The 119,029-nt window shown below is 38.7% G+C and overlaps 1 protein-coding gene across 2 annotated transcripts; it reads left to right on the top strand.

Moving 5' to 3' along the window:
- The first annotated feature begins 12,778 nt into the window (after positions 1-12,778).
- On the top strand, positions 12,779-115,148 carry AMMECR1 (AMMECR nuclear protein 1). 2 transcript variants are annotated; one of them, XM_054839408.1, is made up of 7 exons: positions 12,779-12,950; positions 39,053-39,584; positions 72,484-72,594; positions 97,275-97,389; positions 105,725-105,815; positions 107,513-107,609; positions 112,248-115,148. In XM_054839408.1, the coding sequence occupies exons 1-7, from the start codon at positions 12,779-12,781 to the stop codon at positions 112,360-112,362; spliced, it is 1,233 nt and encodes a 410-aa protein (XP_054695383.1). In that variant the 3' UTR covers positions 112,363-115,148. The 2 variants fall into 2 exon arrangements, with proteins under 2 accessions (XP_054695383.1, XP_054695384.1); XM_054839409.1 differs by lacking the exon at positions 12,779-12,950 and adding an exon at positions 13,048-13,108.
- The last annotated feature ends 3,881 nt before the right edge of the window (positions 115,149-119,029 follow it).

Below are 119,029 nucleotides of genomic sequence, written 5' to 3'. Positions count from 1 at the left end.
AAAAAAAGGGGGAAGGAAAACAGGAGGTTAAACATTGCTTTGATAGACTGATAGGCTGAAATAATTCAGGATGACAACATTTTTAAATTCCTGACAAACACTTGGGCCTGCTAGTTTGAAAATTTTGTCCTGTGTCCTCACAACTGACGCAAGGCAAAGTGCCAGAGTTATGGAGATTATTCCCCCAGAAGGCTGTAAGGTGTAAATCCCTGGCCAGGACACCAAATGGTTCCACTCTCTGACATCTTTCTTTAGTGACTGATTCAAAGAAATAAAAAACACTTACACAGATTCTTTGCAATGATTGGAGTGACAGTTTGGCAAAGGAAGATAATGAGAGACTCCCCCCCGCAATGCTTACATTAAGCCATAGAAGCATTGTAGTTCTATCATTTTATCACAGCCTTCAAGGCAAATTCTAGACACAATTATAACAGGGTAAATCTGGAGTATGGGTGTGGATTTCATGAATTTGGAATTCCTGATGATTATTGTTACTGAGATTAACATTGAGCAGAAATCAACCTTCAGGCTGAGCAGAAACCAAACCTTCATAAAGGCAGATGAATCTGGACATACTGATCCCCTACATAGTCCTTAATTGGACTGCTGCTTCATGAGGGTTATGATTCACCTTCCATTTCACTGGTGAATATGTACCACATTTCCTTCATTCCCCAAACACCCCAGTGATGGCTGCTGGCATTTGTGTGCAGGGAAAAGCAACTAGTAAAGTATTTAATATATTGCAGCTTCCTCAACTCAACCTAAAAACAGGAAATAGCCATTTTGTGTGCGTGTGTCAGTGCCAGCACCTGATGCAATGCTGGTAGACCTTAGAAGCAGTGCATGAATTACTAGCATAGTGTGAATAATTTGTGACTGAATTGCACTACCCCCAAATGAATTCTTTCTACCCCAATCTTCAGCTATAAAATAATGTGTACAACCATTTCCTAACATCCATATTATGCTGCAACTACTTTTTCATGTATCTTTTTTTGTACAAAGCACATTGAAGTGGGGAGTGATGGGAAGGTCAAATTTGTTTTGGAAAAGTCCAAAAGCTCTTTCTGCAGCACAGTTATTAGGAGGACTGTGAGAAGGCCCAGTGGCAATGACATATAGATAAACATCTGCATTCCTTAAATACCACAATCATTTTTGCTTCAAGTAGAACTTCACACTTCCAATGCTAAGCAGATTGTGTATGTGTCAATTAGACACCCAAATTCTCTCTCCCCATTTGGTGTCAGGTATCCATTTGATAATTTGCTTTTGCATTATGAAGAGCCATGACTGACTCGGTGATCCTTTCTTTAGATTTGTCAAAGCTCTCTTGCATGCTGAGCAAACACTTAGTCCCCTTACAATATTATATTAGCTGACTCTTTAGTCAAAAAGTATTCCACTACCTTAGAGTTGCATTGCAAAGATCCCCAACTATTTTATGCACTGTCTACTTAAAAAATAAATAAAGATTGAATTACATTCCTGAGCCCAGGATCCTCTTGCACTATACAAATATAAGTATTTAATTTGGCTTTCCCTGTTTATGTTAGTTTGTTTTAGTTGCTCTGTGTCTTACTCAACCACAAGAATGCAGCATAATTGGACTTATTCAGTACTGTGTGTCTTTGGCTGCTTTTTGATTCCCAGAAGAAAAAAAAAAAAAAAAAGGGTTTTAAAAGAAGGTCTAAAAGTGTTTTTTGTTCTTTAGTTGTGAAACTAAAAACTAGACAAACAACCAAAAGAAATTTCATACCGAGAGCCTGCAAATAAAGGCATAGAGTTAAAAAATGAACTGATTGCAGCATTGGTGAAAGGAAGCAGATTGCCAGTCTTTGGAGACTGAAGTCTGCTGCTCACCCCTGCAGAAACATGTTGGAGATTAGAACTGTGCGATACCCCCTCCAGAACTCTCTTGCCAGCGTAAGCTGGTTTATGGTAGGTACAGGGAGAAAAGGAAGAAACCACACAATAGACAGTGATGGGGTGACTTTCCCTGGGAAAGTTTATTCTAGCCTGCAAGAACTGGGAGGTACCAGAAACCTGGTGTAAGCCTGTTCACCCCATTGGTTTCAACTGTATTATGCTAATTTGCACTTCTTTAGAAGCTGGCCTTGTTTTTGTAACTTAATTTAAAACGGTTTAATACTTCTTTTTTATCTGAGTGAAAGAAATTTGCATCAGCATCAATATCTACTATGCCTAAGTAATGACAGTCCTCACATTCAGAGAGGATGTTACGTCTCAGCTCTTCTCCGACAGATTTCTCCTTTCTGCACTCAGGAGTAAGAGGCTGGTTCAGGGGGGATGAGAGCAACCAGGTAGGATGAGGGACCATCTTTGACTCTGCAGGAAAGAAATGCTACTTGAACGTCAGGCTCTCAGGGAAACAGGGGCAGTCCTGCAGGCCACTGAGCAGAGGAATTTAAAGAAATGATCCTGGCCTCACGGATCTTGAAGGGCATCAGTAGGGCTTAAAAGTAGCAGGGACAGCACGTGGGACAATATGGAAGAAACTTTGTGACCGATGTTACGTTTGGTATCTTCCCTTAGGTTCGCACTAATTTACAAGTACATAAAGTTTCCCTAAGAAGACATTGAGGATTCTCCTATGAAATGTGGTTTGTCTCGCAAGATAAACTCTGCATAAGCACTCACTCACATCCAGTCCCACATCAAGCACACCGACAGCTTTTGCACGGTCAGGGTCGGGGCTGGAATGTGAAGTCCAGCCCTGCCCAGACACAGGGAGTGTGCCTGAGAGTGAGCCTAGCTGAGAGAAGCTTAGGGCAGCCCTGTAGATGCTTTTGCCAATTTCTATGAAACATGTTAAATGAAAAACCTCCAAAATAAATCTCCACAAAAGGCTGAAAGCAGCAGTACCCAGAGCAACTATAGTCAAATATTCAGAAGTAGCTCCCATATCTGGAGACATTCTTTGTTTTTAGATGCCTGATAAAGACGTCCCACACAGAATCCCCAAATCAGTTGCCACATTTTAAAAGACTGATTTTCTTATGCTGACTTCTATGCTACAAAAAGCTCTATCCTACCATTAAAAGCTCAAGAATTTTACTCAACCTGCAGGAATTTCAGATCTTTACATTTTATAATTGTTTCTAATTGAAAATTGGTTGTCCGAGTATTTGAAATGAAAATGTATTGTAAGTATTGTTCTAGTGCTTGGTTGTTTATGAGCACTGTGAACAAATTGATTCCATACTCAGTTTTAAAATGCATGTACAGCAAGTATCGCATTAGCAAAATAAGGAATAGCCAAAAAGCAGCAACATAAAGCAGAGACACACCCTTCTGAGACAGAATACAAAGCAACACCCGTAAGTAAGAAGTAAATAATTTGTCACAAATTTTATACCTTACTGTTCTCTGTTTCAGGGGCCAATGCATAAATATTTTGCAGATGCCATCTACTGGGGAAGCAGAAAAATTCATTAATTGTACACAATTTTCATGTAGTAAATAAACTATTCCTAAAGCCTCATAATTTCTTTACTTATGGTAACCGTTGCAAGAAGAAAAGTGACCAAGGCAACTGTCTTAAGCATTTATGACAATCCAAAAAGAAACAGGGGAAATGTAGATACATGAATGTTAACATCACTGAGACAGCAATCAAAGTAGAAATAGCTTTTTTAATTAAACCCTGATCATAAAACTGAGAAACCACTGATATCCTTGAGAAGTACCACATTTAGACTCAGAGTGATATCCTTGAGAAGTACCACATTTAAACTCAGAGTGATTAGATGCTTACAGACCTTATGCTGTCATACTCTCATTGTTTATACAATGCTGCCCTCTAGTAACTGAAAACCAGTGCACAGGATTCATGAAGGTTTTTCTCAGAACACAGGTTGTCGTTTCCTTTCAAAAAGCATTTGTTGCTTGTCACATCTGTGCTTTAAACTGCATTTTAGAGCTCTTATTTGGTAAATTTTCTACACTAGTTGTGTTTCTCCTTGCTAAAAAGAAACAGCAAACTTGGCTACTGACTTGCATTGGTGAAAGTTAAACATATTTGGAGACAGCTGCTGCTTTATAAAGATATATATACCTGACTAATCTCTGCTCCATTAGACCACCTGATTCCCTGATGTATTATCAGGGAACCTGGCTCCAGCCCTTTGCTTACACTGCACAAACTGCACAAACAGGTTGGTGCCAGTGACCTCAAGCAGTGGCTCTGCATGCTTCTAAAGCCCTAGGTAGCATCTTGTCATTTTTTCTAGTGCTGCATGTACAGGGCACATTCCAGCTCAAGGCTGGAACGATAAAACCCAACCACACTAGACCAAACTCATGGGGTCTGACACATCCCAACCCATTCTACCTCTCTCTGCTGCTAACTCAATCCACCTGGGAATTAAGATGCCAATAAAATACATATTCATTGAAATTAAAAATTAAATCAGTAATTTTTAAGGGGAGTTATAAAACAAATAGTTATAATTTAATTTCTTCTTTGGCCTGGTAGAACACGTTAAAATTCCCAAGCCCTGTGTTGATATTCAGGCCTAGGCTATCAAGGCATCGAAGCGCATGCTCATCTCTAAGGTACCCTGATCATTACCACTGAAGTCAGTATGAGCTAAAGACAGACTTACAGACTTTGCTGAATGCCTGCCCTAAACAGAAGTTAAGATTCTGATCTCTAACTGAGTTGAAAGCCAGTGAAAAAGGGCTTCATTTAGAAAATCTTGTTCTAATTAAAACAAACCCAAACTGGCTCCAGACCTAAACTGGAGAGAAACATAATTAAATATTCTGATTAAATGGCTTCCATGATTACAAAACCACAAGTTTTCTGGTGTTTTTTTTTTTTTTAAAAAAAAAAGCCATCTCAGGGAAAGCACCAGAACTGCTGACGAAACAATGAAGGTGAGCTGGCAGCCACTGGGCTAAGGGAGGCTCTTCAGCTACCTGTAAGACCAAACTGCTCTTTCAAGTGATGCAGAATTAGAATGTCATAGCAAAGTGAAGGTCAGGCATACATACAGGTCAGATACATAATTCAAAAGCCCAAAAAATTTTTATTTTACAGAGTATACTCCCTAAGAATCTAGTAAAAGATCACTGCTGTCATGTGAATTCAGCTGAGCCAAGGAAGCATTGAGACAAAGACATCAGTAAGATGGATTTGACTCCCTGCTTATCCTCCTGCCATTCCCCCAAGCTGAATTTGACTGCCACAGGCTATAGCACCCATAGGCTGGGCAACTCAGGATGGCCATACTGACCTACATGTCCTTCTTCTCCTCTTTATCTTCAACGTCTTTTGTAGCCAGACCAAGTGGAGAGGATATGACTACCAGGAATAGCACATTTGCACTAGAAAGTCTCAGCTGTGTATTTTAGGAGGCTTTATGTTAAATAAACGTACGAGGGGCAAAGGCATGTTAATGTATCTGCCTTAGGGACACCAGGGCACTGAAATTTCATTTTACAGTAAACTGCTACTTTGCATCTGCTGAGAACTTCATATTAAAGCATTTCCAATAACCTTTTCCTCATAAATTTAAACCTTGGGAGGGGTTTATAAGTGACGCTACTGAAAAGCATGGTGCAGTAGTGGAAAAATGTGTTACATGGAACAAATCAGTAGATTAAAACCTCCACCTCTATTTGTCCAAACAAATATTCTTTTCCATTAACCACAACACAGGAATCCTGAGCCACGGTCTTTGAGGCTGATTATGTGGAACTGCTTTTAAATATTACTTTTGGGTTTCTCTTTTTAACTAATCAATGAGACATTCTTAAAATACCATCAAATTATTTCCCTTGCTTAATACTAATAACAAGACTTTTTGAAATGTTCAGCTTCATGTCCATACCCGATTTGCTGAAAAGTCAGAATTAGATCCATTAGGGATTCATACTGGATAATTTTTCAATGTGTAATAACTAATAATTGCCAAATCACACAGTTAAACCTCAGGTAGCCTCAGGCAGAATTCCTACTGTCGTTGTGAGAATTTTTCCTGAGAAAAGACCACTGTGGAAGGAAAAGAATGGTTTTATGAAGCCCTGCTCACCAGTTTACACACCAGATAAACTGGTGTTGGAACTGGCAGGCTATTTGGACAGGAATGGAAAAACTGTCTTACCCAGTTAGACCTCTGATTCAACAACTGCAAAATCTTGTCTCTGGAAATCAAAAGTTTGCATATGTAGGGGAAGCCGAGAAAGCCCTAGTACTGAAGGTACCTCAGAATAGCACTGAAGTACCTCAGACATGAAAATTACATTTAATGAAAAGAATGGTTAAATATAGTCCTAATATATTCCTAAATATAGTCCTAAATATATTCCTACTGCAATGCAAACTTGTCTTCAGTTACATGCTTCAGTGCTTTCCTGATTCAAGATATTAATGAACAGAATGTTTCCTATAGACAGTACCATCTAAACTGAGAAATACATGACTTCAAGAGTACATGAACCCACAGAAGATGTTTGACATCTTCACTCACAGGAAAAACACCATGAGCTGATAAAAATACCACTGCCATGGAGAAATCAGATGCAGAGCAAAAAGCTCCGAGGGACAGAAAAGGTAGCAACAAGTCTCCGAGGTGAAGGGAAATTTTGGAATGATGGTATGCACCGTGAAAACTTACTGACATTACATTTTATTCCTCTTTATTCATCTTTGTTTGCAGTTTTGTTTTTGTTTGTTTGTTTGTTTGTTTGTTTTTAAACTGGTTTTGGACACTACTGAATTTCCATAGTTACAAAATGTACCACAAATCAGTGATAGATTGAAAAAAAGCACCTGCTTGAGATCCAATCTGGATCCTGACATATTTTTCCTGTGCAGCACTTGACAAGTCATTTAACTTCTCTAGTCCATTTCTTCTTTATTATGAAATTGCTACCCTACCTCAAAGGACTACTGTGATACTATTTTGCTACGCGTGCTTTCCCGGGATATTTAGATAATCTGACTGCAGGCAGCAGAGATATAAAACCTATGTTTAAACAAGAGGAACCTCTAAGCCATCTTAGAACAGAATCACTGCACTGGTGACATAACAATGATGAGAGAAGGGAAAGACAATGCAGCGATTGCAGTAGCAAATTTTCCCCACAGTCAACATACGAGACAGAATGACACTGATGGGCTTCAGGGTGCAGGGGACTTTTAATGGAACCTTTCCTGATTTGTACACTTCAGAGTGAAATCAAGTCCAACAAAAAAGCCCTAACTCTTTCACAGAAGTCCATGCATTTAGAAACTGGGCTAATCACAACTATGAGATAAAGTATCTTTTCCTTTTTGTCACTGTGAAGCTCATCTCAAGAAAGGATATACCAATTATCTAACTTAACTTCTACACTGATCTGAAATGTGTAAGTTTAGAAAGAATTATTTGGATTTACAACTCTACAACGGAGCAGAACCAGGACCATTTTGATCACTACTTTCCATAACATTCAGAATAAAACTTTTGGTAATGGAGTTGTTAGCATCCAGGAGTCAGTTGCTTTGGAGTATTCTGGTTTATACTATTGTACATATAAAACTGAACAAATATAGTAAGGCCAAATTGAATGCTTCATAGCATGGCAATAATCCTGGGTTTGGTGCTTGTTAATATCAATTTCTTACTATATTCTCTCACTTTGCTAAGGCAAACCTGCAATGCTTGAGCCAAGCAGATGCAGAATGTACCAAATTAGTACCTGAGGGCAAGGAATACAATAAGATGTTTCACTATAAACTCAGGGAAGCAAACTATATCCTTGACATACTCTGCTCTCAGACATTGCTGAGGCAATTGATTTCTTTATGTCTCATGTGAGGATCACCAGAGAAAATCTCTGGAACTAGTCATTAATCAAACAAAGCATAGCACAGAGTTAGAATTTTTGAAATGGTGCCAAAAGCAGTTGTGGAAATTTGCAATGACAACTGATGAGAAACTCGGTGCCTAGAGGGAGGGCAGGGTTGGCTTTCCTCCGGTTTTGTTTTTTTTAATTTTCCTTTTCACTGATTGTGACAGAATCTTTACAGGGATCTCACAAAATCTCCCAGTCGGTCCTCTACAGAGAAGAAAATCAATTTTACAAAGAGTTTCTATTATACTGGCACCTTTCCTGTAGTTATACAGGATGAGACTTATCCATCCCAACAGTAGGTTTCCAACTAAAGAAGAAAACGAAAATACAGGGCAACAGTAGGGGTCTGGAATAGAGCAAGGTGGGATGAGCCACAATCAGAATGCACTCGGCAAGAGAGATGGAGATTAAAAGTGACTTTTATCACAAAGGAGGAAGTCCCAGACAGTAGGGCAGAAAGGCAAAAAAATAGAAGAGAAAAAATGAATGAAGAGCTTCTGGTAGATAACAGCAAGTGTCTATGCCTAATTAGCCTTAGCTAGAATGGGAGAAATATATCACAGCAAGTCTGTGTGTCAGTTTTCAGGTACAAGAAGGGGCCATACCTTTCAAGTTCCTGTCATAAAACATGATATTTTGCACATTTTTGCACACTGCCTAGATAAACAGTGCTAGCTAGGGATTAGCTAGCTTTTAGGCTTTTAGATCGGCATTTGCCATACGACTGTGTTTGAATTGTCACTTAATATCAAACAAAGCATCTAGGAACATGTTACATGAAAGACATCACAGAAGAAGGTTGATTTGATACCGTAAATGAATGGGGAAAACCTTTTAAACACCCCAAGGAACTCTCAATTATTTTGATTCAATAGAACCAGTTTAACCCCATGTTGTTAAACTTTGGTAAAAATATTTTGGTGTTGATTTAGTGAAATAGTAAAAAACATGAAAATTTCTCTGAAAGCTGATTTTTTTTTTTCAATTCTAAGTTAGGAAAAAGTCTAAAATAAAATTTCAGCAAATAAAATCTCAAGATTTATTCATTTTGCTTCTTTGTTCCTATCATGTAACTTTCCACATTATTTCATAAGAAAAAGAAACATATCACATGTTATACAATTAAATCCACCCTGTCAGTGAAGAATTGGGATTATGCCTATAGCCATTTCAAACAATAATTTATGGTTAAGCTCTACTCACTACCTTAGCTGCTTTAACAAAGGATTTATAGAAACTACACATATTCGGCACAATTACTAAAATTTCACAAGGTACCAATGAAGGGAACATGGCTGGCCTTGTGGGTACTGCACAGGTGTTTGAGCTGAGCACTACATTTCTAGCATTTCATGAAAGCATAACATTTTATTCTTGAGGCCATTGATTTTTTCCACCATTAATAGACACTTTCAGCAGATCTTCTCCAAGTTTACAACTTTAATTAGAACCTCATCTAGCACCCTGAATTAAAAGGAGTTTTCCTATTGATTTCAGTGGGTCCAGGATTTGGTCTGTGTTCCCTCATGTTATTAAAACAAGGATTTTCTCCAACCTATTAGCCAAGGTATTATATTAGCCTAATGATTAGCTTGTTTTGACTTCAGAAAGTTCTCATATAAATTTCGGTCTTTTTTTTAACTCTAAGTTATTTCAGGTAAATTCATCCTTAATGTTTTCATATTGCAGTGTAAGGTATGGTACTCTTTCTCTTCCCACTCATCTTACCAGGGGTGGCATTTGAGGCTTTTTTTTTTCAAATAATGGTCACAGTTTTGGATAATGCAAAATGTCATTTTTGTACCAATTCTAGCACTGTCATACAAATATAATTATCTGTCAATCCACTGGAAGTTTTCCTACTTCAGAGATTTACATGTGCCAGACATAATTTTGAAGTTCATGCTCCAAAGAGCTCCCTGAAGAAGAGACTGTCTAATAGGGAAAACAATTGGTGACATCCTGCCCCAGTGAAGTGTGTAAAACATTCACCTGCATTTCCCGGTTTACTTTGCTCAATAAGTTTCTGTAACTGAATTCTCACCTACAGCCACACTAGTCTGGTGACTAGATTGCACTGGTAGGAACAGGACTTTGTTTCTCCAGATCAACCAACACCTACAGGAAGAAAGAACCCTCAAACATTACTGGATGTGGAAATCCAAATCCTGACGTGCATACAGACAATTTATTGGTCACACTAGGCTATGCAATAGGCTCACAACTAAGTCATTCCTGGTGGGATAGCACTAGTTTTGGGTACTTCCCTTCTCTCCAGGGAAATCAAAGGTGAAAGCCAGCACTTAGCTTATGCTGGGTGCTCAGGCAAAACTCAAGTCATATGATACTAAAGAAATGACTGAATTGAAGAAAAGAAGAACAAGAGCATTCAAACATTTAGTTCTCAAGAGCGTGTTAGATAATTTAGAGGTATCATGATATAAAGCAAGATGCTTTGTGGAAGATGTACTTTCTCCGTACATCTATTTGATAGGCACCATAAGCATTAGTGTTTCACTATAGGAACGATGAATGTACGCTAACGTCTTTGTTTCCATGCCAAATCACCCATCTGTTCTCTGCTCAGAATTCTGTCACGCTCTTTTCTTTTCACATTTGCTCTACATTATATTTAAGTTAAAAAATACAAAAATATGCACTATATATATATAATTTATGATCTAGACTCTCAGTACTAATGAAATTCAACAAAGAGAGAATGGAACAAAGAGAGAATGGTTCAGAATACTAAGTTTCCAATTGTTTGAGATGAAGCACTGCATTATTGTGTTGCATTAGCAACCTCTTCATAACAAGGAGAGACAAAAAGAGTGCTTGAATTAATGACCTCATTTGTGGGGGGAAAAAAAAATCTCATTTTTTAATGCATAGTTCATCCGCTGACACAGAGACGCTAGCCTCTAATGATAGTCTTATGCTGATATATCACTAGCAGTGTACCACACATGATGAATTACCCAGTAGCCATCATTATTAATGGCTTCAGGTTTTATTAACTTACAAAAAAGATGCCTACAAAGGCTCTTGTATTATCACTTGCTGCTTCAAAGACAGGAACAGAGGTTTGCATTAGGAGTTTTTAGGAGATTAGTAATCAGATGTCTTGACCTTACCATGGAATTTATGAGATAATATATACCAACACTAGATATGTCTAAGTGCTTACTGCCTTTTGTCTGAGAGTGAATGCTGCAACATGACTCATAATTATTCAGGCTGTAATTTCTAATATTCTACAATGCTTTTGGTCAGCAGAAGTACTTCAGAAAGTGCCGGCTGGGGTATAAATATAAATAAAATGACCATCTTACTTCAGGAATTGTCTACTCTTCTAGCTCCTAGAACAACACTTATGATCAGAACAGTTAGAACTGTAGATAGATCAAAAGAGCTGATAATGGGCCTTTTTCTCCAAAGCTGCCCGTGTACATGCACAAATTAAACGCCTGCTTATTTTCATAGGACAAATGCTTAACTCCTTAGCCCCACAGAATGCCACTGTGAGCGTGAAACTGCAGCAACTATATATATTAAATATATTCACATTCACACGGCATGTTCAAGATAAAGTGCTCAGATGCTTTTAAAGAAGTATAGCTTTGTCGTGTAAAGTGGACAGTCCTATCGGAATGATTAACTGATCACACACCACTACGGCTGAAGCACATTAAATATTTTGTTCTCCCCATGATGCCATTATTGTTTGGCACATCTTAAAAAACTGATGTTAAAAGAAAAGCATATTCTGAAGTAAGGGCAATATTTGGCTCTTTTCTTAGATGCACAATTGCTTTCCAAAGCAGCAGCTTCTCATAATTCAGTCCCATGTGGCTTGAATCTAACCCAGTTATAGTACTGAAGCTTTTTCCCTTTTCAGTGTTAGTACAAAGAAGAGTGGGGACTAGCTCCTAGTCCATGCCCTGGCAGCTTTAATACTGTCCTAAATAGGTTACTGAGGATTACTTTTGGCACTACTTGGGAAACTTAACTGGTGTCAAGCCAATGTACCCAGCTTTGTGCCAACTGCTGCTTGTTCTCTTCTAAATCAGGGAAGTAACATTAAAAAAGTGCCAGGGAGCAAGCTGAGGACTGGGGCTAAAGTATGCTATGCTCTAGTGGTCTGTGTAAGCACAAGGAATCCATAGGGAACACTTACAGACCAGAACAACCTGGAGTAGTCCTTAGGCTACTGTAATTTTTTCTGGGCACAGTATAGAGATACCAGTGTCTCCTCCAAGGCTGCACCAGTTCCTCTGGTAGTTCTTGATATTTTCTCCATAAGTCAGTGTTTGCAGAAAATTTCCTAAAGTGCTATGTTATCCTTCCTTCCTCAGAACTTTACCTGAAATCCCTCTCACCCTGTGGGACCACAAACAGCTTAAAGAGGGAATTTAGCATATACCCTACACAAGGCTGAGCTTTCCAGAAGTTAGAACTGTGCAGTTTGCAAGACCTCTGCAAAACATCAGCTTGCCTGACTGCTTTGAAATTTAGGAAATAGGGCACTGCTATAAAATGTTGTCACTACATCACAGATATTACAGTTGAAAAGACCTTTTTTTTGGTCATATTTCTTCTATTCTGCTGTTGCAGAACTTTCTTCCATGCTGAACTCTTAAGGGTTAACTGGCATTGGGTGGAGGAGGGGGAAATCAGAGGTCAGCTCATGTTCTGATACCAGTGAACTCACAAGTTACTCCTTAAGCATGTGGTTTCATCCTAGGTTCTTCCTGCCAGCAATTTCTCACTTTAATCATACACCCACAGCAACCCAGATCTTTAAATTCAGCAATTCTTTCTCAGGTTTCAGCAAGTCATTGGCAGCCTGAGCTATTTTTGGGATATTTTCTCTACTGCAGATGCAGCTCAGGAAAACGCAGGGAGCATGCTAAAGACCTGCAGCTATTTGCCTTGTACAATTTGCTCATTTCTCTTTATTTCTCTGTTTTCCTGCACTGATCACTTAAAGGACAATCTCTCTTGCAAACAAAATCCCCGGAGCCTGATTAGAGGGACTGAAGGCTCCCAGACACGGATTGCCTGCCAGCCACAGCACGGTAAGGACATGGACACTTTTGGCTAGCCTTGCATTGCAGTTTTTTAAGCTTTGCTGAACGTTTATTTGTGTCCATCGCTTCCAAATCAACACTGCTGGCATGGCAGGCAGTCTCCAGCTCCTGGTCTCCATTTTCATTCCCTAAAATCCTCAGCACTTGTAAGTAACACATTTATACTCACCATCTCTTTGTGTGTTCTAGAAATCAATGACTGACACTAATTTTGATCAGTTCCAGGGGATGGGGTTTTTTCCTTACATTTTAGCGTCTTTTGGAGATCTGTAATTTGTAATTCTGATTGAAACTGTGGATAATTCTATTGCCTGATCTTCCCTATTTTAGGTATATTGTTAGTCTTATTATTTAGCTCAGCAAATTATTCAAATCAGGGAATGGTTTTATGTACAGTCAATGGAAACATTATAAAAAAGACCTGCTACTGCTGATTTACAGTTATATACATAGCTTTCTTGTCTGTGTACCAGCTCTGCTATAATACCTTTAAGCTGCCACATAGCAGTGTGCTAACACTACAAAGACATATACAGCAGAAAACCAATGCAGCAGACCGAGCTGTACTAAAAATGAATAGGTTTTATCATGCAGTTCTTTTTATCTGTGCTCACAGAAATGCACTAAGTGAGCTCTGCAAGAATGGTGAGATTCTGATGTCATAGGACATAGTATTTTGTTGAAATACTTGTAAAAATAGTTTAACATCCTCAGGGACATTTTACTTATACATACTACTGCAGGAAGATGAACACAGTTCATGTCTAATGAATGTACAAACCAAATTCTGGGAATCTCTGGTGACGGAAACTGGAAAAGGGATTCTTTTGGTCCTTTCCTGTACTTCAGGCTTTTTGAAAAACTGGAATTGCTTTATGCTTTATCCTTTCATGCTCAGTAATATGATTACAAACAGAGAATTCCCCTGAGGGCTTAATGTACATTATCCAAATATTTGATTGCAACTCAGTGTTTGTTGTCCTGTTAGGAGAGGTTTTAGAAAGGCTGACTTTGCACTGAAGGGAGGCCTTCAGATGATAGAATAAGCAATCAAAAGCTACCTGTGTCTGCTGCCAGAACAGACAAGAGCATACTGTACAATTGTAGCCCCATAATACCTCTATCAAAATGCTTAGACATTACAGTCTGCAGCAGAAACAAAAGTTAGAACAGCCTTTGAAATGGTATTTTAGGAACTTGTTCAAACTTCACCTTTCACCTTTTCAATACAGCAGAATTTTTTGCTCATTTTCTAGCTTGCAAATGTTTCTTGAGTGATTTATAAAGCCAATTGGAGGGATGGGAGAAATGCTGTACATGCACGTGAGTGGACTGAAGGTCTTTAAGGCTTAATTTTCAGTATGGGAAAAGTTCTGATGTTGATATGCAAAGAGTTAAAAAAAAAAAAAATCCATGCAGGATATAATGACTTACAACTCGGAGCACTAGAAGCAAAAAGCGAAAACTTCAGCTGATATCAATAGATTTAGGATCAGGCTCTGAAAGTGGTATTTTTGCTTCTGAAAGCCTCTCATCAATTTTGAGACAGTTTCCATGATACTGTCTGTGTTGCTTCTGAACATAAGATTGATCTCTGAGACTGGCTCTCTCCTCTCACTGGTGAATTTCTGCCTCAGTTTCACTGCAGTCACTGATACTAAATTAGCTTAATGAGAAATATGAATCCATCCTTTAGGCCTTAGTTCCATCTTATACCCAATCCCAAATGTTAGCACTCAGCTTGCTGGAAATCTTGAGACTCAATACATTTCCCAGAGACCACAGGAGGAAAGAAATTACTATGGCTGGATGTGTTTTGCTAAGTTAGCAAAGCATTTGATTGTTTACTGTTAACAGAGGAACTGATATGTCATTAGACAAGTTACAAGGCATGCATGTAAATCAAGATCCCATATTTCTCTCTATCAAAAAAAAAGTTACTCTCAGCACAAACAGAAGTTGATTGAAGGAAGTTCTACCACAGGACAGGTCTGTGCAGAATTGAGTGTCTTGGGAATTCAGTGAGATAAAACTCAATACAGTGATACAGCTGTACAGATAACCATTTAAGCGGTGCTTGTTTGGGCTCATTTTAGAAAATGTCAAACTAAATTGTGCCATTGATAAAAATTATTATTATTAGAAAGACAATGCATGTTATTTCACAATATGTGCAGAAAGAAAATAATCTGAATAACGAAAAAGCACATGCCATTTTATTTTTAAAAAAATCCAGTTGCATACAGGAGCTCTCTGGAAGTTGAAAACCCCATCTTTGTTAGAGAAGGAATATATACCATGGGGATTAGCAACTCTCCAGACGTTCCCAACTGAGGATACACTCATGCTATGTTAATACACTTTTTTTTGTGTGCATATACATGAAATCAGCCACATGCAAAATACTAATGATTAATTGACTCTATAAATGTACTAATTTATAATTCAGCAGCAGCTATGATGCCAGGCACTCCATAACTCATACTTGATGGTCCTTGCTGAGACACAAGTATGTATAAAGGGCTAATGGATATCAATAAGGGCAATGGATAAAGTGGAAGCCATGCTGACGTACAGCAGAACTTGTTCTAGAGTCAGAACATGAGTCAAACCCACAATTATTCCTTCACTTGAACAATCCACAGAAGTGGGTCCCTCCAATTTTAATGACATCCTCAGACACACACTAAAGTTACAATAAATAAGTTATTGTGCACAAGCACAGCCATGGTAATTGGCCAGTTGTATTCTCTTCACCTGACTTTTTTTTTTTAAGTTTACTCTTTTCAATTTTAGCTTAAAACTCAGTTAAAAAAAGGTTTAACTGGTCCTGCACTACACTGTAAATGGCTAGACTAAAATTGCCTATAGTCTCAATGGCTCCATTGACATGCAGTAACTTAACTACACTGCAACAACCTGATCAGATGGCTGAGCCCTTCATTAAAATTGAAGAAACAGGGGTTTTTTTCCTGGCTGTCACTTTGCACCAGACTAATTCTATTAAATCCAGTTGAGGGACTGGGTTGAAAGAGGAATTGTCAACAAAAAGTGAATAGTACAAGAATTCTTCAAGGACTGGGTCTGAATTTTAACGGTCTCACAGAGGGGAGCTCTGCAACAAAAACCAGGAATATACTGACAAATTTTGCTGGCAATATGTTGGGAGACAGCATCAATTTAGAGGAGGAATATCACAGAGAGGAAATGTAGTAGAAATTTAAGGCTTATCGGAGGCAGGAATAAGCAATGAGGGAGTGGCCTGGAGTGGCAAACTGCAGACTTGTGTGTGAGGAGGTAGGCACGAGCTTGGCTAGTCCAAGAAGCTCAGCTTTGTCTTCTCTGCAGCTGCCGACCCCTGGCAGCACCAGCAGTCCCCAGCCTTCTCCTAGGTGGCACCAGAAGCATGAAGACACTTGGCAGCCCATTCCTCTCCAATCCTCCCATCTCCATTTCTTCCCACATCATCCCATAGCAGGAGTTGGCCTTGGCCTGCTTCTGGCTCTCACCTCAGCCTCTGCCTTTGATAACAGTTAGAGAAGCACAGGGAGGTAGTAAGGGCTACCTGGGAAGGATGGACAGCAGGGTGGGAGTGACACAGGAATGGAGATGTAACAGGACATCCTGGGAGGAGGGTGGGAAGAGACAGGCAGACAAGCAAAGTGCAGCTGCTTCCACCCAACACTTCCCAATGTGATACAGCTGAGAAAAAGACAAATCCACTTTACAGAATGCCACTAAAGATAAAGACACTAGAGACAGTGTTGCACTGATGGCATCCTGTAAGTATGGCTGAGTCCCTATTTGGAATATTATATAGTTCCTGTCACTCACCATACAGAAACATCAACACCTATCATAATGATGAGCCAGGAATATGAGTGCTATTGGTAAAGGTATAATCAGGGAAATTAATTATTTAAGAAGTATGACAATGTTGGACCAAGAACAAACATATAAATCAAGCATAGCAACTAGAATTAGGAGAATACACTGAAGCAGCAAGATGGGTGCAAGAATCCTAACTATCTTTTTTTTTAAGATGGACCATAATCAATTACCAAAAGCCCTGTCTGGTTTTGCAAGTTGCTGCAACACTAAAATCACTCCAGGACTGTTTTCCAGGTCACCGTGGTACATGTTAATATAAGTGAGATACAAATCAGTTCCTGGACGTAATGCGTGGATGAAAGGATAGCTGCTATAATTTACATTAGCAGATGTTGCTCCTTTTGACATCACTTGTATCTCTGTACGAAGACTGAGATAACATTGATGCGATAACATCAGTCTCTGAGACACACAAATGAAACTAGCACTTTGAGTTAGAGAAGAATGAATGGAGCAAACTTGGTTATTGTTGATATTCTGAAGAATATAGGAAATCTGTTATGAGGCTGCACAGATTAGGGTATATTGAATGTATTTTAAATGTAAACAAGTACCAAAAAGTTATTTTCATGTTAAGATGTTTCCTCTTTTGCTCAAAACCCAAGTTGATCTGGAAGTCCAACAGGCTGCCCTCACTGTGGAGGGAGGGGAAGACTGAGAAAGCGAGACCCTTACTTCTTTTTTCCCTAAAAGAAAATGGAATTGAATGCCACAGGGATGACAGACAGAGACTATACTATAGATCTGGACTGATTTGTCTGTTGGACACCAAAGCAACAGACCTCAAGCACCAAGGCTAAAATTTTTGTCAAAAGCATGTCAGAGTATCATAACACAGTTTCTGCGTAGATTCTACAACGGCCATATAGATTACAGTATGTTTGACTTGTATACTTCAGAGGTCTTTCACAGGCAGCAGTATCAATAAAGAGAAGGTTCTAGATAGTCTTCAACAAATCAGCATTTCTGTTGCAGTTAACCTTTAGAAATGGATGGCTGTTCTTTTCAAATTGACTTTTGAAAGATATCCTTGCAAAATTTATGACTGAAATTCCATCCCTAAAACTGGAATCAGTCACTGCAAATTCCGTAATATTCAAGTACTTAAATTATCTCGAGACTGTAAGGCAGCGAGCTCCCACAGCAGCAACAGGGAGTACAATGTATCAAAGAGATCTGTTGAAAGATGACATGTCTGAGGCTACATAAAACAGCAGCTACAACAAACAGTTCAATTGCAGTCACTGGGTAATTTTACCTTAACTGCACTGAAAAGAAAAAAATCCATCGGAAATAAACCCATTGGATGAAAGGAGTAGATTTCTGGCATTTAAGATATCTAATTTGTTGCCAAAAATAAGTAAAATTGTTGAAACAGGTAAGCTGGATACTTCAAAATGTTACCTACATAAAAACTGACTTAGTTGAATCACTTAATAATTTTCCTTAGAACTAGTTGAGAAAACAAACCATTGTCATTAACTTTTCATGAATTTCAGTTACAATGCTTTGAAGTCTGCAAGATAGATAGATATAGTCCCTGATACCATCTTTTGGCTTTCTAAACATTGGCTGCAGTTAAACACAGCTGCAATAGACCTCTTATCCTTCCCCATCAATCTGTCAAACTCGCTTTAGTCAGCTCTAGTGGATATTTCTCTGATCTTACTGATTCTTGATTGACTTTTGGTTTACTACATATGATGATCAGGCCAGCAATCATAAGGAGAACCATTAGCAAAGGCATCTAAAAATGGTATTCCTTCTTCAAAGTCCAAGCCCAAGTCACTAAGGCACATCACTGACAGATACTAATGACATGCAGCAGATCCTAACTCCAACTTCTCATTGTGCAATATCATTTCCTCTGCCACATTCTGTTAGTAACTCAAGTCACTAGTTTTAGATAAAGCTAGATAAAGTATACAAATTCAAAGAATATAATATATCAATGCAGCAACGGTCTACTAAATGTAAATACTACTTTTAACAAGGAAACAAAGTTTGGCTCTATTAACACTGTCTCTCATTTATGCTGTGACTATGTCTTTCTTGATTCCAGACACAGTATTCAGTTGTCAGTCCTCAAAATCTGAAGGCATAAAATGGCTCAAACAAAATATTTTTCCGTTTGCAAAGGTCTTAGCTGGGAAAAAGGAAAGAGATTATTACCACTAAGTATGAGAAGGCCTTCAGATAAGATATTGATCTAGTCATATTTTTGTCTAATAATTTAACCATTTTAAAGTTAGATGGAAACAAATGATATTTCAGCCTTGCAGAGCATGCTGACATCACACAGCCCCCAAATTTAGTTCTTTCATGTACTTTGTCTGTGCTGGTGTTATTAATAGGCACACTAAAATGGGAACTTCACCCTGGCTCAGCTTTAACTCACTGAATGGCCTTGGGCATCACATAACCTCTGTCTCCAGTTCTCTATCTGCATAATGTATTTGTCTATCTAGTGACTTTACAGAATCATGGGGCAAATAAATGAGCCACTTCGCAGAATTTTTAGATTGCAATACACTGGCTTCCCTTATAATCCCTGTGCGCTTTTATAATATATTTCCTGAATTTTAACATAAACTTGCCTTTTTCATCAAGGCAATCAAACTGTTCAAACAGAAGGAAGAACTAAAAACTTCCAAATTAAGCCTCCTAGGATTAGTACCTTGAAGTAAAAGAATGGAACCATAGCCACATCACAAAGTTTGTAGTCTCACAGCCCAAAATATCTTTATTTGGTGATTTTTTTAAAAAAAAGCTCTTCACTGTTCAGGGGAAAGAGAAGAAAGAAGGAAGCTTAATTTCTCACCTTGCAAAGAAACAACAAATAATGTGGTTAGAAAAATCTGCACTGCAAAGTATGATCTGGCCATACCAGGTGGAAGAATCTGTCAACCAGTCTCCATTATTAAACTAACGGGAAAGAGCTACGTTATTTTGGAATCCAAACTGGCTCTGAGTGCAGGGACAGTCATATTCATTTGACTGCACCAGAGGACATAAATCCTCAGTGTAGCTGGGATGATTTGCCCAAAGGTAATTGAGTTAGTTAGTTATACGCTTAGTTAATTTTATTCCCATTGTCCATTGAAACTATTCAAATTTTCTAGCCTTCTCTACATTATAACTTCTCTGCTTCAAGTCTGACCCTTTCTGTCTCAAAGACAGAAAGACCCCTCTCATCAAGGAAGCCCCTGAGGGGCTATACTCAATACTCAAATGTTCATTTATTTATAATAGGAGCCTAAAGTAGATGCAAAAATAAATTAGAGAGTCATCTGACATTAAGTTTAAAATGCAAAGAAGGACAAAGCAAGCACATAAATTATCAAAAGTTTAATAGTTCAACACTGATTATTGCATCAGGGAATGCCAGGAGATAATCTCCACACTGCAGCTTTACAAAGTCCAGACAGTAGGCTAACTACTGATGTTTCATTAGATACAAGCGATTGAATCTTTCAAGGTGGTAATCTTTGGATGCTCACTCATCCATCGTTTTCTTATTTTTTCTTATGACTTGGTTTGCTCTTTGCTTTGATTAGGGTCTAGATCAAAAATGAACAGGAAAGGAATATTTGTAATCCTGGGATACCTAAGGCATGTGTTGAACAGTGTTGCCTTAGCTAAGTGAGCAGACTTGTTACCCAAAGTTAGGCCCTCTCAGCTATGCTAACCAGGAACACGGATGTCCAGATAGCACAGCTCTCAGAGTTGCTCCCTAATTATATCACTACAGAACAGTAAGAAAAAAATAATGTATAACACAAATAGGGCTGTATGAAGCTATGTATGAATGCATAACTGATGCCTGGTGTTGGAAGTTCCTTGTCCACTCCACAAGAAAAGAGAATTCAGAGCTCAAATCTAACTCGCAGCTTGTGTTCTCATGGAACTTGGCAACAGGATAAGGAAAAAAAAAAACCTCTAAAGCTGATCTAATCACTAATGATGACATAATTATTATGACATAACTACAAATTTATGATATATCTAGTCTGACAATGCTATTTTAGGACGATAGTTCAAACAAGGATGCAAAAAACCCAAGGTCTAATTCATTCCCAGTGTAAACTGGCAGTATTCCTGTTGTCTTCAACAGGACACTTACTTGTTCACCCCAGTTCCAACTTTGGGTCAGCATCTTTCCAATATTTAGGATTGAGTTGCATCAGCCTAAAAACTACTGACTCTTAAATCCAAAGAAAGCATCTCCAGGGAGGTGGGGGAAAGGCATATTTTCATGTAAGTATCTGCATTTAGACAGAACATTTAGATTTGCTGTTATTGGAGTAACCTATCCATATAAAGAGAAAAGTTTTTTAAAAAATAAATTAAAAAGCCTCAGAGGCAGAGCAGCAAGAGCCTGTTGAAAATATCTATGTGACTCTTTTATATCCAGATAACCAGAAAGCAAGACTCAAAAGTTGGTTCATGGCTGAGCAAAATAAAGTCTAACACACAATTTGATGGCAATGGCTCTGAATGTCAGATGGAGAAATGTACAAATCCTTAGCAAAAAGAGAATGAAAGATAATGGGAAATTTGGGTACATAGAGCCCCCGACCATGATCCTGACTAGTAGACAGGTTTACCACAGAGGAAACCTGTGGTGATGTTAAGCTGAGGAAAGAACAGGACGAGTCCCTAAAATAGAGAATAATGAGGAAGAAAGAACAGGCAGAGCTTTAGATATGTGTGAGCTGCTTGGATTATGTAAGCAACAATAATAAATTCAAACATTAAATCAGAATGAAATGTTTCTACTTTTTTGTTTTGCAGGAAATGGGATTTTGTTTTCATTGTGATGCAACCAAATGAGTTTCAAAACAGCAAAGTTTCCTGAGGAAGGGAAATTTTGAGTTGTGCTATGTGAAATACTTTAGTCATGTTAGTGTGTGACTTGCAGTAAAACACAAAAAGATACTCCACCCTACTGCAACCCAAACTGTAACAGTAGTGGGGCTAGAGGATCAGCAGTACCCCACAGCCAAACCAAAAGTATTGCAACAAAAAGTTGTTGATCCTGGAGAAAACACTTCACCATAGGTTGGGCTATCTTTAAAATTGCTGTGATGATAAAGCATATCTTTAGATACTTTATTATCTGAGGGATTTTGCCAGAGTAGCTCTATGAAGGGAAAAATGAAGAGAGAACTGAGGCAGCCAAGTGGTCCATTATGTCTTCTTAGAAGACAAAAGAGTGAATCATTTATGATTAGTTTGATAAGCAAAACCACTGGGTTTAGAGCTTAGCTATAAATACCTTTTTTTATGTGGTTATTCATTTACTATTTAATGATGTTTGGTTAAAAGATGAGGTTGCCCAAGATCTGTATCCATTACCATCAAAGGATAAGTGCCTAGGACTTGTGGACAGGTGCTGTTTATTGACTTTGATATATTGCATAAATATTGTGGCCATACCTCAATGACTCAGTCAGGTCAGGTCAGGGTGTGTTGCTCAAAACTACAAATATCGAACAAGTGAAATCCCTGAATCAGTATTTTACATATTAAAACATAAAAAGTAATACAAGTTTTATAAAAGCACAGGATTTGAACTGTAGTTTCTGAACTGCTAAGTTACTTTCAGTAATGATCATCTAAATTTTCATCCACTGTAACTATTCCTTCATGTCAAAAAAAGAAAAGAAATCGACTGGGCTCCATTGCCTAATGGCGCTGCAGGTTTCTGCCACTAGAGTGTGTCAAGGCATATGCGAGGACTAAACTTCTTCATACTCCGTATCGTGGAATCCAAACTACTAGCATAGCGTTGGACAAAGATGAACAGCTTGGATGTACCATTCTTCCGATTTCCTGCCTGGCTACGAGAACCTATCTTAAAGGTTATACCATAGAGAAAAGGTTTCATCCCATGACTCTGCTTATGTTGGGTATAGGGATTTTCATATGAATACTGAACAACGCAGGCATCCAGAAACAGTCCAGCCAATTTTAAGATCCATTGCACTGTGCCTATGTTTTCAGTTCAATGCCAATGAAATATCCCTTCCAGGCTAAGACTCTTACTTTGATGCAACACAATAACACTGTTATTTTGTATTGAAAATTCAGCACATCCAGTCAATGTATGTAAGTCTGTCCCTCCCCCCCCCGCTTCTCTTCCTGCTGGATGTGTGCAGTTTGAACAGTTGCAGTAAAATTTGGGGAACACCCCCCCCCCACACATACCTATGCAAAAACTGGAAATCTGCTGTTGTGCTGAGAATGGAGATGTTCTGCTGTATTTAAGAAATCAATTTGAAGAGAAACTATAAAAGCCCCTCTCTTTGATAGTAAAAAAAAAAAATCAGAACAGTTAAAATTAGAAATGCGTAGGCATAAAGCATTGCCAGTTTCAAACAGAATATGTTGAAATGTACACATTTGGAAATGCTAAAAATCAGGTTCTGCCTCCATACTTTACTGAATCAAGGCTTGGCCCCTTCTCCATCTGTAAAACTGCACTGACAGTGCTCCCTTCCTCTCTCTTTTTGCTCATTTTTGTCTCTTCAGATTGCAAACTCTTATTAGCTGTTTTGATTACAGAGGCTAGCTCTTAGTAATAGTTTTTCACTGTCCATAGTGTCACCCTCTTGCTGAAGATTTTAGCTACTAGATCAATCCTAGTAACTTTTCTTTAAAATACATTAAAAAAAAAAATTCAAAACCCAACAACACCGAAACAACTACCATATGAGAGGTAGGAATTCTACACATAAATTTGTAGTCACATACATGCTCAAGTGGTGTTCTGAATGGAGACCTGCAGCACTTGATTTCACTATCTACTTCATTGCCTTAGAAAAGGTCTGCTAAGCCTTCCTTAGAAACTGTTATCAGCTTTCTGAGTTTCCAAAGGTCCACAGTGTTGTAGTGACAGTGATGACTGAGCAAAACACCTTCTGAATTCCTGAAGGATCCTTCCAAGTCAGCCACATAGGGTCAATAAAATAATGGGAGAAGAACCCCAGATCTGCAGATTTAGCCTTTGAGTTGCCCAGATCGGCCTGAGAAGAAGAGAGTGTCTGACTGGGCACCTAGAGTTCTCATCTCCTGCTCTGTAACTTTACCTGAAAATTGTAAATGTATTTATTTGAAATGAACTGGTGGCTGACAAGAGAACAAGGAATATGAAAGAACAAACAGTATAAGGGAAAGATCTGTGACCGATGAAGTCTCTTTTACTCAGTGTATACTGAGCTAATGATATTTTAAGTAGGTATCCCACAATCACATCAGAACTAAAAGATCCTTCTTTTCATGTGTAGCCTGCTGAAATCACAAATCCTCGCACACTACATTTTCCTCCCAAAGAATAGGAATACAGGACAGGCAGAGAAGGCAGCAAGGCTCAAGGTCTAACACTGCTACAGCACAAGGAGAAACTATTGCCCTTATACACTAACAGAGGTGTAAGCAATTATCTTTTCACAAGTCACCTGAAAATTATCAGGGCAGCGTCTCATGAAGATATCATAAATAGAGCTGAGCAAGTGAAGTTTTCTCCAGTTCAATAAGCAAACCAAAAAGTCAGAAAGAAGCAAGCAGAAACTTCAGTTCACATACAGCTCACATAGAATATTTTTTTTCTTACAAAATAAAAACCAAGTAATTTTAATTTGGGGTAAACCTGAAATACTACATTTAATTAAAAATAAAACATTTCATGCCATTGTTAAAAAAATTACTTTTTTTATTTAGACTAATTTTGAAGTGGAAAATGGTATTTCAATTTCAAAAGATGAAAAGTTTTATTTTAAGAATGTTTAAATATTTCCTTTAAAAACTGAGAACATGTTTTCATATTTTTCCTATCATTTCACTTGAAACTATTCCAACATAATCCCAAAAATGGACCCAGTCCTTTCAAACCTCTGTTACTCTAGGAATTTAAAAACCATTCAAAATTTTTGTCTGGCTCTATTCATAATGGTTGGACTTGATGATCTTAGAGGTCTTTTCCAACCTTAAGGATTCTCTGAGTCTATGATAAATTCAAGCAGCATTTTGGCCCTACAGTCTTGGGAAAGGAAATATTCGAAGTTTCCGTTTCATGACACTGCATCCCTAGTTGATGTTGCTTGAATCCTTGTGCAGCAGTAGCTCTACCCTCACCATGGCAGAGTCCCTCATTAAACATTTTCTACAATTAGAGTGTGAAGGCTAGAAAGAGAACTTGCCGCTTTTATAAAGAGGGAAGAACACCCAGGAGAAGGTATTTAAATTATGTCCTGGGGCAGAACGAAGTTGATTTATGTCAGGGATTATTTTTATCTCTCCAGTCAACTACAAGTTATGCAGCAAAGTCTGCATAAGCACAGACATGCAGCACTGCTTTGTACCACTCTGACAGTGTTTGAAAATAAAGGAAATTTAACAGCAGGCGGAGCTCTGCCCTTCTGCAGCCCTTCATGCAGTTCTCTGTGGGAAGGATTTCTTCCCAGGCCAAGCACCCAGGAGCTGGCTCTCTGCTCAGGTAGGCACCACATCTACCCAGTTTGCACGGCTCAGGCAGTACGAGCCAGACTTCGCTTGCAGATTGCCAGTGGAAGGAGACTCTTGGATTTGGCTCCTGCATCTACTACTCCACACTTGTCCTGGCATAATGATGATGGAAAAATGGGATGGTTATGGGAGAATCTCATGCCCTGTTTTTCACTCGCATACTGCCATTAAGCATCTCTAATCCGTGCTGAGATCAGGATAGTTGAACCATGAACACCTGGGATCTTTCTCCCTCCTTTTTGGGCTGGCTCTGACACAGGGACAAATATATTCTTCCATCCCCGAGACCTCAATCCAAAGCCCACGACCTTTCCATTGATTTCTAAAATCCTTGGATAAAACTCTAACCAATTATCTCTGCAGAACAACAACAGGAAAGCAAAACAAAACCCCACAACTGTGAAATTACCTCTGGAAGAGGAATGGCTATTTCCTCAGATCTTTTTCTTTGAAGACAGGCAGTGTATTTACTGAGTTTTTAACATGTAGAGGCATGTATTCAGTTGCCCAAAAGAACATGATCTAAAACATTAAACCTCTACATTTAATTTTCATGGGTAGAGAAGAAAAATCAGTAAAAAGCTGCTAGAATTAAAAAAAACCCAAACCAAACATTTCCAAGCAGCTTACTAAAATAAAATAAAAATTACTTGGATTTTAAAATTCTCTTGCCATGTTCGAAATACCAACACTGCACCACATTTCCAGTGCTTGCAAGCAAGAATAAATTCATTACAAACTAAAACTACATTTTCCTGTGGCACTGATGAACAAGCAGTGATGAGCAAGCTCATAAATAACAAATTTAAATGCATTTGTATGATAATAAATGTAATGATCTATATAGCTGAATTCTAATCATCTAGTGAATATAGTTCCTAAATTACAGAGTTAAGGAAATAATTGGATTCTCTTCATCTTGTCTGTTGGCTGTGAGTAGCATATTGTGCGTTCCCTAGAACTGAGAAAGGACAACACTCTGGAAAAGGAAGGAGTTACATCCAGAGGCCATCAAGTAGCTTTAACTTTATGATGAGGAGCTTTTTATCTTCTTTCTTCTTTTAAATTTTCTAAGTAAAAATACCACTAATTTTAAGAGACACCCCCCCCAACCTTTGAAACAAATACAATTGAGAATCAGTGAGATATGTTATAAAGAAAAAGATAATTATCAAAATAGTAGCTAAAAAGAATAGTTCTTAGCACAAGCCCATACTTTGAAATTTCAGACAGCACATGTTCGCAAGAGTTAAGATGTGATTTTACATTATTTAATACAAGTATAGACATGCAGTGCATATATATGTTTTCCTAATGAACCTATCTCGGAGTTCTTGACATTTTGAATCAGAGCAGCAAAAAGCACTGGGGCATAAGATGGGGTAATGCAAAAATAAAAAATTTAAAATAGAAAAAAAAAATTTTGTACATGTTTTCTGCTAAATACGTGGTATACACATATTATTATACTCACAAGCTTTATTCCTTTCTTGGCATGAATTTTTATGGCAACATTACTTGGAATTAGAACACAAAGACTATAACATATATTACAGATTTAACACATGTAAATAGTGTTCTGCCAACTAAAATAAAAAAAAAATTGAGTCCTATGTTATATTCGGTTATCTTTTTTACTGTTATGAGAGGAATCTCATATCATTCCTATGAGATAATGACATCAAATAAAAGCAGATGAAATTTGCACAGCAGTTTGCAAGAAAGAGAACTATTTTTTAATCTCCATTTTACATAAACAAAGCTGATAATAGCAAACCTTCTGGTGAATAAATTATTAGCAATTAGACTTAATTTGGGTAGTGTATACTATCAGAACATTTCAGTGGTAGACAAATGCAATTTGAGAGAGGTTTGTTCTCTAGCAGTAAAATAACAGGCTGAGGTCACTTTAAACAAATGTTTGAAATGCAGTGTATTATTAGTATTTCAATCACTGCCAATTGCCTTTACTTACTATAATTATTGTTTCATAAGATTTAGAACAAACATGTTTTGCTATCTGCTGCAAGACAACCTATCACAAATTGAGGTGACTCAGATTGAGACTGGTCTTATTGTAAGCACATTCTGAAGCCAAGACTTTAATCCTAATATAAATTATTCAAATCTCCTCACAACGGTACCTGTTTCCTTTAAACAATGAAGTAAATCTCGTATGAATTTTGCCCTTCCTTCTCAGAGATGGCTCCTCCTCTGATTCTCTTAGTCAGGACTCACCCATTCCAAGTATTAATTCCTTTCTACCACTTTTCCTTTCCTAACTTTCCAAAAGGAATCTTAGTGACTACAGTTGTCTGATTTTGTCAAATGTAACTAATTTACAGCTTTCTACAAGCTTTGCGGAGTGGATTCCCTTTTTTCCACAGAAAACTGATGCAACAGGCCACCCTGTTTTATCTAGCAAATTAAAAGCAAACATTGGAATAATTTACTTGCAATCTAATGCCTTGCTAATGAACAGAAAACTACCTGATAATGTTTCTCATGATAATTTTTTGCACACTGATGTTGGTGATGACCAGCAGTGGCTTTGCTGAGGGAACATATGGTTGGGACACTGATGACCAGAGATGACGTGATGTTGACTTTAGTGACTTACCCAACGTTTTTAAAGTAGACTGTCTTTTGATGTCCTAACTTCTAAGTGGTTATAGTAAGACAATGCCATCAGATTTTCATAAGTAAAAAGTACAAACATGTTCCATTGTCATCAGCTGGACAGTTATCACAGCATTTCTCTTCCTGTGCAATTGTTTATAATAACAATTACCTCGAGTATTGACATTGTAATATTAAGTGCTGTATAAACAAGTAACTATCTTTCCAATAGATGTTAAATGTTTTAAAATAGAAACTTTAAAAGTTTCATAAGAAATGCATTCATAATGTATCACCTTTGCAAAAAAAATCCAAAACAAACCTCCAAACTTCTAATTTATCTTTCAGAGGGAAAAAAGGTGTATGTAGGATAGTTAGCACAAATGGCTTTTATTACCTCCTTGGTCTTGGAATCTGTAAATGTATCAATACAACAGTTCATACCACTCACTTCATATATCACAAATAGAACAGGTTTCCTGCATCGTCCTCATGGGGCCCATAAGAATTGAAACTCTGCATTAAGGCAATAATTGTAATCAAACCACATACTTCAGCCAGCAATCCACAGGACTCAGGAAAGAGTTAGCTTCCCTGATGCACAATTAGTTTTTATCTGTTGGATTTAGGTTTGGGCATTTTTCACCTCCCTCTGAGGCATCAGCTCAGCCCTAGATGTCTGGACATACATCCCAACTCTACCCACCTAGATCACATCAGAAGTTCAATCAGATAGTGCCAACAGACTTTTAAAATTAAAAGCAATGTAATTCAGCAGCGCATAAATCATATTCTTCTGCTGGCAGCTATGCAACTTCTAAATCTCATCTGGTGATTCTTGTTCCAAAGCAGAAAGAAATAATTTTATCTTCATTTAACAGTTTCTCAAACAATTCCACAAAGTTTGTATATCACAAATGGCTTTTCTGATATTTTGATTTATTTTCCCTAGTAGTGACAACTCTATAAGTAGAACTAGAGAAGTGTACTATTATGTTACAGAATTCTGTTTTGTTTAATATATTTCTAGTCTTCATGATGCTTTTCATGACTGTACAGCACGGCCCACACCCTCCACAATCCTGAGACCCTTTCCTCTTTACTTCCTCCCTGCTCTGCATTTTTTGTTTTTACAGCCCTTTTTCTCAAGCACACAGCCTAGGTTGGTCATGGAGTCCACCTCATGATGCACTGCAGCTTCAGACCTCTGAGTAAAATACAAATATGATCACATTTGACACGGCTTCTTTTCTTCCTGATATCAGCATGACAACACAGTTGATGGCAACATAGCTGAGTTAGAGCCTGGGCTGCTGCTAAGGAGAAGGGAACTTGGGGAAACGTGCTAGCGATGTGACTTTAAAAATCTATAAGCACAAAACATCTTTGACATATCTTCTTACCTCTATACTGGGGAAAGTAATACAGAAGTCACACATGGTATTATTTCTCTATTTCTGGGATAACCAAGGAGGGCTACCCATGGGGTCAGAATTCATACAGAAAATCCTAATATTCTTCACCTCCATAAAGGCTATCAAGATCACATGTAAGATTTGGGGAGAAGAGAATTCTTCATCTCTTTAGGTGCTGACAGCACTTAGAACAACCTTAATTTGATCTACTCTTGATCCCTTTTCTGTTTACGTCCTTGGTGCCAGTAGTTCAAAGAACAGGATTTTCCTTATCCCCCCTTCTCCTCCTCTGCAAGTCCTCTGTGTCGTTCTTTGAACTTTGTTCTCAGTATCTCTTACTTACCCTCTCTGTCTGGCAGACAAGGCAACCTTTGGGACCCTTGTGCTCTTAGTGTCACCACAGGGCAGAGGCTACAATTCACAGAAGAGCTGTCTCCTGCCAGGCTGTCAGCAGTATGCTAATGTGACAGCTTGGCAAGTATTTGAGAATGTCACTCCTAGCAAAATAACTGTCCTGAACGGTATTTGTTGCATATACAACCACATAACCACCAACAAAAAGCCCTACAAAATTCAGCTCTAATATATATTTCAAATGAGATGCCCACAGGCACTTATAACGTAAGTACATGTCAGTAGCCATATGTGCTGTAATCCTCCTCTTTATACATACACTCAGCATAATCCTTTCATGCACCATATATCTAATCTGTATTCTCTGCTTTGGAAGCAAGATTAATCTAAAAATTTCAGAATTAATTCAAATGCATTAAATAGAATATGAATCTTCATTACTTTGGCTACCAAGCAGTTAAAGAATGTGGCAAATGACCAAATCATCAGTCTGCCATTCAGTTTCAGCTATATGCTGTGCTATCATTTCATTTCAGGTTCTTCAAAGCCCTGCAGCTGAACTACAGACGGGTATTTAATGCAGAATTCTATCTTTTGGGGGAATGTGTTATTTTTAAATGCTTAATAATTATGAATTCATTTGCCATTCTTTTTATAAGCAGGGGATCATAATGAACTCATCTGTTATTCATGTGAATGTCAAATGTGTTCCCACAGGAGTTTTATTCTAATTCAGTATTAGTTAGTGGACTCATAAAATAAAATGCTATCCATTTTTTATTCTGAACATGTAACACTTGGTAATTGTTCATCAAAGGGCAAATGTAATATTTTTCTTTGAGAACTTTCAGTTTTGATTTAACCAGGTAAAGAACTAGGTTTAAAGTAAGGGTACCTTTAGAAACAGAAGTAGATTTGATAAGCTGTGAGTTGTCCATTTAAGATGCAATGAATGAGATTATCATGAGCTAGTATTTTAAAATGTAGATGTATTATACTATAAGCATATATGCTTGAACTACACGCATTTAACATAAGACAACAAATTGTACCCCAATATATAATGCCTAATGATAGTTCAATGAAAGACACATTTTCAGTATTCATGAGGTGATCACAACAGTTTTCATGCAGCTGTTCTATTGCAATAGAAAATTTAGAGGTGAGATACTTACAGGTCACCGCAGGATTTGAATGTGATGACACCGGACAGTGGGACTTTGGCCTGTGAAAACAAACACCAACTAAGCAATAGAAAAATAGAGAATTCAGACTTTGATTTTTTTTCCCCAGAAAGTTAAAAACATGAGGGTTTTTTAGGAAATTATTTTCAGTTTTCTTCTAAATCCCTAATCTAAACTGAATGCTAGCTGTAAGGACTTACTCCATGAAATGAGAGCCCTGACATATTTCAGCAACAGTTCCTTAGATCTGACATGCTGTGCTAGGCTTCTCCTCAAGTATGTCACAATGACTCTTCCAATCATGAAATGCTCTTTAGAAATGCTAACCAAAATGAATGAATTATTATAAAGATGCATTTTCAAAGGAGAAGGTAACAAATACAGAATCCCATTTGTAATTGGAACTACTAGATTAATATATTTATAGTTCTACTTTAAAATACACAAATAAATTGTATAGTGTTTAAATCAAAATATGTTACCCCTGTGCAATCTCTGGCAGTCAGTGGGTTATTAGAATATTAACCATGAAGAAACCATTGAGAAAAACAAGCATGCAAACCAAAGCTCAGATGCGAGTCTTGATGATCACAGATATTTCTACGTTATAGACTGTAACTTCACGTTTTATAACAGTTAGCAGAAAAACATAATAAGCAACAGTGCTTCCTGAATGCTATGACTTCTTTCATAATTGAAGAAATACTATTTACTTTACTCTTTTAAAATACTTTTAACATTGTTTAAATAATGATCATGTTAAAAACAAAAGTTCTGTCTTTAATTGCTGTAATGTCAGATAGGAGGGACTGAGTTATATAGATAATGTAAATATAGGGATATCAGAAATAGCAAATGAAAGAAAGAGTGCACAAGAGGGCTAACACTACTATGCCAAGAATTGGGCGAAACTTTGTTGAAGCTTGCATGTTTATCAGCAGCTTGTTATTCAAAATGAATGCAACGTATTTATTTTTTACATTAATTGACAAAAATTATCACCACCAGGAGGAAGCCTGATGGCCCTTCCCTAGTGTGAGAACACAAGTGTGGGAGATAAGAAGAATGAGAAGACATACAATTTTGTTTAATGGAATTTGTGTGTGCATGGATGTGTATCTATATAAATACACCTTTCTCTGAAAGCAGAGGATAGCTCTGGAGACCTAGGAACAGACAAATCATTCATCAATTTACAAGGGGACCTACAGGTTTACAAGGCCTGGTTTTGAACTCATCATTCTATAATGGTGAAATTCTATTGACTTCATTGGAGTAATTTGATTTATACATGTCTGAAAGGAGAATTGACTTTTGCAATAGAAAGTACATTAGAAAATATTATGCTGGAGAACACAAATTCCACAGAAAGGAAGCAATAAAACATGAATAAGTAACTATGAATAAGTGAGGTACCAAATGCTACCAATTCCCACAGATGCAATTTTATTCAGAAGCTTGCAGGACTTAGGGTTCAGGCTTGCTAGTCTCCTCTAAAGCCTTATGGATACAATAAAGAGTTATGGATGTGGTGTACATAAGCTGTTTGGCTTTTGCTACTGCACCCAAAAGAAAAAAAAAGAATCTGCAGGACTGAATATGTGAAAGCAAATAGGGGTGAGGGTGAGAGGTGACTCCAAAGTGCCGTGAGGATCAGCCTTCCTGGGGCTGCACTCACAAATTGCCAATGATGAAAGTAACAACTGCAATGAGAAAGGTTTTGCTGGAGCTCTGCTGGCTTTTTGCCACAAAGGGTAACATCTGATATTAATTATCATTCTATTAATATCTCTAGGCTCTTTTAAGACACTGTATTCAGTGCTTTTAGCAGTTACAGGTTGATAGTGCTGAAGCACCAGCACCTTTATGGCAAAACACTGGCAGTTGTCAGCAGAAAAAGAGAAGGATTAAGTGCACCAAAGTGATATAAATGGTGATTTTATAAAACTAGTCACAGAAAGGAGGATCGACATGACATTCAGGGTGACATATACTGATCAGAAGCACTGGAAGATATAAGGTTAAGTAATTTAGGCATTAAGTATAAAGAATGTTAATACTTCTAGGGAAAAAGGAAAAAAATACATTCAACAGAATAATATGTTACAATACTGAAGAAGAAAAATACTTATGACTGACATGCATATTTTCATAAGCTGCAATAGTCTACTACAGCTAATGAACATTCTTTTAAAACAATAACCAAAATATTTCATGAGGCATGACTAAAAACATCAATATAAAGGGATTAGATGTTCCCATCTGGAACAGTGGAAGCAGTTCTTGGCCATCTTAAGATTAACAGGTTCTTTTATAGAAGTGAGAAAGGTAAAGGGCAAGTAGAAGGATTGACTGATTTTTTGCTGCTCACAAAGATTAAAGCAAAAAGTTCTTCAGTCTTTGGAGGAAAGAACAGTATATCTCATTTCTCTGAAAGGAATAGAGAGATGACAACTTCAATGCTGTCTGAGCAGTGTAAAATACCACAGCAAGGGAGCATGAACCTAAGCTAAGACCGGGCCATTAGAGAAATGGAGGTGGAATTCATTCACACTGAAAGCTAGGTAACGTGCAAAAAGATAGCAAAAGCAGCAGCCAGAAGAAATTAAATCATTTCACAAGAAAATTAAATAACATCTGAAAAAGGATGCTCAACACAATCTTACATCAAAAGGACGATCAAAATTTATGCCTGTTAGCTTAATTACATGGGACCATTTCTGTAATCCTAATCAATTAACATTGTTAACAATCAATTAACATTGCTAACATTCCCCTCTTTTCTGAAATTTCTGCTCCTTGCATTAACTAAATTTACATGAAAATTTCATTTTGGTGTTTTTAGGTGAGACATAAAATCAAGTGCTGACCACTTGGGATGGTTAAAGATCTAGTGCAATTCTCACAAACAAACAGGCATGTAACCATGGTGTCCTGATCAGATTTCAATTCTCAGCAATTGCATTCTATCCTCCTAATTTACTCATTCATTTGAAAATTAATGGTTACATTTTTTCCTAATACACCTCAATTGTTGTGTCCTAAATTTAACTTAAAACTCTTAAACCTAGCACTGCAGACTCTTCAGAAATGAGAAAGTCTATTAATACATATGGTTGCCCTACAGTAGTAGAAAACATTTTGTGAAGGAGACCAACTACAAACAGCCATGTCAAAAAAAATATGTCCTAAGGCTTATTATTAATGTATCAGCTAGCATAAATCACTGTAGCTCCACTGACCTCAACGAAACCATGGTGAATTTATACTGAGAATATAGCTATGTAAGCTACATCTTCTTTTATCACTGTACAATGGAAAAATACATTCCAAAAGGAGAGGATATTGCATTAACATAATGCAATAACATTCCAGCTCACAGAATTAAGTGAAAAGAATTCCATTAAAAAGCTACTACTAGTCTCACCTTTCATTTATTGCAAGTGCTTTGATCCCTAGGTTTTTAATTAAATCTTTTCTGACTCCATTGACACATTTAATGTTTTTATCTCTAGTTAGTAAACTGCCCAGTCCTAGATATTTAGTTTGACAAATAACATTTTAGAATACATGGTGGGGTTTTTGTTTGTTTTGGGTGTTTTGTGGTGTGTGTTTTTTTTAACAAACCCATGCCCAGTTTTGCAGTGCAAGCTCCATGCACAGATGGTTTAACAGGACCAAACCCTAAATTTGCGTAAGAGTGAAAAATGTCTGTAAAACAATGTTAATTTTAAAATAACACAGATTGGATTCACAGTATGGTGAAATTATAACATAGCTCAAAATATGAAACAGGGCCAGGATTCCAGTAACACAACATGTGAGGACCTTTTGTCTGCTGGCTGGTATCACATCCTGAGATGACTTTTTGTACAAGATTTTTTAGAAGAGACTTCAATAGGGGCTTGATATATGAAACAATAGCAGGATACGGCCTCTAACTGATAGGAACAATTACTGCTCTCAGACATGTGCGAGTTAACTTTCATTAACTTTATTGGATTTTGTGCACACTTTCTGGCCTAGATTCAGAGCTGCATCTAATTTCTCCTGGGGACAGCTGAGACAGGGAGAACACTGAAGAACAGTAACCATTCTGTCTAAGCAGAATATACTGAGGAAAACTCACATGAGCCTCAAGAGTGTGATAGACCAGTTTGGGAATAATGTGAGAAAGTAATACAGGCAAACTCACTTTCTTCCCAGCTACACCCATAATGCCTTGTAGGCTGCAGGGCAAGGGAAGAGTTGCCTAGACTGTCTCCACAATGGGTAGAAATTCCTCAGACCAAAGGAATTCTCAGCATGTAAATCTTCCAGTTTTATGGCTGGCCCATCCAAAAAAGATCATTATGGTGGGAAGACACAAAGATAGAATTTAACCTTTGAATTTTGGGAGATGTAAGTACAGACTCTTCTCTAGAATAATAACTAACTAGAATAATAACTAACAACGTCATAGAGATACTAGCTGTTTACACTGTTCAATTTTTGGAGTTTGGTTTTTACAGAATTAACTGTGGTATAATGTTTCCTTTAGTTCTAAGAAAGTGGAAAATGATATATTTTGAAAAGAGGGCTTTCTTTCATTCCGTAGCTCTGACTTTTCTACAGTCTCAAGCATCAACTACTTTCCTTCACCTTCAAGACCCTTTATCCACCCCTTTCATATCTTTTCTCAACTGGCTTTCTTCACTTACTGTTTAAAATTCAAACACTTCTGTGATTTCTGACAGTTTCCCCATAAATATATGCAATGCCACTTTTGGGTTCATCTTCTCATTTTTCACCAGTACTGTTTAAACTGCCCAAGGCTATTAATTATCAATTTTGAATAGCCCCTCCACTAGGCCCACACAGATTTTTGTGCAGCCCTCTGATAAACCAGACTGGAGAACTGATTTGGCTGAAAAATAATCGAGGGAAAAGAATAATTGTTTTTCAGCTTGATCTTCTGCCTCACATCTGCGCAAACAGCTGCATGAACACAACAGAATGGGTGGGACAGGAAAGAGAACAATTAGCTGAGGTAGAGCTGCTTAAACCAGCATTACTACTACTGCAGAAATGCACATGGAACCACAGCCTAAATGTGCTATTTTAAGTACCCTTTTAAATCCCTCACCTGTCACAGTGCCTATTAAAAGAATTGATACTAATAAGGCAAGGATTATATCACTCCTGCTTACCGATGCAGCCCAATTTTGGCTTATTGTTTCATTGTTCTGGTTGTTCTTGTCTTGTAATTAGATTGTAAGATACTGAGAACATAAATCATTTTTTGGCCTACTTGAGAACAATCTGACTTCTACTACAGTCAGTGCAAATTTTACCTCGGATTCAAAAGGAATTGGATCACGTCTGTTAGGACACCATTTCCCCCAGACACTAGCCATTCTGGGTTTTTTTGTTTAAGAAGGGCAATCCTTCAGAGCAGCTTTGGATCACTGAGAAGTATCCTTCTGCAAATGGTTCTATTTTTCTTATCATCATTTCTCTAACAGGTCTTTTCAAGAATCATGGCTTGTGATTTTTAATTAAAAAATTAATTTCAACCTCTCACTTGTAACGAGTGGCAATTCTAAAATCACTAGGGCTTTAGAACATGAGCTGAGCAATTGTGCTCAACAGCTGGAGTCAGAAAGGAGAGCTACGTCACACCTAAATTAAACTGATTTAATTGCACTACCATACTGACTCAGTTCATACTACTAAAAGAGTTTGGGTTTTATACTGAGTTCACTCAGTACATATGACTGCATATGAGGCACAGCACAGTCATCAACCAACAGGAGAAAATCTGCTAAAGTTAGTAAAATATAGAAGTACTATATACATGAAGGAACCAAACACATTCAGGGTTCCTTGTAATAAGAAATGTAAAGGTCCTTGAGACTTAACTGAAGCAAAGGGCCAATGAAACAGATGTTGCAGTTAACTGAAGCCATTTTATCCAAAGAATAAACTCTTCTTCAAATATAAATGGAAATTTTCCATTGAGCTATGAAAAATGCTTTGTGAATCTGCAGTTCTCTCCACTTCAAGACACTGACAAAAATATTTGATAATACAATTGTGTCTTCCTGATAACTCTAAACAATAATTTCCAGTTGTGTTTGTATATTTGCAAAAAAGAGATTTGGTATACATATTGCACTGAGGAAAAACAGGAGCACAACTGTAGGCAAATACAGCAAAGAACATCTGCAGAGGTGCAAAAAGTAATTTTTTTAATGAATAATTTACCTTTTTATTTAGGGACCATTGCAATACCATATTTAATCAAAAAGTGATCACTGTGCACTATCAGTAGTCTTGATACTGCATAAGGATATCAGTCCTAGCTCTGAGACTGACACTGAACCTTACAAATCTCTGTACCAGTGGAGTGAACGATTTATATTAGTGTCTGTAGCATAAGCTTTTGCAATTACTTGATATTTTTATAAATGTTGGCGTTAAATAATGTACGATGGTAAAAAAAAAAAAGAAAAAAAAAAGCCAGAACTCAATACCTGGAGAAACTATTTTCCCAAAAGCAACAGAAGGTGTCACTGCTAACTGATTTAAAACAAATGAATCCTGTAAGTGGAAAACACTGCCTTTGTTTTGAAAGAAACTTGAAAGTTGTTGGAGGGAAGGAACTGGGTTCCCTTCTCAAGTATTCTCCAGCTCCAAACATAAACATTACGTTTAAAAATGGAAAAGGCTGCTTTACACCATCTAATTCTTCTCCTTTCTGTTTGCTGTTATTCCCTGCAGCTGTTTCACCTCAGGCTATGATTCACAAAGCAAGTAAAGTTTAGGCCAGTATCTGGACAGAAACTCTCAAAGGGCTTTTTAACCCATTAGTAGTAGAGCTCTAGTAACTGGCAATTTTCTCTTCAAATCCAGGATAGTTCAAGATCCAGACAAAATTAAGACCATGAGGATGCTGGAGACACCATTTCCAACGAGAAATGTAAAACTGAGTCTCTAAGTAGCTTGTGACTGAAAACTTTCTGTAGAGTGCAGTTTAGCTTGGATAATGACTGGCTGTCTCTCTAAACTTGCAATGTTATTTAACTCTATGTGGCAGTCCTCACTCCTTGATATTGTAGTGTTGCCATTCTATGTTAAACAGCTGTTACATCCCGTGCCAGAGATGGCTGCATAACACTGACGAGTGAGGTGTTATTTTCTAAATATACATACACACCGCTTTTGAAGTACTTTATGGCCATTTGCAAGTCTCTCCATAAATTCAGATATATCTATATGTGAGGCTGATATAAAACACATTTTCCCTTCCACCCCGGTAGCTTGTTAAGATAATTTTAGATATCTGGAGCACTGCAGGAACTCACATCCTTTTCCCTCTGGACTTCCCTTCCCTAGAGGTCTCGCCATGAGGAATCCTGGGCTGCAGGCACTGAGGGCGGTGGTCTCACAGGGTCACAGTTGCCCCGTTGCTGAGGGCCTACGCTCTGAGCCGCTACTTATTGGATGTGAAGTAATTGCCAAAGCTGTAATTAAAAAAAAAAAAAATATATGGAGAGTGCCCGTGGCTTTTAGCCATCACAGTTGCATGTTTAATAGGTGCATCCAAGCACTCTCTGCAAGCTCCCAGCCTGCCGACTCCAACACAGCCCCTCGCTTCTCTTTCCCCCCCTCCCTTCTCTTCCCAAGAGAAAGGCATCTCGGGTCACTTGAATTATTTAGCGTGGTGTTTTTAACCATCTCAAGAGCTTTGCTTCTGCCGTGCGACTCCTGCGGAGCTCGGGTTTGTGGGTTTATTTTTATTTTATTTTTTTTTTAGCACGCGGGGTGGAGTTGCTCCACTTCCCTGGCAGAAGGAGGAGAAAAAGCACGGGGGGAAGGCGAGGGGTGGTTCATCGTGTGGAGGGGAGGGGAAAGGCCGCCAGGCCCCGCCGTGGCCGCCACACCTGCGGGCCGCGCTGCCCCCTCAGCCCCGGCCCTGTCAGCTGGGGCCACTCACTGAGTCGCTCTAACGCAGCTCTCTCTGTCTCTCCCCCCCCTCCCCATCTTCCTCTCCCTCCTGCTCCTCATTCATTCTTCCCCCTTTCCCGCCGCCTACCCTCCCGCCCCCTCCCCGTTGCAGGCGGAGCGGGCCCGGCAGGAGGCGGAGCGGGCTGCCGCACGTCCCCCGGCCGGTTGGCCGGCCCCCCCGCCATGGGTCGGAAGCGCTGCGTGGGGGGAGACAGCTCCAAGATGGCGGCGGGTTGCTGCGGGGTGAAGAAGCAGAAACTCTCCAGTTCCCCTCCCTCGGGCTCGGCCGGCCCGGGAGGTGGCGGCAGCGGCTCCCACTGCGGCGGGGCGGCGGCGGCGGGGGGCGAGCCGGGGGCGCTGCCCCCGCCAGGGGGCCCCCGCCTCAACGGCCTTGGGGGGCTGGCGGGGGGCGCCGCCGGCTGTGCCCTCTCCCCTCCGCTGCCGCCCAGCTGCGGCGGGGGCCCCGCCGGCCTCTCCCCGCCGGCCGCCTCGCTGCTCTCCTCCCCCGGCGCCGGCTCCGGCGGGCCCGGCTGCAGGAAGATGGTGGTGTCGGCCGAGATGTGCTGCTTCTGCTTCGATGTGCTCTACTGTCACCTGTACGGCTACCAGCCCCCGCGGAGCCCCCGCTTCACCAACGACCCCTAGTGAGTATCGCCGCCGCCGCCGTGCCCCGTCCCGCCGGGCACCTCGTGCGCGCCCGTCCCGCCCGGCTCCCCCGGCCGGGCACCCTGCCGGCACCCGCCTCCTCGCCCGGCACCTTCCCCGCCGCCGCCCGGCCCCTGTCCTCGCCTGGCCCCGCGCGGCCCGCCCGTCCCGGGGCCTGGCCCGCGGGCGCCCCCGCCCCGCGACCGTGCGGCCGCCGGCCGGGCTCCCCCGGCGTGCCCTGGGGGCCGCGCTGCCCTCCCGCGCCCGGCTCGCCTCAGGAAGCGCCCCGCTCCGCGCTGCCCGGCGGCCGCCCGCTCCCCGGCGGCGTGCCCACATTGGCCGGTCGCGCTGTTAACCCCTGCCAAGCCCCTCCTGGGACTCGCTAGTGGCATCTCCCCCCGTTCCCTGACACCTCCGGCTGGGCCGGGCCCCGCCTGTCCCGAGCAACTCGCCTTTGTGCGAGCGCGTCGTGCTCGGCTCCGTGCCCTTCGCGGCGAGGTCCGACTGCGGGAGCTTCTGACAGCACCCCGTGGTCAGTGCCCTCTCCCTGCTCCCGGTTTGTGTTCGGTAGCGCCTGAGTAGACTGCTCCGTGCTCGTTTCACCAGTAGCCCCTTCACTGGACAACCTCTGTCTGTCCATGTGTTCTGCGTGAGTACGGGCCTCTGTTCACCAGTGTTGGATGGTGAGTACCCAGTGTAAGAGACCTGTCGTGTGAATCCCGGATTTGTGAGCACTGGCGTACCAGTACGTTCCCTGTGCCAGGCACTCATAACACTACTTGGGTCTCAAACCGTGCAGAGTCCTTGCTTTGTAACAATCTCTGAACATCACCCAGTGTTAGACGTCCCGAGTCCCTGAGTAATCCACCACATCAAATTCCCAGAGTTTTGAACAGATCACATAAACACCTGTTACTCCCATCCTCCTCCGCCTCCCAAGCCTCCTTGCAAGAGCGTCCACCAAGGGCCTGCTTTGTTCCCGTCCCTGCCCACTCTTGTTCTGTGTTTTGTCTTGAACCCCGTGCCCTCCTGCCTTTGGAAGTGACCCGACAGGACGGCGTTGCCCAGCATGTCAGCACCTGCAGCCTGCCTGCACCGGGGAACCGGGCATGCTGTTGCAGATAGAGTTCACACACTTCAGGGAGTAACTTCTCTCTGAGAGGAAGTTACTTCCTCTCAGCTGGAATGAGTTACTGAGTCGCTGCATGCTCCAAGTCCGTTTGAATGCAAAGTTAACGTAAGGGGTTGTTGAAATCAAGTTTCCGTTGGTTTACTTTGCTTTTAAATGGGATGGAGCTCATGCGGTGAGTTTCCAGGCTTCAGCTGAGACTCGAGTGTGTTGGTCCACCAGAGTGCATGTCACTTGTTTCCTCTTATGTATAGCATGACTATCGAATCTGTGAGAACCTGTACTTTATCAGTACATAACAAATACAATTTTTTGTGTGTGTCCTAGACCCTCGTGCACCCTCACCAATGCAAATGGTTATCATGCAGTCCGTGTTTCATTAATGAGATGTACTGTATGCTTCTTGGTGTTTAAAATAATGTGATGTACTAATGATCTTATTTGGAGTCCTTACTGTTCTAACACCCAGGATCTATACATCTCTTGCATACTTTCAGCTGCTGTCATGACAACCCAGCTCTGTGGATTCCTACTTAACCTGCCACCCGAGCAAGTCTTCCCTATATGCTCTTCATAACTCCTATGTGATTACATCAGAGTACCAATAATGAAAGGAGGGCAGGGAGACTCCACTGTGAGTTTCTTTACCCAGGTCTTTTGTAAATCCATGTCTGTCCTTTTGTAGATACCAACTGTTTAGAAACTGCTGCTCTAAGTAGCCATTTTGCTTTGCATTGTCCTGTATCTGTTCTCCATCCCAGACCACTATAGGTTACAGCATCAGCTTTGTGCCGTTTCACTCTTTCATTGCTGTAAGAGAGTTGAATTCTGTCTGTGTCTCTCTGTAACAATATTACCTTGTTCTTGTTCTATTTTTAAATTGTATTGCGGAGTGTGCTGTTGAACAGATGAGTGCTACTGTCTCTGTTTTATTAGTGGAGGAAACTGAGGCAGGGGTGAAGATCTCATCACTGAAATGTTTTCCTGTAAGCACTTTGATTCCTCTCAGTAACCAGTAGATCGCTTCACCTTTCTTCTCCCACTTCTTTACTTAATTTGCTATTGCCTTCTTGTTAAGGTAAATTACTTATATTTTTCTAAAAATCTTATGTGTGCTTAAGTTTTCTTCAGATTTAGTTGCTAGACCTGGTGAAAAGTTGCTGTGTCAATGGAGTTCTGAAAATGGCACTGCCATTAAAACTAATGATATCATTTCTTCTTATTCCCATGCTTGTGCCAGCATGCATGGTTGTACAGATTGAGAAATGATCTAATCATAACTTTATTTTTTTCCTTGGTTAGTTTTCACAGGGATTGGTTCCCTCTGGATGGTTGCACGGCTTCACAAACACTTGTGCCTGCACAAGTGCGAGGTGGGAATAAGCAGACAGATGGCAGAACTGCTGCTTTCAGCAGCCTTGTGAGCTGATTATGTTTGTGCAGTTGGGGAAGCAACTTTTTCAAAGTTGTTCAGTATTAAATGTAAAATTCTAGGTCAGTGAATAATTGCTCCTGCTAAGTGTTCAGAGGCAGCGTGACTTCTAGCATTCAAAAGATTCGCTGGCAGTTTTATCGATAACTGGGTAGCTCAAAAAGATACGATGTTGTCTTTGAAGCTGAGCTTCATCTTGTACAGCAAAAACACCTGAATGAGAACCAGCATTTTTCAGTGAATGACTATTGCAGCTTTCTGCCTGGAATCCTTTTGGAGCTTTTGTCCGTAGACCAAAATATCTGTTCTTAAGAGTAGTATCCTAAAATAAGAGTTTGTATGTGAATTCTAGAATTTTTTTATTTTTATTTTTTTAAGTTGCATTAATTACAGGGAGGATGAAAGACCTGTAAGCAGGTATCCTCACACAAGCATGACTCATATTCCTTGCAGGTCTTTGAACAATCAAACAGGGCACGATCAAAGAAAAGCAGGTGGCTGAATCACTTGGACAAGGGGTTCTGGTGTGTTGTCTTTTGAACAAAACCTGCTTGCGGTGACACCTCTGGATTTTTGTAACCTTTTGATGCCAAGATGAGGACCACAGCAGGGCTCAAAGGGAAGGAAATTTGGAGCAGTTAATAGGAGTGAGACAAAATGCCTGTTTTGGAAGGGTGCAGGTTTCAGACTCTAGCACAGCCCATACATGGATGAAATAGTTGGCATTTTCAGATCTCTGACTGTAGTTCCTAAAGCACAGGGTACGGGGTGTTGGTCAAGGGTATTGCTGGGGAGCTGTTGGGTTGGAGAGGGTGACTCATGGAGTCAGAAGAAGTTAACTGGAAAATACTGAATCTGTCCAGCGGTGTCTTGGTGAGAATAGGCTCAGCAAATCCCTCCAGCCACAGGCTTCCACTTGTAGGCTTCCATTGATCTGCCTACATTTTATTCCATCACTGTCTTAACTGAAGAGCTTTCTTCTACATATAATTTCACTTCGTTTTGAGCTGCTGTCTGGGCCACCCCTTCTCTTCTTCACAGGGTGTGTTGTGCAGGGCCTGATCTTTCCCCTTGCTTCTGCCAGTGTGGTGGCTCTCAAAGTATAGGTGTGGAAGGAATGTACAAACTATCCTGTGGAGGCTGATAGAAAGTTTGAAAATTGTTGCCCCAGACAAAAATTGTCACTTACACAAAGTGTCATTCAGACATTTCTTGAAACTTTACACATCAAACTGAGTTATCAAACATGGCAATCGATTAAAAGCAGTTATTTTAGAAGTGGCAATAGAAATAAATTGTAAGGGGATACAGAAAGAGTTGTAAAAACATTTTACCCCATTCATTTAGGGAGAAGGAAAACAGAGTAACCTTTTTTTCCTGTGTTTCTTACTCTTCTGACAAATAACTTATATTCCTTTATTTCCTTTCTGGTTTGGTCTCGTGCAACACACCCTGTGCCTCCGTGATCTGTGGAAACAATACTGTGTCCCGCCTTCCATCATGGAAGTGGAAAAGGGCTGCCCATCAGTGTAAACAGACTGAAGGTTCACACTACTTACTACTATTTTTCTCCTAGTAGGAAAGTGTTTGAGTAGAAGTGCAAGCGTGTGCAAGAAGGTTATGACAGCATGGGAAGGGTAAGTGTGTGAAGAGTTCAGTTGAAGCTGCGCTGTGGAGAATGAGGATGACTTTTTTTTTCTTAAAGATCCTCATATTTCTGCTTACTATAAAGATTTCCCTTGGCACACAGAAATCACCCTTCTGAGTTTTTGATCCTGCACAGTGTCTGCCTCAAGGTCTTCAGTTTGCCTACGTAATTTTAATGTTGGCATCTTTGTGGGGAAGACATTGTATGGCAGTCCAGCAGGTTAACTCGTTTGCTAGTTGTCTGCTTATAGTCGTTTCCTGAAGGTAGTCTGCTAGCAAACAGGATTATTTTAGTGGTGACCACCCATACTTGACACAATTTGTAAGGGGAATAGTTTGTTCTGCCCCTGTCATCTGGTACACAGTAACTGAGATCAAGATTTTGCAGCTAGAATGGCCAATGTGGCCCTGCTTCCCATCAGGCTGAGGAGCTCTTGGCAAAGATGTTTACCACAAGCGCTTTGCATCAAATGCCTACGTGATGGCTTGCTCATATCCTCCTCATCTGTCAGGGTGCGGCTGTTCCAGAGGCATTAAATGTGTGTAGAGCTGACCTGTGGTAGACCTGGTGCTTTAGGGCAGCATCAGACCTGCTGTGCCTGTGCAGAGGCTCCAGCTGTCAGACAGAAGCATTGCAGGCAACCACATTCGTTGCCACAGGAATAGTCTGTATGGCTTGACCATCTTCTGTGATTGAAGGCCTCTGGATTAAAATGCTTTCTTGACCTAAAGACTTAGCTTGGAAATCTATCAGTTCCTTTCTTCATTGATGACTTGTAGTATTTTGCAGCAACTGTTCCATTTGGCTACAGGACAGAGATACTGATAAGCTGCCGTGTTGATGTGTCTGACCTTTGTATTTCATTGTGTTTTCAGGTCTAAGATCTGTCAGTTTACATATTCTAGAGGGTATGGGGTGAGGTTACTACACCACCTTAATTCTTCATTAGTGAAGTTTAGAGACATTTAAATTCAGTACCATCTAAAAATGTGGAGCTAGCTAATTTTATGCCCATTAGTTTTGACACTCTGAAAGAAAGTTGTGATTCTCCTCAGAGTGAGTGGAATTTGACCCTGTTGTAAAGAAATGGTTCTAGGGTTTCTTACTGGCCATCCAATTTTTTTCCCTTAGTTACTGTATCTGGATACTATGTTGGCACTAGTGGTGGTGATTTGCAAGTAATTTAGACTGAGTTTAGAATCTTCCTGTACAGTCCCAAAGCTGTTTTTTTTTCCAAAATGTTAAATGACTGTTGGAATCTTTCTTTTAAGGCATTGAAGAAAGATTAGGCTTGTCTGTAGGTGTGTACATATTCTTACACATACATGTAAATAAAAACGTTAGGCTTGCAAGTTTGTAGGAATACATGCTTTTCACAAATTTCTTGTTTCTTGGCTGCAAGTCCGCTTCCTGTTTTAGTCTCTACAACTTATTGTGATGTTTAAAGTTGGAGCCTTATTCTTGACTCCTTGCTTGCCTTGGTATCCGTTTCTTTACAGGTGTTTTTGTGAAGCTTTGCCCGGAAGCTTACCAAAGTATGAATTTCATATTGTCTTAAAAAATCCCAATATTCTTCATCCACAGTACCTACTCAGAGTTCAGCTGTACCTATTTGCGTTGCTATTCTTGATGCCAGAAGTTTGCAATTTTATTGTTTCTCTGTAGGACTTAGTTGTATGGCAGTGGAGACCTACTTGTGTGGCAGACTCTGTGCAATAATTTGGTCATGGCTAAAGATCAGCACCAGTCACAAAACAAAAACCACAGCAAGGAAACATGCAGACAGGGAAGTGTTCTCTCATGTCTGTGTGTCCGTCTGACTTCATTCTGTTTTTCATGTGTATGTCGTGGTTTTGTATAAGTTTCAGTATTTTCTTCTGTATTAACATGGTCTTTACTGTTGAATATTAAATGTTGGAATATGAAGTGGTGGCTCTTTCAGAGTGGCATTCTGCGGTAGACGTTTTTAAAATACAGTGCGGTAGAAAATGTGTATTTTGGCTGTTGTTGGCAGTACTCAGCAGGGAATTCCCAGCATATTTGAAAGCCGGACTGGTGAATGCATCTTGGTACAGCAGAGGAGGAAAAAGGATAAAGCTGCATGGCTTCAGAAAGAATGTACCTTTGTCAGTAGGTTTGTCTTCTGATATGATTGGTGAATGGAGAAAATACTGCTATGATAAACTCCAAATTAGGTTAACTATAATTTGAGGGCTTTTTCCTTCATAAGCTCATTCTAGAGAGCTGTTCTTATGTCCAAATGAGGTAGTTTCTATTAGTACAGGACATCACATCATAGACAGTCTTAAGGATGGATCCTGGTTTTGTTTCTTCAGCTAAAAGCAGTCACCACAAAGTTATTATAAATGATCTGATTCACTGCAGTACTAGTTTTGCAGGAGTTAATTATTCTCATACCCCTTGTAGGGTGAGGAGGAGTCAGCAGCCACCTCTCCCTGTGCCATCAGTCTGGCCATTCATTTTTATTGCCTCCTTTGTTTTAGTTACATTCGTATCTTTGTCATGTTTTCTTTTACTCTGTCTTGTACTGAAGATAACGTCCTCATAAAGACTTCCATGGATTTTTCAAATTCAAATTTTGAAGTTGTTTTTGACATTATATATTCCTGTTGAACTTGTCTGCCTGTGAGAAAAATATGTTGTGGGTCAGGATCTGACTTACTTCACATGTACATCTAACTCTGATATTCTTTGCTAGAAATTGTTGAGAAGTTAACGATTTAAGAATGTGAATGTTTTATTAGGAGTTACTAAAAGAGTGCAAAGCTCTGCTTCTTCTTCAGTTGTGAGTTAAACATGTTGTTTCTTATGATACCTTTATAATTGTAATGTTATCTAGCATTGAATACTAAACGAAGAGAAAGCTAACGTTGGCACTTTTTTTGTCATATCTGTTAAGAAACAAGTAGATACCATCTAAGTATATGGACAGTTCTGTTATCAAGCCCTAAACATCCTTTTAACTGCTCATCTCCAGATAGATAGGGAGTAGTTGCTGTTGACAGCTAAGAGATAACTGGGAAGTAAAAGTTTTGAAGACTGGGCTAGCTCAGTTTGCTTAGTTTACAGATCTAGGCTGTGACCATTCAATGAATGAAATATATTTATCTAGTCCATAGTTTTTGCTTCTCTCAAGGCTCATGCCGTAATTAATGGAGCAAGGTCAGTATGCCAAGCTGTCTATTTTTACATTAAGTCCTTGTTTACAGTTAACTGCAGGTTTTCCATAGCATCAGATTATGAAGTAGAACGTCAAAGTGCTAGTGTGCTAACACAGAAGTTGTTTGAGCCATATGGTGGTGGTTTCTGTGGTAAGAGTCTCTATGGAAGGCAAGGAAGATGCAAATTACTTAAAAATAATAGTAGACTCGTCAGAGTTTGGCCAATACAGAAACTGTTGCTAAGCTGGAGGCCAAAACAAGTCCAGTCAGGCCCTGACCCTCATTAGCAAAACATTATGAAAATGCTTGACCTTTTTAATGATGTTTATGCTCCTACAGAGTGGGGTGTTATATTGGTACTCAGTTGATCATTGCAAAGTTTGCATTTAAATAACAAGACAGGGCAGCTCTACTGCAGTTAATTCACAAATTCTCAAAAACATGTCCTTAATAACAAAACATGTCAGGGAGTGCTATAGCTATAAAATGGAATGTAGCTGTTAAGTTGGTCCTAGTGCTGCATTCAGATAGCACATAGTTAATAATTTGAATTTGGATTGGTACCTTATTACTGTTTGTTAGTGCTGTGGTATATGCTGATTGACCAAAAGCTGTGGTGTGTTTCAGTCCGGCACTGTAAATGGCAGTAGGTATCTTTCCTGGGCTACTTGTACAACCTTTCAAAAAGCCCTTCATTTTCGTAACTCGGGTGTAAAGGGCTTCATTTGTTAAGTGGGACACCCCCTGCTCCATTGACCATAAACATTTATTCAGTAAGGTTTTTGTTGTATTTGTCACTTCACTCCTGTTGTCCCTTTTCTGGACTGCACATACATCTCTGTGCCTTATAGCATATGCCTTAAATTTTTGTGATCTGACTGGGCTTTGATGACTTCCTGGAAGGCAGTGCTTGTTGTGAGTACGCGGATATTGCTTTGCCACACTGCGTGCTTGCAGCCAAGGTTATTAAAGTGCTAATTTCATGAGAATGACATCTTATGGAATGTAGAACAGCTCTGCTGAGTGGTGGCAAGGTCACTGGGACAGCAGCCATATAGAGATATGTATGCCTTCCCAGAGCACTCGTGCCGTTTTGTGTTATAGAGTGTGAGTTCTCACAATTCTTAATGCCATAGAAAATCTCATTTTATGCTCTTCTTTCCATTATCTTGAACTCTGTGGCATTTTTGGCAAGGTCCTGCCTAGGGCTGTGGTGTTTGTAATGTATGAGCCATAGACATACTCCTGTAACTTATCCTTTGCCGCTCTGCCAGCAAAGATGTCTCCTCTCCAGGCTTTGCTGGCATGTGATGGGTTCCAGCATCTGCAATGCTGCCTGCTTTACTGGGTGGTACTTGGAGTCCATGTTTGAAACAGAAGAGAAAGGGAGGAAAGGATCCCTGTCATAATCCTCTTCTAGTCAGCATCTTACTACTTCTTCATCCTTTTGAGAGAGTTAAATCATTTTCCTCATTTTCCATGAGGCATTTTGCACAGAGATAAGAATTGTGCAGATGAACTTCTAGAGTTCATGAGTTTTAGGTGTGTTAGGAAAGGTGGAAAAAAGCTTGTGATCCTCCACTGATAAGAAGCAATTTGGGCCAACTAAATAAATCTGGTTGCTTACAGCCCCTTTTCCAGGTGACTGTAAGAATATAAAGATTGCGTGCCACACCATTTTCCTTACCCAGTAAGTGAGCACAAGGGTAAGTTCAGCTGCCAGTGAATGACAAATTGCAAGGGAGTTCTTTTCTGTATAAATAAACGTGCTAAAAGATTGACTTTTTGGGAAGATGATGTGCTAGGTAGATGTCCCTTGTAACCTTTATAAGGAGAAAAAATATTTTTCTAGTCTTCAGTAATTTGACTGCCACATTAAGCAGGCAATGAATGCCAGTCAGAAAAGTGTTGCACCAGCCTTCTCCAAGTAGTCTTTCTGCAGAGAGAATATTGGAGGCTGAGGAGGTGGTTTGAAAACCACAGAAAAGGTGTAGTTGTCGTGAGGAAAGAAGCCTTCTTCAAAGACTGCAGCAGTGCCTGAAGGGAGATGAGTAATTGCAAGTGATGTAGCCCTTAAGCATGAGGGGAGCAAAACTTTAGCAAGCCACTGGCCCAGATGGAAAGACAGCAAGCCAAGAAACAGAAGGCAAGTTCTTTTGGTACAGTGTTGTACAAGCAGTTATCCAAACTCGGAAGAACCAAATGGAAATGTAATATTAAAACTAATCCCTGTTGACATGCTGATAGAATGTGAAATTCTAGTGATTAGGCTCACTCTTCCTTAAGAAATAGGAGCATAATTCTGGCTCTGGTTCAGTTGAACTGGAACTGAAAAGTAAACAGATAGAGAAGAGGCAGGTGGCAAAAATCTCATGTAGGACACTTGCCACCATAATATCTGAATTCCTGTAAAATACTGGGAATAAAAGCTGAAAGAAGATTAAGATTGATGCTGTTCATTTGGAAGGAACGCTGGATAAAACCAAACATTAAAAATAAAGCGTTATAAAGAAGGATAAATAGAATACAAATTACCTTTCTCTTATTTCACAGAAAAAAGATTCAAGTGAGACAAATATTCCCATGTACGCTTACCATTGTGGTCTCTTTTCATGTCAAGGATGAATTACTTTGGTTTGCTGTGCTTGGATTATGTTTTAACATAGAAATCTAAACCACTGCAAAAAGTAGCTCCCAGTAGTGCCTTTTTTTTTTTTTTTTGAGAATATGAAATCTGTGCTTCAGGTTATTTGCTGCCAGCTGCTTTTTTTTTTTTCTTTTTTTCCCTCCTCTTTTTTCATTTTGGAGGATTTCAAGGTGTTAAGTCTTTTTTTACATATTTAATATAAGTGGTTTGGAAGAACCTACTCAAAAACTGCCTACTACCCTATACTGTTCTGCTAACTTAAGTGTGTTTTCTTCTTCTTTAAATGTGTCAGAGATGCTCAGCAGCAGCAGAGTTTTATTTGTCGTAAGCTGAAACTAGTTACACCAGACAGGATAGACGAAGATAGAAGAAGGTGATGAGCACTCTGCTGCTACAGTGTGTTTTATGCTAAGTGGCTGGAAATAAGAATTTTTTGTCCCTGCTAGATAATAGGGCTATTCCTGAATGGTTCCTAGTATGGTTTCTGTAAATTTTTGCAGCCTATTTGAGGCTGTCAGAATTCATAAATTGAATTATGGAGGCTATAGGTCTGATTATTTCTGAAGTTTTCACTGAAATTTTGTCTTGGTTTAAAAAAATGTTCTTGTCGGGTTTTTTTTCCCCAAGGAGAAGTGCTAAGCCATTGAGACATGCGTAGGTATGGTTTCATCGTAAAAGTCCATATGCTAAAAATTGAGCAGTAGTCATCTAATGTATGGATCACAGACATACAGGCAAAAGTTAGGCAACATAAGCATAATATACTTTCTTGGTTGTCATTTTATGTAGACTGTTTCATCGAAATTGCACTGGAGGAGAAAACTAGATCAGTCCAGACAATTTGACACTAAAGTTTAGGGTTTTGGAGATGCCAGAAGTTTCTTGGAAGAGGCCATTGCAGAGAGATCAGTAGTCTTCAGATGGTTCCACAGATGAGGCCTGTATTTGTTTTTAAGTGATTAGATTAGTCTGAAAAGAAAGAGATAATCTTAAATAAAAACATTGATTGGCCACTGGACCTCTGAGAGTTTCTCGGGTTTTGCAGGTTCTGTCCAGCTTCTCTGTATGCAAGTTACTAGAGGCGGCAAGTGTGACTTGAAGGATAAATGACTGCAACGAGGTTTGGAAGACTTGTGTTTTCTTCCTGACTGTATCATTGCGGTGGACAAACCTGGATGAGAACCTCAATCTCTCTATTTTGTGTTCTTACTGTAAAAAATAAGGTACCTCAACCTACTTTAAGTTAGTAGCGAGAGGGACTATAGAAATTAGCTGTTGTTGCAATTGTTCTTTCCCTTGACTGGATTACCCTGAAAGGCGTTCCAGGAAGCTCTCTAGACTTGGCTCAGGATATTTTTGCCTAAATTGGCAACTTGAAGCATACACTTTTTTTTAACTGTTATCCATTATATCTGAAATGAATCATGGTTGTATTCATGTTAGTTTGAATCCTTCAAAGGCTATTGCTGCTTCTCAATTAAGTCACAGAATTTTCAATGATTTTTTTTTTCTGGATGGTTTTCTTGATTTGGGTGCTCTTAGTCACAGTATCCTCCTTCATCTTTTTACGCTACTGTTCAGTGAATCCTTTCTCTGAGAATAGCTTAGACAGTTTTAAGTCTGCTAGCACCAGTTGAAGACAAGGCCTTCTAAAAATCATGTTGCATAATCATGTCTGCTCTAGACATTCTGTCTGTCCTAGTCACATGAACACCATTCTTTTATGGACATTTTAGAACTGAGAGGAGGTATGGTTATCTGTTTATTAACCTGTTAGAGCCAGTAAACTATGGTTCTGTAGCGAAACAAGATTCCTTGATTTACTGAATGTTGAAAAACAGAGATGAGCAGAAAGAGAACTAGGGTGGCAAGGAAGGTGCAAGCAGTGACTGTATAATATTTTTATAGTCTTCAGCAACTTGCAGTTTGGGATGTATTGAGCCAGAAATGATGTCTTTTATCGGTAATCCTCCCTGACACCCCACCCACCCCCAGCAATGGGTAGGTTATAATGAAATTTTAATGAGGCAAAATTGGGAGGAAGATCAGAATGCTATACGGGAATGATTGAAATACTTTAGGGGCTATACTGTTAGAAATGGGATGAAAATCAATGTTTTATAGAGCAGCTTCATGTGCTTCAGGAGTAATTAAAAACAGATTCTGTAAGTTAGGAGTTTCTGTAAGTTAGGAGTTTGTTTCCCTCCTTAGTGGTTTCCAGGTATTACCAGCTGACTGCTAGTTGTTTGTTAGCCTTCATTACGCTATAGATATGTAAAGGGCAAGAGGCTATTTTAAAGAGAAATTATCAGTAAAAATAGAAAAGTATTCAATACTATATAAAAGAGATTGAATATTAACTGTTAAATCGATCACTTTATGATAAGAAATATATGATGCATTGCCTCTAGTAGTGAGCTTAATAGATTTGATAGTTTACAAGGTCCCTCATTCTCTCTGAGTTCATTGGAGTGGATTTGGGCTTTAGGTGTCAGCGTGGGGTTTTTCTCCCTCTCATGGTTCCCCTGTGGAAGGGGACTGATGGATAGCAATAATCCTGGTCCCTTAGTGGCTTCTGCTTTGGTAATATGTTCCAGATTGAGGAATCTTCTGGTGATGAAGTTTTCATTGGTAAATTGTTCATGTCCACTTGTACAGCCATAGTAGTTGGTAGTGATCCACAGATACTTGTTACATAGAAGTTCAGTGCTGTCACTAACAGCTTCTGTGTCTGAACATGGGGATAGGTCTTTTAAACTGTGACACTGATGCTTTGCATTTTTTTTTGTTTGTTTTAAAGGAAAGATTAATATTGGAGAATAGTGATGATAGATGAAGTTTAATATCATATCTCTAAGGACTGTTAGATGAACTTTCTGTAGGCAGCTTCTGATAGAAAGTGGAAAAACTTATTTTTGAGCAAATTATTTGTTTCAGTGTGAGTTTAAAGATGCCCAAGTTGGCGTGCTCTGATCTGTTTAGACCTAGCAGGATTACTAACTTAGTAAGTGGGGTTTGTTTTCTAATAAATGGTTTTGCTTTGGCAGAGAAACTTTTACTGTTCTTGCCACCCTGCTTTTGGCTTGAATAAGATTTATGTCTTTCTAGAGATGAATAGACACAAACGTTGGTCAATAACAGAGCTCTGTGGAGGTGATGAATTTGGAGAATGTTATGTGTATAAATAATTTTTCACTGAATTGGAACTGAACCGTAACTCAGTAATGGTTCATGTTGAACAGGGAATGGGGATATTGCTTTTCTGAACACAGTATCTTTGCTGTTAATAAGAGGGGTTGGCAAAATAAAACTCAAGGAAATGCCAATTCAAATTGCAAACAGAGTATTTGTTAAGTGGTAATTTTTTTTTTAAACTAGTGATACTGGAGACCTTATTACTTGACTTCAGCCAAATAACAAGGACAAGGGGTAATGGGTTTAAGCTGAAGGAGGGTTGATTTAGATTAGGTGTTAGAAAGAAATTCTTTACTGTTAGAGTGGTGAGGCACTGGCACAGGTTGCCCAGAGAGGTTGTAGAGGCCCCATCCCTGGAAGTGTTCAAGGCCAGGTTGGATGAGGCTTTGGGCAACGTGGTCTAGTGGAGGGTGTCCCTGCCTGCAGCAGGGGGGTTGGATCTAGATGATCTTTAAGGTCCCTTCCCACCCAAACCATTCTGTGATTCTGTGATAACAGAATGGATTTTGATTTGCACAGCAATTTGTGACAGCAAAGAAATGGAGCAGTTTAGGAGCACAGGTTCTATGAAAGGGAGTAATGGGGAGCTGAAATTACAGGCTCACCCTGAGGTATCTGGGGAAGTCGGGGCTTCCATGTTTACTTTGAGAAATCAGAAGACGTCAAATTGATAGGTTTTGAAATTGTGGTATGTTAACAACTTTTTAAGCAAAGATGGGTTTTGTTTGCTGGTTTGGTTTTTTTGAAAAACAAAGTGAGACAGTAGGTGATTATTGCTTCCATAGCTCATAATATGTTTATCGGTGTTTTTACATGGTTGTTCTGTTTCCCCTCATTCCAGTTGAGGTTTCCCCATCAGCTGAAGGATGGACACTGCTACTTGTGTTTTGGGCTTGGATGCAGTTGAGGGAGTGGCAACCTCTAAGGAGATAAAACTGGAAACGATGGTCAAAGGAAGAGTTAGGCCTCGCACCATGAGGTAAAGTGCTGAGGTGGAACATGCCACCTCCCGTTCACCTGTATGGTCTGGCACAGAGCTGCGTGCTGTTGATGGGGTGGATGCTGTGCCAGTGTCTGTACCTGAGCAAAGTCAAGTATGTAAATCCATGCTTTAGTTTTCAGTAGAACCTGCTGATCACAGCACAGACCCACCTGTCACAGGTTAGGGAAAGAAAAATAGGTGCCAACCTCCAGCTGTGAGGTCTGGTAAATAAGAATTGCAGCCTGGAGTCTGGTTAATGAGCGAGATGATAGCTCTTCCAAGGCAGAAGAATTCAACTGAAAATAGAAGATCTGACACCTTGAAGGATTGCATTGCGAAATCCAAAAAGGAACAACTTAGACCTCTCTGTTTTCAAGGAATTCATAGCCTTTTTTGTAGTCCTTTAAAAGCCACATACCATTGTAAGTGTGTTGATTTTTAAAACTAAATAGGCAGTAGGATGGTTGAATCTTAAGTCTTCTGGAATAAAGATACATCTTCAGTGGTTTAGCCTTTAGAAACTTCAGGGGTTAGTCAATGTACAGATTTAATAACAACAAAATAATATTGCCCTTTAGGTCAGTGATTTGGTCCACAGCTTTTATTTCGGTTAACTCTTAGAATAATGATTGAATTATGGTTTTGTGGCATCTGCTCATGGATAGTGAGTTGTTGGGGACTTTTCGGTAGTGTACCAAATAACTATCTTTAACAGAACTAGCAATTTTATAGTATATATTTTTGTGACAGAGTTGTAGCATACAGTATTTTCAGAGAACTCTGGTATTGCTTTTGGAGGGTTATGTATATTTTGCTAGTGCACAGTGTAGTTGTAATTTCATGTTAGCTTCAGAAATGTTGCATAATTTCAAAATTAATTTGAAAATGTAGTTAGCTTTTTGCTTTCATAAAATGGTATCTAGTGAAGTAAAACAAAACAAAACATGAACACGCAAGTTTTAATGCGTCAAAATTAAAATGCACCCTGGTTATTTTCCAGTGCTTCCAGGCTGATGAGATGGGTTTTGAAATTCAGTTTTGACATTTGAAGGGATCTTACTGAAGGTGTTCTGTACATAGTTATGAGAGACTGTTTGTATCTCATGTGGTGTGGGAGAGAATATTTAATTTTAGAAATAAATGTTTAAGCTTTGTTGTGGAAACATTGTAGTCTCTTTGCTTGAGGTTAATTCTAGGTCTTCCAGAATTTTGTTTTCCTTTAGTATTGTTAGTGTTGAATAGCTGACTATCTTATGCAGTGTATTTGTATCCTGCGAGCCACTTGTACATTATAGAACTGGACTGTAGTTTCACAATCTGACTTCATAGAATCATAGAATCTTACTTCACTCACATACCAAATCTATTGCAGTCATACTTAATGGGGAGACTGTAGTCTGCTGGTTTGGGGAACTAATGCAAGTTAAATGCAACTTTTGGATGAGCCTGCATGGCCATGGCAAACAAAACATCCTCATATATGTGCCCCACACCCTCACTTGTACTACTTGCATTGATCAGTGTATGCTTGCTGTGCTGTTTCTGCTTGATAAGTCAGCAGCAGATACTCTACTGCTTTTTGTTAGGGTATTTTTTTGCTGAGTTGTAAGACTTTTTTTGCTGACTCTTTTAACGTGCTAAATACTAGAGCTGGCATAAGGGATTGGGTCTTCCTATGCAGTCTGGGAAGAGATGGGACCCTTGCAACCAGCCGTTGTTATTTTTAGGCTGCCAAGAACTGCAGCTTAAGTTGCTTTAACCTGAATTTGTTTTCTGCTCTGAGAATGTAACTGCTGTCCTGGTTGCAACCAGTAGCCTGCTATTGTCTCCAGCAATGCTAAAGATATCAGTGGAGAGAAAAACTTGAGTTTCAACCAGATTTTTTTGTGGATTCACCTTAGTGACTTTTTCCAGCTTTTGGCACCTGTGACTACATCCAGAAGCTATGGAAGAAAAAGCAATCACGTATGACAAACTTTCTTTTGCATATCTGCTGTTGGCAGTATTGCCAATTGTTTGCCCTACATCCAATTCCACAGTCATCAGAACAAAACTTACAGGCTGGAATATAAGGTTAAACAAGGCTATGGGATTCCCCCCCCCCCCCCCCCCCCCGCTGAGTTCATCTGGGTGCATCATGGTGCTTTTAAGTACTTAGTTGCAAACATTGCAATGTACAGCAAACCTTTGCATCCTGGTATTATGAAGTTTGCCAGGAGTCTGCAATATATAGCAGAAGAATGTGCAGGCTGTCACAGAAAGTCTTGAGCCCCTTTTGGGTAGCTGTAGATTATGCTTACAAGTTTTTCCAAAATAATCCTGATTGATCCCTTCATAAGACTATCCAGTGTTCAACCCAGATATTCAGTGGATCCAACAGCTCAGTCCCCACATTCAGAGCGATATGTAAGCTGACGCCAGCTGGGAGGAAGAGCTGTGGTCTTGGTAGGATTTTCTTTTACAGAAGCTGTGTATGTTCTTTCCAACAGACTGTGGTTGCCTGTGTGCACAGTGACCTGATCTGCTATTACTCTGCAGGGATGGAAATCACATTTGCTTTTCTGTAGTTCCTGTCCTGCTAGGGTCCTTTGTGTGCACTGGACCAGCAGTTCTTCAGTTTCGGGTTTGGAACTGTCCTGTAAATGCCTGGTCTAGGTGAACAACATCTAACTTGCCCTTCAGCCTAATGCCTCCTGTACTGTATTCAAATTGACCTAGTCCCTCTGACCTATATACTATAAAGATAGGTGTGAAAGTCTCCCCAGTTGCTTCACCAGTAAAGACAGAGAACAGAGTATTCATGTGAGCTTCTCTGCGTTTGTGCCGTTATCCTTGTGTCCCTTTTTCACCTTGGTCTGCAAGAGATCCCACTGGTTTTTCTAGTTGGTTTCCCGCTTTTGATGTAGTTAAGTAACTTTGCAAGGTGCTACCCAAACGTTTTTAGTTCTTTATTTACGGTTTACTTTTGACCTACTGTGTGTTTTATAATCTCTTCTGTTCTCATTAGTCAAGCTTTCTGTTTTTAAAAGCTTCACCTGCGGTGAATGTTTTACCTGGTCTTTTGACACAGAAATTTGTCTGGTATTGTTGGGGTTTTTTTGTGGGGAGTGGTGGTTTTGTCATTCTGGTGAGGCACAGGGTCCACTTTGTATCAGGAGATTTCAGTTGCCCACTGTTACTACCTTTCCTAAACTTGCAACTTTATGATGTCCCTGAACTGGTAGTTCAGTTGATGATACATCTTTATTATGTGACTTCTACCATAAGAAACTCATGGGGTTTCTCTTCTCCTGTAATACTTCATACCATTAAATGTTTATATGTCCTTCACATACGGTGCTGTTCCCCACCTGCCTGTTGTTCCTTTTGGAACTGTTGAGTAAGCTGGTAGCCTCTCAGACTTACACTGTATTGATTTGTCCTCCTTCCACCAAGTCTTGGAGATGGATGTTACTTTGAGGGTGTCAGGTGAGGCCAAGCATTTGGGCTTCCCATGTGTTACTTCTGAAATGTCTAGCAGTATTGTAGAAGTGTTTGTAAGTTCCAAAGCTCTTATTAGCGTGCCAGCCTGGCTGACTGTGGCGTGACTAATGTGCATGCCTAACAAGTTCTTCCTGTTCCCATCATGTCTAAATCCTTTCTCTCTGTATCACTGACTTCCTATCTCAGTCTCCCTCTCAAGCCTCACATGTGGAACTAGCAGCATTTCAGAAAATAACACCATGAAAATCCCAAATGTAAGTCTTCTGTCCAAAGACCTGACCTTACTCGCCAGAACATCCATCCTGTGTTTTCGTACGCTGCTGTTACTAACATGGATCCTGTGGACTACTGTTTTCTTTGCTGAATCACCAAGTAGTCAGTGTAGATGCCCTGTGAGGTTGCTCCCTTTGCATCTGATGGGTGGTGTGCCAACTGATTGTCAGATGCCACAAATACAGCTGTGTGTCTAGTAAAGTCATCCAATCCCCCGCCTGTTTCTTCCTAGTCTTTAAGTCTGTCTGCTACAAGGAGGATCCCTAGTTCAACAGGATGCAGTAGTATCAACTGGAGGGTGGATTATTTCAAAGAGATTAGCTCTGACCCAACTTGTGACCACATGAACACTTGAGATGGCAAAAGACACGATGAGGCATGGAACAGAAAACAAGTAGGCCGCACAAGAGCGCCTTTTTCAGTGGCATTGCTAGTTATCGATTATAAAACTGCAGTGAGGTTCATATGGGGCAGTGTTTTGTGGTTTGTTTGGGTTTTGTTTGTTTTTTTTTAAAAAACTTTTAAGATTTGTTCCCTTGTAATGAAAGCATAACCCTAAACTTGGCAGTCTTCAAATACAGAAAGTGCATTTTCTGGAAGCAAAATTACTGTACTGTGGACAGCACCTCTGTATCTGTGTGAACTTGTGTTTGATAGGAGACAGTGAAAGAACTGATATCCGACATGAGGGTCCACTTAGCCTTGTGTGTTGTCTCCCATGGATGGCCAGATACTGCTGGAAGAATATAAGCACAGGGGAAGCCTGTGAAGATGCTGCTGAATCCTCCAGTAATTTTCTATACTAGAGCTAGTGTCTTTGTGTTTATTGGTTTTCTAATTCTATCGCTAGTGACAGCACATAGTAACCAGTATAACTTGCTCAGAAAATGATGCTTTGTCTGTGATCTTGATGTCTGAGAGTAACTAAGCCATGTCTGCTGTGTACTAAAAATTGGGGCCTCAATTAGATACACTGGCTTTATGTATTACTACGTCATTCCATCACTAACTGCAGTTTATCGCTCTTCCATAGGGGCTGGTGACTGGTCCCTAACACACTTCTCCGTTGCCTAAATGCTAAGTGATTTTCTTGTTCAAGGTCAGCATGGTTATATTTACATTATGAGCAGTTTTGTTCTATCTTGTGCTTTGCCTAATCTGCTAAAGCAGCAGTGTGTCTGAAAGCTCCTCTGCTTTTTCCAGCAATATAGGCTGGTCTAATAAAAGTAATTATCTTTCTTTAAAAATCCTACTGCTGTTCCTTTGCTTAAGCTGTACTGCCTGCATTTCTTCTTGTGGGGTGCAGATGTAAGCAGTGATCGTCCTTGCCCTTTTTCACTGCCCCTTTTGCTTCTTCCTCTCTGAGCTGACATACCTGCACGTGTTCCTGCACAGTGAAACAGAGCAGAGAAACAAACTTTGTCTAAGTTAAACTGGCAAAAAGGAGAGAGATGTATTTTTAACCAGATCAGTTCCCCGATCACACGTGTTTGTTCCAGAACAAGAAAGGAGGCTATCTGTCTGGGGATGCAAGGGTTGGGTGAGGCTGGTTTTATTTAAGCAACTGCTCTGAACTTCACTGTTACTCAACCATCTATGCAGTCATTTGTGATTTAAGAGGTAGAAAGACATTGAGATCATCTAGTTCATCTCAAGGCATGAGCTCTCTGTATTTTATACCTATGCTGACTGACAGATGTCTGTCTTACTTAAAAATGTCCAGTCTCCATAGCAGACATTACTTTCGAACCAGTGAGAACTCCCTGATTTTGAATCATCTTTGTCAGTTTTAAAAGTGCTGTCTTTAGTATATCTTTTCTGTGACAAAAATATAAATTCCATTTGGCTCTAATTCCAGCACTGTATTTAGTCTGCCTTTGAACCCTTGTCTCATTGGTTAAATTACACGGCTAAGTTCTATACAAATAGTGCAATCTAGAGTGCATTGATTTAATAGTCATTCTTGTGATCCAAAAGATTAATTTATTCCAGCTGTAGAGTTAGTGAAATCTGAATTAGAGGGCAAATTCAAATTCTGCTGAGGCTTGTTTTTAGCTTGTCTTGCAACATTATCATGAGCTTCTTAAAAAAACTACCAAAATAATCTAATGTTTATTAAATTTTCAAAGCTACGCATTTTAAAAATATTCAAGTATACTCTAATGTATCTTGTTATTGTATAGTTCCTAGTGTTTCAAGTCTCTTGCAAGCTACTGTTAGACAGTGGACCTTTAGAATATGTAGTTTAATGTGAAGAAGGATCAATGATTTTAAAGGAATGGTTTTCAATGTTTGGCTGATTGCAGTCTCTCCCGTCAGCTGACACCTTGGCATATAAGTTTTGTAATGTATTACTGCTATTAAAAAAATCCTGTGCAGTTCCAGGTTTTTTTCTTAGGTTTCTTTAAATATTTCTCATTCCTTTGAATAAAGTTCCACTTAAGCAGAAAAGTCCTGTGTGTTAATTTCTCACAGGCTTGGCAAATTATCAGTTATTGGCATAAATTTTTTTGTTCAGCTGTTTATGTTGTGCCCCTAGGTGCTTATGTCTCATTGTGCATTTGGCAGCTAACAAAAAGCATTTTAAAGGTCCAAATGGAAGCCTTATGACTGTATGTCTAGTGTCTCGTATGAAAGCGTGTGAATTTAATTAACAAAGTTATTTTCCAGAACAAATTGCATACGTTTCTGCCTGCTTCTACTCATTCATCTAATATTTTGAAAGAATGTTTTCCACAGTTAGCTGAAATATGTTAAAACATTAGTTATGAATCATCTGTAGCAGGAGAATCCCAGTTATAGCTCTAATAAAATTTTGTGTGACCTTTTAAAAACTACAGCTCCTGGTTTTTAGTGATGTCTTGACTAACTGTATCAGGTAATATTTCAGCAGAACAAAAAAAACAATTTATGAAAACTCAGTGTCCACATTGCTAATGGTCACTGGCAGTTTGGGTAAAACTGTCAAGTAATCGGAAGGAAAAATTCAGTATCTTTGTTGGCAACAAGAACAGACTTTCTTTTAAGGTAGCGTGTGTAGACTCTAAAGGTAGGAGTCGTGTGTTAAGCTACTGTCTGAAATCTATGCAAAACAATATTCTCTGGCTCTTAGTTGGTAGTTAATATGCAGCACCTACTTGTGAGCACAGAATTGCTTGCTCTCTTATAAAAGAATGGAAATGGTGCTGTGGTGCTAAACTTCCAGACTTGTAGTGCCTAGAGAATGGTTTTTCTCTATCAACTTTTGAAACTGATTTTATGCCAGAATCATCTTGCTAGTGACAGAATGGGAAACATTACACTAGCACCTCAAAACTAGTGTTTGCTGCATTCTTGCTAGTGACTTCTAAGGAAAGAAAGAATCTAGGAGCTGGAGCTGTTCTTCTCTGATCTCTTTAGCATTGTCTTCACTGTTCTTTTACGGGGTAGAAGATCTTGGGGACCTTATGCAGCTTTCTAAAACATTTTGGATGTGGTGTTTTTAAATATATCCAAACCCAAACGTTTTTACTTCATGGAACTTTAGGATAGGGTTCTGCTGAATCTTTTAAAAGCATTAACTGCAAAAAAATGACTATATGAAGGAAAATGCTGGAAATATTTTGTCTCAATTCCAGTTTCTAAGTGGAATGATCATAAACTATACATGAGATCTTTGGTGGTACTGACATTGTTTCAACTTTGACTTGCAAAGCTTCCAATTATATGTTTGTAGGGTGACTACGTTGCATCCTTTAAATTGTTTTTCTTTGACATTAGTGTCTCTAATTCAGGACTACTTCCTCCTCTTCGAGAGGAGACCGCATAGTGTTGCTAGGGGAGGATAAGTAGTGCCAGTCCTTTTAAGTTCTTGTTAATTTGAGCACTTTTTATTTTGTTAATATGTTTGTGAAGTTGAACATTGCGTAACTGGGTTTTGAGTCATTTTGAGATATGGGAGCAGCGTGTGGTCTTAAGTTGCTCGCTTTCTTTGAAAATTGGGTGGGGAGGTGACTTTGGGACCTATCCAGTTCAAAACACTTAAAATGTAGCCAGAGTTACTTGCCGCAAACTATTTCTTGGATCAAATGCGGTATTTTCCTGGTTTGTCTGTCTACTGCTACAAAAGGGAACATCAAATCACTTGATGTCTTCTGGGGTATGAGAAAGGTAGGAATAGGCAGGGAGAAAGTACCAGCTTTGTTTTAATAGTTTTTGTGGATAGTTTTGTTAACCAATAGTTTCAGTGTACAATCTGAAGTTAGTTTGAGTTGATTAAAAGAAGTATAATGTATGACTAATTTAAATGTGCCCCATAGAAAGTTGTAATCAGGTGAGTGCAGACTCTGGAGTAATAATGTTAATAATTTGTAATGACACTGAATTGATTTATTAACTTCATAAAGTCTGATTTTTCTGCTCCGGTTCATAATTGTGCAATTGGGGAAAAACAATTTGCTTAAGTAGGTCAGAGCATAAATGTGAACAGTTTTATAATGTAAATATATACATTGTTATATGATTTTATTAAATGTTACAAATTATGGTGTCTCAATAACCTAGAATATGTTGATACTCGTTCTTGGTTGCTTTTGACATTAGAGCAAAAGTTTATCTGAAGGTACAGTCCTTACTCTGGATGCATTTAATAAGCATGTGTACCGTCTTGAAAGATTGAGTTATTTTGATAAGAGGAGTTAAGTCTTCATGTTTGCGTTCCAAAATTCAAAATCTGCTTTCTCATAACTTTTTACTGAGTTTTTGGGAACAGGCTGAATGTTCCAGAGATTTTAATCAAAATGAGAGTTCCAGAATTTATGGAAGTAAATAGCAACCCATTTAGGGAGAAAGACCTCAGCCCTCACTGACTTGTAATGGGCAATAACTTGAGTATTTATTTCCTCTCCCCTCTTTTCAAAAGCTGATCACAAAGGGAGATAGATTAAATATGAAAAAGATGGAGGGAGGACAGAAATGGAAAAGATAATGGAAGGGGAAGGGAAACAAAAGATAAAAATACATGAGATACAGAAATGAGCACAAGAGGCAGAAGAAGAATTTTGAAGCATAACAAGTTCAGAGTCTGATGGAGGCAGGAGTACATGCTTCAGCTGTCAGCTCTGAAATAAACCATGTTTTTTAAATTTGTATATACCGGTGGTATTTGGCACTGAGGATACCCTACAACTTCCCGCAAGGAACTGTGTAGAGATGGGTTTCTGTGGCTTCTCCATCCCTGCCATTCTGATGCTGGGCTGCCAAGAAGGCTGGAATCCCATGGGTTGGAGGGCTCCCTGGCCTGGAGAGAGATGGGAGCTGGTGACTCCAAACTCACACCTGCTTTTCATCACCTTGACCTTGAGCAGTATCAACAGCGCCTGTTACTGCTGTATTTCTGTAGTGTTCACTGAGTAAATAGTGATTTTTTTGGTCATGTATTCCCATTCTGTAACACCTTGCCACATCTCAAATTGTGTGAGGCTGGTAATGCTGATCAGAGGGGTGTTATGTGGTCACGGCTTTGTTACAAAACAGTGTACGGTTCAGCAATTCCTGATCTAGTACTTAATAAAAGCCAGAATCAGCTAGGCTCCTATCTGCTCTCACACGTATGGCGCTGTACTGCTCAGATAAGCGTGCTCGCCTAGAAGTAGCAGAGGGATGTCTGTCTTCAAGCTGCATTGTTCCTGCTAGACCTGTGCTGAGAGACTTGTAGGCACCTTGTATGGAAAAAATATGTATAAACCAATAAGCCTTTTTAAAAAAAGTAAAGCTGATTATCTGTTGTCTTTGGTGGTTTTTTTGTGTTGAAATAGATTATTTTTTGTTTGTTTGTGAGGAGCATGTTTGTCTGTTTACCTTGCTGGCCAGGGCTTGGATAGGATTAGCAGAAGTTTACAAGATAGAAGGCTAAACCGACTAGTCAGAGGTAAATATGGAAGAGCAGGGGATCGTGGTGTGCATGATCTCAGAAAGTACTGTGATAATACCCTGGTGAGGAGCCTTGGCATCGCAGTTGCTGTGTTTAAAGAGGAGGTAACCCCTTGTCCCATTCTGGTATGTCCTTTGTACTTTGTTAGCTTTTATTATTTAAGACTGTCAGACTGGTTCTACTTGGCATTTGGAGGAAGATGAAAAAACTCTTTCCCCACTGTTCCTTCACTTCCATAGTCTTCTGGAAGAACTATGAATTGTCTGGTTTACTTCTTGCTTTTTTTATTCCTCATATCTACTCTCAAATCACGTCCTCCCCTCCCTCTTTTGTGTGGGTGACGGCTTCATGCCACTGTTCTTCATCATTGCAAGGAGTATTTTAAATTTGAAATGACTAATGGTTTCCCTGTTGCATGTGTGATTCTGACAAGAAATAGTAAACATTAAGGCTGTGTTAACAATGCTGTTGCTAAGATCAGGGGCCAAGGTGCTGGAATAACCTTGTGATGTTGCATTGGCTAACGCTTGGGTCATACTTGGAAATCTGTCTCCACAGCTATATGGGCTAGAAATATTTTTAAGGTTTGATTTTATTTTTAAATTAAAAAATAATTCTTAATTTAAAAAAATAGCCATGCTTATACCCTTTTTGGCCTAGCTGCATAGGATCTGTGTTGGATCCTCACTTAAACTTCATCTTAATGTCCTGGAAATATAAATGGCTTTAGTGGCTAAAGTACAGCCCTAGGGATTGATGTTCTGAAGATACTCAATTCTAGATGACTTAATTTAACTTAATGATTTAGCAGCTATCCAGATGTATAAACCTGATATCTGCTGATTGAGATACAAACCAGCTTGACGATCTTGGAGTTTGTGGTAGACAGGAACTGCAGCTGGAACACTGTTGAAGCATTGTCATTTGAAGCAGTATGAGCTGATTAACCAGCATGTTCTCTTGGTTAGTGTGTGCACACTCAGCTCTCTGTCTGTGCAGACACCACAACATTATATATATATGTGTGTGTCTATACCCCATTGAGGTTGTCACTATGGGAATCTAGGGAAGAAACATTCAATTCTAGAGGAAAATTCAAGTGTCTCACCCTAAAACAAGATATATAGACTTAAAGATGCATCAGTAACTCTGAGTAATGAAGCAAGTAAGTAGATGACCTGTAGGAAAGGTGCCATCCTGAGGAATTTCCAGGTGCCCCGTGCTGCTGTAGACTAAGTGCTCTGACATTGCCACCCGTGCTGCCCTGAGGAGTATCTCTATGGAGGATGTTACGATCTTGAAGGTTGTTTCTTGGAGGTGCAGTTATGTTGTGCTGCAAGTCCTTATGTTCAGTTTGAAACATGCTTGGCAACATTCAAAACTGTCTTGAGTATAGAGATGGGTAAAACCAGTTTTGTACTGAGCTGTGATTCTCTACTTGTGTAGAATGTTAGTTGATTTCGTTTCTCTGAGGAACTGTAAATATTCAGATCTTTTTTTAGCAATGCTAAATAAGCCTGCATAACCAACTTGTGTGATTTCTGAGTAGTTCTGGATTTTGTTACATGTAAATATTTATTTTAGCAAAGTGAACAGCGAACTTAGGAACATATGTCATAGAAACTCAATTTGTTTCATGAAGTTGATGGATTGTCTTGTGAGAGTTGGAGGGAGAAGGTGCAAAAGAATGGCTTTGTAAATACAGAGTAGTGTCTGACTGAGTGTCCAGTCTGGACATACCTAAAAGTCATGGTCATCCCCTTATAAATTGTTACTTTTACCTTCTCTTTTCCGGAATGCTGCCTATATTGCCTCAGCTCCTCTCTTGTAGTATACAAGAACAGCAGCACTGGTCCTGCATCTGAATGAACACCCACATCATCTGGCTGTATTTGTGTTTTTATGTCCATTTTAAAAATGAATTTTAATATATTGAATGCAATCTTAGTTAAAGTGTTGTAGGTTTGCTTTAGAAAATGACCTACCAATAAGCAGTCCTCTTATTTTTAACCCTGATTATGCTGTTGTTTAGTCTAGATTTTCTTAAAATAGTAGCTGCTTTCTGACCTTCCTTAAGATTAGCTGCTTAGATAAGCAGAACTTGCTAACAAATTCACACCTAGCAGCTCAGGTTTTGATTGTGAGGCTGATGTCTCTAAGGTACATAGTGACTTCAGGAAAACTACCAAATATATGAAGTCTGTTATATGGGTAATGAAAGAAAACTCTTAAATGCTTGTTTCTGAAATACAGTAGTTGGAAGAGTTGCTCATTTGATTTTTCAGAAATTATATAGTATTGAAAATTAAAAAATTGCAGATCTTGCTTCCAGCTGCTGAAGCCAGTAGATTGTGGTGATTGTCTTCGGATCATCATGTATTGGCAATAATGAACCTACTTCATTGACAAAATGTGTTGAAGGGGTAATGCAATATAGACCTTTTTTAAGAATCTCAGCATATTTCCCACAGGGAAGAAGAATGTTATCACAGAATAAATTTCCTCCTGTTCAGGGAAATCTATGGGTTTTTTAGACATGCTCCAGTCTTTATGAATTTTGCTAGATAAGTCATTCTCCTAGTAAGTTGGGGTTTTGTGTGTATATAATTGCACACAGGCAGGGTAATGGCTTTCAGACACTTTACTCGGTAGCTAATTCTTTTCCCAACTGTGTAAAAGTAGGCAAGCAAGTAGTGCTTTTTTTAACTCTTGTCAAAATATGTGTTAAGTGGCACTGTAGTGGAAAAAAACAGCTATTGTTTGCATCTAGACTCACTAGGCTGAAGGAGAAACTAAAGTCTTTAAGGTGAGCTAATGCTAGAAGAAAAAGTTGTATTTACCCTTCCCCCAAAAGGCAATTTGTATTGGATTTCAGAATAGGAAAAGTATCACCCACGGGCTTCTCTAAATATTCACTTCAGAGCCCTCTTTGAACTTGTAGATAAGTTGCTGAAGAAACTGGCTTATATTCTTGGTTCAGAAAGTGCTCACACACTCCAGTCAGTGGTGAATAGCACCTTGAACCTTGCTGAAGGTACTCAGTCTTACATTCTTTGAAGGAATAAATAAATTAAAGTTTTCTGATCTTTAGAACATGGTTAATGTTACCTATCTCTTTACTCACTTCTGTAATACTGCTACATAGAAGAAACCATACAGAAGTGTAAGATGAATGTGGTTTTTCTCAGATGTTTTTGGTTTGGTTTTTGGGTTTTTTCCCAGATCCTGGAGGTTTGTCAGGACAATTGTCTGTCCCACAATTTAACAGATAGTTTTGTGTGTGAATTGTCCCTTTGTTCTCTTACATTGCATTGTACAAAATAAGAAAACGGGTCTGCGGTAAACATCAGGAAGCCATTTGGTCTTGTCTCTTGTTAAAGGATGGGAATCAAATATATTTACAGTATTGCTGACAGTGGCCTGTTTTGGCAGGCTTTTGAGGAGACCCTGGTCGTGGCAGCTGTACATCCTCCCAGGCAGGCAGTCCCAGCATTTGTGGTTCTTACCATAAGGATTTTTTTACCTGAACATTTTACAGTTTGGGTTTCTTAGCATCTTCTGTTACCAGATGTTCCCCTAAGTCTCTGAGTTAAGTAGATGGCCAACAATTTCTTTATCCGTCTTCTCGTAAGTGATGGATGTTTTTCCTTTATAGTCAATAATATTCATATGTTGCAAACTGATTGTCTTTATTGTGCTTCTTTTTGTTGTGCTTTGCTGGGTTTTTGTATTTCTTTTCAATAACTTGATTTATTTCCAGTTTCTCCAAGTGGATCTATTTCTGTGATTGTTGGTCTTTTTTTGCACTTGTGCCCATTTCCTTTGAGGAAATTTCCTGTGAGGAGCTACTGCCTTTTTCTTCCTTTTCTTGCTTCTTTTGTCTTCCTGAAAATCTTATGTATTAATTGCCTGCATTTACCAAATTCTGTCTTTATTAATTTGGGGGGGTGGTGTGTTGCCATTCTCCCTTACTCCTTTTTGGAGATTCATGAACTCTTGTCTCAACTTTCTTGTGTCTTAACAGATTTTTTTCTGGAATATATCCGGTAAACTAAAACATCCTTGCACCACATTATGTGCTTGTATGACTGTTGCAGAAAGGCACTCAGTGGATTTTTTTTTTTTTTTCTGTTGGTGGTGTTGAGCAGCTCCATAATTTCATCCATCAGTTTTCCCCTTTTATCACAAATAGATACTTTCAACATATATGCCCCCCTCCTGTGCCTTGGAGCATATGTACAGATGCTCTTGATAAAGCTATCGGTGTACATGTTCCTGCCTCCTTCATTACTAAGCTGTATTCTCATATTGAGTAATGTGAATTAGCTCACTGAATTGTGACATCTGGAAATGCCACAGCCTGAAGTATAACAAAGTTCAGAGTGCATCAGTTAGCAGGGACGCTGCTTTCTGTGATTCTGGATAAGGCTGGTGTTGCTTGTGCAAGGGATTGCAGTGTACTGCTAAAATGATAAACTTTAACTTCTCTCTCTCCAGATGCTTCTAATTTGAAACAGTATTATGTGAGGGTTTAGATAAGATTGAGTAAGCTTTATGTTAAAAAATATAAATGTTAAAATTTCTAGAATTTAGGAACAATAGCTCATTCCCTTGGTAAAACAAAAAGGAAAACACTGCCATTGCAACTTTGCTTGTTTAGAGTACTTTCTGGGCATGTTGCAGCTTGGAATCCTCAGAGCTGAAGTGGAAGCACTCTGGTCTTACAAAGGGACGAGCCTGCTGACTTTGAAAAGTGTCTGATCCTACAGCCCTGGGTGTCAAGTAACATTAGGGCTGCAGAGAGTTTCTTCCCTTCTCCGGTTATAAAGGATGGTAGGTTAAAATACTGTAATTAAAATGTCTGTCTAAATATCATTTTACCTCTCGGTTCATCAAGTTTAATCCTTTTCACTTCAAAGTCCTACAAGTTTTTTTATTACTTGGAAGACTTCACGTGAAACCAGAAAAGTTCTCACTTATCTTTTATAAAAGTAGAGAAACATTCTTGATCCGTTACCCTTCCTTTCCCCTATTCTTCTCACCTTCCTCCCCTTTTCCTCCTTATCTGTACCAAAGAATTGAAACTTTTCATGCTGCTTTTGATGGTACCAGAAAAAGCCCAATGTATTCACACTTTTTGCATTCTCCTCCACACCCCAACTTAAAGAAACCCTTCACTTTTTTATTAAATGTACTGATAAATAAAAGGCAGCTTGTATCCAGTGCTGCTTTATATTAAAAGAGGATATTTATAACAGTGATTTCTACATGATGTCAATGTAAGTTATTGGCATGCTGACTCTTACTCTGATAGCTGACTGATTACTAAAATAGCTCGTTCGCTTTTGCTTTCAGTCTAAATATTTTCAGTAACATACAGCAAGCAAGTCTAGATGATTTTGATTGTAAAATATTAATAAATATGCTTAGGGCACTGGTAAGCATGGTGTATAAGGGACTATTTTGATACTTTCAATGTTTATATAGGTTTATACCTTGTGACTTTCATGTGAAGTGCTCCAGTTCTCCAGAAGTTGTAACAGATTAATGCTCAAGTGAAGTACAGGGCTGTCCTAGTTTCTTCATTAATGAAAATAGTGTAATAGTAGCTGAAGTGACACATGGGGCAGAACTCTGATCGGGTGACCCATGTTCCTGTGCTTCAGCCACACATTTTCTGGCTAGCCTTTAAGGTCAGCATTTAGGGTGTTGGATACATGCCTGTATTTCAGTAGTCTGTCAAGGAGACAGCAATTGTGTATAAGAAAGCAATATTAGTTTAAACTCTGACTGTGTTGCAAGTGTCTAATTCAGTTTTGCAACTGAAAGTAGCGAAAACTAGTATATGATCAGGTGTTTTTTGTGGAGTAGTGCCTGACAACCTCTATAGCAAATAACTGAATCAGTTGTCTGCTGTTTAGTTTGGAGCTAGGCAAGACTTTTTCAATAAATAGTAAATTAGGCAATGCCTGGGTGGAAAGTTTATAGTCTTCAGGTCGCTTGTGTATTTGCTGTGGCACCTGTAAATAGTTTTAGATGGAAATATTTTTTTTTAGTGGCTGACTAAAAGAAAGAGAACTACTTGAAGCTGATTGTTGGAGCCCTCCCAGGGAAGCGGAACAACCAAAAAACCAGCTTTCATTCTAGATTAAGAGGGGTCCAGAATCAGAAAGGTGAACACGCTCCACCCCAATTTGCTGTCCCACTCTTATGGGATATGTGGATTCAGACTTCTTTAGGCAAAAAGACAACCTGGATCTCCAGCAGGCGATACATATCCTTGCTGTACGTCATTGGATAGAAGGGACTCCTAGCATCACATCTGCTGCCTCTTCTGCTTTTAACTGAAGATTTTTCTCTTCTGTTTTCTTTCAAGTGCCTTGAGGTGGAGATTTTCATTTTACATCTAACAATGTGTTGCTCAAAAAAATCCTCCTTTTTATTTTAAGAACAACAGATAACAGATGAGAATAAGATTTTTTTTTTTCAAGTTGAAAATGTACATATTTACTTAGCTGTTCTTGACAGTGCTATCTGTGGAGTTTGGCACTTAGCCTCAGATCTCAGATTTGCAGTTATGTTAGATGGATGTATTTTTGTGGGTTATTCCTGGCTTTAAAATGCGAGAAAAGCATTGTAGGTTTGGAGAAAATAGGCAAACAGCTGAAACCAAGGATGCCAATTAAAAAAAAGAACATCGCTAGAAAGAAACAAATTCTTTTTTCTGCATAGCTTGTCTAGGTTCTATGAGCAGGTTTTCTATTGTCTTTTGTTTAGTGTAAGACTAGAAATGCTCTGTAACATTTTGAATGGCAGACTTGGACTTTATATTTTGCTCTGAGGCTTAATCCTAAAATGTAGCAGTCAGTGTTTCTAGTTCAGAGATGGAAGCGTTAATGCAGGTGTGAGACTCTGCTCCGTAATTCTGGTACAGTTCTGGATGCTGGTGTTCAAGAAGGCAAATTTAAACTGGAAGAAGGTGCAGAGAAGAGCTGTGATGGTCAGAATGGTAAGATCCCCTTTGAGAGGAAACTGAACACAACCCATTTAGCTCAGCAAAGTGAAGTCTGAAGAGACTTATGAATTCTTTCTATAAATACTTTAGGGAATAATAACCAGGAAGGGGAGAGAACTATTTAAACTGAAGGACAATGTTGGCACAAGAATAGGTCCAAGCTGACTGGGAAAACATTTCAACAGGAAATCGGAACTTTTCCAGAGGTTCTGAACTTCAGTGAGGTTTTGAGACAACCTTCTAATTTTTCATTTTGGAGGTTTTGTCCCCGTTATTTCTAGTAATTTTTAAGATGGGGAATGTGGATCATTTATAAACAGAATTATATAATATAATTATTCCTTATGACAGCAGGAGTCCCGAAGGTCTCTTTCAGCCTTATTTCTTGAATCTTAAGAGTTAGAATCCTCTTGGGTCACTGACTGCTCTGAACCTTTGGTCCATATTACACTTTGAAGACATCTGTGATGGTAATTAAGGAAAGTAATTCTGTTCAGTTTGCTTATATCTTCTGATATACAACATGCTGATATGTTTAGTGGCTCGTGGGGGAATACAGAAGTTGAAAGGTTGGAAAAACATCTTTAATCAGATTTGGTGATGTATAGCATGTATGGCTACCAGTGGTGGTTCGTTTACCCAATGGATAGAGGTTCAAATTTAGTCCGAACTCTGTTTATACTGCTACTACCACTAGTACAAAAATACATGTGTATAACCTTTACTTTCTCTGTTCGTACTCATTGATAAGGATCTTCAAAGCATAGCAAATGTTTCAGTAATCTATTTGACATTCAGTGATGGTCTCTGGACCTTCTCTTCTATTGTGCTTTTAAAGCAGCAGTAATGCTGCATCCTAGAAGGAATTCTGTTTTGACAAGAAAGTAAATGTGTATATGTTTCCCTGAATTATAGCTCTTCACTAAGTGTATTACAGCTAATAAATCTCATAATCCAAAGGTAAAGGTCAAGAGAATAATCCTGAACTCCAGTTTGAGTCTTATTCAGGCTTGTTTCTGTGCAAGGAGAGAAGGTGTCTTCAGTGCCATTGCGATCTAATAATTTTGTTGATAGCATTTAGGGGAACCGGGATACCTTTCTTGAAAATGCTAGTAAATTGTATATGTTGTGGGGTTTTTTTCTCTATACGTCCCTGTTCATCTCAGGATTAGAAATCTTTGTTAAGAGTTGAGAGGACTGGGTATCCAGGAGCCATGGGCACTCCCTTGAGAAGTTCATGATTGTGTAGTTTTCTGTTGCTTGTGTATTAATGCAATGCTCTAGAACTGCAAGGAAAACTTTGGTCCCAAAAAGTTGTATGATTTGTCTCTTTGTTAACTTAAAGTATAGATTGGTACAAAGTTGTTTGACAGTAGAAGTATTTCTTTGTAACTGTCACATTCATATAATTGAGACATGTTCAATTTACTAGAGATTTTGCTCCACTCCTGGTCATTTTTGAGATTCTTAAATACTAACTTGGGATTCATGGAGAAAATATCCTTTCCTCAGGCACTTCTTTAAGTTTGGAGAGTATTCCTAAATTTTCTTGTCTTCCAAGGATTTCTGGTAGTTTCTTGCCAGCAGTGTTAAGGACCAAAGTCGTCGTGTTCAGATGGAGGGGTGGCTAGTGTGAGAGGGGTATTTTTCCCTTCTGTAAAGGGCTCCTTATGTATGGATGTCTAAGGTGAGGCTTTTCCCATTCGCGGGAGAAAGCTATCGGTAACAATGAGGGACACTGAGCATATTGTATCTGTTACAAGTTTCATTCTGTCCATTAACTATTCTAGTAATCTTTTCCGTTATATCATGTGAGCAACATGTCTAGAACAGGCAAAAGAATTGCAAAGGACGTTTCTAAATGCTATGGCCTGCTCAGATACAGTTGTTTTAGAGATTTGGCCCCCTGTTGCCCAAAATGGAAGGGCACTGTTGCTGAAATTCCACGCTGACTGTCAATATTGCTTCTGTGATCATGTCTTTTTTTCTTCCCTAAAACAGCCCACTGTTTGTAACGTGGAAGATTGGTCGAGATAAACGATTGCGTGGATGCATAGGTACTTTTTCTGCCATGAACCTGCATTCAGGACTCAGGGAGTACACACTTACTAGGTAAGATTTTGTTTTCTGTAGCCTTGACCTTACGTATTTAAATAGCCTACTGAGGAGATGATAGGTGTGCTTTGGTTTGATTTGGGTTTTTTGGCTGTGTCACTATACTGATCAATGAAAACTTGTATCTCCTTTTGATGCTAAGTGTATTGCCTGGTTATTTTGACTACTGGTGTCAGGAGGCTATAGTTTCGGTTAAAAACCATAACTTGACCTCTTTTTTTTATTGGTCTGGAAAACTGCTCTCCAGTAGCTTATTGTAACTGACTGTTACAGTATTTTTTCCAGTGTTCAGACAAATTTTAACCTTAATAGTTAATGTCAGGGCAGAAGACCAGAAAGTCAGATTTGGGGATTATCCTATTCACGCTTCTAAACCAGCAGGTATTCTCACCTCTTCTCCATCAGGTGCTTCCAATCAGCTGCAGTTAATTTAATGCTACAAATTTCCATTACATGTTACTCTTCAGATACATCCCAGCCCCTGAGTGGGAAGCTTCTGGATGAGGGAGGTAAGTGATGATAATCCTTCACTCCCTGGCAGCATAATCCTTCATTTTTTGATCTACACCTAAATTCATTCACCTTAATATTGTTCCATTTCCTTTGCATAGAGTGAAAACTAATAAGTTTATCACTAGAGCTAGTAGCAAGCTTTCTACTTGTTTTTTCTACGAGTTTTCTGAAGTTTATTTTCTAAAGAATCAATGGAATTTTGTTCCACTTGGTTACAATAGACTGTTTATAGTGCTTTAAAATAGAAACTACATTCTGGCATGTGTAGACCTCTAAAATTATCATCACTTAAAGTAATTGGTGCCTCCACTTTAGATTTGAGGCTTTCCTCCAGTGCAGGATCTTCCTCTTTGCTGTTAAAATGCCTTGTCAATCCCAGTGTTAAGTAGTATTAAAATGAGACATGTTCTTTCCTACATGTCTCACTAGTTTGTTGCAAGCTGAAGTTCATCTCATGTTTCTCTCTGCTCAGCTTGAAGAAATCAACTGCTCATCTCCTGGAGTCCTTACACACTTCTGAAAGACCTAGTTACCTTTATTGCATTGGTTTTATTTATTGTGTGGTCTGGAATGTTTCTGGCTGTGTCCTTTAAAACCTCAGCAATCAAAACAGTCAATGAGAAGAAGCTTATAATAAAATTCAAAGCAATTTTTCTGTTGAAGGTTAAAAGCCTCAAAATCTTAACCATTAGTGAGCCAGACTGGAGGAAAAACAACTTGCCCCCTGCACTGGGGAGTGTTTCATTCAAGTGTACACTTTACAGGTCCTGATTGAGAACAATGAGCTTGTACAGAAAATTACCCCCTACGACTAGGAAGAAGGTGATAGCCAAAAAAGTAGTCTTTGTTGCCCATAGATTTTTTCCATTCTTACAACTCAGATAGCACTGTACTCTTGCATACCTTTAAAAAAGCTTATAAGATTCCTGTCACTGCATTCAAACTCTGAATGCTGAAGTCACAATATATGAAAAATGATGCAAATTAAAGGGAACTGAAATATTTTCAGTGCGGTATTTAAGCGACGGCCACGTGCTGTGGAAGTTTGTACTAGGCTATTCAGAGAATAGTTCAGTAATTTTCAAGAGGAGAGAAATGAAACTACATACCAACCTATTTTTCAAAAATCTTTGTGAGATCATCAGTTGGTTTTTTTTTTAAATATATATTTAGTGGCATATTGTATTTTATTACCTTTTATGGGGACCCTTTTTCATGTCTATGGCAACAAAAATATTTTCTGTTGTTTTAAAAATTAAAAAAAATAACAAACAAAAAAATCACCCAAACTTTCAGATATGACCATTGAAGTGTAAAGTTCATTTCTGAATGTATGAAAAAGTTATTCCCGTCTATCAATCATTATTTAAAAAAGGAAGTAGAGGGTTACCTGTGATCAGTTTGCTTCATGGTGTTAGACTTTTCAACTACAGAGCTTCCAGAGGAGAGCGTTTGAGGAATTACAGAAGCACCTTTGAAACATCTATGAACTTTCAGAGTTTGGAGCTCCACAGACCTCCCTAGGAGGAATCAGAGGCTTGGACATTATAGCTTGATCCAGCAGTATGCAGGCAATAGGCTCCTGCAGAAGATACGACAGTTCCTGAAAGAGGAAAAAACTTCTTCAGGGAAGGCAAAAATTAATCAACAAAGTAGGTAGAATGAGAATGGGCTCTCCACTTCAGAAAGTGGAACTTGACCAGATTTTTCAGTTGAGGATACAGGCAGATATTCTTTATTTTACTTTGACACTGGGAGGCACTTTTCTTCAGTTATTCTGAAGATACAAGCATGGATAAACAGAACCAGGTTGTTCGTCTGGTTCATTCTTATCTTTTTCAGCACCTTCTGTGGAATTGTGGCCCAACTTTCAGTGAGTGAAATGGTGCAGAACAACAGCTGTTCTTAAATGTCCTGGTGCTTAGCGATCAAAATATCCTCCATTTCCTTCATGCATGATTTTATTACAAATATGCTGAGTAGCGCTTAGGATCATGATAAATCAATTTTTCCTTAATTCTTGTAGTGATCTCTAGTTGTATACTGTATACAATGTGTAGCATATACATCTCTATCTGCATACAGTAGTGTAGTTTCTTCCAAATAGCATAATGATAGTTCATCTAGGAATCTGAAGTGAACAATTTCTTTTGTGGGACACCTGCACCCCCCACTTGAAAACTACCTTTTTGGGGTCTGTAAACAAAAATGATGATGATGTGTGACCGAGTGAGTTTCTCTTCCCCTTTTTGAGCTCTGTAGGTTGTTATGCTGGTATTGCCAGTATGTTCTAAACAGGAAATTTATGTAGAATGATTCATCATTAATTGGATGCATCTGCCTAAGTCGTGAGGAGGGATGAGAATACCCATAGTTAAAAATGCTAGTACTGTATTCCTAATAAAATCTACATGTTCAAATTCCATTTTCTCTGCAGTTATAGCAGTGAAACACAGGGGAAAGGAAGCTTATTATTAAAGTCTTCTGCAGAACTTTATGAAACAATGGATTCAGATTTAGTGATTTTTATGTAATTTTACTGGGAGGTTAGTTGGATAAAAATCTATCTTTGTCCAAAGTGTTTTACAGTATTGAATATTGTATATTAGGAAATAAGCTTATTATGGGCAAAATAGTCCTTTAGACTGTATGTGTTAATTGAATATCCCACCTGAATGCATAAAACCAAACCAATCCAGATTATGAAAAATACCTTGTGTTTTACAGCTCCTTCAAGAAAATACACTGAACTTGGAAGCAGGTTACCACAGAATTTCATAACAGGTTGATAAATTACTTTTTCATGTATTCTGTTCAGCAGTTAAGACAGGTTTTGGCATTGAAGTTTTAAACTCCTGCTCTCTTACACCTGAGATACTGAATGAAATGGTTTCATTTATTTGTTTTAGTTCAGTTTTTCTACCCATTTCATATAATTTCAAGTGATATTTTACGCCTAGTGGATATAGCAAATGTAGGTGTATAAATTAAACATTGGTTTGTCCTGTCAAGGCTAGAATATGTATCTGGGGAGGGAAATGGCAGAGAACAGGCAGATAAGGGGAGACGTTACATGACAAAGCCTTCTGTCATAGGAGGAAGCAGTGAAGAAAAATTGGAGGACTCCAAGCCTTAAGTGGATTACCATAGTGGCTGAAAACAGGATTTAAATTTTGAAATAATATGTAACCCACCCTCCTTAACTAGCATAGGCCTGTCTCTACTGACTATATGATGTAATCAGTCTTTCTGTTGTGTGTTCTACTTACCACTCCACCTGAGAGAAATCTGACTGCTGTCAGACATTCAGCCTAGATATGGTTCATCAAGGAATGAAAACAAAGAGGGAAACTTGGGACGAGGAGCACAAGATTGAAGGAAATGAAACCTGCAACCCAACTTTCTCATAACTGAATTCGAGTGTAGATTCCGTATGAGGATTTGGCTACCAGTGGCATCAACTACTGCTCTGTATTTGTCAGCAATTTCAAGAGTCTTAGTCCTTGTTGCTGCCATATTGCCTGCCTGCTCTCTGTGAAAAACATTGACCCGTTCCTCCTGTTCCACACAGTAAAGTTAACCGCAAGACTACAGGGTGGCAAACTTAGATAAGGGGTAAAACTGAAACATATTAAATGACTGATCACGTTAATATTGATGTTGGTCTTATTTACTAAGGACTAGAGGCAAGTATTTGTGCAGACGGGCAGCTTCCCTCTTGTGTTTAGCTGAGGTTACCACTCTGTTTAATTCCTGTTACTTTTTACTAATCATAGACTTGTTCAGCCTTCCCTGTAATCAGCCCCTACAACTCAGTACTAACTTCCCAAAGCCTTTACTATCAGGCAGTGTTGCTATGGGTGTAGACAGTCCTTGCCCTTGATCCAGGGCAAAGCATACTCAAGTATCTGACTGCAATTTTTGAACCGCAGAGTTGCAAGGAATATCTGTGGGTTTGACATTTATTGTGACCTTCGCTGTTCACACAAGTCATAGTCTGAATTAATTCCTGCAAATAGCATTTCATGTAATATTTCAGAGCACATTGTTGCTTCTGTGTGCCCACTTTGCAGGCTGTCTTATTTTGTGGCTTTGATTTCTAGTTGACCAGCTTTTTAATTCTGTTACTACTCTGCATCTGGTGGCCACCAGTGAAAAAGGCCTGGTAATTGTGAGATGAAGCTTATGCTATCACTTTCACAATTAAACCCTGCAGAGAGCAATGTATACTCTTGACAGCATGAACTCACCAGTGTTAGGCTATTCTTGTATGTTTAACATAGTCTTTAAAGCCAGGAAGCATCATGTTGTTTCCTTTCCATTTGTACATTTCTGTGAAAAGCAGCTGTGATACTGGAATTTCTAGCATCTGCTGGCGGCCTCTGAGCTCTCAAGGTGAGAAGAGGTGCTTGGGGAGATCTGTGATAACACGGTTCTGTGTCCAGATGAGTGGACAGACCACCAGCGTGTCCCACTGAGCATGTGAGAAGCCAGAGGCAATAGCCATCTGGAATGTGTAACTCCTAACTCCCACTTATCCCTCACAACCCCAGTTAGTTGCTAAGTTTTTAGTGGGGGTTCAACTTATAAAATCCACTAAGCTTTATTATGAAAAGTGCTGTACGTGCTGTCAAAGCCTTTGGAGCCAATAAGGCTGCAGGCAGCCGGAGCTCTTTAGATGATCACGACATGTCTTTCACCTACTCCGTCATATATCCCTTCACTGAGTGACAAGGTTCTGCCCAAGAGAGTCTGCAGTGAGGAGGGATTTCGGAGCATCCTCTGTTCCTGGGGAGGTAGGAAGTGGGGCACTGAACTGACACTTAAAATAGTGTACTGAGTGTTTTTCCCTCAGCCCAAGGCGAGGTCTCTCTGGCCCTAAGGAAGATTTAAGCACGCTGAAGAAGTTGCAGGACCGCTTCTCTGCTAATTTGTGCTGCAGACCCCATTGAAAGATTGGTAGTTGAGGATGTTGCCACGACATGGACATCTTCCAGTGACCAGTCTAAGGCAGATCCTGCTTGTCATGTAGTCAGCAGCAGAGTGAGTGTTTTAAATGATGTTCAGCACTCTGTAGCAATCTCCAGTCACTAAAACTCCTTAGCAAAAGAAAGAGGCGTCTAAGCCAAAGCATGTTTGAAAGAGATTTGAGAATACGTAAGCACTATAACCTTGTAACGCTATTGCTCTGAAGGGAGGAAGGAGTAGCTGTTGCAGAGAAGGCAGGAATGGGCCTGAGGAAACAACAGGCCATATCAAGGCAATAGATGAATTTACACCAGTTTTTACTAGACTTATTTTAAACTATATTCTGTCATGACTCGGAGGTAAAGTGCGAGGGCTAAAGATACGCCATATCTTTAAGGTTTTTTGTTTTGTGGCCACAGGATTTGTGAGCTGCCCCGGCTGCCAAAATACAGAATAGTTGAGATGCTGCTGTTCTGTTTGGTGCTTTTCCTCTTCTGGAAATTCTAGGTCTGCTGGCCTGTGCTGCACCTGATTTACCTTTGCGTATAAATAATTTACAAAGGTAGCTGCAATTTGCACTTTTGCTAATGGGCTTAAATGAGTTCCGTTTTTTTTTGTCCTCAACAGTTGTCATATCTGGGCCACGTGCTGTTTCTCTCCTCCCAAGCAAAGTACAGTGCAGGAAAGGAGGAGGGGGGATTCTATTGCAAATGAGTGCACTTCAGTTAAAATCAGTAATGGGGGGCAGAAATATTGAAGGTAAGTTCTGTCAAGCACAGTTAGACATCATATTTGTTAGAAAATGGATCCTTTAAGTTTCTCAAATTGGTGACTGAAAGCAATTTAATAAGGTTGTTCTAGTTTATAACTGAGGTGGGATGTATAGAGATGTAATCTCTTTTGTTGGGCTGATGCAGTCACATAAAATTAGGTAAGCTTTTAGCATACAAGCCTTTCTGTAAGTTGTTAGGAAAACCTTTTTAAGAAGGCAAATTAATCTTAAATGCAATAGAAGCCTGTTTGAGTTTTGGTTTTGGGTTTTTTTTTTTTTTAAATACTTTGGTTTGTCCTTTAATTTACATTTCTGTTCCCTTCTCCTGATTATCTTTTGAAGTTATAACTTTACACGTGAGATGTACAGGGCTTCCATTGGTATTCTGGACATTTAATTATAGTCTTAGTAAAGATAAAGGTACGTTGTGTTAACGTTAATATTTTATTATAATCTTTATAGGAATTGCAGCTGACTTAATAGAATTGTCTTAAACTCTAAGTTAGAACTGAGCCAAAGTATTTAAAGGCAGTTCTAATTTGTAAAGCAAAGTTTACTGCTGAAGATACATAGATATGTATATATTTATCATAGAAGGTTTTGGGTTTGAAGAGACCTTATATGGTGGTGTTGACCTCCAGAGATATTATTAATAATCTTAGAACTCCCTTTTTGTTTTCCAAAATGCTTCTTGTAAAATACAAAATTAGGTATTAGCACCTTGATCTTTAAATGATGCTTGATTACCTGTAATGAAACTGAGGCAAAATTATTTTAACACATAGATATTTTTTACAGGCTCATTTGTTTTGCCTGCTATGTCATCTGTATAGAGATGAGACTTTACTGAAACTTGGAGCTGTTCCTATGTCTAAATTCATCTAAGCCGAAAAAACCTTGTTGCTGAACTATTGTAGGCATTAATTTTACAAATAACACCACGTTAATTTGGGTAAATCCTCAGATCTGTTATAGTGGAATATAACTGTTTAGTAGTAAAATGGATTGTGATGTAAACTCGCAATACCAGAAACTCTAAATGAAGTATACAAATTTGAATTTGTTGAGCCAGGCTTAGTTACTCTATGCAAGTCGATTCAGTAAGTAGGTCTGTAATGATTTTGTGCACACAGTGCCAGGTCGTTATTTCAGGGAACTGTTGCTTAACAGAACTGTCTACTGCCTTTCCTCAGAGGGCAAAGCTAAATACCATGCTGGCTCCAGAAGTGGAAAAAACCCGAACTTTTGCTTTAATGATGGGTTAAATGCTTCTCCTTATTTCATTATGAAATGAAAATAAAATAATGTTGTTTAGGAGGGAGAAGGAGCATGCCCTAGTAAACGTATGTTTCTTGCACATCATGTGTGTTGGGGATGTAGTAATTCTGTCTTAATTTTTTTTATTTTAAAAAAAAAGACACTGGCTTTGTAATTGTTGGTCTCTTTTTCCTGAGAAAAACCTTGCTAGACCCTCGGACCTAATGGTAGATGATAGTCTGTTTCCTTAGCAACACTTCCTGAAAGAAAGCAAAGGAAAACACTACAAATGGAAGGACAGTCCTTAGATTATTATTTTTATGAAAGAAGTGCATAACAATGTCCTACCGAAGCTTTTTAAATAGATCCAGGGTTATCAAATATTGATAACCATTTTACCATTTTGCTGGGAAAACTGAATTATAGAATATGAATTCTTTGGCACAGGGGAATGCATTACTGCATTTGGTGGAATAAACTTACTCTCTGAATTGCCTGTTTATGAAAGGTAACTGCAGATCTAGGAAAAATGGAATTTTAGAATTCAAAATGATAACAAAATGGCTCTATCTGTGTTAAGTGGCTCAATGAACTTTGGAGGGGGTTTTGCTGAGACTGTCATGAGTCTAAGGTCTCAGCTGTTGAATTTGGTGTAACTAAGGAAACTGTCCAGAATTAAAATACTTATTTCATCATCTTATGTTAAAAAACATTCATTAAAAATTGGGAGTTTCAAAAATATGCTTCTCATAAAATGCATGCTTTGAAAAAGCCACAATCAAGCAAAATAACCTGCATTAGATGATGCAACTTGTGATATTTTGAATAAATCAGATATTCCTGAAATTTGATTGAATGTGAATGAGTAACTGGGGACTTCTAGCAGTTACTCAGACTTTCCAGATGGGTTTCAGGGAGGAACCATGTCATTTGTGACTCGAGTCTTTCCCACGATGCTCTTGCATCTCCTGTGCTTCCCACACAGTCTCCTTCTATTATGCTAAGAGAATGGTGCACACCCTGTTAAGTTCAAAGACAGAGCTCTACTTGAGTTGAAACACTAGTTTGGTTGAAAGTCAGATTTGTATTTGTCTTTGGATATTACTTGACATAAGGATTTGGGAGGGAGGGTGGAGTCAGGGGAACCAGCCGCCCTGGTTTTCCTAGCAAAGCTCTGCATTGCCATAACTCTTACTTTTCCATTAGTACTATGGATAGTTGTTGGTACTCCATGGGTTTTGGTCAACTTTTTCATCTTTTTATATGATACTCTTAAAGGGAACGTCTTCAAAATGTTTCCTAAAAATCTTTTAGGATGGAATTTACTGTTATTTGACACTTTCAGTGACTTGTTGATTATTATTTTGTAAGCACTAGAAAGACATACTGGGTTATGGGCCAGTGCTGAAGAGTACAAGATAGGACTGTGTGCTCACACAGCAGAGATGGGCATTGATGAAGTGTCTCTCAGAGCGCTTGCGTTTTAAAGGTTTTGTGCGTTTGGAAACTCTTAGCTAGGAGAGAATGGAAGAATTTGGCATAGAAGTTACCTGCTTTGGGACCAGTTTCTCTCTCTGGCTGTTCTCAGCTTAGCAGTGGGTGTTTATTTTTAAAATAGAGTAACGGACGTTTCCCACAACTTTATTGCTGAGGGGGTGGAGGGGATCTGAAGAAAACTTCCCACTGCACACCCTGGCCAGTGCTTACATTTGCTAAATATGAGAAGGATGTTAACACAGTTTGTCCGTCACTTCCAAAGACGCTGGAAATTGAGGTGCAGCAGTGGTATATTAGATTAAAAGCTTTGTTTGGTTCAAGGAGCTATTTTTTTTGTGAAATCTACTGTTTTAATACAAATTATCAGGGATTAAGTGAGGTCAAAGGAAAAAGAATTGTCTCTTATGCTTATAAGCTGTTAAAATCTTCAAACTCTGCAGCTTTGTGTGGGAGGCACTGTGGGAAAGGAGTCTCAATTAAAGTTTTCAGTCTGTCAGCACCTCCTCCGTTTAGGTGTTTTCTGATGCTTCCTTTTAAGACTGTATAAAGAAGAAATAGCACGAACTGGGAGGAGGGAACCAGGCTCCAAAAGCCCTCATTACCTCTGTTCACTTTAACACAAGGATATTAAAGCTTTTGAAACTGAATTTACCATTTTCCATAGGCCAGAGTGATGAGAATTAAAATGCTCTTATAACCTGTAGCAGAATTTTCTAGTATCTTTAAATAGTACCCACAGATACCTGTTTCTAAAAATCATTCCTGTTGACACCAGGAAGAGAGAAGTTGTGTTCTTTACAGAGCTGTACAGCTGAGATGATAGAAAAGCTCTTGGAATGAGAAATAGCATATCCGCCTCTGGTGGGACATAAGCAGCCATATAAAATGGTGAAGAATGTCTGCAAACATCTAAGCCTTACCCACTCCAGATTCTGAAGTAGTCCAAAAGTCTTCTAGGCCCAGCTCATGTAATGTATGTATTTATGCACATGTGATCAGGGAAGCTGACCTGTCTTGGATTTCATCATTTACGAATGACTGAAGCTTCATTATTTATTTGATGCATTCTAGGAGGGAATATATATTTACTTGAAACTAGCAGTTATTTTTTTCTAACATGTAATATTAAGGACAAAAGCACTCCAGGTTTGTTTCTTCCCTTTGAATTGTTGATGCATTTTTCAAATTCTGCCACTTAACAGCTGTACTCCATAAAAGTGTATGGAGTGATATATACATTCCATCCAAGTGTATATTGGTGATAGCCTTTATTTTAGAAACAGAAATTGAATGTCCTTCGATTTCTTAGCTATGTGAATGACAATGTATTGATACAGTTTACAAAACATCTAATGCTGTGAAAGTATGTAAATAAATGGTTCCTTAGAAATATTTTTTGGATCCATATCAAATATTTCTAACATCACAGATTCCTACTTTTATGTGAATTTTCAAAACTTTTAATTAAAACTTTTCTAAATATAGTTGTAATTAACACACAGAGAATAGCTTTTTGACCATAGTGGAGAATAGCTTTTTTTGGCCATCAATACCAATTTCAGTAGGACTTACAACACTGAATTCTTAAAGCAAGGATATTGGGTGAGGGGAATGGTGACGTGTTTTAAATACAGCATGCAGGCTACAAAGTCTGTTAGCTCACACGTTTAAATTTAGGTTTGCTGTTCCAATGCAATATTATTATTATTTTTTTTTCTTCTTAGTGCAGATTACTTGTAATAAAGGGTCAATAGTCAGGCAAGCAATCTCTCAGACTGGAGTACAGTAAGTAACTCCCACAAGAACTTAGGGAACTTGTACAGATGTTCAGGAGTGCACTGAGGAGCCTGAGCACAGCTCTTGGGAACGTCCCCATCTGTCATACACTGCAACCCCAGCTTCATTGAAAAGGGCAATTACTAACAGTTGTGTAGGTCAGTATATGAAATCAGGTATATCAAACTTTTACCAGCAAGGAAATGTGACTTTGTTGAAGTGAATAATGTTACGCTTTTTTATCCTTGCTGAATTTTTCAGTTGAGTAAATTTTATTTAGTTTGAATGTGGTTTGATTTGACAGGGGAAAAGAAGAAAAGCTCTGTTTTGAACAGTACAACTTTTTGGTACTTCTAGTTCAAGTAATTTTAATGACTTAGGCTTCTGTAATACCGCAAACTGAAACAGGTCCCACGCTACCTGTAACATGCTGTTAATTCGCCACTTCAGATACCGCCCTAATTGCTAGTAACTTTTTCAGTGTTTTATTCATAAACAAAAGCCAGATTAGAAATACATTCACACTGGTACATTCAGTTTTTCTCCGTTTAGAAAACTATTCATTTTTTCTCTGTGAGAAAAGTTGCTAAAGCGAATGATTTAGAATGAAAATTTATTTAGTATATAATAAAAAGTTTAAGTAATTCTTTTTCTTCAAATATTGGCTTATATCCCATTCAACTGAAGTATCAATGTAAAGCCAAAAACGATTAAAGCCAAAATACATTCTGACTCAACTGTATGAAGGTTGAAAGAGATTTGAATGTTTGCATTAAAAAAATAATTCAGTGTGCATATGTATATTTTTAACAGCTTCAGTTTGTATGGAAGACAGTTAAAAGAGCTGCTTCTGCTGTCTCTAGGCCAGGTACTTCCAGATGCTATTTGTTAAAGCCCCACAGATAGCATGTTGGTTTTGCCATCAAGAAAAAGTGCTTGTTATTTTTATGAACACAGAGAAAGGAAAGGTGAAATGCAATTCTAAAATAACTGACAGGTCGTTGCAACCTCAGCCCTCTGACAGGGCATCGCTGCTTTTCACCAGAAATATTTTTACGTGTTCTGTCAAGAAATTGATGCTGGTTTTGTCTCTGTTCCCAGAAGCTTCTACACAATTTGCAAGCTGGTTAGATGGCCCGTTCTCATCTGTGCTGAGGATGCATTCTGCAGTTTGCTCACTTAGCTACAGAGAGGCTTTTTTTCCTTTGACCTAGACTGCTAATCCCTCATTGCAAAGAGCAGCAGCTGGGCTTTGTCTGGGGAGGCCTCTGCGCTGCAGGCAGCCTCATTCGTTAGAGCAGCCCCCTCTTTGTGTGTGCTGCTTTTTCAATTACTGAAAGGGTGACTTTCTGTTTTCTTGCTCAGAAAACCCTCTTCAGGTTTGTGGAACTCTATAATATGTGACTTTTTTTTTTTATTATTATTATTCTTTCAAACATGTAGGTTTCCAAGAGCTGTTACATACAGTTTCACAAAACTCTCTGTTTTACTAAAGCGTTCCTGACATTCTGGAGATGAAACATTTTTTTAGTTGCTTTTTAGAAAGGTGATGAAACCTGTTTCCGTTTAAATATTAAACACTTTAGATAGATGTGTTGAATTGTAGCTCTAATGGATATAATTACAAATAAACCAATTTATTTTTTTGTGTTTCCACGTTGTATCCTCATTTAACATTGAATGTCTTGGTATAATTCTGTAAGTTAAACACATGGAGCAATGTACGATGTTAGTGGTAGTTGAAAGTGAAGTTAACACAAGAACACAACAGACAGTCATTCACTGTTTTAGGCTTTACTCCAGTGAACAGTAAAACTCCTACTACCTTCAAAGGGAGAAGAATTCTTCTTTAAGAAGATACGCTGTAAAATATTTAATTAGTAAGCACAAATTTCACATTTCGGTTAATCTCATGGTCAAACATTCATGTTTATACTTTCATGTTTTGTAATAATCTTTATTCTGTAGCTGAGCAGAATTTTCAAATATATGGAATGCTGTTGAGTTAAATGCATTCCTTGAATACTTAAGTTATAGTTTTTCAGGCTATAGACAGACGTAGCTTAACCTGAACCTTTCTCCTCCTCTTCATTTCAGAACTTCCTTTTCATTCCACTTCAGCTGTTTTTATATTTGCTACTCAAAACCTGGTTTAGAGTGGAAAACATATACAGAGCGACAGCTGGCAGACTTGGAACTGAATGTGCTGTTTAGCTGAGCTTGCAAAGGTTCTGTTGCTTGGGCATCTTGACCTTAGATACAGGGATTTGCAAATGCCCCGTCCGGTCGCTTCTGCAAGCTGAGTAAGTTGCAGGTGGCACTGAATGTGCCACCCTGCGTAGGGAGAATTGTGACAGAAAACTAGAGGGAATAAAGGGACGAAATGGTGACCTGCTCTCATGAGAGAGAAGTGCCAGAGTTGCTAAACAGAGGATAAAAAGGTGGCACACAGAGAACTTGTGTGTAGGTGATCATCAAGGGAAGGAAATGCAGGAAGCAAAGCTTCCAGCTGTGTAGAATGTGTTTATGTATCTAAAACATACTCTATTTTTTAATTGGTGATTTGTAAAGGTATCGAACAATCGTAGCTTAATCTGTTAATGAGATTCATGTATGAAGTAAAAACTTACGCACAAAATTAACAGAAAAAAATGTTGAGAAGCCTTGTTTGTTGCCTTAAATAAGGAATTAAGTTTCATCCTGATGCAGTGATTCTCACGTCTGTATTCTGGATGGCTTCGTGATAGCAGGAGTAAGTGTCTAGAAACCAAAATTCCCATGAAACAAGGAGTGGCTATTTCTTTCCCTGAGCTCTTGTTACATACGACATGCCACAAGGGATTCATCTTGTGCCTGTCTTTTTTTTTTTTTTTCTTTTTTTTCACTATATTTATAAAAACACTGAGAATCAGTAAGATGCCATGAGCTCATATACCAACCTTTACACTGACAGCACTCAAGTTTGTGTCACTTTGCAGCTATACTCGCAGGCTGTGTAAGACATTGCACTTAGAGAAAAAGCAGCTGGTTTAACCATAATCCAAGTTGAGCAGTGATATTGATGGAACGCAGATCTTGGGGAAACAAGCCAGGATATTATTCAGTGCCCTGTGTTACGAGTGGTCATACTCCAGTCTGCAGGATGGTGTAGGACTTACACACTTGTTCAAGAATTTCAAGACTGGATTCTGTCACCTTTGATTTATCAGACTATATTCATCAATACCTTTGTATTTCAAGAGTATTTTATTGTCTTTTATGAAACATTTAATGTAACACCTCACATAAGTGAATATGATCTTTTTCCTTCTCAATTACGCTACTGCATATTCTACCATGCCTTTTGCTTACCTTATTCTTAACCTGATTATGTATATTTAATTTGTCCATCATTGCTGTTTGAAAGTCCTGACCATAAAACATAGTTTCCGTATCTGTGACAAACAGTATCAAAACTGAGTTTAATTGTAAAATTCCATCTTTGGCATTTACTGTGTTGGTTGTTTTTAAACTGAATCATATTGACAACTAACAAAAATTCAACAGCATCATATTTTTAGATAAAAATAGAGTTTATAGTATTTCTGGTGACAAAGGGAATATTGAGAAAATCAAGTACTCTTTTGTTCCAGACTTTCAACAGTATAATAAAAAGAAACCCTTTTTACAAGCTGCAGGAAATCGAACATGTAAATGTTCAAATTATATTCATGTATTTATATATCTCTGCATTGCTGAGGCGTTTAGGAACATTTTTCCATATGTGCTTAAGATGAGGCTTTTTAAAGTTCATAAAGAATTAAAAATATTTCATGTTAACTTGTACTTTTCTCAAATTATGACTTGAATGCATCTTTAGAGGGGAGTAATATTTTGTGACTTGATTAAATGTGGGTTGAATTCAGCAATAGTGGCCTTAAAAATTTTTGTCTTGACTTCAGTATCTGTTTTGGGGTAAAGTGGTGATCTTAGGTCAATATTGGGAGACTTGCTGGAGATGTAAAGAATTCTAGAGACTTCTTTTTATGTTCCTAGGGATTGGAGTGGTTAGCATTGCTCAAGTTGTATGGTTCTAAATGTAATTGAGCAGTTCATTTTTGTTAATTATCTAAACTTTGCCATCTGCTGGAGAGCCTTTTAGTGACATTATAATTTAGTCCAGTTGGAGCTCAATTAGAGTTTCCTGACTACTCTGTCATATGTTCACCAAACAAAAACCTACACACCAAGCCCTGGTCAGTTTTGTTACTCAATTTTTAAATAAGCATCTGGAGTGACTGAGACAAGCTTACTGTGTTATGGTGTGAGGTTGGTTTAAGTGCCGTGGATTTGCTTTTTAGGTATCAAACCAGGCCATTTCCATGGCAATTGACACCTTTCAGCTTCCTGAACGCTTGCATGAGTATGACACCAAAATTGTCACACCTTTTTGAATTCCATTGTCCTCATTTATCCCAGCATGATGATAGATGCAGGGAGGGGTGAGGGACAATACGGGAAAAGGCAGAAAAGCTGCCACCTACGAAGAAACTGCTGCATACAGCTGCTTTACCTTATGTTCCCCTGCAGTCGGAAAATATTGTTCAAGGTCCATGCTGAGCAATTCAGAGTACAGACAACTGGTTTGCATGGCTATTCCGAACTGGCTTTGTTCTGTTCCAGAAGTATGGAGTGTATGGAACGTAGCAGTCACAGCTTTTTGCGCTACACCTGGGCAAATACACAGGAATGGCACGTGTTGTCTTGCAATTTGCTGTAAGCTGTACTTCTTGCTTACTAACCTGTCACGTGAAGACTTTGCATTTAGCATACCTTTGTGATAGCATACCTCTCAACTATTACTGAAGCTCTGCTACATCGTAAAGTTAGGTTAATTTAAGATTTTTTTTTAGTGTAATAGAGCATATAGTATAGTAATGCAAAATCATGTCCCTATGCCCTGCAGGATTTAAACAGTATGAGAGAAATGCAGGCTCTTGAACTGGTTTGCTCTTTCTTCACATTCAAGGAGAAAAGTCCTTTAGAACCACAAAAGCAATATAGTGTAAGATTTCTGGCTTCAGGAAACAGTAAGGAAGTTGAAGCCATAGAAACTTGACTCTGATTAATGTAATCAGGACACTACAATATGACTTTGTGGATTTTTTTATTTCTGACTGCATTATATTTTCTGATGGGAGCAGATTGTAGGAGCTGCAACTTTTGTGATCATGTTTTTCCACTTAAAGACCATAACAGCCCGTACACAGAATTTTCCTAAACTTTAAGGACCTCTCCATATAAGCCTTCATTGTTTCCTTGATACATGATAGCAGTAAGAAAGAGAAATGAATTTCAGACATTATGTCCTCACAGTGTAACATTATTGTGACATAATTATGAACTGGGTTTATTTGGAAGAATCTAGAGCGTGATGGAATATTTCTCTGGGTAATTGTCACAGCAGTAAGAAAAAAACATTTTTTTTTCCTTCTAAAAAGCTGTGTTTAAATTTATGGAAGCCTTAGCTTTTCAGCTTCCGTGGTTATGAGCTTTCTTTTCTTACAAGAAATTTTGTAATGGTGTGTAAGAGAGGATTTGGTTGTTTTCATCTGGTATGTATGTCAGACTGACAGACCCAGCTGAAGAACCAACAGTAGTTAAACCTCCAGGAGTTGCAGACAGTGGTTGTTACGCAGGTGCTCGTTAGCTCCATGTCTTAACACATTGACTGCAGATTCACCGAAAAGCATCCCACACCATGGTAGTCATTCCATGTGTGCATGTACCATGAGTCAAGATAGCCGGAGTAGGAAATTGAGATAAAAATAAGGATTTGTCTGGCAATTTTAATTACCCCTAGAAAAAAAAACAACAAGGTCCCAGAACCTTATCAGCAATACCAGTATGGTTTGCTTTTTAATTGTGTGTAAGGGTGGCACAATACATGCACAAAAATACTGTTAAGAATATAATTGAAGCCATTAAATCATTTTTCACTTGTGACTACAGTCAAAAGCGAGCTCTGTATGTAATAAAGAATTTTTTTAAGATTTCAGTAACCCTTTGCCTACATGCTGTGATGCCTTAGTGACTATTGTATTCCCTGCTATCTAATGGAACTGCTTCTGCACAAATGGAAAATCAATGAGTTCATATAGCACGAGGAACGAGTGGTGAAAAATACTTCGTGTACAACTGAAATAAGCAATGGTGGGGAAACAGTTGAGTGCAGTATATCCTGATTGTCTCTGCTCAGGTTTCAAAATGCCTGAATTATTCTCCCCCCCCCCCCCCCCCATGTGTTAGACTGATATTGAAGTTAATATTTTTAGAAATATATCTTCTAAGAATTTCCAGTTCAATGATGAAGTGTTGACAAAAATCTCTAATTTACAGCCCTGAATACCTACCACTTTTAATACAGCTTTTGTTAACTTCACCTGTGTTACAATTTCTTTTTTTTCTAGCGTTCTTGAAAGTAGTCCCATGAAATGGGCCTTGTTAAGGTTTTGCTGGGTTCTGTCATCACCAGCAACAGCCACTTCTGTTTTGTCCCAGACTGTGAACTGCTTTGACATGGTGTTTTGGGTTTGTGGCTGGTACTGCACTAGTATTAACCCACGCCAGGGCTGGACATCTCTGTGTACGATGGCGTCCTGAGTGGGAAGACGTGATTCACCCCCGCTCTGTTCGGCAGGAGGCTGCAGCATTAATTCGGAACCTTGCCATTTTCTTTTCTTTCTTTTAAAGCATGTCTTGGATGAATAATTTTGCCAGCCAGCAAGTTTAGGTGTCTTGACTTTAGCAAACTCCTAAAGATGAAGTTTTTAGATCTTTTGACATCTGAATTTGAAAAAAAAAGAAAAAAAAGCTTTGAAATGTAGTTGTTCTTGTCTCTGTCACTGCTTTCTGAGTGGGAGAGGAGCTCAGGAAACTACTGAAGTGAGCAACTCATGGTTTTTCTTTGGTAGCTGATTGTTCTTTTGCCCAGAGGTTCTTTTCTTCCTTCTCACTCAACAATTTGAAACTGGTAATAAAAACTCAGTATATTGGTTTGTCCTTCAGGATATTGTGAACAAACCAAAGTGTTCTCTTAGGAAAATGTTTGAAATAGAACTTACCTCTTTCCGTTTCTGGGTCTTGTCTTAATAGATATTATATTTTTTTTTAGTCAGTGCATTATATTAATATCTTTTATAGCATTGTTATGCCATCTGCAAGGAGTCTGACAATATCCAATCCTGTATAGTTGTTAAAGAAAAAAAAAAAGAAAAAGCTGAATGACTCTTGGTAAACTCAAACCAACTAGATTTGTGTGCTGACTCAGTGTACTGTGTCCTGTAACTACCGCAGCCGAGTTGTCTTTTGGAGCAATGATATTCTTCTCATAGCTAAAATAACTGTCTAAAATAGAGTATCAGAATATTCCTTCTTATTATTAAACTAAATGTCTGAATCCAGGCAGAGATTGGGAGAGAGACTTTCTGACATACTTCAGTAAAAAAAAAAAATGGATAGAAGAGCCAAAATGCCAGGTCAATATTTTATTTCTCTCCCCTGAAGCACTGTTGCCGTTACCTGCTGCACTGTGCTAATAAAATAGGTGAAGAACTTCAGAGAAGTATTTCTGTGCCAAATGTCACCAAGCCTGATTTCTTTTTTCACCCTGCGACGGCCACTTAGCAACATAATGTGCAGGAAGTAGAAATGTTGTTCTTTCCCTTTCTGTCTCCCAAATGTAAGGGAGGGTTCAGGAAAATCACGTCATTCACAGTTGTTTTCTTTCCTGGAAATTTTTCCAGTCTGACAAAAAAAAAAAATAATATAAATAAATTCTTTTTCCTTGCATTCAAGTGATTTCATGATGCATGTAAATCAGTCCTTGAAATCTCCATTTAAGTTGGCAAAACTGTTCTGGTCATAAATAAAAGCTGTTAGAAGCCTGTCATGTGGGTTGTCTGATCTCTTACACTGAAAGCTAGGAGAATTTTATTCATAATAATTTTTCTTTCTGAAGAAGAGCACACTCTGCCCTGTTTTTCTGGCTTAAAAATTAATTGCAAATCGTGACTTGGAAGCTGCTGTTCTTTTCTGGTCTCTGCCAAACTGAGTTATGATAGCTGATTTTCATTAGGAAAATACTGGTGATCTGCTTAAGTGTTCCTTAATTTCTTCTTACTGAAGTTACTGAATGAAAAAGTAAAAATCTTACCTAACTTCCCTGATCAGTAACCTAGCAATGGAACAAACAATAAATATTGACCTTTTTTTTCCCCCGAAACCCTGGTATCAGGTGTCTCTTTGCTGTCATCTCTCTGCTGTTATCTAAAATCCAGTGAATTTGCCACTCAATTTCAGGATGTTTTAAATTAATTGAAGAACAATACCTAGGTCCTTTGGGCTCACTTCATTGACATAGGGCCATTTCTTTTAATGCATTTTCTAAAGTAATTCTGCTAAGCACATTTTGCTCAGTGAAAGAAGCCAGAATCTCAGGGTTAAACTTACTGAGCTAAATGAAAAGAGGTTTTCAGAGCAGATAGAATTTCAGTCCTCTGCTTACCATCCAAAAGGAGTGCCAAGGTACTGTTTATCAGAAGAGGGTAATAGTTTGTAAAATGAGATCTTTAGCCTATTTTTCATAACTACTGATAATATTTGAAGAACTATTTAGATGCCAGAGTATTATGGTTTGGTTTAGCCATGTTCAGTGTCGGAAACTGGTTAAGAGAAAATTGACTGTAGCAGAATGAACTGAGAAAGGAATGGGAAATTTATTTTTTTAATTGGATTTTTTTTTAATTTGATGAAATTTATTGGTTCTGTTTTGATTACTCCTCCGGGAGCTGTGTTTCTACATGGTACGCTGAACAGATTGTGAAAGAGGCTGTCACAAAAAGTAGATTTTTAGGAGTTGGGGATCTTGGATTCTATTCTTGATTCTGTCACTGACTCACCGTGCAAGCCTCCCAAATTGCGTGAGTCACTTAATGTCTCTGCCTCATTTACACTTCCTATAAAAGTAAGTATTCCGTATATATTGCCCAAGGTTTGACAGTTTCCTTTGCATCTCTGTTCCCTGTGTCATGTTTAAGCCCCCAAAGTAATTCCCAGTAACGTACAAAGTTGTATCCAATTTTGCCTAAGATCTCTATCCAGTTTGGGTCTGGAGATGTGACTCTCCCCCAAAAATAGGTTTAGTGAGAAATTTTGTTGTTAATAATTGTCATTGCATAACAAAGAATAAAATATTAAGAATTTAATTAATTAATACCTTTGTTCATCTACACCTAAATCCTTCTTTATGATTTTTGCTACTTATGTGCTATCAAACTTTTTTAAAGGATCCTTTAAATTCAGTCACAAAGATTTTCAGGCACTTCTAAACAGAGTGATGTAGCTCCATTACTACTTCTTATTTACTCAGTTTGTGTCCTGTTGTTTCTTACCCATCTGCCAGGTTACATTTGAGTCACGGTTTTTTAAAGACTGAAGCTGACTTTTTTTTTTTAAAGCATTTTTATAGCCTACAGAAATTATAGCTGGACAACACAACGATATATTGCATTTTGGTTCACCTGCTCATACTATTTCAGATGATTCCAAGAGCTTCTCTGGTGGTATTTTACAAAAACAAGAAGTAGTCTTAAGGAACATAAACCTTGCTTGATCTTTTGCTAAACTTCATGCTGTTTGTCATGGTAACTCAAAATACTTTGAACAATTTCCTTTTCTTTAAATATTTTCCGTGTCTTTAATGTGTTTGCAAATTTTTCTGTATCCCAAATACAAGAAGGAGTGTTACATGGAAAATGAAATTATTGAAAAACATTTCTGGAGAGCTTATGGCCAAATAAACTTCATCTGAGGAGAAGCTAAGATTTGTATAACGTAGCTCAGCTGAAGAAAACCTGATAGTTAAGTAACATTCTGTTTTGTTTTTTTCTTGACTGGCAATTTCTTGATCTTAGTAGGACACCCAGGACTATAAATGAAGTATATTTAACTAGAAAGGCGTACGAGTGCGTGCGTGCATTTTGTGTCTAAAAATAGTTTTCTTTGAACAGGATTCAATTTTGATTTTGCCTGCTTTGCTTTTAATGTGGAGCAGAACTCCATGTATTGGCCAGCTAGCATTCCCCTTGCTTGGCACTGCTGCTTTTCAGCTCTTCGCTACCAGGTACTTCATTTAGTCAGCAGCAATATAGGTGAATTCGTTCTGGGCGTTAAGGAATAAAGAACAGATGGTTTAGAAAACACTTTTAAAATTAGTATTTTTTTCTTTAAAAGTAGCTTTGAACTCTGCCTAATTTTTCCAACTTATTTTACTAATTGTCTTCACTTACCCTTCGTTAATTCTAAGTTTAACAGAAAAATTGTGCAGTTAATGTTTTTTAAACCTGGTATCTCACATGCCAGGTTTTGTTCCGTAACAATCCTTTTGTCTTTCTAACGGAAGAATTAACAGAAGAATATGGCATTGAATAAGATTGTAAAATCATGTTCTAATACTACAAAAATAATGCTTCCATCAAATAAACAGAACGAAGTCATCTCTACTAATCAAGAAAGCCGACACACAATTATACAGTGACTTTTCATTCTGAACAGCTCAGACCAGTAACAAGCTGTTGAGGAAAACAAGCATACGTTATCCCGTCTGTATTTTGTGCTTGCTTTGAGTTGGTCACCAAGAGGCATGCTAATGCAGCGAGGCAGAAATCTGAATTTACATACATACGTCTCTGTAGAGTGTATGAAATGTATGATAAATGCCAACCTGCTGCCTCTAGAAACTGATAGCTTTCTTCCCAGAACAGGAGCAACAAAGGTAAAAGCTCGTGCAAGCTTTGTTATCCTTGGTAAGTGGTGAGATCTGCTGACGTTTCTGAGGGAGAGGCCAGCCTGTTAACCATTGAGAGCTTTGCTGCCCATGAGGAACTCTACTGGGTGTGATGTCATCTGCTGCTTCTACTGACATCACCAGAACAGTCAGTAGATAGTGATTTAGTCACTGCCCACAGAGATGAAGTTTAGGCTTAAGGATAACGGCTGAACTCTGAAGGGAAGCATCTCTAATGATGTATGTCTCCTGCTAACCAAGCATTAAAAAATGCAAAAATGAAAACAGTTCATTTGTGAAGAGATGATACGAAGCTGCTCTTAGGTCTTCAAAAGGTACCTGGAACTTACTTCAGAGTTTCAACCATGGTAGTAGTAAAAGGCTGATCGAGAATTACTCTTAAGTGCTGTATATTACAGTTTAAAACTAGGAAATGTTTTACCTTTTAAGTAGCATATGATGCACCTAGATCAAGCTCATTAGGGCAGGGTTATTAAGTTTTAAGCTAGTTCTTCTAAAACTGGCACCCGATATAATTGCTGGATTATTTTAGTTTCATAAATTTTGCATTAGCAGATGTAATATTTCACGTGTAGCTAACCAGTACAAATAAACGCTTTCTTGTTGGCATCTCCCTTCAGTGTGTTTTGTTCCAGTTGCTGATTGTTTGTCAATGCAGATTTCTCCAGGTAAATTTTGGTTTTGCTTATGTAACAACAGAGACAAAGCTGTTTGGAAAGATGACAACAAATTGTAATACGGGGTCTGGAGACAGGGAAAGGAGGAATAGAATAGCAGCGATATTCTGTATTGACCGATGACAGTGGTGTCGGAGACAGTGGCTCAAATCTCTGATCTTGTTCTGCCAGGTATCTCGCTCATTTTCAGCAGCATGAGTGCTCGTGCAGGTTATGTGCACAGATGTGCAGAGCCACGGAGGTGCTGAGGGGCAATTTTTCAGCAGGCTGTCGAGGTAGAATAGCACGTAGCAGTTCTGAAGGAACTAGGTATAGTTGAAATGGTGCTGTCATTTGATAAACAATATTTTAGTTATCATGAGGTAGTTAGGTGAAAGCAATCAAGGTATTTGTGCCAGTGTCATATTATTGAATAATAGAATTAGCAAGCTAAGCTTGCTCATACATATGCAGTGTTTACTGCGTTGCTCTGCTTTCACTAGAACTGCACTACTTCGTTTGCTGTATATATATGCCTGAGACTTGCGTGCCTTTCTGCTTACACTGTCTTCGCGTGAAGGTTCCGTATCTCAGCTTTTTATCAATATTCAAATTTGTTGTGATTCACCCATCTTGTTTCAAATTATTATCTCAGCATTTGAACAGGCTAGCTGAGACCTGGCTTACATGGGCGTTGTATGATGTTTGTTTCTGTACGGCTTAGAGGGTGTTAAGTTAAGGATGGTTTCTCATCTGGTAATGCCAGGGCAGCAGATCTTAAGTGAGTGGGAATTTGCCTGAGACTTCTACTGCTAACATTATTGGGACTGGGCTTACACCTAGAGTAGCCACCCTTTGCTTCAAAAAGTGGAAATACACAGATGCGTTTTGGCAGCTTTAGGAAGGGGAATTGAAAGTTAGTGAAACTCCTAGTACCAAGTTGTGTAAAGAAAAAAAAAAGAAAAAAAAAAAGAAAAAAAAAGAAAAAAAAAAGAAAACAAACCAGAAGTGTTTTGCAGGTTGTAAATTCACAATACAGGAAATGTTTTGCATAAATTATGAAAAACAGGTTTAAACAAGTATTAGCAATATCCATGCATACAGTTGTTTCCTAAGATAACTGAATTTGTTCTTTGTTAATGAAATAATGCTTGTCTTTCTGGGTGCTTTTCAGTAGTGTATTCAAATTCCCTTTAGCTAAACTTTACATATTTTGCTCATGGTCTGCTTTAATAAAGTTACACTCTTCATATGAAGTGGTGGTATCTGATGTGGAGATCTGATGCCCTATTCTAAACACCATGGCCATGGCTGTCCTCATACCAGCTGATGGCAACCACTGGCCGTATGGCAGGTAAACCAGCTAAGAGTGATCTGATTGGTAGATGAAACAATGAGACACGTGAAGAACTCGATATTACTTTAGTAAGTCTCTTAAATTCTCTTTCCTCATCAAAAAGCTGAGTTAGCAGATCACTGCTTTTGTCGGAGATGAGCATGTTTGTATTCATACATGTCATATTTCAAATCTTTAAGACAATAAAAATTCGAGATCCCATACTCACTTAACCTTCCCTTTTCCAATTTAACTGGTTCTTAACCAAACATATGCAAGTAGGTTTTTACAAATGTTCTTACTCATGGTAGTGCTTACTGTCTGTTAACCACTTTGTTTTTCGAAGCGTGCTGGAATGTGCACAGGTAGCTCCTCGCTGTATTGAATTTTACCCCATTAGGTGTATGTTTGTCTATAGAATGGTACGTTAGCCTCAGGATTAGCGTAGCTGTTTCAAGCTTCCCTGTTACTAATCATTACCTCGGCTTTGTAGAACATCTTCAAGTCCTGTAGGTTTACAGGGCTGCAGAGCCCTTGGATGGTTTTACCTTTTTATAATCAACTTTGCCAGTAAGCATATTAAACTTTTTTTGGAGAATATTCTTGTTCAGATTTTTTTTTTCACTGAGTAATTAAGTTCTACAGTTTGATTACTGTATTACATGTTTGATTATTGCAGAATTTTCCCCTCTACTTTATGCTTAATCCTTTTTGAAAGGAATTTACTAAATTGCAAGTAAAAGAGCTACTGCTTTTATAACTTTTTCCAAAAAACTTTCAACTGTTTCATTAATAAGATTGCCACAGTAGCAAAATCAGCTCAGGAACAATGACCCTCAGAACATCACTTCACTGGCCAGCCAAGAACTGAAACAAATGGCTAAGGAAAGAGTTGGGAATCTTGGTCAGTGTGTTACACTGGCAACTGGATTATCAAACTGGTCATCATTTCATCAGGGGTTTTTTTGTCCTTTATACTTTTCAGTTGATTCATTAGGTCCTTGAACTTTAAAAAAAAAAAAAAAATCCTTTGAAATTGTGTTTTGTCTTCAACAGTGCCCTTAAAGATAGTCGTTTCCCCCCAATGACGAGGGATGAGCTGCCACGGCTTTTCTGCTCAGTGTCTCTACTCACTAACTTTGAAGATGTATGTGACTACATGGACTGGGAGGTAAGGATGTCAGCTATCTTTTAAGAAAATTACTTTGATACCACGAACATCTATAGCAGAAGTCACACCCTTTGAATTAGCTGCATGTATTTAGTGTAGCTATCGCTGTTTTGCACTCTATACACGTTGTTTTGTGCATAGATTCAAAAGATCCTTTTTGATAGAACTGTCATCGCCTTCAAAGTCCGAGCCATAAAAATGGAATAACGTTGTAGTCTTGCCCACTTCGGCACTCAGAGTGGTCTGCACAGCTGTATTTATATCTAAGACTCCGTCAAGCGTGGTAGTGTCTGAGTGCTGGTGTCCTGAGACCTCTTTTGCAGCATAGCTAACTACTGAAACATGGTAGATCAGTCCATTGATTCTGGAAAGGGGATGTTCCAGTGTGAAAGTCAACAGTCTGATGTATGCTTCTGGAAACAAGCACTGCAAAAAATTGCAGTCCTAAGCCAAGCTGCCTTATTTAGCTTGTAGGAGTGAGCCGTTTGTCTTTCCTGAAACTTTCTTTGCTTTCAGAGCGAGTGGTCTGCACAGACCCCACAGAACCCTTACGCAGCGAGGCTGAGAAAATTGTTGCTCTTGTTTTCCTTTGCTCCTTATGCATGGAGCTGAATTGATTTTAATTGTTAGGTTCTAGGAAACCTGCATGTGTTCTCTTGGAACAGCAGCTTAAAAGAGATTAAGATGCAAATGCTGCTCTCAGAATTCTTTCTGGGAGGGTATACTGAAGGAAGTGTTATTCTGTATTAGTCTGCCATATTACTCTATTTCCCAAATTATTTGGTATTAGACACTTGCAAAAATCAAGTTACTGGACTTAAGATGAACTTCTCAGTCAGTATGGTTGTTGTGTTGCTCTTTGAGTCTCTATTTAAGTGGACATAAAAAAATGTTGAAATTGTTATATATGATAGTGGACGTGTTATAATGCCAGAGACACCACACAAGTTACAGCATTTCCCTTTAATAATGACTTAGCCCTACTTAATATTTAGGATTTCTTAAGAGAAAAAGAGGCTTTCTATTGTATTCAGACATAACAAATATATATTGAATAGAAATTTCATTTGTTGTTAAAATGGTAAGAGGCCCTACTGTATCAGAATGGTGGTGCCCAGCTGTAACCTCAGCATTATGAATTTTACAGTAGTTGAAAATCTAATAAAAACATGTTTCCTGTTCAGCTCATAACACCAAGGGCTTCTTACCTTCTGATACTTAATCCTGAATGAGATGGGTGTAAGTTTCCTTTGGGATTTATCAGCATTTTCACCATAATCAGAATTATTCATGCCAGACCAAAAATAAATCTTAGCTGAAACTGAGTGTGCATTCTCAATGAGAAGTTTTTTTTCGGAGTAGTAGTTTGTCCTGTCACTGAGCTGTTAGAGTACTTTAAACAATGTTTTCCAGTAATCAAAACTGTAGTGACTTTTAATACTAAACCAAGCTAGAAATCAAAAAACTGCTGGAATTTTTCTGCTTTACTAGGTTGACTTCTGGAGGTAATATTGTTATATTTTCAATTTAATTTCATTTATTATAATTTATTAAAAATCAGATTATGAATACACTCAGAAAATGTCTCTTTGAAAGTGTAAAGTGCATAATCAAATAACATTTAGTTCTTTCCATGTGGTAGTCTGTGATTATTAGATGCAGTTTTATTCTGTCAATAATAAACTTCTAAGTTGACCAAAGTATTCATCCTTAAAGAGAAGCTGAAACCAAAACCTGAATTCAAAAATCCACTCTCCCTTGGAAAGACTGGTTTTAACTTTGTTCCTTGGGAGACTTCTGATTCATAACTTTAATACTTGTATAAAACAAAAGGGGCTTTTACTTTCAATGTCCTTTCTATATCTGGTTGCAGAATCCTTGAGACTTCAACAACAGTGTAAAAAGCTTAATGCAGAACTGTAGTCTTGCTCAGTTCTGATTTTATGGGTTCTCACGATTTGTCTTATTGGAAAGCCCTGACTTAGGAGGGAAGAATGGAGGGTCAAAAATATAATAATCCTTGTGTTATCCATTTGCTTAGTTGTTCTCTCCTATTTCATTTAAGGTTTTTTAATTTTTTAAAACCTCTAGCAAATTCCTAGGAATTCTAAGAAATGGTCACAAAGTAGGTTCTGTGATTGATTGGGGTTTTTGTGGGTTTTTTTCCTTTCTTTTTTCCTATAAGTGAAATGTGCTTCTCAAGTGAGCATATCATATATAGTTGTGGACGATCCACAAGCTTTCCATGCAAAAGGGGTGGGGGGTGTATAAATATGACAAAGATAAAATTTGTGATTGTTAGTCCTTAAAAGGATGATTCATCGCTATTGGTGCCCCTGTCAGTGAGACAGCTTATGTCATCCGTGGTTCTTTTAAGGGAGCTGCAGTTATGCAATGTTAATGGCAAAAAGACATTTCAGGACGTCTGAAGTATGACGTGAAGACAGATTCTGCGTCTTTCATTTTGTATGATGCTGATTTCCAGATCATCCTGAAAAATCTCAGCCTGGTTAAGGACCCCTGACCTCTGTGGGTATGCTACTGATGATCCCGCGGGAGCCAGTTCAGCAATTTGCTGACAGAGGTCACAATATTTCAGAACTGCCGATTTGGACACCTCATGGGGCTCTGGTGGCTGGGAGACCAGATCATTTGAAGACAGGGCTCAGGAGTGTCTCCTGTATTCTGAAACAGAGTGCTAGATCTTCTTTTCTCTCATTAATGAATTATCTTCCCAAACTAAATAAATTAATATTTCAGATGTAAAAAGCAATGTGAGATCCTTTTGCAGCAGAAACTTCGACCAAGTAAACAGGAGATGAGTGAATTGACAGCTATTAGCTCCCATGTGATTTTTCAAATTGCTGCAATTGTCACCTTTTTATAAAAGTACATGGGAGAAAGTACAACCCTTTAAAGGACCACATCAGTGCCATGGTTCCTGAGGATGCTTCCTAAAATATAATTTAGCATTCTTACTTACACGTGACTTTATATGAATTGCAGTGTACGAACTGCTTCTTCATTTCTCCCGACAGAACCCATGACACACTGCTGGGGTCCAGTTGCTGCTGGGGTGGAGTTTCACAACCTTTCCATCTCAAAGAAATGGGCAACATGAGAAACTCTAAAATATGTTTCTTTTTTTTGATAGTACTGCTCTTTAATAAAAGATCAGCTATCAAAGGACTACCCAGGAGACCATTCATAAAGACCAACCATTTTTAAACACATTTGATATTGATAGCAGTCATTCCTTCCCTGCATAAACTCAGCTTTATCCATATTTCCATCTGCATGAGCTCATCTTTTTGATCTGTCCTTCTACCAAGTCTTTTCTTTCCTGTACAAATTTGAATTCCTGCCTCAGGGTGCCTCCAATTGTGCTGTTGCTTCTTAATGCAGATAGACTTGGATCTCACCTTGCACTGGGGACTGTGTGTGTGGCTAGCAGCACCCCAAAAAAATGACTGCAGAAGCGTTTGAATAGATTGCTGTGAGGTGTCATGGCTTTGGGTCCTTTAGAAGGATCTTGTGTTTAGTTTGTGAAGCTTGTAAGTCAAAATTTGGGCAAATAAGCCTATGCTCAGACAGTCCTGTGAGTGGATTCTGGTCCCAGAAATGGCATGTACAAGCTGTGATCACATCGTAGGTCTTGTGATTCCAGCTTTGGTGCTACAGGCTCTGCCCCCTTGAGGGGGTACGGCTGCAAGGTACGTTACAGTGGGAAGTGACTTAATATATCCCGTGTGCTTTTTTTGTCCTAGAAATACAGAAGAGAAAAGCAAAGTGCCTTTACTCATTTCCTCTCTATTTCATGTTATAGCAAGCGAACACCTTTTTAATTTATTTTTCTCATTAATTTAATTAAGAATTTTTGGAGTTTTTGCTAGAAGGTAAAGTCTGTCTTGCTAATCGAGACCCTCTCCTCATTTTTTTATTAAAACATCATAAAACATTGTAATTATAATAAGAAACTTTTTGGAAAACATTATTGTAATTCCAACAGGGTAATAACTAACTAGAATTGACTAACGACTCTTCCTTAAAATACCCGGAAAGAGATCTTTGCCCTGAAGTTGCTGTTCTTCAGTAAAGTAAAATCTGCAGAACTCTACGTGCTTGCTGTGTTGATACAACAGGCCTTTAGCCTGTGTGCACAGGTTTAAATATTAGCTTAAATAGTTGCAGACGATAATGTTGATGGAAAGGTGGCTTTTCATTGTTGACAAAGTTAGTACATTTAGGAGTTGTGGAAATTCTTTCCTTCCTGCAAGTGGAGTGGCACCAGCAACTCTTACAGCTTTTATTCCTTAGAACAGAGAAGAGTCTTGATCTCAGTATTTTATTCTCTTTGGACGATTTTCAGTGATTCCATGTATGTAAATAAATGATTCATTAAAAAAGAATGCTTGTCATGAAGTAGAGAGCATATCTCCTGAGTAGTTTTTTGCCTTCCTTGTTAAACCAGAATATTTAGGCCCTACTAAAGATGATCAGAAAGAAGCCGGCGTATTTGCTACAAATGTGGGGCTAAAAAAGCAGTAGAATTCAGCTAATAAAAACTGGGGTCAGCTTCTAAGTAGCAACAGTTGCTTAATTGGAAGTGTTCTGTTTCCAGACAGGTTTGTATGCAGCTATTTCCATAATACTAGTTAGGTAAATAAAGGGGAAAGTCACTATGGTACGTGGTATCAGAAGGAATGCTAGACGAGTTATGGGCCAACTGTTTTGTTTGAAAACGTTTCTAGCTTGCCACTGTTCAAAGATCGATCTGACAAGCCATAAGTCAGTAGAAGGATTACCCAGGACCCAGACCAGCCTGATCTGGTCGTTCATGTGGTTACATGAAAGCTTGTGTGAGTAGAACCGAGAGGCTGAAGCGGAGCTTGTTGCAGTTTCACTGGCGTGCTGGTGGTGAGGATTGTACGTCGAGCCGCGTTTCCAGTCTTCAGTGGAGAGCAGCAAGTAGTGAGTGGACTTTGGGAACAGGCAGACACTTGTTTCTAACACCAAGGAGGTGTTGCGCTACTCCAGCTCTGGGGTATTCCATGTGGATTCTCTGTAACAGATTCTTTGTTATGTGCTTTAATGTATTTCTGAAAAAAATGTTTACAATTAATTCACCTTAAACCAAGTAGTGATAATTGCATGCAAATCTCTTACAGGTTTCAGTGCAGTAGATAAAACTGAACAGAATGATTATTTGATGATCATTTACTCCACAGCAGACTAGAAGCTTTAATTTCAACAAGGCCTGATGTTTTAGATGCTTATCCAAATTGCATGTTGGTAGTCTAACGAGAGTAATGTTATTTCTTCCTCTCAGCATGGTTGGAGGGTCAGTACAAGAGGAACAGATTTGTAAATTGTGTTTGGAACTTTGAGTCAGAACAATAGAACATGAGAGTTGCTTGAACTTCGGTTTTGGGGTGGGTTTTGGAACAATTTTTTCTTGGCCCAACTGAGATAGATACAGAGAGATATATATTATGGACGATAATCTAGGAAGTGCCGGAAGCGCTTGGCAAAACAGTAAATGTGGTGTGTGCATGTTTTCCCCTATCCTGAGGTGTATGTAAATAAATGATTCATTAAAAAAAGAATGCATATAAATGAATATGAATATGTATAAATACACAGTAAAGTCTGAAGTACTGGTGAGGTTACTTGAGAAGTAAAATGAAAAAAGTAGTTTAATGCAATCCTTAGATTTAGTGAAAGGTCTGTGTTTTTTAATTAATACTGTCACTGGAGCTAGTTTTAGGTAGCCTCTGGCCACTTACACAGTGCACCAAGAAGTTTATATCCACAAGTATTGCATACATAGTATATGGTATTTCATGCTCTAAAACCCTGTAGAAATATTTCTATTGAGGAGATTGGTTTGTTGCCTTTCTAAGTCTCTCTCCTGATCTCCCTTTCCTCTCCCAATAGCAACCGTCTAAATAGATTCCTATCCATGTGGGAGGCTGACATGGCAATGACGTGATCTTTTTGCAGCGCAGGATACCTGTATGTAGTCATTTCCCTAACAAATTGTAATAGATGAGACAGAACTTCAGCTTCATCTGCAGAAGAAAATTGTTTGGTTTGGTTTTCTCAGCTGCACAGATGTTGTTATTCTACAAAAACTCCCTTGTAGCGTATCGGTATTTTTAGTTTGAGAAGCATGCCATAGGCTTTGTGTGAAGTTCTGTGCTGAGCCTGGTAGGCAAGCCAGGTACGCTCCAGTTAATGCCTTCCAAACATAGACCTGCCCCTTCCCTCCCACCTGAGAGAGGAATATTTTGGGGAATTTCACTGAAGTTTTCATCAATACGGGAACGTTGGTCTCTTGAGGAAGTCAAAATAAATTCCCGACTGTGCCCGTGCCAGTCTTGGCGTGGATCATTCTTATTTTGCTTGTGTGTGGCTTCCATTTATTTAACTGTGGCCTGGTTTTGTTTAACTAGAGCTAAACAATGAAAAGCCATTTGTACAGGACTAAGCGTACTGCTTAGCTGTGCAGTGGGAATTCATGCTTCACAGGACGCTATGAAATATTCCCTACCAGAGGAATTGTGGGTGCAGTTGTGTTGCCTTATTCAATTTGCTCTACATCTTTTTTCTTCCACAGACATGGGGCTAAAAGTCCGTTAAAATGGTTAATCGGAAACGTCCAGTGTAATGCAATTACCTACTGCTTGAATGTTGCATCATACTTAATACATCACTAGTGCTCCTGGTTAGTTTCTCATGAATACTAGATGGTCACTATTATGCGAAACTGTTGTGTAGAACTTAGGATCTAATATTCTGCAGGATTCGAAGGTGTGCAAAACCTGGAAATATTGGATTTTGGTGCTGCGGCAATTGAATGTAGATAGTTACAAAAATCGCCAGCTGCAAAAACTTGGAATGAACTCGGTAGGCTTGTTTCAGCTTCTGACAGTTCATTTTACTTTCAGGCCCTTTGGGTTCATAATTACATCATCTGAGTATACAGATTTGATGTTTCTAGTGATTATATACCCATGTTATGAAAATTAGGTTTAGGAATGTTTGGTAATGAAATATCATGTTAAAATTTGCAGTGAATTATATTCGTTAGTCTGAAAGTAATTTTTGCTATTTAAGAAATGTTAGGTTCATGGGGAGAAATTGTTGAGGCCATGACCAGCCACAAGAGAGACTCTTTCCTCCTGTTTCCCCATGCTTATATCATATATACAGATTATAAAGATTAAAAATTAAAGCCTTAATATAAGCAAATATGTTAGTTGAACAAGTGGTAGAGCTTTGCAAATATTCCTTATTTGTTTTTTTACTGTCCCTGCAGTTACAGTAAAATAGGTTGTCACTGGAAAAACTGTTAGCATTTTTCAGTTAATTTTGTGTCCAAAAAGAACTGCCATACCAAATAACATAATACCCTTTTAAACGTAAACTGTTTGTTTCCACATATAATGTTGGGAACTTTGGATTTAAATGGAAATAACATCTTAGTTATGTGGGCATGAAAATAAAAATCCCCGTCCATGAATGCTTTGTGTTCACGCGCAGAACCCAAAAGCAACTGAAAACTTACTGGCAATGGAATATCTGTTACGGCGTGCCTGATCCAAGCGTAGGTACTCTCACCAGACTTACTGTACCTTGAAAAGAGGGGTGCTTAAACAACGCCCTGGAAAGGTGCCTACCATCTTTTTATGGTTTTTGTGGGGGTTTTAAACTTTTTTTTGGCAGTTCAAGTTTATATACATCTAACTCCTTGGTACTAGTAATTTTGGTTTCCATACTGGCGTTTTGTGATACTAGAGTACTTTAGCAGCATGGAGTAGGAGTTGAAGCTGAATTCTTTGGAATATCTTCTTTTTCCTCGTCATACGTTAGCAGAAATTTTGAAGGCTCCAGGCTTGAGTTCGTAGAGTGACAAATCTTCTGTTGTTCAGTTGTTACTTTGAACAAAACTAATGCTCTTAATTGAAGTGTCATTAGATTTGTTGGCTGTTTGGTCGCCTGCAGATTGTATCTGGTGACCAGGTGACTTTATCAGCAACAACATTGCTGACAGTGTCAGAGGGAGACAGAAGGACTTCTGCATCTCCTGCATCTCAGCTGGCTTTCCTTCAGACCGGAAAGGAAGCTCTTGTGCTGCTGCTGACCTTACAAGGCTGTAAGGTGAACACCTTTCAAAAAGATTATGTTGACCCTTGTACCTCTTAAAACTGTTTGCAAAATGGTATTGACCACGGAAAAGTTCACATTTTGGGTTCTATCATGTTAGAAATCTTGTGTGTCTCTTTTTTCTTTTTTCTTTTAATGTACTAATAGAGCTGCTGATTTCTTGCAGGTGGGTGTACATGGCATTAGAATAGAATTCATCAATGAAAAAGGATCAAAACGCACCGCCACCTACTTACCGGAGGTTGCAAAGGAGCAAGGTCATTGTTGCACTTTATTTCATATGATCTGGTGAAGAATTTAAACATACATATAAATCTAAAATGCAATATTTGACCTTGCACTGATGTCAGATGATGGAGCAATATTTAATTGTAAGAAGACTCTTATATAAAATGCCAATTACATGCCTGTATCAATCCCCATATAGGGATTCAGTGAACTGTAGCTGTTTTTTTTTAAACAAGTCATAAATGGTGTAGCTGTAGGAAAATAAAATGTGGAGGGGTGGTACAGTGCTGCCAGCCAGCCTCACGGTGGTTAAAAGCTGCCAATTTTCATACAGTTGTTATGCTGTGGTATTAGTGACATGCAAAAACTCTATTAAATGATGGGATGTCTGGTCAGTTATCTTAACAGCTGATTTATTCCTAAATTTGCAATGATCAAGGTTTGGTGGGTTTTTTTAAATTAGGTACTTTCTTCTAGTACTTAATTCCTTTTATAAACACCGACTTCCTGGATTTTTTGGTGGATGGAAGGGGATTACTTCCAATATGAAAGTCCAAAATAACGTTGTGAAAGACCCTTTTAATAGAGGCATAGACTGAAGTTTGTGAATTAAAAAAATGATAGTAGATTTTGTTGAATAGTACTTTTTTGGACTAAGCAGCTGACTATGACTGCTCACTGTGGGTTGGCAGTGTGTCACAATCTTTAACATTTTGCATTCTTTTTTTTTTTTTGCTTTCTTTTGCTTTTTATATTTAAGTTGGTCTACTAAGGAATAGGATGAAACCTTTACTGAGGATCATCTATAATTTATAATTCTGTTTCCAAATAGTCACTTAAAATTGTCTTGGAAAGCCTGTAAACTCTTTTTTTTGCTTTTGTAATTGAAGGTTGGCTAGTTAGGGAAGGGGGTTTTTTGTCAAGACCTTTGGTGATCACTTCACAAGCTTTTTTTAATTCAGTAATTGGGGGGGGGGGTGTGGTGGTTTAAATTTCTAAATACGTTTAGTAGGCCATGCATTGCAACCTGACTTTTTTTTAAAGTACCCAAAACTACCCATTTGTATTTTTTATGTACCCAAAACTACCTTTTTTTTTTTTTTTAAAATCAAACAATGTGACTAATCTAATTGCATCTTTTGGAAATAACATGTCCAACAGCTACTTAAAATATTAGGCTTTTTAAAATCAATAAATGGGAGTTTTGAATAGCATGAAGATTTTATTGAGAACAATAATGAATGTGTTTTTAATCCATCGCTTTTTTTATTACCCAGCCACCTATAATATAATATATAGTAGTTCAGAAATTAGAAATATCACTGTAAAGTTAAGTGATATTTATGGAGAATTGTAATCTCTGCAGTTCCCTGCACATGTTCAACTAATAATTCTTTTAAATTTTATACAGAAATTTAATTTTTCATACTGTCATAGCCATTTATAATGTATAAAGTAATTGTGATATGTGATCATACGTGAATATTTCAGAACAGTTTAATTTTGTATCTCGCCCCCATCTAGGACACCTGGATATAGTGTGTCCACTTTTAAAATATTTCAACTATGAGATAAAAATATACATTCTTAGGGAAGAACAATCTGTGTTTTATACAGAACTTCAGCAGAGCACGTTCGTTGTCAATAACTACATACTGTACTGTATTTTTGTAACATCTGTTCTTATTGCTGTATTTCTCACTACTTTTTACTACTAATTCAACAGGATGGGACCACATTCAAACCATAGATTCCTTACTGAGGAAAGGAGGCTACAAAGCTCCAATTACTAATGAATTCAGGAAAACAATAAAGCTAACCAGGTATGCATCGTGCGATACTACAGATAAGTCCTGGTTTTGTAATACTGTGATGTGTTCGTTCCTGGTAAGTGCTCATTTCAGCTGTTAATAGTGAGCTTTCCTGGATACATTATTAATAATTTCTTTCTTTTCACAATAGCAGTGCGGACTTTTGGGAATCTCTGTGCATCGCACAGGGGAGCAAGAAAGCAAAGGCTGTTGTTAAATATCAGGCTGCGTGTGTCAGGGCACCTGCGTATTTTGTTTCATAACTCTGAAAAATCTTAGCAGTGTACCAGCTCTGGCTTTTTACGGTTTGTTCATTGGCCGTAACGATCTCCAGGGGCTGCTGTTAACAAGGATTACTTGCCATTGACAATTTGTATTTAGCAGATGGTGCACTATGGAGCTGCCACTGTGAAGGCCCCTCCGAACTAGTAATCTGTTCGGTTCCCGAAGCAAGCACTGCGGCTTTTTTATCTCCTGTGGAGTACAGGTTTCCCTTCTTTTAAGAGGCGTCAGGTATGCAAACTAGGTACCTGTCAGTGGACTAGTTAAACTATGTCAGGGTATCTCAGGAGTGAAGGCATGAATTTAATATTTATTTCATACTCTCGCTCTCGCACACTAGTGTATTTTGATTTTGCTAATTTAATAAATTGTGTTCTTGAGGGCTTCTCAGTGGGTGGGAGCCAAAATATTTTAGAACTAGCAGCAGATATTCTGCCCGTAATACTGTAGTTATATGGTGAACGGTGGAGGAGTAAATGTCTATAAGAACGCCTCTCAAACTATATATTTTTATAAGCTTGCAGTATAAAATGACTGCTAAATTCCAGTTATCTATTCCATGCTTGGAGAAATAAAATTTTTAAAAATCTTACATCATAAGGACATAGTGACTGTTCATCCTCTTCAGGGAGGCCACACCTGACATACTATTAATACAAATAACAAAGTTAGAATCCTTTCTCCAAAACTGTTCTCCTCCCTATCTTGTATCAGCTTTCAGGGACTCATAGGGTCACAAGATTAGTTCGAAAAATGGTGTCTATATTACTCGTATCTGTGTCCTGATTTCTTTAGAAATTCTTTCCTCCTTAGTGCAGCTAGATGTAAGCCAGACTTGACTTCCTTGTCCGTAATTAAAAGCCAATCCTTTCATTTTGGACATTTGAAAATACTTGGATTCTCCTGATCGTTTATGCACTTTTATAGGACAAAGACCTGAGATTTTGGTTCTTTTCAGCTTCCGCATTTGTCATCTTCATCTACAAATCTTGCTATTACTTAGCAGTAGTTTACATGTAGACCTGATAGAAGGCAAAGCATTTCTTAGAAAAATAAATATTTTAGTATTAGAGGAATTGTTCAGTGATCTTATGGACGAAGAATAAAGACTTTGCATCCCAGTGACCGTTCAGAATTCTGGATTCTTGTAGGAACCTGATTATTGTGGAGTAGCTATGACTAAGGAGAACATGCTATTCTGAAGGTTAATTAGGGAGGAAAGATTTACAGAATTCAGCTAAGTTTCCAAATGCAGAATCCCAATCTCCTTTTGATTTATTTCAGCTGTACACCTTGAATATATGGAGATAGCTGGGGGCAAGAGTAACAGTGCTATAGTTCTTAAATGACAATTTCTGTACACCTCAATAAATAAGGAATATATTTTTCCAAGAAAGAAAAATTCTATATAGAACACATTTTCTTCCAGCTACATGATTTTGTTTGGAAGAAAACAAAAAATTTGTAATGTTCAGAAGAATTTTTTTTTTATGGCTGTCTGGCTTAAAAACTCAGCTTCTGCTGACATATTATAAACAGTAGTATTAAAATAGTAACCATTTCCCACCATCAGACAACCTTTTTTAGAGCCTCATTTTAATAACTTCTTGTTGTACAGTAAAACATCTATTGGAAAAGTGGAATAAGTGCTTTTAACTTTTTTCAAGTCTCTGAATTAAAGTAAGTGTCCTGTGTGGGACTAAAGCTTTAAGCTGATCAAAACTAGTCTGTTGCTAACTGTCTTCAAGTTAATACCCAGTAGTTCTGCCCACGTTTTGAAGAAGAGAACTGAAAAACAGCAGAGCCGTAAGAAGTGTTCCAATTCTAGGAGTCTGGACAGTAACCGCATTTCCTCTTCCGTCTGAGAGCAGAGATGATGAGCAGATGTGATTCCACTCAGGCTGCTTTGACCTGCTTACAACCAGCTCCATTAACTGCCAAGCTCATGGTTTAGTTTCATAGTGGCAAGGGGTATCATTCAGCTTTCCCGTGTAGCGCAGAGTGCCGCGCACCATTCGCATCAATTCAAGAAGAGCTGCAGCTAATCCCTCAGCAAAGACCAGCGGCTATTTGTTAAATTAGTATGTCGTCAGCAAACACTGGTGTATCGAGTAAGTGTGGGCACCTTTGGCGCTCTGAAACGCGAGTGTAAGGTGTTCTGCTCTGTTCCTCGGGCAAAGAGGCGACAGAAGCAAATGTGTTTGCCGCCTTAAATTAATTGCTGCAGTTGGTAACTCCACAGTAGTTTAAACTTTTGTGTTGGGTTGTGAGTGCAAGTGGTTGAGCCATCTGTTGTGTTTTTTTCAGACCTAAAAGAGGAGAGAACAACCAGAGCAACTCCAGAAGACAAATATGATAGAAAGGAGAGGTGGCAATATTTTAAATCACTGTAGCTGGATTCACCAAATCTCATCTGTCAGATCTCTTATGCAAGGTCTTTCGAAGTGAAATTTGTGGAAATGTGGAATAGTGTTGGTTTTGTGTAGATTTTACACTTCTACAGATAAGTGTAAATGTGGCGGTATGTTCCTTGTTGTCAAACGATACCAATGCAAGTATATCCAAGATATCTGTTGTCAGGGCCTGAATTCTGCTTTTAGTTACATATAGCTGGCCGATGTTATTGTGGGATCTCTCTGTTATTTTTCAATGGTCTTGGGAGTCTGGAGAGGTCCCACTTGACTAGAAGCCAGCAAATATTGTCCCATTTTTCAAGAAGGGTAAGAAGGAAGACCTGTCAGTCTCACTTCAGTGCCTGGTAAAATTACGGAGAATTTCATTCTGGGAGTTAATGAAAAACAGTTGAGAGATGACACAGTCATTGGTCATAGCCGGCATGGTTCACCAGGGAAAAGTCCTCCTTAACCAACTTAATTTCCTTTTATGCCATGTTCGCCCAAGAGAAGCCAGTAGATGTGGGATTCTTTGATTTTAGCAAAGCTTTTGATACTCTCACAGTGTCCTGCTGGACAAAATGTCCAGCATGCAGCTAGGCGAGTCCATCATATGTTGGTTGGGTCAGCAGCTGGCTGATGGGTCAAGCTCAGAGTTTTAGTAAATGGGGTTACATCAGGCTGGTGGCCAGTCACCAGTGGGGTTCCCCAGGACTTAATTTCAGGAGCAGTGCTCTTCAATGTTTTTATAAATGACCTGGACGCAGGAGTCAAATGTACATTAAGTGACCAATGATAATAAACTAGGAGGAGCTGTGGACTCCCTCGAGGGTAGAGAGGCCTTACAGAGAGATCTGGATAGACTACGGAGCTGGGCAGTTGCCAACCATATGAAATTTAAGAGCAGCAAGAGCAGGATTCTCCACCTGGGGCAAGGCAGTCCTGGTTATACGTGCAAACTAGGGGACGAGAGGCTGGAGAGCAGCCCTGTGGAAAAAGATCTGGAGGTTTGGGTTGATGGAGAGTGGCATTTAAGAGTGTGTCCAGAGGAGAGTGACGAAGGTGGTGAAAGGCCTTGAGGGCAAGACTTACAAGGAGCAGTTGAGGTCACTTGGTTTGTTCGGCTTGGAGAAGAGATGGCTGAGGGGTGACCTCATCGCTGAGGGGCAATCTCATGGCAGTCTACAACATCCTCAAGGTGGGCAGCAGAGGAGGAGGTGCTGATCTCCTCTCTCTGGTGACCGTGATAGGACACGAACAAATGGCATGAAGCTGCGTCAGGGGAAGTTCAGACTGGACAGAGGAAAAGGTTCTTCACTGAGAGGGTGCCTGGTCACCGGAACAGGCTCCCCAGGGGTGTGGTCACGGCACCAGCCTGCCAGAGTTAACAGAGCGTCTGGATGATGCTCTTTGTCATATGGTTTAGTTTTAGGTAGTCCTGTGAGGAGCTTGGAGTCGGACTTGATGATCCTTATGGGTCCCTTCCAACTCGAGAGATTCTATGATTCTAGTCTAAAAAGAATGTAACTCCGTTTAACATAGCTGGGATTATTTAAAAGCAGAATTTGGCAGACAATTGATAACCGATTGTTTAAAAACAGCCCCAAAATCTGTGGTGCTTGTTTACAGTTTTTCTGTAGGGAGTTGGCTGAAGATATGGGACATTCTCAATAAATCATTATGAGTTTCTATTCCCTCTACTGCAAGCAACATAGTGGGCAACAATTTTTAACAGTTCTGTTTGCTTAAAATATTTTTCATAAGTACTTCTGTTGTAATTTGTCATGTGATTCAAGAATGACCCTGACAACCGTGCCGGGTCCCTCCCTGCCCTTGTGCAACTGCAGTTAGTCTTACTCCTGATGTCAGAAGTACAGAGCTGTTACCATTAAACATACCACTAGTGCAGTATTTTCAGTTCTACTTAGAGCTTCCTGGCAACAGTTTTTGAATTTGCTTCTTTGCTCTTTTCTAGGTACCGTAGTGAGAAGATGACGATGAGCTACACAGAGTACCTTGCCCATCGTCAGCATCATCACTTCCAAAATGGTATTGGGCACCCCCTTCCACCATACAACCATTATTCCTGACACTGAGCCGCATGACCAGTCACTGGACCTCTCTGCAGACCTCTTCCCAGGAGACCCTGCCCCTTCTTGGTCTAGCTATCTCTATTACTGTACCATTTTATGATGATAGTTTCCGTTGCCATGCTGAGGCTTCCTAGTTGGTTAAGCTCATCATGGCAACGGGAGGGAAAACAGCATTACTACAAAGATCCCATACTTTTTTTATTATTGAGTCACTGCAGATTTTTTTGCAGCATATATAGCCCTTGGGGTTTTTATGAAATTTTAAATTTCTACTTCATTAACATTGAATTATATCAATCAAGGCTTTCTGTGACTGTGGATGGAAGGAAGAGTTTAAGGATTGCAGTTAGGGATGCTTTGCTTAGCAAAAAGGCATTCATGGCTTTTGCATTAATAGGTGTGACAGGGAATGAAACATATCAGATTCAGGTATTATACTAGACAATGAATTCCATTTTCATAACGTTCTTACTAATGTTGTGTGTACAGTATCTCACCCCCGCAGTAAAGATTTCATGTAGCTATGTACATGATCTTCAGATCAGCACATAACAGCCTGACATACAAAACAGCACGTAACAGGCTGACATACAAAATGCTTTTTGGACAAAGAGGAGCAGTTACGCGTACAATGAGCGGTGATGTTAACATGGCATCGTTTTCAGAATCAAGTGGTCTAATTGATAGGGCACGACGTAGTCCAGCAGGCTACCAGATCCCTTTGTCTCCTGGTCTGTGCTGGGAACCGAGGGCGATCCAGCCCTGTCGAGACTAGTCATAGTGATGCCTTTCTGATGATCTCAAATTAGGAATGACATTTGTTTTTTAAAAACAGGTTGGTGAGTAGCAGATGTCGTATTAGGAAGAAAATGGATTTAGATTTTAGTGCCTTTGACTATGACATAACTATATACTTGTATATAAAATTCATAGAAAAAAATATAACAAATACACCAGACATTCTAGCAAACTATATTGAGTCTGCTCTGGCGTCAGGTTTTTGGGGATTTTTTTAAAGTGGGATTTTTTTCTAATAGCAAACCTATTTTGGAAAAGAAAAATCCCTGTTTTGTTTTTACTTCTGCTTTTGAACTTTTTGAGTTTTATCAAGTCATGAGTAGTTAGATAAAGTTAACTATTGTTTAAAAAAGGAAGAAGACTGTTGTGAAAGAGCACAGGACAAACACGCCATAATTTTACGTGTTTTCATCTATTACAGGAATAATACTTGAGAGCTGTAAGTACTGTGTAATAATTCTGATACCCCTCCACACAGCAGAAGAAAGAAAACTTATGGGAACTTTTTCTTGCTGTAAAAATAGGATTTAGGAAGAGGTATGTGTGGTATATTTGCAGGCCCAGTATATGGTTGGAACTAGCTTCTTGCTCATGTGCCTGCAGAACTCCCACTAATACCTGTTGTAGTTCAGCGCATATTCTAGGGGACAATACATGCCGTCTATTATAGAAAAGACCTTCCTAATATGAGTGAGTAAACCACAGTAAGCAGAAATTCCAGTTATTTTGAATAATGAATGTTTGTAAAGATATATATAAAATTCAAATAGATAAATTAAAATTCAGTTGTTAAATCAGGCTACTTGTAAAAATATTTCAATAAGGTTTCGGACGCGGATAAATTATGCTCATCCCTTACGTGAGGTTAGCTTTGCCACTTCATTTCTATGGAGGTTCTTGTAGAAGGTCTTTGGTATTCCTTCATCCACAGCATTTGATGTCCAAATACTAACATTTTCAGTTGTGATGCCTTAATTTATAAGCAGAGGGCCTGAAATTTCAGGAGCCAAGAGATGCCAGCCAGAAGCTTCAAAAATTAATAGATGTTTATACAGAGGCTATTTTGGATGATACTGTTGTCTTGTTTCTACTTGGGGAACACACTTAAATGGATTAGTCTTCAAGTGGAAATTGTGAACAAGTGGCTACCTGATAGAGTTGTGTTGGATTTTATTTTTTTTTTCCTTGCCCTTATAGGGAAACTGAGCACAAACTGAATCATTCTGCTGCAAAAAAAAAAAAAGTCATCCAACCCCATCTTTATCTGTCATCTCGTTACAGCATGCTCATGCTTCCGTATGAGCTCGTTGTTAGAAGTTTTTTAAAAAGATCTATTATATATAAAAATATATATGTATTGAAAGGTGCTAATCAACCTCAAGCAGGTCACGTGACTGGTCATGCGGATCTAAAATCATATCAGATTTTTTAAAAAATCTTCGATATATGCAGATGTTATACAGAATTTCTTACCAGTGTAATAATGATATACTGATGAATAAACAATCCTGCAGGTTTTTAAGGACAAGGTCAGCAATACTTCCCACCATGGCTTGGGGGGGAAAAGGATAGTTTTGTCTCCTTTTTGTATACAGCATAATGCACAATGCATTTTTGTCTATCTCTTAGTAGCTGTTGCTTAAAAATATAGTTAAAAGGGTGTTATACAAACTGTAAAGGTGTGCTTTCGAAATGAGTTAATGCCAGACCCTTCTGGACCAGAGTTTTGTATCACTAATTAAAAAAAAACTGTTACAGAGTCTGTGGTCAATCAGATTGTATGATATTTTTATTTTTTTTAAAGATTGGAATAATCAGTCTATCTACAGTGTTTCTAGGGCACCTACCTCCTCAGCATGCAAGTGCTGAAAATGCCATGGATTGTTTCTGTGTAATTGTGGGTTTATTTGTACAAAACGTGCAGTACACTGTGACGTGCACTGGGACAGAACAGGTCTGTTTGCGTAAAGCTGATCACCAGTGGTTTTCACAAATGTCAGTCCCTTGTAGTTATGTTTAGGACCCTTTTGGATATATTGCTGGGTTTAGATACAAGTTGGTTTTTTGTTTGTGTTGTTTTTTTTTTTAAATTTGGGGTACTTTATAAGATGTTAAGGTACAACCAAGTAGCTTATTTCACTGTTTTTTAATTTGGAATGGTGATTTTTTTTTTTTATGAGCACTACTCAGTTTGCCTTATTCCATTAAAGAGATTGTCGGGGTTTGTTTTTGGGGTTTGTTTTGTTTTGAGTTCTTTTGCTTAATGTTCCTACAAACCCTGTTCTGTAAACTGAGTTAGACAACAAAACCGTAGACTTGACATGAAACTATTACTTTGTCACGCTCCGAGCGGCCTTCCTTCTGCCTGGCCCGCTGTAGCACTGACTTCTCACCATCTCAACCCCGATGCTGACCAGAGCAGGGGAGGGCACACTGGAGCTCTGACCTCAGATACACTATTATTAAATCAAGGCGGTCAAATCCGTTTGCACACCCTGGCGTTTGTATACGGACCTCTTTACTTGTCTTCAAATGTGCGGGTTTTTAAAAATTGTTGTCTGGAGTAGGTTACATCTCTTATGTGTGTTAGATCGAACCAAAGAAGCCTCCAGCCATGCCCAAATGCTGCTCCTAAAGCCTGCCTTCCAGTCCTTACAAAATCCCTGCAGGATTAAATGTGTTTAACTTTTTTATTTTTGTACAGTTTCTAACTGATTTTTGCTAGTGATGTTAATTGAATTAAGTTTATTTGGGGAGTCTGAATATCTCCTCCATTTAAATAAACTGGTGACTTTCCTTTTATGTTTAAAAAAAAAAAAGAAAAAAGTTAAAAAAAAAAAGAGAAACCCAAAGTGTGCCTCTCAGATTTAAGGGTTTCTGGTTACATTTATTCTTAAGACCAGCAATGATTCTTTATATACAAAGATATGTTTTCCTCGTTTTTTATTACTGTTAAAGAAAAAAAATAAAAAATAAAAACCTCTTTCTTTGCTCTGGACCCAGTAATTGCGCTGGTACACAAACGCACTGAGAAAACAAACTTTTGTTTGAAACTTTTGTAACAACTTATGACTGTTTTTGTATATCAAAGTTGATTCTTTTCAAGATATTTGGATCTAGTTTCTAAGTTATTTTAGTGTTTTATATGTTACAAAAAAAAAAAAAAAAATTGTTCACCAGCATCTTGAGTTATCTTTAATGCAATGGTGACACATGATGGGCTTTAGAGCTACCTGGAGTAGCTTGTAAAGCCTCTGTCTTTTCCTTCCTTCCTTAGTAACTTGATTGATTACAATAATATCACGGATTACCCGAACCCCCTTCCTTTATAACTAGATCCTCCTTCCTTCCACATTTAATTGCTATTAGTGTGAAGAAACTGTTGAAATGGGCATTTTAATATAAGTACGGCTTAAAAAGAGAAAAATGAGGAAAAAGAAAAAAAAATATATAGAAGGTTATCTGTGGGTCTGTGAGATATGGCTGTGGAAAGATATTGTAGTAGTTTTAACACTATTGTTATTACCTTTTAAATCATTTACCCAATAAAATAAGGAAAAAGAATCACTATTTCTATTTATGTTTCTCTGCTTAATTGTGTGGCTTGCTCAATTTTTTTTTTTTTCTTTAAGCATTTGTACTTAGGGTTAATGTTAAAGGCTAACACGGCATTGGAGTTGTTAATGACAGGAAAATATTTCTGTCTTTCACGTTGCCTGCGGTGAGGACAGATTGTGGACAGGTGGGTGCAGCTTTCAGTCTAATTCAGAAGTGAGTCACTAAACAGCCCAAGTTAAATCAGCATTTATATCAGTTACATCAGTTTGATGATTATTTATATCATTTAGCAGTTCAGTTTTGTAGTTTTTATGTCTCACTTTAAACAAGAATTTTGTCCAGGCTCAGGCTCTGTACTCTCTCAGAGAGGGAAGTGGGATCAACCTTTTTAAGCAAAACGTTGTTGCAGCACCACTGACAGTGGTGTAACCAATACATTGCCTACACTACTTGCAGCACTGTTATTCAATGGAATGATGGGGTGAAATGTGTATCAAAGAATATCTTGCAGTATCACCTAAAACCATTTCAATAATTTCTTCATATTACTCTTACAGTAGTAGGTATGAAGTGAAAGAATGCTGAGGCTTGCTTTGCCATGGGTTTGTGGGTTGGTTTTTTTTTTTTTTTTTTTTCCCTCCATATTCCATGTCATATCTAGCTAATGTGTGGCCTGCTGACCAAATTTGGGGGAGGGGGTTATAGCATAGAGTTTGCACTGACCTATGGGGTTCCTGCACAGCAGGAACACATCTTCTCCTCTTCCCCAAAAGCTTTTAGTCACAGTAGAGCCATTTTTAAATGGTTTTACCTTTAGTTCATGAGCAGCTCGTCCACACCAGGAGCTTCCTGGGGTGGTGGAAGCCTTGGCAAACCTCGATGTTGGGATGGATAGCTGCGTTGATAGCAAGGAGATGTTTTATTTGAGAAGGAAAGGTGTTCCTGTGAGGCAACAAAGCCACACTCCAGCTCATGACAAAAAGCACCCAGACAGGTAAAACTGGCTTGGAGAACTTTGTTCCCTGAGCCAAATTCTTGGTGCACTGAGACATTTTCTACACAATCTGAGTTAAAGGGAGCATATTTCCTCTGTAGGATAATTCCAGAGACAAAGCAAGAAAGCTTTAACCTCTCCCTGGAATTCACAGCTGATTTTTAGAGGTGTTTTAGAGCTGTTGAAGGCTGATGCAGCTGTTATGCCACTGGCCTTGAAGCCTTGCTTTAAAGAAAAAAGATTTTAAAAAAAAAGAAAAACCTCGGGGGGGGGGGGGGGAACGACCACCACACCCTGCCTGTGTAAATAGCTTCCATTGTTGGTTTACTGCCTCAGAGAGTTGGTTATCTTGAGTCTGTGTTAGGTAAAAACCCTACCAAAAACCTCACAGTGCAGTGAGAGGTACAGTTACTTAAACCTTCCTACCTAAAGTTCCCCCTTGTTCTGGCTACTTTAGCCAGGTGTGTAGCTCTCACACTATAAAACTCAAATTAGTGAAATACTACTCTGAAACATCTTCAGTACGGAGGTGGCAACTTGCTTATTCTTCCCTGTCTGTTGGTATTAACCGTGGAAAGGCTGACTTACAAGTAGAGTTACCACACGATGCAGAGGATAATGAGCAGTGCTTGAAAAAGGCACTTGCTTGTAGTTCATCTCAGATTTCCATAAAGCACTTAGGTAGACCTCTAGTACGAAGCTGTTGTATCAGCATTTATAGTGTTCAAGAGAAAGTAAGCTGGAGAATTGGTTCTGTTCCCCAGCTGTATGAAAACTGAAACCTTCTCAGTAATAATAATATTCTCTATAATAATACAGGTGGGCAGCACACGTACAGTTGGTTTCTCACACACTGAACTACCTGCTTGTCACAGCATTATTGCAGTCTATTTAAATGTGTTTTTAATTATAGACAAATTTCAGAAGTGCGTTAAAACGACTCTGCTATCACATATGGTGTGAGATTGTCTGAGTACCTTAATTACAATAGCTTTCCTAACAAAGCTTTTAGCTCTAACCTTCTGTACACGTTCTACAATCTTCTACTAAAGTGACATAGAAGAGGAAATAAAAGATGCTGCCAGAGTTGGGGCAAGAACAGGGGAAGTGTAGCAAAAACATGATAATACTGTTTCCTGAGCTCTTTACCTGAAAGACAGGGACTATTTAAACAGTGATTAAAGGATTTATGTCCTACAGTGAGGTCTGCCAGTAAACTCAGGCTTGGCTTGTGCCGAGTAACAGGTAACAGGCACAGGTCATATGGAAATGCTTCAAATGTCCAGAAGTCCCAGTAATCACTGTTCTCACTTA

This window comes from Grus americana, chromosome 12 (assembly GCF_028858705.1).
Source record: "Grus americana isolate bGruAme1 chromosome 12, bGruAme1.mat, whole genome shotgun sequence".
Lineage (NCBI taxonomy): Eukaryota > Metazoa > Chordata > Aves > Gruiformes > Gruidae > Grus > Grus americana.
This window is presented reverse-complemented; position numbering and strand designations above follow the sequence as displayed.

Coding starts and splice junctions, on each gene's coding strand:
- AMMECR1 (XM_054839408.1), top strand. CDS start 12,779: ATGCTAAAGACCTGCAGCTATTTGCCTTGTACAATTTGCTCATTTCTC. Junction 97,390..105,724: donor GTGACTACATGGACTGGGAG/GTAAGGATGTCA, acceptor GATTTCTTGCAG/GTGGGTGTACATGGCATTAG. Junction 105,816..107,512: donor GGAGGTTGCAAAGGAGCAAG/GTCATTGTTGCA, acceptor CTAATTCAACAG/GATGGGACCACATTCAAACC.